The sequence below is a fragment of the Pelobates fuscus genome, chromosome 9 (genome assembly GCF_036172605.1).
Source record: "Pelobates fuscus isolate aPelFus1 chromosome 9, aPelFus1.pri, whole genome shotgun sequence".
NCBI lineage: Eukaryota > Metazoa > Chordata > Amphibia > Anura > Pelobatidae > Pelobates > Pelobates fuscus.
In genome coordinates, this window is record NC_086325.1 from 45,631,605 (window position 1) to 45,753,500 (window position 121,896).

Consider the following 121,896-nt stretch of genomic DNA (forward strand, 5'->3'; position numbering starts at 1 on the left):
ATGATCATACATTGTATAAGCCTGCCACAATGTCAACATATCCTGCTCTTTGCAGATCCTACTCTAGCAACTTAATACCTCCTCTTATGAGAGTAATCCATTACTTAGAAAATGCTTCCTCCTAGGACTGTCTGCAAATCAAGGTTAAATAGGGCCCTGGAATGAGGCACCTGTGAGATGGAGGGGTGCAAAACCAAGGTGTCAACTCCCAATTATTAAAGGGTGCCATCGTGGCCAATTCATACAACATACAAAATCCAGGCTTGTCCATGCTTTTCATGGCAGATGTCCACCCCTCCCTTCTGGTGTTGAGGGGGTACTTCAATGCTTCTGACTGACTTGCATAGTTACCGAGCCACTTCTGTGCATTTGGCCAACACCAAATGTTTGCATGCTGCTACCCTGCATTCGACTGATGCAAAATGCTCATGCATCGTTCATTTTCACACATACTAGGAGGCGTACACGCTGATATCGGACAATACTCTGACATCAGTCTGAGTGTGCTGTCTTTATACCCTTAATGAAATCCAAACTGTTGTGTGCAAACACCTCCATTATTGTTTCCCAACCAATCAGTGTACACCAGAGGCTATATTAGCTCTTCATTGACCTCACTTCCTTGCCTTGTCATAGTCTCAGTAGCCGGAAAGTGTGTTTTAGTGCTAAGTGTGATTTCTGGTTTTGACTTGGCACTGTAATTTGACTATTCTTATCTCTGAAATCCTTGACCCCTGATTAGTATGCTCTTCTATCCTCCTCTGTCCTATACTTGATATTTTCCTTTTTCTAGTGATCCTTGTTTTATCTCTGAATTATATTCTATAGTCCTTACATTAGCCTGCCCACTCTAAGGTCAGATAACATGTGCTGTCGTAGTATAGAATACTGTTGCCTCTTGCTTACATGTTGGGGTAGCACCTTGACAGGGAAGAAACAGAACAAGAAAGTATGGCAGCAAATCCACTGGTGTTGTATCTGATTCTGCAAGTTGTCGCAACCTACCACCAGCACTTACCCCTCCACTACTGCTACCACCACTGCAGAGCAAGATGTAGTGGTGGAACTACTGCCACTGCAGTCACACTGGGGACCACATGCTTGGCAGTGGGACCAGGCCCTTGTGATCTCGGCAGCCTGGCAGGAAGTGACTGCCAATAACTTCCTCCCAAATACAGGGAGAGAGCTGCGTAGGAGGGAGCCACTTAGGAAGGAGGGAGAGCAAAGGGAGGCCTAGCTCCAGCTAGCCCTATACATATATCCTCTTCAGCCAGCAGGACCCTAGGAAGACACCCTCCTGCACATAAAGGTATGTTAACAGGAGGGTGGCTAAAAATATAACAATTATGACAGATATGTGTCTGTGTGTGTGTGTGTATTTGTCTGTGTGTGTATTTATGTATGTGTCAGTGTGTGAGTGTGTTTATATGTGTGTCTGAATGTGTGTATACATCAGATTGTGCATCTGTGTGTGTGTCAATCTGTATGTATATCTGTTTAGATATGTATGTATATGGTAGTGTATATCAAACACAAATATAAAACAAACACAAATATTACATACAAACAGACCCCTGTATTAAAATGCCAAAAATATATACAAACTCTTCTTCATTCAAACACCAGCACAACACACAAAAGTACACTTGCATTTAAAACACTACAAATAAAACCCTATATTTAAATGCAAACATTACATAGAAGTACACCACTGCATTCCCAGGGCACCAGTACATACAAACATGATTACATTCAAATGCACAAACACTGCTCACAAATACAGCCCTGCAAGGATGGGAAAATTGCTATAGCATTGTTGGAAGTTGTACGACAGACGGGGATCTACCTTCTGATTATCCTTGCGCTAAAGAGGGGGGCACAAAAACATTCTTGCACCAGGGCCCTCACTATATTAGTTTCACCACTGACTAAATGGATGGTGAAGATAGTGCGAGTAGTCAACAAGAAGTTACTCTGGGAGGCCATAAGGTTTTTGTTTTTATAAAGAGATGGGTTTTGAGGGACTTAAATGATTGACGAACTATGGGAGAATCTGATGGTGATAGACTGTTCCAAAGGAAAGTAGCCATCTGCAGGAAGTCTTGCAAGCGCGAGTTAGCAGTAAGGGTGCAAGCAGGGGACAAGGAAGGGGCATACCTGCAAATAACTCCTGCTTCCCATTTTTCTTTAAAGGGACACTCCAGGCACTGAGACCACTTCTGCCCATTGGAGTGGTCTGGGTGCCAACTCCCACCTCCCTTAACCCTGCAAGTGTAATTATTGCAGTTTTTATAAACTGCAATAATTACCTTGCAGGGTTAAGTCCTCCTCTAGTGCCTTCTCACGCTATGGATGAGGACTTCCCACGTCGCCGGAATCCCCATAGGAAAGCATTGAATAATGCTTTCCTATGGGGAGGTGTAAAGAGCGTGCGCGGCCATTGCCGCACATGCGCATTAGGTCTCCCCCGCCGGCTGACATCGTCAGGGGAGGTGCATGGGCGGAGCCTGACCCAGCGCCGAGGGACATCGGTGCTTGGTTCAGGTAAGTCACTGAAGGAGTTTTAACCCCTTCAGCAACATTGAATGGGGGTGGGAGGGAGGGTGGCACTGCAGGGTCCCCCTCCCTCCCACATGATATGTTTTCCTGGCACTGTAGAGTCCCTTTAATACAAGATAACTAAAGAGGGAAATGATTAGAATTAATCATGATAAAATCATTATAAAATCTTCACGCACATTCTATTTTTTTGTTTGTGTATTTAATCCAGATATATAATAATCTAATTTTGGCAACTCAGAATTGGCATTGCAAAAATATCTGATATTAACATGTTTAATCTAAGGAGACATGTTCTATGTTCTAAGTTTACAAAGTTTTTTTCTTTTTGGTATTCCTGTAAGAAGGATGGCGTCATGCACACATGTAACTGTATTTCGCACTGTTGCTCCCCTGAAAGTGTTGACTTATTTGAAGGTATTTTGGGAAGGCGACTGTGAGAGGCAACATTGTACGCCTAGTACTTAGTAAAGCTGGCTTATGCCAGGCTGACCCTGCTGTGTGTGCATGAAGGTATTGTTTTTGTTTAGTTTTTTTTTTTGGCTCATATAAAAATGGAAAATTATACCTAATATCTTGAAGTCCTCAAATAACAATGTCTGCTCTGGAATGGTATCTGTCTTAAATAAAGAATTTGTTTTAAAGCCTGATATTACATACCCATTAGGCCATGCGATATTGTAGCTATTTTTCAGCACAGTCATATGCACAATTTGTAATGCTTTTTTTAGCTGACTGAATTGCATTATTAAATTTTACCAAAATTCGGCTGAGCCGAATAGCCAAATATATTCTGTAGTACCGAAAAAAGAAAAACTGCTAAACTGGTTGGAAGAGCAAAGTTTTCTGCCCTGCACAGGTCTCATAAACATAAACATTAGAAGAAATTCAACTCTAATTTCATAATACATTGTATGTCCAAATGTGCCCTAATTAGTAACACTCAACCAGTAGTGAAAATATAACAGTCATATCAAATCTGACACATTGAGAGTAAATAGTAGTTTTTAGACAAAATGTTCCTTATGCTAGTGAATCAGTATATATTACCTTTTTAGTTAAAAATTCAAGAAATCTGCATTTCACTTTGCATATGATAAATAAAAATTAAAGGTATTTGTACTCCAGTCTCTCTCCCAGTATACCACTAATGGAAGAAGAGGATCCCAGGATCATAACTTCAATCAGTCTCAGACACACTGGGACAATGCGGGGGGTATCTGCCTGTATGTGTGTGCGGCATTCCACAACAAATGGAATACGAGAGAAAAGACAAGCTCTGGAACACTAAATGCTGCGCAACAAAATTTAATAATGTAATAAAACATAAATGAACAGTGTAATAGGTGAGAATAATACCATCATGGAGATCCGTAGACGTAGATGGATGGACGGACAGGAAAACATACATGTGGGCAGACACACACATATACAGATTATTATTTATTTATCTGGAAGGCCCAGTTAGAGATTCATTTACACTCACTGGAACTATGCCAAGTCCTGTGGGGAATTAATTCCAAATATCTACCTGCGTATAAGATAAACTGTTGTGAATTGAGACTTATGACATTTTCTGCAGCAGAGGTCGATTTACAGTCAATATGTAATGTTATCATAAAAGAGAGATACAGACTCATCCTATTATAACACCGCGGGACATTCTAATATTTGTTTCCCTTAACTATTTTGCTTTGTTCGCCCACTTTGAAACAGCATGTCTAGGAGCATTGGCGGAAAATGACAAATTCCCTCTGCGCATTACAGCCGGTATGAATAATCTTACCATCATGAAAGTAATTAGCTATTTTTGATATTTGCCTTCATACTGGCAACACATAAATACATTTTGTTCTCAGACAGTTGAAACAAATGTGCAACACTAAATTACCAATTCCGACAGTCCTCAGGATTTGCCCTTAAAGAGATACTGTAGTGCCAGGAATACAAAGCTGTATTCCTGGAACTATCGATCCCTCAGCGTCCCCCTCCCTGGCACCCCCTCCTACCCTTTATTTACTTACCTATTACCAGCGCCGATGTCCCTCAGCACTGGGTCGACGCTCCACCCCCTCCTCTGTCTTGCATTAGACCTCCCTATAGGAAAGCATTGAATAAATGCTTTCCTTTGGGGAAAAATTTGACGCTGGAGGTCCTCATGTAGAGCGTGTGGACGTCAAGCGTCAGATAACGGCCCAAAAGTCCGTTACGATTCCGGAAGCCCTCTAGTGGCTGTCTGATAGACAGCCACTGAGGGCAGACTTAGTGTTGCAATGTAAACATGGCAGTTTCTCAATGTTTAACATTGCAGCACTAGGTGCAAAAGGGTCACAGCACCCAGACCACTTCAATGAGCTGATATTGGTCTGGGTGCCTACAGTGTCCCTTTAATAATAGTCCTCATACAATACATATCAAGTGACCATTGTTATGATCAACACAAATGATCCAACAAGATAGCACATTCTATAGTATAAATTCAATTTAATGTACCTGAACAAAGTTACAGGAGTCATCCACTTGCCGTCCAAATCAGTTTGAACAGAAAGTAAGCAAAGGCAAAGTGTTTTCTTACTTCTTTTGAAACCAACCTGTTCCCTTTAATGCCTCTGCAGCCACGCCAGGATACTCGCCTCGCCGGATATAACTGGGGGAACTGCCTGACAAGCCAGGCAGTCCCCCAGCAGCCAATTGGTTGTGATCTTAGTCACGTGATTACGTTGACCGTTTTTTCACCGCGATCACTGATATAATGTCACAGCCAATGATAGGTATCGTGGGCTCTAGTATTGTATTCTTGCCTTTCTCTTCCCTCCCTTTGTTCGGAGGCGAGAGGAAGTGAGATCACTATCACATTTTCCCAAACTGTTAACATCAAGTGTTAATTTTTTTTTTTTTAATTTTTTAACAACTTCAGTGCTGATCAACTCGTGAAATAACAAAAAAAAAATTATTTTTACATTTTGTTTTTAGATGTTATTCATTTAAATTAGGTTCCATATATAAATATTTGATGTGACATGAAAGTCTTTTTCCTCCTGAACAAAATGATATATAATAATTGTGGGTACACTTAATCTGAAAGTGGTAAATTAAGATTAAACAAATATCTAGCTCAAATTCTAGGTATTGCTTTGGTATAGAATTTGAACAATTACCTCTGTCCTCAATTGGTTAATCTAAAAATGGCCTCAATTTAATACGCACTCCAAATGATCAAATAATGATTTATCTACAAAAATGCACAGTCTTGAATGATGACTTCTGCAGATCAATCATTTTGATTGCTTTTCTAACAGTATTAAATCATTTGGAAAGCTTATAAAATCAAGATCAATATTCTTTATGGTTTTCTAATATTTAGCTTCCACTACAATAGAAATACAAACTATAATCTTTTAACTATCCGTTGCATATCTCTCAATTGCCCCAGTTTTAACAGGACAGTCCTGACTTTTAGCGCCTGTCTGGCTATCCCAGTTTGTTCTCTCAGCAAAGACCAACTTCTTTATGGCCAGGATCAAAGTGTGGCATCACCAGTAACCCATGCCCAATAGTGGTCTGCACCACCCTCGTCCCACATATTTCATGTCAACATATTGGTATGTTTGATTTAACTTCATTATATATACTAAATTCAAATAAATCAAGTACACCATGTCTTCTATTCATGTTAGAACTGTTATTCTTTTTGCCCTCTCACTTCTAGAATTTAGTTATACATTTCATTCTAATTTTACAGCATTGTTAACATATATATGTCATATTATTTAAATACTGCTGAAAAAAAAACCCATGTAAACAGAATATAAATACTGCCTGCTATCTGTTTTAAAAAGCACTTGATGTGTATCTATAACAATTAAATATGAATGCATGACTCCGTTAATAAGATAATCATATATAATAAATGCATATAAAATAACTGCTGCATTCACCAAACGGTGGGGGGGGGGGGGGGGGGGGAGGCAACAATAACTTACGATTCAACGATAATTAAAATCTATACAGAGGACTGATGTAATTAGTTGAGCAATATTTAGCAAAATATTTTTTTATAAAGATGATGTCTCTCTTGGCTCATTAGCAAGAATAAATGATTACTGCAATAAATGCATTTAAAAAGTGGCCACAGTGATATATTTATATATAACTGAACAGTTAATAGGTAGAGCTGATGTTTGATCATTTATTAACCATTGTGATTCAGCTCCAAAATTTCAAATGAAAATTCCCTAATTCCAAACGCATTTCTACTGGCGTCTCTAAAAAAGCATTACAATTTTGTCAATGAAACGGTGTATGAAATACCTTGTATTCTTTGATTGATTGTTTACTAGTGCTGAACTATTACGCGTCTAACTTCTATGCAATTTCTCTATTGAGGATAGGACTCTTAGAGTTAAAGGCATTTAGTATTAGAGAAAGGGACACTTAGTGTTATCAATTTCTCAAAGTCATGTAAAGTGGAGTATTCATACTGGTATTTGTATTCAAGATACTGTGGAATAGACTTGTGTACAGCAAAAAAAGTTAGGTTCGTCAGAATTTATTAGTTAAAAAAAAAACATTGTTACGGGTGATTCTGGTTTCTTCCATGTGGTGCTTAGTTTCGGATGAATTCTGTCCGTGCAATCAATTCTGGAAAAACTATTCAGACAAAAAAGGCATGACAATTGTCCAGTCAATGTACTGCAAAATATATACATAATATAAATAATATAAATATTACGTAAATTTGTGGGGGGGTCATTTGATTCACAGATGAAGTGAGAAGTAACCAATAGAGGAAAGAAAAGGAGTTGTAAGTAATATCTGTATGTATATTATATATTTATTAAATATACAAATATAGATTTTTATTTATGTATTTACTGCTTCCCTTTTGTTATCTCCATTGGTCAATTCTCACTTGATCTATGAATATAATGAAGAACTTAGTAAATGTTCCCTAACCATCATTCATCTTTTTTTCCATAAAGCATTATGTTTGTTTGTTTTTTTGTTTTTTGGTGATAACGAAAGAACTCTGAATTACGAAACAAATTAAAAGGTCCATTGTCTGTTTAGTTTGTTTCATGATTCGTTCATATAGCACTTCGGAGTTCAGGGTATCAGACGAATCACAATTAATTTGGCACTGAATGCACAAGTCTACTGTGGAATGGTTGGTTAGAAAGACAGGCCATTGCAGTCCTCAAAATCTCCAGTCCAATCCATTTTGTCAGACTTTGAAGCATCCTTTAATGCAAACAAGTTTTAACGAGTCTAAGCCTCTATGTCCAGTTTCTGAGGCGGTAATTGAGATTTTAGAGGACATTTTGTCCAGGCCTTGTATATGCATATGTAAATATTGGAAACTATATTTATACAAGCAGGCTGAAATGAAATGGCCCCTGAATGAGTAAGTAAAACAAAGCTTGTCTTCTGCTTACCAGCATTACCAAACCCTAGTACAGGGGGGCCCAAAGGTAGGTCCACATATGTTTTAAAACTACAGTTTCCATGATGCTTTGCATACAAAGCATCATGGGAGTTCTTCAACATCTTGGGATCTACCTTTTGGGTACCCCTGCCCTAGTTTATAGATATATATATTGCTGATATATGTTACCTGTTGGACTACATTACTAAAATGTATTTCTTCAAAAAACATTTTAGAGTTATGAATACCTGATGGAGTTCATTTACTAAACAGTTAGACAATAAGTTGCTGTGAGGTAATAACTTTTTTGGTTTGAAGTCCTTCTCGGTTCATTACACTTTGCAGTTTAGTGAGCTGACTTTGGTATATCTGCAGCAATATTTGTATTATAATTTCAAGGATACATGTTAATGTATGAATTGCTCAGGGAAATTATATAAACTGCCAGATACAAGCGGAACTAGACAGGTGAATGTTCTGAAAAAAAAATGTCTCCTGTAGATGAGTGTTACATTTACATTTTTAATGAAGGAATTGCTAAAACATTAATTAACTTGGTCTCTTAATTGATTCGTTTGTTTCCTTGCCGAGAAATAACTAATGCTCATTGTCTTTTTTTTCTGAAATGCCATATTTAATCCATGATTATAATGCTTTGCATAAGTACTATCAACCCAGGACATTTCACCAGTTTGTCTTGTTACATCCTGAAATTAAAATGGAGTTTATTTGGAATATTAGTAATTGTTTTTTACAACCCACTGAACAGTTTTACAAGAATTTTTTGTTTTGATAAAATTAGACATTTGATGATGGCATAAATATTCACCCCCACCTATAATAAACACCTAAACACATATTTTTAACCAATTTTCTATTGAACAGAGTCCACCCGTGTGCAATTCAATTGTTACAAGATCTAATAAATACTTTTGTTTCTAAAGGGTCCAACATCTTTTAAAAAGTATATCTAAACAAGTAACATCATGAAGACCGTGGAGATATCAAAAGAAGGATGTTGTTGTTTAGAGGGGGTTCAAAATACACAAGCAGTTTGGCATAACTTTGCCACAACTCTAGTTTTTATGGGCAGTTATCTCTAGTAAATATTTTTTAAGTAAATCAACTTCTTTTGGTTGATAAATAAATAAAGGTTAAAAAAAAACAAGGACTCCGGCTAAACAATATGTCACAAACTAACGACTTTGCTAACAGGTGTTATAAGTGTCATTAAATACTACAACACACTGTAGTGATTATGGTGCCAAAATAGCTTGGTTATGTCCTTAACCCCTAAATGACACATGACGGAAATATTGTGTCATGATTCCCTTTTATTTCTGAAACTGTGTCCTTAAGGGGTTAAGTAAGGAGTTAAACTGTAAGTGGTGTGACACCTACCTGAAATCCACCAGGTGACGTCTGACCCTCTGGTCTTCTCCTTACAGTTAAAGCAGAAGTTTTCCTTCTAGTTTAGCCACATCATTTTTTTTTTTAAAGCTGACTGGGAGTATATTTGTCTGCTGTTAGAAATAAAGATATATATAGAATATAGAATACTTTAATCGGTACATTCCCAAACTTTAGCAAAGTTTGCCTTCTGAGACTTGTTTTCTAAGCAGCTAAATAAGGTCAATGATAATCTGACTCTAATGACATTTGATCCTCATGGGAAGATCATTTGGAAGAATATCAAACGTGTTAAAATAAAAGTCCAGAAACAAATATTCATTGCAATCTCGCGGTCAGAAGAGGATGGCATGCCAAAAGTCTTGTATTTGCACTGGCTCCATTAAGGGGCAATAGGTTAATTAGGAACTAGTCAATGCAAGTCATTATATCTGTTTATCCATTCCATTAGCATAATGCAGAGAATCTTCTGGTGCAACCTCCTTATTTTACTGACTTCAATTAACCTCACTACATTTTATTACCCTTATTCATATTGCTGTAGGTACAGTGTTCTTTCATCTTTATATGTACACAAGTGTTTATTAGGCTACCGTAGAAATACAAAAGGGAAGAAAGTATATGAAATGCTGCAGGTGGAGTGTGGTCTAAAATATTGGATGGAACTGTAGAAAGGTGAGTTTTGTTTGCAATTGTGGAATTTCAAATCAGCACATTTTAAAATATCTTTAGCATATTGTGTTTTTTAAGATATTGTATATCTCAGAAGAGACCTAGGAATCACATTTTATAAAACACACATATTTCTCGAAAGAGGCACTACATGCATTTATCTGTTTAGTTTAGGTTACGATTAATTATGCTGAGTGGGTTTTTATTAATCTGAAAATTAAAAAAAATAAAAAATAATATATTTTTCTTTTGTGACTTCTGTTGACCAGCAGAGTTTCTAAAGTAGAAAGCTGACTATTTAACTACAACTGCGAGAAACCCCTGATGTGCCCATATTGCACAGCTTACATGATAAATTTAGTGGAGATTAATTCGGGTCTATCGGGTGATCAGATGAAATTCCTATTTCTGAACTGCCACGTGCCAGTATCTTGTGGGAACCAACTTGCGTATATCATTTTGGTTCTTTATTCACGGTTCCATTCCATTGATACTACTGTGAGACTAGGTAGTCAATAATCAGTTGTTAAAAGGTTTTTTGGGGGGGGGAGTTGAAAAAGAAAAGCCTATTTTTTTCTAAGTGTGTACAGTCCAGTGTTATTATTATTATTATTATTGCCATTCATATAGTGCCAACAGATTCCGTAGCACTTTACAATATTACGAGAGGGGGGATTTAACTATAAATAGGACAATTACAAAAAACTTACAGGAACGATAGGTTGAAGAGGACCCTGCTCAAACGAGCTTACATTCTATAGGAGGTGGGGTATAAAACACAATAGGACAGGAATTTGCAATCAAATAGGGTGTGAGTGAGGCAGAGCTAAAGGAGAGAGAATAGTGCTGCCCTTTAGGAGAGAGCAAGAGATAGGTATGTGAGGTAAATGTTAGTCTGGGAGGCCATAAGCTTTCCTAAAGAGATGGGTTTTAAGGCACTTCTTAAAAGATGCAAGACTAGGGGAGAGTCTGATGGCGGTAGGCAGGCTATTCCATAGGAAGGGAGACGCCCGCAAGAAGTCTTGCAAGCATGAGTTGGGCGTACGGGTGCGAACAGCGGACAGGAGGTAAATTACTAAAGCTTGGACAAGCTCCTTGGTAGCATCTTGTGTAAGAAAGGGGCGGATACGGGCTATGTTTTTAAGATGGAACCTACAGGATTTGGCAAAATACTGGATGTGAGACTCAAAGGTGAGGCCAGAATCAAGTATGACGCCAAGACAGCGTGCTTGCAAGGATGGACTTATGTGGGTACCACTAACTTGAAGGGAAAGCGAAAGAAGAAGATCAGTATTAGCAGGAGGAAAGACAAAGAGCTCAGTTTTTGAGAGATTGAGTTTCAGAAAGCGGGAGGACATCCAGTCAGAGATGGAAGAAAGGCAAGCAGTGACACGTTGCAGGACGGCAGGAGAGAGGTCCGGGGAGCAAAGATATATCTGGGTGTCATCAGCGTACAGGTGGAGTGTTCTGGGCAAGTGTGAAAGCACTGTGCAGTGTTTTTTATATTTTAAAACTACAGCTTCCATTATGCTTTGTCATTCTTAAGGCATTCTAAAAGCATGCATTGGAGTTGCAGTTCTAAAACATCTGGGGATCTATCTTTTGATCACCCATGATTTAGGTCACATGATCACTATTGCAATTTGTAAACTTACTGAGATTGAAGTAAAATAATAACTTTGGGCCCATTTCAATGATCGTATCAGTAATTTACTGACATTCCAGCGATTACTAAAATATTTCTCACAAATATAGCTGACTTTTTCCTTGCTACAAGCAGAATGTTCAATGAGGGGTCATTAGCGGCGCTGGTGGTTTTAACCTATCCCTATGTAGCACCTGTCTCAGTGCTAAATGGTAAAATAATAACTGTAAAATTTCAATACACTATACTATATTAAAAGAAGCACATGTATTCTATAGTTAGCTACAAAGACTAAAGCCTTTCAATAAGCATGGTATATGCCGTTTTTAATAAATACCTGTAAAATATAGCAAATCAGTAGGTTGCAGATGTTAAATGTCGAGGTAGATCAAGGGAAACGCCGAATTAGCTGCAAACGTCTACAATTTGTTGGTATTAACAATGCTTATCGGCTTATTTTTAACCACAATAATGGAAATGAGATGTTTGTAGTCAGATTCTGTGCACATGAATGTCAATCTATTGGAGTGTGAGATTAAAATTTGTATTATCGATACAATAATAGCTATTATGAAATCAAGCTATTAGCACATAATAAACAAAGGTAATTTTTGAGCAATGTAACATCGTTTTAAGTAAGACAAATTAACATTTCAAAAGATCCAATTAATGGCATGTAACCATACCAAAACTGATTTAATAAAATAAGGTACATAGACAATGTCACATATAGAACAGACCAAGATACTGTGGGACACTTATCCCATGATTGATTTATGATATACTGATAACGACCACATAATTATTATTAGGCTGTCTAAAGGTCATCAATTGCTGTGGAATGCTGGGCAAGTTCATTGCTATGGTTGTGCAATTAATTGTGGACACAATTAAGCTTTGATCCCAGAAGAATGCACACAAGATCCCACAAAGCATGTCTAAAATATTAAACATCTCTTTCTATTAGGATTTCACCTAACAAGCTGGGAAAGTTTGCTTATATGGACAAAACAACATTGTTACTGTGTATTCATCCTTTCGGATTACCATTAAAATGATCCTTGTGGAACCCATGAAAAGAGAAAAAAATGTTGAAGAGCTGTTGAGTCTGGCTGACTAATAAAGAATTTTTGAGTATTGTCTCAAGGAAAAAGAATCCTCTCTCTCTTTGCTAAAGGCCTAACCATACCTCTAGAAGACCAACTGTACCAATTTGTGTTGGAATGCAAATTAGAGATTAACTAAGTTTTGTATAAATTCCATGTATTTATTTGTGTCTCAGTTATGTAAGGACATCTATTAAATTCTGTTTAACCAAAGTCGTGTCACTGCTGGATACTTTTATTCCTATGTCTTGGTGTCTTATTAGGTGTTTAATTATTAGGAGACAATGGAAGAGAGTCCCATTTAATGTCTAAGACAGAGAGTAGTCTATTTGAATCTGAATAATTTGCTTTGGAAAATTAATCTCACAGGGTTAGGATACGTCAGTACTGAAGTAATTTGGCAATTGCACCTGTGTTCAATATATGATATACAAATATAAATAAATAAATGTATATATATATATATATATATATAATATATATATATATATATATATATATACACATTTTTTTATTTATTTTTTTGCAGTACACTGAGACATCTTCCTGTGATTTCGATTATCAAATGATAAAAAGAAAACAATAGAGGGGAGGAGCAGTTATATATATGAGGTCTGTTTGGAAAAAGTTTAGCCATTATTGATAGAATAAGAACAGTTTGCACAACATTGATGTCACCTGGTAGCCAAGGAGAGTGGATCGGAATGGGCATGCGTGATCAACGATGACTTTACTGTACTAGTCAGTGGGGGCAATAGACGCCGTTGAGTGATACTTGGCTCCATGCAACTTCTGGCTTTTCCCAATACTAAAATCACCTTTGCAAAGGGAAAAGATTTCAGACCATCAATCAGATTCAGGTAAACACCACGAGGCAGCTGATGGGGATTCCAACAAAGGATTTTGAAGAGTGTTTTGAACACATTCCGACTTCTCCACCTGGGACGATCGGGATACAGAACTCATATGCAAGTCATATTGGATTTACACCCTTGATACCGTGGCACCTTGGAGTCAGAACGAAAAAAATCTGGGATTGGGACTACATATTTGTTTGCTTACATTATCTTGAATAGCTTTTCCACTAGTTTACTAGAGACTTTGCACTGAGCTTTGATTGCTTGGTACTTCCAGTTCCTTATATCTTATTATATCTTAACAATGATATTCTGTTTTGTTCATTTTTGTTATCATTTGGTTACAATATGTACTTCCAGTGTATTGTTTTATTGATACATATATATATATATATATATATATATATATATATATCATTTGGTTACAATATGTATTTCCAGTGTATTGTTTTATTGATTCTACACCACACATTGTATTTTTTCTTACTTTTCCATTGCACATTTTTACTTTTTCTTTTTTTGATCCTTTGACTGTTGTTGATGGGCTGTTCAGTTTCAAGGGTTACTTTCTACCTGAACGGCTAGACTGGTTTGACCCATTCTTCTACTCATGTTCAAGCCGACTTTTTGGCATACCATATTTCTGGTCATCCACTCTTTAATTCACACTTACATTTTGGCATTTTATTTAAAAACTGCATTTGCCTATTGCACATTTTATTTTCGTAGGAGTTGTGTTTAGTTGATGTGTCAATAACAAAACAGCCTTCTTTTCCCATTTTATTTTCTTTGACTAAGAGTAACACACAATGCATATATGCATTTAAATACTTGCATAATATGAAGTATTGTACATTTTTGTGTGCTTGTTTGGAAACACAAATGCATCAGAGCTTCCATCAAGAGGAAAATCCTCCATGAAAATCTATTTAGTCATGGAAAATCTAGGACAGTTCACACATCTATAGTGATGTGATGATATTGTGCTTGATATTTCAAAACAGCCACACCAATCCTGAACCATAAAGTACTTATTTCCTAAGTAAAAAAAATAAAAATAAACTCCATCTGAAGTCAGAAATATACACTGACAACATTGAAACCACCTGCCTAATATCATGTAGGTCACCCTTGTGTTGCTAAGACAACTCCACAAGACCTCTGAACCTGTCCTGTAGTATCGGGCAACAAGAAATTAGCAGTTGATCCTTCAATCCCTGCAAGTGTTGAGGTGGGGCCTTCATGGATGTGTTGTTCGATTACATTCCACAGATGCTCAATTGGATCTGGGGAATTTGGAGGCCAAAGCAACACCTGAAACTCTTTGTCGTGTTCCTCAAACAATTCCTGAACAATTTTTGCAGTGTGACAGAGCACATTATCCTGCTGGGAGAGGCCATTGCCATCAGGGAACATAGTTGCCATGAAGGGGTGTATATGGTGTGCAACAATCTCTAGGAGGTACATGTCAAGGTTTCCCAGCAGAACATTGCCCAGAGCATAACACTGCCTCCGTCAAATTGACTATTTCCCAAAGTGCATCCTGCTCTATCTCCACCCCAGATAAACGCACACGCACTCAGCCATCCTTCTGATTTAAAAGAAAATGGGATTCGTCAGACAAGGCAACCTTCTTCCATTACTCCATGGTCCAGTTCTGATACTCACATCCCCATTGAAGGTACGTTCAGTGGTAGACATTGGTCAACATGGGCACTCTGACCAGTCTGCAGAAAAATGATATGGCCGAACCAAACAATCCCACCATACACAAGTCTACTAACTACAACAACTAAAATGTAAAAATAATAACGAGAGCATCCACAGGTTCTCATGTAAACAAAGTGGCATGACTAGTAAACTTTTTATTCTGTCAGATAGTCAATGTCTCGTAAACTTGTTTGTTTTGTGAGTCTGTGCCCTGGTGGATGATGCTCGCCAACATAGATTGATTCTATGCTATAAAAATTAGATTAAAATTAGAATGCAGATTCGGCATCTATGGGTGGGAGTTTATTAACCTTGTGGATATATTTTCTGCAATATCGATAAGATAAGCAAAGAAGCAAACTAGAGAAGACCAGATTACTCATACACGTATAATAATTGAAGATAAATAATAAACTGCCATATAATCAGCTAACAGGACATTTAAAGGTGAGTATCTTTGTAGGTTTTGGCATATTTTATTTTTAATATTTTGAATGCACTTGATCATTTATGCATGAAAAGGAAAAATAGACAGCATTGTGCCTTTAACTAACATCCAAAGATTTCATATTCTGGAAAATTTAACTACTATTGCTTGAAGCAAATATTACAAAGGAAATATTCTTTGAAGTGATCTTACAGAGACTGGAACTTCTAAGTTCACTGTGTATAAAAGAGTATATAGTTAGAAACGTTCAACTAGTTATGGAGAATCTATTTTTTACTGCTCCTGGAAGCTTGTATTTTTTGGCTGTCTACGGGTTGCCACACTTTGCTTTTATGTACTACAGTACAAAAACTATTTGTACAAGACTAGATCACATGACATACACACAGTGAACCCAATTTAACATTGATGACTAATACTGGCACTGCAGATATATTACAAATACTTTGCCAGGGCATTGATGGAAATGGTAAGGCCTAGATTTAATATTGTTAGATAAGAGTTTCAAATGATTTAATATTTTCAAATAAACATTTAAAATATATATTTTTTCAAAATATTAAAATGTCAAAAAATATACCATATATAAAAATTATGTCAATATACCCAATAATACTAAAAAAAATACAAATTTTTAATTTTTTTTAATTATCCAAAAATAATAAATCAAGGCCTTAATTGTGCTTTTTTTCTTCTTAATGAATTTGCTATTTATTTGAATTAACATACATTGCAGATGTGTTCTGACAATAAAATTAGACAGTCCCAGAATTGTTGTATATACACATCGGACATCTTGAGAAGCACTGGTAGCAATCATTCCCTTGGGGAGCAGAGGTTAATGTTCTCTGTATTCCTTCAGTATATACCTCACCATAATAAACTGCTCAATAGCTCTGACTATAGTGAATGAAATATGTGATGGATGGCTTGATCCCTCTGATTTGTTTTGCACAAGCCACAAACTTGCAGGGCCATTTTTGTACCACCTCAAGGTGTTTTATCAGGATGCTATGAGATACTATGAGATACTGTTTGCAATGTACGTAGTTATCTCTTATTATGTATGTACCTGTATTATACACAGAGCAGTGTATGTCTATGTATACATGTCTGGGTCAAAAGAAGAGGAGGGACAGCAGCTCTCTATGTGAGCATAAAGTATAGTCAGGTGCTGTGTTAAATTGCGAGAGTGAAATGTATTTTGTAGGTTGATTAAGTTAAATTCTGTAATGTAAGTGGTCACCTGATGTTGGAGCTAGCAAGTTTACACTTGTAGTTGCATGTCATCTATTGCAGCAACGGGCTGTGTTAATGTAATCAGAGATACCTACCTGGTAAATCAAGATAACCTTTTGTTGTCAGGGGGAGACTAGTGTATGGAATGACTTTGGAACCACTGTTTTCCTTTGTGTTCTGTTGGCACAATCTAGTTTTGTTTTCCCATTGGTGTAAATATTTGGACATTATGTTTTACTGTATGTTGGGATCTGATATATGTGCTATTTGAGCTGCCAATAAGAAGCCTGCTTTGTCTCTTCCATGAGGTCTCACAGGTATATTGTTATTAATTGTCTTTTATAGAATAATTACCAATAAGATTATTGCCAGAGGACTAAATAGAAAGAATATCCTATAGTATCCAGATACCATTGCAATATATCCTGGATTGCCAGTGGATATGTTACTAATGCCGAGTCCTAGCATTCAGTTGAGCATTTGGTGGTAAAAGTTAGGTAAAAGAAACCCATGGACGATGGCGTGCCTGAACTGGTGCACCTTCAGTGCCAGAGACGCAAGGAGGGATCGTCACAACTATCTTCAACAAAAAAGGCAGCAATTATAAAGTTAATGGACACTCAGTTGTAATCAAGTGCTAGACAGGGGAGCTCCGACAAAAAAGTGTCAGCTCATCTTTAAACACTGCAAACATTGGCATTTGCTAAGGGTAGCTATCGTTAATATGCTTTCTATCAAGGATAGTAAAATCTAGGCATAGGAGAAATAAACACCTTTTTCTCCTATGCCTAGATTGTACTATCCTTGATAGTTATTCTATCCCCTATATTTAATGGGACACTCCATTGCTGAACTAAAAACATATAACATTTAAAAAAAGTAACTAGTTGGTAGATATATCCCCAATGAAAACATGCATGCATTTAATTATGCATTTTTCATTGGGGGTATATCTAGAAACAGCTTGTAAAAGCTGCAGATCTAGTCTAAGTCAATCACAGACTACCCAAACCAGCTCAATGAGAAGTCTTTGCAAGACAGATGAGCAATTGCTGCCACTTAAATTTAGCTAAACCAACCTGAAAATAACTGGACCACTGTCTCATTGACAGCCAGTGGGGTGTAACAATGTTAATTTATAAAAGTGTAATTTCCTATTGAAATCTGCATGATTTGTAAAATTAACAAAAAGAGGACATACTAGTCTTCACACATAAAGAGCTAAAATGTGTTGTGTGTGTGTGGAGTGGTCCTTTAGCAAATAAGTATTTGTAAGATCCAGAAAAATGAAATGTAGACATTCAACAACTGAGGGCTTCTGTTTTGACTTTGTCAATCATTGTTATAAACTCTACATTTTTGGGCCAGGCAGCTAGCATACTGTTGGGCATGTTTGGACTGAAACTGCTGGATGTGGTTTGAACTGAACTGGAATATGATGCCAATTGCTAAATTTAGAGGAACACTCTAAACAATTTAACCACTTCAGTGTGCTGTAGTGATTATATGCCAGGAATGCCCAGCAGGGGTGGGCTGGGACGAGAGGGCAGGGAGGCAATTGCCCCCCAGGCCGCCCTTAATCATTTTAAAAATGTCCGCTGTCTCTACCTGCTTGCCTGCCACAGAGGCAGAGACAGGATTTATTGGCCAGAGGCGGCTCTCTAATTATGTGGCCGCCTAAACCATGTAATCAGAGAGCTACAGTGTTTCACCAATATTAACTTACTGCTGGCAGTCTTTCCCAGTACAAAAATATAATTTAAGCCTTCCATGCCACTGCCGCAGCGCTACTAATAAAAGATGAAACCCCTCACAGGGGTTCCATCCATGCTGCAGTCCCCTTCTCCTGCATGCTAAACCTTCTGGCAATAGGCCAATCCGCGCCTTGTTGCTACACGGATAGTGCCAATAGCCAGCCAACTGCGGAGCACGATGTGACGCCGATTACGTGATGCCGCAACGCAACCCCTCCCTGTATTCCCCCGCCTGCGGTGCCTAGAAGAAGGAGAAAAGAAGAAAAAGAGAGAAGGAGTCTAGCTAAAGGAAAGGAGAGCAGAGTAAAAGGAGAGGAGAAGGAAAGGAAAGGAGAGCAGAAGGAGAGCAGAGCAGAGCAAAATGAGAAGACAAGGAGAGGAGAGCAGAAGGAGAGGAGAAGGAAAGGAGAGCAGAAGGAGAGGAGAAGGAAAGGAGAGCAGAAGGAGAGGAGAAGGAGAGGAGAGCAGAGCAGAGCAAAAGGAGAAGACAAGGAGAGGAGAGCAGAAGAGAGGAAAAAAAGGAAAGCAGAAAGAGAGCAAAAGGAAAGGAGGGAAAAGCAGAAGGAGAGCAAAGGGAAAGAAGGGGAAATCAGGAGAGCAAAAGGAAAGAAGGGGAAAGCAAAAGGTAAGGGGGAAAGCTCAAGGAGAGCAAAAGGAAAAGAGGGGAAAGGAGAAGGAGAGCAAAAGGAAAGAAGGGGAAAGCAAAAGGTAAGGGGGAAGCTCAAGGAGAGCAAAAGGAAAGGAGGGGAAAACAGAAGGAGAGCAAAAGCAAAGGAGGGAAACGCAGAGCAGAAGGAGAGCAAAAAGAAAAGGAGGGGATAGCAGAAGGAGTCAAGGAGGAGAAGACAGTGTCAGAAGAAGGCAAAGAAAAGGAGATTGGAGCAGGAAGTACAACGTGGAAGACAAATGATCCTTCCACTTCATCCTGGACACTGGGCTGAGGCTTTGGTACCTGAAAGGCAGACTTTGGACCCTCTCATCATCCCAGGTAAAATAAGAAACTATCAATGTATTCACTTTTTTGATTATGTGAGATGTAGACATATTGGTTATTTATAAAGGAACACTGTTTACCATGATGATTTAACCCGTTTGCTTTGGTTATTGCATTTTTAAGGATGAAGTTTTAGGTGCCAGTATTAGCTTAATGGGTTAAAACCTATCCTAGATCTTCAGGTCCCCCAGCAGGATCCAGCTTCTGAAACTGAGTTTTAAAAAGGTCAGAGTGCCGCTGCGTAATGGCGCCGCAGATTGGGTATGGCAAAGAGCTACTGATTAGCATAGCATCAATATCCGTTATAAATCCAGGAAAAGGTGGGCATAAATGGTGAGTTGATTCGGTGGTGCAATGGGCCACTTGACTGGATTTCCCCCACAGGCCTAAGGCTGCTAGCCCTCCCCTGGTGCCCAGGCATCATCTGCTGGTAATCTGTCAAATCAGCTATGAAAGATTTGAATGTCAGGCACTCACGGTTCTTCAGGTCTGTGCTGATGTGATGAAGAATACAGAATTATGTAGTGGTTATGGTGTAAAGTATAAGTTTAAAATAAATGTAAACAAAATGGAACATCATGTAAAAAAAGATAACAGAAATTAGAAGTATTAAAGGTAACGTTTCAGAGACCATTTCCTTGACAGAACCATTGCCACTTGTATAAGTTTTAGTAGTTTTGGTGCTTTAAGTGTCCCTTTAGAGATCAAAAATAGTATAAAGTTATCCTTAAAAATGCAATAACCAAAGCAAACGGAGCTGACAAATGCTTGATAGAATATCTAGCGCAACAGATGAAAATAAATTGTTTAAAGAGTGGTTGCTAAATGGTAATTGAGACTTTAAAAAAAGAAAATGAATGTAAAATCTCTTGAAAACAGACAAGCTGTGATTTGGAACACAATCACTTTTCTGTACCAGTGTTTATTTAGTTATTACAATCATTTTAGTCACAGAGAACGTTGCATGTTTTATGATATATTTTTTTACACTGAGGTATACACAGTTACAATATACAAGTAGTTTGCGTGCTTTGGTAGATGACGTGTGACTGACTTAAAGAGAAGCTGGCTGTCTACATTACTATACAGGGAGTGCAGAATTATTAGGCAAGTTGTATTTTTGAGGATTAATTTTATTATTGAACAACAACCATGTTCTCAATGAACCCAAAAAACTCATTAATATCAAAGCTGAATATTTTTGGAAGTAGTTTTTAGTTTGTTTTTAGTTATAGCTATTTTAGGGGGATATCTGTGTGTGCAGGTGACTATTACTGTGCATAATTATTAGGCAACTTAACAAAAAACAAATATATACCCATTTCAATTATTTATTTTTACCAGTGAAACCAATATAACATCTCAACATTCACAAATATACATTTCTGACATTCAAAAACATAACAAAAACAAATCAGTGACCAATATAGCCACCTTTCTTTGCAAGGACACTCAAAAGCCTGCCATCCATGGATTCTGTCAGTGTTTTGATCTGTTCACAATCAACATTGCGTGCAGCAGCAACCACAGCCTCCCAGACACTGTTCAGAGAGGTGTACTGTTTTCCCTCCTTGTAAATCTTACATTTGATGATGGACCACAGGTTCTCAATGGGGTTCAGATCAGGTGAACAAGGAGGCCATGTCATTAGTTTTTTTTCTTTTATACCCTTTCTTGCCAGCCACGCTGTGGAGTACTTGGACACGTGTGATGGAGCATTGTCCTGAAGGATGCAGACTTCTTCCTGTACCACTGCTTGAAGAAGGTGTCTTCCAGAAACTGGCAGTAGGACTGGGAGTTGAGCTTGACTCCATCCTCAACCCAAAAAGGCCCCACAAGCTCATCTTTGATGATACCAGCCCAAACCAGTACTCCACCTCCACCTCGCTGGTGTCTGAGTCGGACTGGAGCTCTCTGCCCTTTACCAATCCATCCATCTGGCCCATCAAGACTCACTCTCATTTCATCAGTCCATAAAACCTTAGAAAAATCAGTCTTGAGATATTTCTTGGCCCAGTCTTGACGTTTCAGCTTGTGTGTCTTGTTCAGTGGTGGTCGTCTTTCAGCCTTTCTTACCTTGGCCATGTCTCTGAGTATTGCACACCTTGTGCTTTTGGGCACTCCAGTGATGTTGCAGCTCTGAAATATGGCCAAACTGGTGGCAAGTGGCATCTTGGCAGCTGCACGCTTGACTTTTCTCAGTTCATGGGCAGTTATTTTGCGCCTTGGTTTCTCCACACGCTTCTTGCGACCCTGTTGACTATTTTGAATGAAACGCTTGATTGTTCGATGATCACGCTTCAGAAGCTTTGCAATTTTAAGAGTGCTGCATCCCTCTGCAAGATATCTCACTATTTTTGACTTTTCTGAGCCTGTCAAGTCCTTCTTTTGACCCATTTTGCCAAAGGAAAGGAAGTTGCCTAATAATTATGCACACCTGATATAGGGTGTTGATGTCATTAGACCACACCCCTTCTCATTACAGAGATGCACATCACCTAATATGCTTAATTGGTAGTAGGCTTTCGAGCCTATACAGCTTGGAGTAAGACAACATGCATAAAGAGGATGATGTGGTCAAAATAATCATTTGCCTAATAATTCTGCACTCCCTGTATGTGCATTTATGTAACTAATTATATTTTATTTAGGGTTGTTCCCCATTACTGTATCTGGTTTACTGACTCATTAAAGAGATGGTATAGTGGCAGGAAAACAAAGTTGTTTTCTGGACACTATAGCTCCGTATAGTACATTGCCTCTGTCAAGGCCCATCCCCGTGGTGCAGAAGAGGTTTAAAACCCTTTCTGTCACTGACCTGTCACTGAGTCCAGCGTCAAAGTCCCTAAGCGCTTGTTTGGACTTCGCGCCCACATTAGTACTTTCCCCATAGTAAAGCATTATATATGCTTTCCTATGGGGTTCTGCTTGACACTGGATACCATCATGCATAGCGTGAGGACGTCCAGCATCAGTTAGGCGACCAAAAGTTGTCTGATGACCCCGAAGTCCCTCTAGTGGCTGTCTGGTAGATAGACACTAGAGGTAGAGTTAACCCATAAAGGTAATTATTGCAGTTAATTTTTTTTTAAAAAAGGGACATGGAACTATGCACCCAGACCACTTCAATGCGCTGAAGTGATCTGGGTGCCTATAATGTCCCTTAGAGATGATATCCGCTGTTCAATGCATTGTAATGTTTGATTGTTGGATTGTATAAATCATGTTATCATTGGTGGTATGCTTTATTGTGTCTTGAAGAACATATGGAACTAGTAAAATAGTATTAAAACTCATAAGATGAGATAAGATGAGCGTTGAGTGTGTATATACTCCTAGAATTGTGGTAGATTTCTTTAACTGCAACAGATATTATTTTTTATAGACATACACTGTTAGTTAAATTGCTCATATGTAATAGTTCCCAATGCTGGGAGGTAAAACCTCTAAAGCTGGGGGTATCCTTTTTCATTTCTATTCTATGTGCATCATCTTAATACAAGGTCCAAACCTTGTGAGTAAACAAAGCCTTTGTTCCTTTTATATAGAAGACAAATATGGTTTGTGAGCTCCCTGTGTTGTGTAATGTTGAATAGAGTTATTTGATGATAAGCTTAGGGGAAATTCTTAAGAGCATTCAAATTCAACTTATTGCTACTAACCATCCAATATGGGAAACTCTGAGAAGACAACACTCTTAATCTAAAACTAATGAACATTGCCTTATTGGAATTCCTGGTGGATAGAATTGCATGTGAAACAGAGAGAGAATTGATAAAAGGCATGTCTATCACAGAACAATCTTTCCAGTGGATTTTATGGTTGTCTCGTGATCGTACACGTAGGAAACACAACGTTTAAGTATACTTATCTAAGTGTTGGTATTGAAATGTATCCTGATTCTTAATTATGTGTGGTTTGTAAACCTAAAGCTAAGCCATGTAGTTTTATCCAGAAAGTTTATCACCAATCTACAGTTTATCGATGACATTACACATCTGTAGTCTCAGGTGCTCTTCAGAGTCTGCCAAATCTGAATGTTTAGGAATCGTGTTGTAAACCTCACCTTTCATCTTTCTACAGGGCAAATGTCACAAGCCACAATGTATACACCAAAACAGCTGCCAATGATCAACTCAAATGTTACTAGAAGCAACAAACAAGAAAAAGCTGGCTGTGAAAGTAGAGGACTTGTATATTGTCAAGACCCATTTTTTCTACCTAAGTTCATAAAATAAATGCATGTAAAAGACAGGAGTCTATCCGGCAATCCAACATCATCATGACCTCATTGTAATATAATCCACAATGGTATGTGCACTTATTCCTAAATGTCATTGCGTGCTAGCATTATTCATCATGTTATAATAAAAGTAAATCATATTTTTGTTATCTCATGGCGCATTTACTTTTTTTTATTCAAAATTAATTCAACAGGAATTTCAAATTTAAAGACAGAGTCTGAACTGAAAGCGAATTTTGAAATTTGAAAGATAATGTTTTAGGTTGACTATTTTAACCTTAAATTTTAAATTAACTTCAAAGTCACTTAAATTCTAACCTTTATATGTCCTTTTAACTTAATACCACAAAGCCTCAAATTTAGTAAATATTTTTAGAAAAAAGGCATCGGTGTGTTTTGTCGTTCACTGATGTCCCAATGTAATGAATGCATCTAGATGATATTCATTATTATTATTATTATTATTAGATTAATAGAGCATCTACATTTTCCCCAGTGCTTTACATTTATAGAAAGGGGTTAATTTGACATTAAACAATTGGCAGGAAAAACTAATGTTGACAAGCAGGAGAAGTACATCTTCCCAGTCAGTACACAAGCAAACGTTTTACCGTGGAATGACGTTAACATGTTTTCAGTTAGATATATTTCAGCTATTGTGTCCAGTTCAGTCTACTAACCTGTAAATTGATGGTGAAAGTCCAAAAACTGCTGTGTGGCACAACCTGTATCAGATGAGTAATCATTTCATTAGAGGCAAAACTTGTTACTTTCTAGTGAGCAAGAATATTCATGAGTACAAAATGTAAGCTGATTTTTGCCATATTTCTTTCTTACCCTGTATATTTTTTTTACATTTGTATTTTATTAGCATTAATACATATAGCCTTTTCATTATCCGAATATCAGAGACCCTGTATATTTGTATATATTTAATTAAGGTCAGGGTTCCATATTTTTCCTTCAAGCTAAATCCTCTCTGATATGAGTATGGGTATGTGCAAGGACATCATTATATTTAGCTTCATGCTGTTGTCTTTTTCTGTCATCAAAGTGTACAGTAATTAAATGATTGTTTTTTGCTTTGGTACATTGAATCTGTATCCGAGAACTAGTTATTACTTAGGAAAGCCAAGTGTTACAGTTTCACAAACCCTTCATTATTTACTTTGGGGCATCCAAATCGGAGGCTTGGCAAGAAAATGAAATGCACACTGTGGGCACTATAGCCGTTTCGTCTCATTGAATTGGTTATAGTGCCTAGAGTCCCCTGGCCCTCCAGTCAGTGTTAGACTATTTTCAAGCAATACAACAGTAAATGAGGTTACCTGGCTGCCCATAGTCTGCCTTCTACCGGAGGTGTGACTAAGGCAGAGTTTAAACAATTCCTTTGCCATAACATTTCTTCACTTTGTTAGGTTAAAAACGGTCAGCTGACTTCCCCAGCCTATCAACACTGCCCATTGCTGCTCAGACTAATGTTTCTTTTTAGCCTGAGGGAATGGACTGCTGGGGACTCTTGTTAACAGTTCAAAAACAATTTAACACTAAATGCCACTAGGGGACTCTAGACTCTTCGGCCGCATCAGTGTGATGAAGCACTTACAGACCATAGTCTATATTTTAGTAAAATTATTATCTGAGCACCCGCTCCATTAAGTTGTGTCCTGGCTGGGAAAGCATTGAAGGTAATAATGTTTGGGATGTCTCTTATACTTAGAGTTGCAATCATTTCATTAACACCTTTCTAAGGGAAAAAAGAGAGAGAACCTTTTTTTCTGTATAGGATGGTACTTTACTGCTGATTCCTAGAGATCCCCATGTTGTTAAGGAGCATTCTCTTATAAGATAGCTGCTTAAATGTGCTGTTCTAATGTGCTCACAGGGTTCCAACAGTCTGAACCGTCTAAAACAAAGCTAGAATTTGTGGCTTTTTGATTAGGGTGCAACAAGCGAACACTGTCTTCGACAAAAGCTTTGATAGAACTTTAAATACATGTTTATACTTATATTAAGAAAAAAAACAGTTAACAAGCTTTAGTTCTAAAAATGCACATACATTCATAAATACATGGTATTATGAAGATATAAGAGACAAATTACTTATTTTACAGCCCTGTGATGGAAGAGCGTCTTGTAGTCACATGCTTTTTCTTGTGACCAACAGAGTCCATTGGACAAGCTCCACAAAACAGAGAGCCCAGTATCTCTCAGGACAGAGACTCCATTATTAAACTCACATGAACTAGACAGTGCTCTTTGGCATGAATAGCTTGCGGACTAAGCCATCTCTCATTTTTTTATTATTATTTTTTTTTACATTTCGAACCTTGCACATGATTGAAAACCCATGTAGGTTACTGGCATACCCCATCATTTGACTAACCTTGTGTCAAGTAGCTGATTTAGTGCTCTGTTGATATACTGAACGCTGTTAAATAAAATGTCAAAATAGAGGGAAAATTGTAAAATGACTAATTGTTTCACTGTATAAATGAATACATTAGAAAATTTTACCAAAATAAGAAAACGTTACATTAAAGAAATGATCTGAAATAAAATGAAAAATATAAGTGTGATGAGTCACTGACTTGTCAAGGAATATATAATAAATATTTTATCATCTATATATACCACAACATTCAAACTCAAAAGAAAATCTAATTGGTGTATTCTCAAGTTTGAGAATTGTTGGGTATTCAAAGTGAATCTCAAATTGTAGGACAAAAAGGAAACAATTTAGCATGGCTATTTGGGCCGACATTTGAATATCTCTGAATTCTCAACAATTTACATTTGATTGAATAACCCTGTATGTAGTGTTACTCTACCATACACTTTGTTATGAGATGTCAGGTTTTAATGTATTACCATTCTAGTTCCTGGAGAACATCAACAAAATTGCAATTTGAGGAAGATACTCTTATTGGAGTCTTGAGATACCCATAAATAATTGAATATGTACAATAATTACTAAATGGACACCTACTGGACTGAAACATCACATTTTAAAGGGGTAGCAACATAGAACACATTAAGTCTTCAGTGGGAAATAATCTAAAAGAAATACAATGTTGAATGTTGGAGACAGAATGATGTTAACAGGGCATAACAGGGTGGAAACATTTGGAATGGAGCGAGAGTTGGATGATCGCCACAATATTGTTAAAAAAAAAAAAATGAGAATGTAAGGAACATAAATGCAATTTAATAAATTATTTAATTGAAAAAAAATAATTGAAAAAAAATGGTTCAATTAAGGGCGTATTTTATTTCTATTTCCAATCATCTAACAAAATTTGGAGAAAAATAACCAAGTTTAAATCTTAGCTATTTTGTGTTAATATATTTTTTTAAATGGCTTAAGGAACACAATAGCATTAGGGAATAAAAACATGTGTTCCTAATGCTATAGTAGGACCTTACCTAATTGGATGATTGGTCCATCCCAGAGTGACCAAAAGGGGGTTTACTCACTTTCTTTCCTCACCGTGCAAGTCTCACAGTGGCTCATGAACCTTGATTATCTCAGCCAATCCAATGCTTCCCCGTAGGGAATCCTTTGGAAGCTAGTGCACATGTGCAGCAATCGGCATCTCCTTTAAAGAGCTTAATTTACTCAATGCATATCTGTAGGGAGCGTTCAGCATCAACAGGCACATTGTGGAGATTCTGAATGTTGGTCCTGCAATCTTTACAGGACTGAACCCAGGAAGACCCTTTAGTGGCTGTCCGAATGACAGCCACTACAGGTGGTTTTAGGCAAAGTTGTAAACACTGTTTTCTCAATGAAGGTTTATGAGAGTTTACCCTGCAGAGCCTGCAAGGATAGGCTCTATGCCACAGAACCATTGACTGACCAATAAGTGCACATAAACATCTTCATCTCAGTAAAGTGGTGTGGGTGCAGTGACCCTGTAGTTTTAACCCTTTAATGTAAAATGTTTACTTTGCAGGGTTAAACAGACCTCTTGTGGCTGTCTTCCAGACAGCCATTAGAGGTGCTTCCAGTACAAGAATTAATACTCGGTCATGTGAGCAAAAGCATTGAGTTCAATGGTTTCTTATGAAAAGGTTTTGATTGGATGCTTATGTAGTGCACCGCGCATGCCCATCTCATCCCCAATGTTCTTCTATGATGAGCACTGGATTGAACAGTGATATCATATAGAGGCGGCGCAATGATATCACAGGAGGCTGAGCTAGCCACAGCACCGGTGCTGTAAAAAGGTAAGTAAAACTTTGTATCTGTTTATTTTTAATGCACACGTGGTTGGGGTCTAAATCTAATAAGCAACTAGGGCACTACAGCGTTTGGAATACAGGTTTGTACTCCTAATGCTACTGTGTTTTTTTAAGCTATAGTGGTTCTGGTAACTAGTTTCCCTTTAAGTCACCCAACTCATTGTTCATTATTTAGTGAAAACAAAGACTCTAAGTTAAGTCAGGTCAGTAAATCTTAAACCTACAATCCCTATAGTGTACTCTGCAGGTCAGGCACGGTGGGAGACATTCTCAGTTAAAGGGTAGTTGAGAAAAATGACACAGATATTTATTAATATATAAATACTATAAATATTATAATAACTATTCTTTGATATCGCACAAATGGCTTCTTTGTTGGCATAAATATCAATTAATATGCTTAAAGGGGCATTAGATTATGCATGGTAGCCCTTAAAATGTTTTACAACAAGAGCTTTATTCTATGAGAAAAGGTTAAAAGTATAATATCAGCATTTCACATATAAAAACATTGAGAGATGTGCTGGGTCGGGGATGCACATGCAAAAATTTATACCAGAGTTGGTTAGATTTTTTTTATTTTTTTTTCAGAATTATTCTAGTTTTTTTTTTGTGGACTATATTTTGCAAATCAATAGTCAATATACACTGCTAAGTGGAGATAATCACTATAGAAAGATACGCACCAGTCATATAATACATTTTTCTTCTATACGTACGTGCACAAGAAATAGTATTATTTTATGTATTTTGCAGTTGAATGTAAATCATTGTATATATATCTTGAGAAAAGTCCCTGGAGGACTGAAACGTTGACAACATTTACTGGAAATTTGATGCTTTGAATAAACAGCACGATTTGAAATAATTCTGAGTCCTGTGAGTGCACTTTAAACAAGGATTTATATATTTGGAGGTCGAAGTTTGCACCTGGGCAACAGACAAGACCGGGAGCAGTGAGTGTGGGACATTACATTTATTATATATATATACAGGGAGTGCAGAATTATTAGGCAAGTTGTATTTTTGAGGATTAATTTTATTATTGAACAACAACCATGTTCTCAATGAACCCAAAAAACTCATTAATATCAAAGCTGAATATTTTTGGAAGTAGTTTTTAGTTTGTTTTTAGTTATAGCTATTTTAGGGGGATATCTGTGTGTGCAGGTGACTATTACTGTGCATAATTATTAGGCAACTTAACAAAAAAAAAATATATACCCATTTCAATTATTTATTTTTACCAGTGAAACCAATATAACATCTCAACATTCACAAATATACATTTCTGACATTCAAAAACATAACAAAAACAAATCAGTGACCAATATAGCCACCTTTCTTTGCAAGGACACTCAAAAGCCTGCCATCCATGGATTCTGTCAGTGTTTTGATCTGTTCACCATCAACATTGCGTGCAGCAGCAACCACAGCCTCCCAGACACTGTTCAGAGAGGTGTACTGTTTTCCCTCCTTGTAAATCTCACATTTGATGATGGACCACAGGTTCTCAATGGGGATCAGATAAGGTGAACAAGGAGGCCATGTCATTAGATTTTCTTCTTTTATACCCTTTCTTGCCAGCCACGCTGTGGAGTACTTGGACGCGTGTGATGGAGCATTGTCCTGCATGAAAATCATGTTTCCTGAAGGATGCAGACTTCTTCCTGTACCACTGCTTGAAGAAGGTGCCTTCCAGAAACTGGCAGTAGGACTGGGAGTTGAGCTTGACTCCATCCTCAACCCAAAAAGGCCCCACAAGCTCATCTTTGATGATACCAGCCCAAACCAGTACTCCACCTCCACCTTGCTGGCGTCTGAGTTGGACTGGAGCTCTCTGCCCTTTACCAATCCATCCATCTGGCCCATCAAGACTCACTCTCATTTCATCAGTCCAGAAAACCTTAGAAAAATCAGTCTTGAGATATTTCTTGACCCAGTCTTGACGTTTCAGCTTGTGTGTCTTGTTCAGTGGTGGTCGTCTTTCAGCCTTTCTTACCTTGGCCATGTCTCTGAGTATTGCACACCTTGTGCTTTTGGGCACTTCGGTGATGTTGCATCTCTGAAATATGGCCAAACTGGTGGCAAGTGGCATCTTGGCAGCTGCACGCTTGACTTTTCTCAGTTCATGGGCAGTTATTTTGCGCCTTGGTTTCTCCACGCGCTTCTTGTGACCCTGTTGACTATTTTGAATGAAACGCTTGATTGTTCGATGATCACGCTTCAGAAGCTTTGCAATTTTAAGAGTGCTGCATCCCTCTGCAAGATATCTCACTATTTTTGACTTTTCTGAGCCTGTCAAGTCCTTCTTTTGACCCATTTTGCCAAAGGAAAGGAAGTTGCCTAATAATTATGCACACCTGATATAGGGTGTTGATGTCATTAGACCACACCCCTTCTAATTACAGAGATGCACATCACCTAATATGCTTAATTGGTAGTATGCTTTCGAGCCTATACAGCTTGGAGTAAGACAACATGCATAAAGAGGATGATGTGGTCAAAATACTCATTTGCCTAATAATTCTGCACTCCCTGTATATATAGTAGTGTAGAATATATATGCTCACCTTCTAAAAATTAATTTACATCTTAGAAAACGGTAAACGTTTGACACAAAACCTTTTTTTTAATACAAAAGAAGATCCAGCGCACTCCCTTATCCACTAAACAGCTACTTCAGTGCTGACAGATTTCGTTTGTTTTTTAGAAACAACTTATCTAGGCAAAAAAATGATGGGGGTTTAGTTACAGTATATGATCATACATTGCATAAGCCTGCCACAACGTCAATGTACCCCATCTTTGGCAGGTCCTACTCTAACAGCCTAATGTCCGCTAAATGAGCTACTTACTTGGGGAAAAAATTCCATCTGGGGTTCTCTGCAGTACAAGGCTAAATAGGGCCCTGGGATGAGGCACCCGTGACAGGGAGGGGTGCAAAACAAAGGAGTTGGCTAGACTCCCAAATATACAGTGCCTTGCAAAAGTAATCACCCCCTTGACTTTTCACCTATTTTGTTACATTACAGCCTTAAATTCAATGTTTTATTAATCTGAATTTTATGTGATGGATCAGAACACAATAGTCTAAGTTGATGAAGTGAAATGAGAAAAATATATACATAAAACTATTTTTTAGAAATAGAAAACAGAAAATTGGCATGTGCGTATGTATTCACCCCTTTGTTATGAAGCCCATAAAAAGCTCTGGTGTAACCAATTACCTTCAGAAGTGACATAATTAGTGAAGTGATGTCCACCTGTGTGCAATCTAAGTGTCACATGATCTGTCATTACATATACACAGCTTTTTTTTAAAGGCCCCAGAGGCTGCAACACCTAAGCAAGAGGCACCACTAACCAAACACTGCCATGAAGACCAAGGAACTCTCCATACAAGTAAGGGACAATGTTGTTGAGAAGTAAAAGTCAGGGTTAGGTTATAAAAAATATCCAAATCTTTGATGATCCCCAGGAGCACCATCAAATCTATCATAACCAAATGGAAAGAACATGGCACAACAGCAAACCTGCCAAGAGACGGCCGCCCACCAAAACTCACGGACTGGGCAAGGAGGGCATTAATCAGAGAGGCAGCACAGAGACCTAAGGTAACCTTGGAGGAGCTGCAGAGTTCCACAGCAGAGACTGGAGTATCTGTACACAGGACGACAATAAGCCGTACGCTCCACAGAGTTGGGCTTTATGGCAGAGTAGCCAGAAGAAAGCCATTACTTTCAGCAAAAAACAAAATGGCACATTTTGAGTTTGCGAAAAGGCATTTGGGAGACTCCAGTGGGAGTGGGGATGTTTTTCAGCAGCCAGAACTGGGAAACTGGTCAGATTTGAGGGAAAGATGGATGGTGCTAAATACAGGAATATTCTTGAGCAAAACCTGTACCACTGTGCGTGATTTGAGGCTAGGATGGAGGTTCACCTTCCAGCAAGACAATGACCCCAAAGACACTGCTAAAGCAACACTTGAGTGGTTTAAGGGGAAACATGTAAATGTGTTAGAATGGCCTAGTCAAAGCCCAGACCTCAATCCAATAGAAAATCTGTGGTCAGACTTAAAGATTGCCGTTCACAAGCGCAAACCATCTAACTTGAAGCAGTTTTGCAAGGAGGAATGGGCAAAAGTCCCAGTGGTAAGATATGGCAATCTCATAGACACTCTAAAGTGACTTGGAACTGTGATTGCCGCAAAAGGTGGATCTACAAAGTATTGACTTTTTTAGTTATGCACATTGACTTTTTCTGTTATTTTGTTCTATTTGTTGTTTGCTTCACAATAAAAAAAAAAAAAAAAAATCTGCAAAGTTGTGGGCATGTTCTGTAAATTAAATGATGCAAATCCTCAAACAATCCATGTTAATTCCAGGTTGTGAGGCAACAAAACACGGAAAATGCCTAGAAGGGTCAATACTTTTGCAAGGCATTGTATAAATATGAGAAACCAAATATGAGGAACTGGCTGCGCTCGCCTGAACATGCATAAATGGGGTACTGCTTATTTGTATTGTATAAATTGGCTCCCAGCAGCACCCTATTTATGCATGTTCGGGTGAGTGCAGCCAGCCCCCTGATTTTATATATATACAGTTGCAAGAAAAAGTATGTGAGCCCTTTGGAATGGTGTTGGTTACAGCTGCCCTGCTCTATAAAAAAAAACACACACCAGTTCTGGGTTTGCTTTTCACAAGAAGCATTGCCTGATGTGAATGATGCCTCGCACAAAAGAGCTCTCAGAAGACCTACGATTAAGAATTGTTGACTTGCATAAAGCTGGAAAGGGTTATAAAAGTATCTCCAAAAGCCTTGCCGTTCATCAGTCCACAGTAAGACAAATTGTCTATAAATGGAGAAAGTTCAGCACTGCTGTTACTCTCCCTAGGAGTGGCCGTCCTGTAAAGATGACTGCAAGAGCACAGCGCAGACTGCTCAATGAGGTGAAGAAGAATCCTAGAGTGTCAGCTAAAGACTTACAAAAGTCACTGGCAATACGTAAAACACTAAACAAGAATGGATTTCATGGGAGGATACCACAGAGGAAGCCACTGCTGTCCAAACAAAACATTGCTGCACGTTTACAGTTTGCACAAGAGCACCTGGATGTTCCACAGTAGTGTTGTCGCGAACCCGAAATTTTCGGTTCGCGAACGGCGAACGCGAACTTCCGCAAATGTTCGCGAACCGGCGAACCGCGCGAACCGCCATTGACTTCAATGGGCAGGCGAATTTTAAAACCAACAGGGACTCTTTCTGGCCACAAAAGTGATGGAAAAGTTGTTTCAAGGGGACTAACACCTGGACTGTGGCATGCCGGAGGGGGATCCATGGCAAAACTCCCATGGAAAATTGCACAGTTGATGCAGAGTCTGCTTTTAATCCATAAAGGGCAGAAATCACCTAACATTGACACCTGTCCTCAAAGCCCCTGATACACACTGACACAGAGCAGAATAGAGACTGTTCCCCGTCCTCAGAGACCATGATACACACTGACACAGAGCAGAATAGAGACTGTTCCCCGTCCTCAGAGACCATGATACACACTGACACAGAGCAGAATAGAGACTGTTCCCCGTCCTCAGAGACCATGATACACACTGACACAGAGCAGAATAGAGACTGTTACCCCTACATAGGGTCACTTGGCAGATATGGCGGGGTCGTGGGAGGGGGAGGATGACTTTCACCTCTTCCCCTGTTACATTCCCGTTGTGCTGTGACATCACCCTTATACGCTGTGTAAAGCATACTATTTAATTTGATCAGCATGGCCACTTGAGTTTTTATAGTTTTCACGCTGCTTGTAGTTTATATATGGTTCACAAAAATCAAACAAACGATAAAGTAAACATGTAAGGATTCAGAATATTCTTTCAAACCCTTACACATTGTGTGTACGTATTTTTTGTCTTAAGTTTGTGGCTTTAAAGAGGTTTACGTTGTTTCTATGATGTGCATAACATGTTCTTGTAAATGTTTGTTAAATTTTTCCTGGAATTGTAATTTTTGAATCTGAATAAAGATAGTCAAATCCCTGATACACACTGACACAGAGCAGAATAGGGACTGTTCCCCCTACATAGGGTCACTTGGCAGATATGGATTGACACCTGTCCTCAAAACCCCTGATACACACTGACACAGAGCAGAACAGGGACTGTTCCCCCTACATAGGGTCACTTGGCAGATATGGATTGACACCTGTCCTCAAAACCCCTGATACACACTGATACAGAGCAGAATAGGGACTGTTCCCCCTACATAGGGTCACTTGGCAGGTATGGATTGACACCTGTCCTCAAAGCCCATGATACACACTGGGGGGAGCTACTGTCCTCCCCAACCCCTGCGCGGTGGGTGTGGGCCATAAATCACAATGGGGGCCTACTTTCCTCCCCCCCGGCCCCCATCCCTGCGCGGTGGGTGGGGGGCATAAATCACAATGGGGGCCTACTTTCCTCCCCCCCGGCCCCCATCCCTGCGCGGTGGGTGGGGGGCATAAATCACAATGGGGGCCTACTTTCCTCCCCCCCGGCCTCCATCCCTGCGCGGTGGGTGGGGGGCATAAATCACAATGGGGGCCTACTTTCCTCCCCCCCGGCCCCCATCCCTGCGCGGTGGGTGGGGGGCATAAATCACAATGGGACGGACCTACTGATAGGAGTGGAGTATTGTTCATATCAGTTTAATACCTTCCGCGTCTCCTATCAGTGGACGTGTATATGGCAGCCATTTTAGGAACCGCACACCTGGGACCCGAGCAAGGTCACCTCGTTCAAGCTGCTCTGGTTCCTTGATGAGCCAGCTGCCCGTGAGTTAACATGTCCCGTGGAGAAGCACTCTGTCCTGTAAAGCCTCACCACAAAAAAATTAAATAAATAACAGAACTCGGAGTGGTGAGTTTAGTAAATGTTCATATCAGTTTAATACCTTCCGCGTCTCCTATCAGTGGACATGTATATGGCAGCCATTTTAGGAACCGCACACCTGGGACCCGAGCAAGGTCACCTCTTTCAACAGGCGACATGATTTGGCCCTGTAAAACTATCCTGGATATTCTTTACAATTTCTATGGATATGGCATTGATTTATGTAACAGGGAGATGGAAGAAGATGCTTGGTTGGTCCTCTTACTTGAAATTTGGGGCACTGCGCGGGCAAGCTAATGTGCCACCAGATAGGAGTGGTGAGTTTAGTATTGTTCATATCAGTTTAATACCTTCCGCGTCTCCTATCAGAGGACATGTATATGGCAGCCATTTTAGGGACCGCACACCTGGGACCCGAGCAAGGTCACCTCTTTCAACAGGCGACATGATTTGGCCCTGTAAAACTATCCTGGATATTCTCTACAATTTCTATGGATATGGCATTGATTTATGTAACAGGGAGATGGAAGAAGATGCTTGGTCGGTCCTCTTACTTGAAATTTGGGGCACTGCGCGGGCAAGCTAATGTGCCACCAGATAGGAGTGGTGAGTTTAGTATTGTTCATATCAGTTTAATACCTTCCGCGTCTCCTATCAGTGGACGTGTAAATGGCAGAGATTTTTAATTGTTGAATCACCTCCCCTTTTTAGGCCAAGGTGGGAAGATCCACTGTTATATTGGTGCCATCTTGGAGGATTTTTTTTTGGTTTGGTTTTTGAAGCCACAGTGCTGCACCAGTGGGCCTAAAAATTAGGCATGTACACATGCCTGAAATATTTGGTATTGTTGCAGCCGCTGCTGTAGCAGCGGCCAGAAAAATTGATGTTTGTTTCACAGGCAGAAAGTGCCCTAAAACATGGCAGCTTGAACCCTAGTTGGTGGTGGATAAGTCACGCAAGTCAAACGTCATTCAGAGCTAAAATACAGCAGCGTGTGGACCATTTTTAGCCCAAGGCAGCTCATCTCATCAGGCCTTTTTTAATCGAATGTATCGCCCAGTGTCAGTCCCTTCGGGATCCATCCCTCATTCATCTTAATAAAGGTGAGGTAATCTAGACTTTTTTGACCTAGGCGACTTCTCTTCTCAGTGACAATACCTCCTGCTGCACTGAAGGTCCTTTCTGACAGGACACTTGAAGCGGGGCAGGCCAGAAGTTCTATCGCAAATTGGGATAGCTCAGGCCACAGGTCAAGCCTGCACACCCAGTAGTCAAGGGGTTCATCGCTCCTCAGAGTGTCGATATCTGCAGTTAAGGCGAGGTAGTCTGCTACCTGTCGGTCGAGTCGCTCTCTGAGGGTGGATCCCGAAGGGCTGTGGCGATGCATAGGACTTAAAAAGGTCCGCATGTCCTCCATCAACAACACGTCTTTAAAACGTCCTGTCCTTGCCGGCGTGGTCGTGGGAGGAGGAGGAGGAGGATGACTTCCACCTCTCCCCCTGTTAGATTCCCGTTGTGCTGTGTCATCACCCTTATACGCTGTGTAAAGCATACTTTTTAATTTATTTTGCAAATGCTGCATCCTTTCTGACTTGTTGTAATTCGGTAACATTTCCGCCACTTTCTGCTTATACCGGGGATCTAGTAGCGTGGACACCCAGTACAGGTCGTTCTCCTTCAGCCTTTTTATACGAGGGTCCCTCAACAGGCAGGACAGCATGAAAGACCCCATTTGCACAAGGTTGGATGCCGAGCTACTCATTTCCCGTTCCTCCTCCTCACTGATGTCATTGAAGGTATGTTCTTCCCCCCAGCCACGTACAACACCACGGGTACCAGATAGGGGACAACAAGCACCCTGGGATGCCTGTTGTGTTTGGTCTTGCTCCTCCTCCTCAAAGCTACAATCCTCCTATGACTCCTCTTCCTCACAATCCTCTTCCAGCGTTGCCGCAGGTCCAGCAAGCGATGCTGATAAGGCTGTTTCTGGTGGTGATGGTGACCACAACTCTTCCTCTTCCTCTTCACACTCATCTACAGCCTGATCCAGCACTCTTCGCAGGGCACGCTCCAGGAAGAAAACAAATGGTATGATGTCGCTGATGGTGCCTTCGTTGCAACTGACTAGGTTTGTCACCTCCTCAAAAGGACGCATGAGCCTACAGGCATTGCGCATGAGCATCCAGTAACGTGGCAAAAAAATTCCCAGCTCCCCAGAGGCTGTCCTAGCACCCCGGTCATACAAATATTCATTAACAGCTTTTTCTTGTTGGAGCAGGCGGTCGAACATTAGGAGTGTTGAATTCCAACGTGTAGGGCTGTCGCAAATCAAGCGCCTCACTGGCATGTTGTTTCGCCGCTGGATATCGGCAAAGTGAGCCATGGCCGTGTAGGAACGCCTGAAATGGCCACACACCTTCCTGGCCTGCTTCAGGACGTCCTGTAAGCCTGTGTACTTATGCACAAAGCGTTGTACGATCAGATTACACACATGTGCCATGCACGGCACATGTGTCAACTTGCCCAACTTCAATGCCGCTATCAAATTTTTTCCGTTGTCACACACCACTTTGCCGATATCCAGTTGCTGCGGAGTCAGCCACTTTTCCACCTGTGCGTTCAGGGCGGACAGGAGTGCTTGTCCGGTGTGACTCTCTGCTTTCAAGCAAGTCAAACCCAAGACGGCGTGACACTGCCGTATCCGGGATGTGGAATAGTACCTGGGGAGCTGGGGGGGTGCCGTTGATGTGGAGCAAGATGCAGCAGCACAAGAGGACTCAGCCGAGGAGGTTATAGAAGAGGATGGAGTAGGAGGAGTAGAGGAGGTGGCAGCAGGACTGCCTGCAATTCGTGGCGGTGTCACCAACTCCTCTCCAATGCCACGCATTCCTTGCTTGTCAGCCGTCAGCAGGTTTACCCAATGCGCAGTGTAGGTGATATACCTGCCCTGACCATGCTTTGCAGACCAGGTATCAGTGGTCAGATGGACCCTTGCCCCAACACTGTGTGCCAGACATGCCATGACTTCCTTTTGCACAATCGAGTACAAGTTGGGGATTGCCTTTTGTGAAAAGAAATTCCGCCGGGTACCTTCCACTGCGGTGTCCCAATAGCTACAAATTTTTTGAACGCCTCAGACTCAACCAGATTGTATGGTAAAAGCTGGCGGGCTAATAGTTCAGACAAGCCAGCTGTCAGACGCTGGGCAAGGGGGTGACTTGGTGACATTGGCTTCTTACACTCAAACATGTCCTTGACAGACACATGACTGTGGGCAGATAAGCTGGAACTGCTCAAGGCGGGAGACGGAGTGGCGGATGGTTGAGAGGGGGCAAGAAGGACAGCAGTGGTTGACGTGGCTGAAGATGCTAGACCAGGAGGAGGATGGCGACTTAGAGTAGGCGTGCTGCTTGTACTCATGTGTTGATCCCATAGGCGTTTGTGATGTGAGATCATGTGCCTACGCAAAGCAGTTGTACCTAGGTGGGTGTTGGACCTCCCACGACTCAGTTTCCTTTGGCACAGGTTGCAAATGGCATCGCTGTTGTCCGAGGCAGACACACAAAAAAAATGCCACACTGCTGAGCTCTGCAATGACGGCATTCTGGTGGTGGACACAGCATGCGTTGATTGGCGTGCTGTCGGGCTGACCCCGGGTGCCAATGCATGCTGTCTGACTGTGCCACTAGCTCCTTGCGACGACCCCCCCCCCTGCTTCCAACTCGTCTCCTCCTCCTCTCTGTCTCCCCATCTGAACTTTCGCCCTGTTCTTCTTCTTGCCGAGCGGGCACCCACGTGACATCCATGGACGCATCGTCATCATCAACCGCTTCGCTTGTATCTGACAACTCAGAAAAGGAAGCAGCAGCGGGTACAACATCATCATCATCACACCGTACCTCCATGTGTTTAATGCTGCCTGCCTGAGACATATCCCTGTTATCTACATCCTCTAGCAATAATGGTTGCGCATCACTCATTTCTTCAAACGGGTGTGTGAATAACTCCTCTGACATACCAAGTAAAGCGGCTGTGGTGCTAGTTTTGGTGGTGGCGGCAGGCGGGTGAGTGGTATCTTGAGAGGTGCCTGAAGCTAAGCTGGAGGAGGATGGTGCGTCAAGGTTCCGAGCGGAGGCTGTACAAGATTGGGTGTCCTGTGTTAGCCAGTCAACTATGTCCTCAGAACTTTTCAAGTTCAGGGTACGTGGCTTCTGAAAACTGGGCATTATTCTAGGGCAAAAGGGAATCACAGCACCACGACCACGACGGCCCCTGCGGGGTGGCCTGCCTCTGCCTGTCATTTTTTGGGGGATTAGTGGTACTATGCGTGCAAGCTACTGTGAGACCAGATATGATTGGCAATGTGAACTGTAACAGTTCTGCAGAGCACACACTGTAGGCCTGACACACCCGCTTGAAGACAAGTAACTGCTATTCAATCTATAACAGTGAAAAACTAATTTTATTTGTAAAAGCACGCTATAGAGACACCAGATATGAGTGGCAACTGTCAAAGTACGCTGGCAGGGTTGTGCAGGGCACACGCTGAAGGAAGGCCTGACAGAGCCGCTTGAAGGACACTGACTGGCTGCTATTAGCTTACACTAGAAACCTTTTTTCTTTGTAAAAGCACGCTATAGAGACACCAGATATGATTGGCAATGTGCACTGGAACAGTTCTGGAGAGCACACGCTGAAGGAAGGACTGACAGAGCCGCTTGAAGGACACTGACTGGCTGCTATTAGCTTACACTAGAAACCTTTTTTCTTTGTAAAAGCACGCTATAGAGACACCAGATATGATTGGCAATGTGCACTTGAACAGTTCTGCAGAGCACACACTGTAGGCCTGACACACCCGCTTGAAGACAAGTAACTGCTATTCAATCTATAACAGTGAAAAAAAAATTTTGGTTTTAAAAGCACGCTATAGAGACACCAGATATGATTGGCAATGTGCACTGGAACAGTTCTGGAGAGCACACGCTGAAGGAAGGACTGACAGAGCCGCTTGAAGGACACTGACTGGCTGCTATTAGCTTACACTAGAAACCTTTTTTCTTTGTAAAAGCACGCTATAGAGACACCAGATATGATTGGCAATGTGCACTTGAACAGTTCTGCAGAGCACACACTGTAGGCCTGACACACCCGCTTGAAGACAAGTAACTGCTATTCAATCTATAACAGTGAAAAAAAATGTTGGTTTTAAAAGCACGCTATAGAGACACCAGATATGATTGGCAATGTGCAGGGCCGCCATCAGGGGGTGACAACCGTGACAGTTGTCACGGGCCCGGCGGCCCTGGGGGGCCCGGACTGCTCTGGCAGTCCTGGGCCCCACTTTCCCTCTCTGCACACATAGATAGCGAATATCGCTATCTATGTGTGCAGCCCCGGGCCCCCGGCTTCCCAGTTACCGCAGAGGGGGCCCAGGCAGCACACAGCTTCTCTTCTTCTCGTTTCTGCTAATAACTCTCGCGAGACCCGGTTGCCATGGCAACGCTCCGCGGGTCTCGCGAGAGTTATTGGAGGAGAGAGGAGGCTGTGTGCTGCCTGGGCCCCCTCTGCGGTAACTGGGAAGCCGGGGGCCCCACCATGCCACCGGACCACCAGGGATGGAATCTCCCCCCTCCCTAGACACAGGTAAGCAGGGAGGGGGGAGAAACAATTTAATTTTTTTTTTTTTTTATGTTAAAATGCCCCCCCCCCTCCCCCACACCCCAGCACATTTACACACACACACTGCATACACTGACACAACACACACACACACTGCATACACTGACACAACACACACACACACACACTGCATACACTGACACAACACACACACACACACACTGCATACACTGACACAACACACACACACACACACACACTGCATACACTGACACAACACACACACACTGCATACACTGACACAACACACACACACTGCATACACTGACACAACACACACACTGCATACACTGACACAACACACACACTGCATACACTGACACAACACACACACTGCATACACTGACACAACACACACACACACAGCATACACTGACACAACACACACACTGACACAACACACACACATACTGCATACACTGACACAACACACACACACTGCATACACTGACACAACACACACACACTGCATACACTGACACAACACACACACACTGCATACACTGACACAACACACACACACTGCATACACTGACACAACACACACACACTGCATACACTGACACAACACACACACACACACACACACTGCATACACTGACACAACACACACACACACACTGCATACACTGACACAACACACACACACTGCATACACTAACACAACATACATACTGCATACACTAACACAACAAACACACTGCATACACTAACACAACAAACACACTGCATACACTAATACAATACACACACTGCATTCACTAATACAACATGCACTCTGCATACACTACACACTAACACACTCACTGCATCCACTATACTGACACACACTCTGCATTCGCTACACATTAACACACTCTGTATTCACTACACTAACACACACTCTGCATCCGCTACACACTAACACTCTGCATTCACTACACTAACACACACTCTGCATCCGCTACACACTAACACACTCTCTGCATTCACTACACTAACACAAACTCTGCATCCGCTACACACTAACACACTTTCTGCATTCACTACACTAACACACACTCTGCATCCGCTACACACTAACACACTCTCTGCATTCACTACACTAACACACTTTCTGCATTCGCTACACATTAACACACTTTCTGCATTCGCTACACATTAACACACTTTCTGCATTCACTACACTAACACACACTCTGCATCCGCTACACACTAACACACTCTCTGCATTCACTACACATTAACACTCTGCCTCCGCTACACACTAACACACTCTCTGTATTCACTACACATTAACACACTCTCTGCATTCACTACGCATTAACACACTCTCTGCATTCACTACGCATTAACACACTCTCTGCATTCACTACGCATTAACACACTCTCTGCATTCACTACGCATTAACACACTCTCTGCATTCACTACGCATTAACACACTCTCTGCATTCACTACGCATTAACACACTCTCTGCATTCACTACGCATTAACACACTCTCTGCATTCGCTACACATTAACACACTCTCTGCATTCGCTACACATTAACACACTCTGCATTCACTACACTAACACACACTCTGCATCCGCTACACACTAACACACACTCTGCATCCGCTACACACTAACACACTCTCTGCATTCACTACGCATTAACACACTCTCTGCATTCACTACACATTAACACACTCTCTGCATTCACTACGCATTAACACACTCTCTGCATTCACTACGCATTAACACACTCTCTGCATTCACTACGCATTAACACACTCTCTGCATTCACTACGCATTAACACACTCTCTGCATTCACTACGCATTAACACACTCTCTGCATTCGCTACACATTAACACACTCTCTGCATTCGCTACACATTAACACACTCTGCATTCACTACACTAACACACACTCTGCATCCGCTACACACTAACACACACTCTGCATCCGCTACACACTAACACACTCTCTGCATTCACTACGCATTAACACACTCTCTGCATTCACTACACATTAACACACTCTCTGCATTCACTACACATTAACACACTCTGCATTCACTACAAATTTACACACACACACACTACATTCATTACAATGACACACTATGCATTCACTACACCCTAACACACACTCTGCATTTATTACACACTAACACACACTATGCATTCACTAAACTATGCACACACTCTGCATTCACTAAACTATGCACACACTCTGCATCAACTGTGCACACAGCATCCACTACACAAACATCCTGTATTCACAGTACACACACTACATCCACCACAAATTGAAACACTCTGCATTCACTATACACAGACACTGTGTCTAATACACACACTACATCCACTACAGACACTGCATCCACTAAACACATTTCATCTAGTACATACAAACACTACATTCACTACATCACTGTACACACACTACATCCACTACTCAAACACTCTCTGCATTCACTACACATTAACACTCTGCATTCACTACACTAACACACACTCTGCATCCGCTACACACTAACACACCCTCTGCATTCCCTACACATTAACACACCCTCTGCATTCACTACACATTAACACACACTCTGCATTCCCTACACATTAACACACACTCTGCATTCCCTACACATTAACACACACTCTGCATTCCCTACACATTAACACACTCTGCATTCACTACACATTAACACACTCTGCATTCACTACACATTAACACACTCTGCATTCACTGCACTAACACACACACTACATTCATTACACTGACACACTGCATTCGCTACACACTAACACACACTCTGCATTCATTACACACTAACACACACTCTGCATTCACTAAACTATGCACACACTCTGGATTCACTATACTGACACACACTCTGCATTAACTGTACACACAGCATCCACTACACAAACATCCTGTATTCACAGTACTCACACTACATCCACCACAAATTGAAACACTCTGCATTCACTATACACAGACACTGCGTCTAATACACACACTACATCCACTACAGACACTGCATCCACTAAACACATTTCATCTAGTACATACAAACACTACATCCACTACACAAACACACACTACATCACTGTACACACACTACATCCACTACTCAAACACACTCTGCGTTCACTATACACACTGCATCCGCTACACAAACACACACTCTGCATTCACTGCACAAACAGTATCTAATACACACAAACACTACATCCATTACACACATTCTAATTCACTTCCACTATACACACCACATTCAGTCCCGCATCATTGTCAGCAGACTAGGTAGGGCGTGGGCGGGCCCGGGAGGGAGGGGGCGGGGGAGGGGGGGCCCAGACCTTGTGCTTTGTCAGGGGCCCCAAAATTTCTGATGGCAGCCCTGGCAAGGTGCACTGGAACAGTTCTGGAGAGCACACGTTGAAGGAAGGACTGACAGAGCCGCTTGAAGGACACTGACTGGCTGCTATTAGCTTACATTAGAAACCTTTTTTCTTTGTAAAAGCACGCTATAGAGACACCAGATATGATTGGCAACTGTCAAAGCACGCTGGCACAGGTCTGCAGAGCACACGCTGAAGGAAGGACTGACAGAGCCGCTTGAAGGACACTGACTGGCTGCTATTAGCTTACACTGGAAACCTTTTTTCTTTGTAAAAGCACGCTATAGAGACACCAGATATGATTGCCAATGTGCACTTGAACAGTTCTGGAGAGCACACGCTGAAGGAAGGACTGACAGAGCCGCTTGAAGGACACTGACTGGCTGCTATTAGCTTACACTAGAAACCTTTTTTCTTTGTAAAAGCACGCTATAGAGACACCAGATATGATTGGCAACTGTCAAAGCACGCTGGCACAGGTCTGCAGAGCACACGCTGAAGGAAGGCCTGACAGAGCCGCTTGAAGGACACTGACTGGTTGCTATTAGCTTACACTGGAAACTTTTTTTCTTTGTAAAAGCATGCTATAGAGACACCAGATATGAGTGGCAACTGTCAAAGTACGCTGGCAGGGTTGTGCAGGGCACACGCTGAAGGAAGGCCTGACAGAGCGGCTTGAAGGACACTGACTGGCTGCTATTAGCTTACACTAGAAACCTTTTTTCTTTGTAAAAGCACGCTATAGAGACACCAGATATGATTGGCAACTGTCAAAGCACGCTGGCACAGGTCTGCAGAGCACATGCTGAAGGAAGGCCTGACAGAGCCGCTTGAAGGACACTGACTGGCTGCTATTAGCTTACACTGGAAACCTTTTTTCTTTGTAAAAGCACGCTAAAGAGACACCAGATATGATTAGAGGGGTGGGCCCTATAGAAGTGTAAAATAAATCTGAGGGACAGATGAGGGGATAACCCTAAGTAAATTGGTACAAAGAAATAGGAGAACAGTTCTGTCCCTATATAGTATTGGAGAAAATCTCAGAAATAGTAAAAGAAAATGGTCTTTTATTAATTGAATACTAAACACACGCACTGAAAATAACACAATCAGTGGTCATCGCTACCCCAGTGCTGGATAACTGAGGCAGAAACAGATGACTAAACCTTAACAATACTCAAGTGAGGAATATATACAGACGGGGAGTGAGGAAAACAAAGGGTATATGTACATAAGACAAACGATTTAGGGCACCAGTCACCGAATAACGGTGAAGTGGATAAGTCCCTAAACCAGTAAACAAGGTGTACTAAGCCGGTAAGTCTAAACCTGGAGGTAATAGAGTAGCTAATAGTCAGTTATTCGTATTTGTAATGGTCCAACCCTCTTGGTCTAAATATGTGTAGTACACCTAGTAATATAGAAATATAGAAAGCTAAAATACTAGCTAGAGTAGCTGGTATGTATACAGAGTATTTAAGATTACTGGTTTAATCAGTGGCACAGCAGAGCGTCAGGACGGTGATCTGTATAGTTTGTGATGATCACAAAGGTCTGTAGGAAGTTGGTACTGTTAAAGGTATCTGGATACGTCCTTACGCGGGGGTGCTATGTGCACTGTATGCTGTGTATGGACCAGGAATAACACAGTAACTTAATGGTCAATTAGACTGTGTCAATCATGAGTTTAAATACCTTGGTCCAGTACACTGTGGACAGAATCCACTAATAGCCAAAAATGGCATTAATAAAAAAGGGTAGCACTGTAACTAGTCGTCAGTTAGCCGTGTTAGTAATAGTTTAAGTAACTTAATCTGGCACCCGCTAGTCGCTAATGTGGCACGATTGTTCACTGAATCATTATCGTCCGCTTATCACTGCGGTATACCCAAGCGTGGGAACTGTGTCCGGCACCGTATGGTTGTTATAATGGTAATAATCTATATGGTGTAAATCCGAACAGTGTTCCACACAGTGGTCCAATATCAGGACAGTGTTCCACACCGCGGTACCGAAAACGTACAGTCCACTAACGTCCTACCCCTGTCTATAGGGGGCTAGAGTGGTCTGCCGGTTCGTACCGGGGGGGGGGGGGGGTTTATGATGGTAGAGAGAGTAAACCAAAGTGCGTGCCCCTTATCAACAAGTTAAAATCGTTGCCAGTCTGATCAAAGCCAGGTAGAGTTACACTATTAAAGGTGAGATGTCTCAGTGGCACCGTTAAGGAGGCAGTAAGGTAGTACCCCTTGTATAGCCCCCAGTGAGATAGTGAGAGAACCTTCAACTGTGCCTTCGAGGGCACCTACGTCTAAAGAGAAATCTCAAATAACTAACTGATGGTGGAGCAAAAAATGCCCTAATCTGTGCCTTCAAGGGCACCTATCTGTAGTGCTAACAGTGCTAGGCTAAGTTAGAACAAAGTGGCAATAAGAGTCTTTAGACGGCTGTAGTCTATCGATCCAACTGCAGGATAGTAGGAAAAAGGATCGTAAGTGTAGCTGAGGTGGCTAAGTATATAGTAGCACACCGAGTGTCATCAGATCACACCAAGTCGGATCTATGTCAGGAGCCCCGACGCGCGTTTCACCCAACACACAGGCTCATCAGGGGGAGATACCAGATATGATTGGCAACTGTCAAAGCACGCTGGCACAGGTCTGCAGAGCACACTCTGAAGTAGGCCTGACACCCAGACGCTTGCAGACAACTAACTGCTCTTCTATTACAGTGAAAAAAAAAATATTTCTTTTAAATCTAAAGCTTTACCTATTGTAAAAACAGATATGAGTGGTGGCACTGACTGTGCAAATGGGCAAGGCATCCAACCTGACACAGAAGCTGGCAGGCAGGCAACTGCTCTTCTATTACAGTGAAAAAAAATTATTTCTTTTAAATGTAAAGCTTAACCTATTGTTAAAACAGATATGAGTGGTGGCACTGACTGTGCAAATGGGCAAGGCATCCAACCTGACACAGAAGCTGGCAGGCAGGCAACTGCTCTTCTATTACAGTGAAAAAAAATTATTTCTTTTAAATGTAAAGCTTAACCTATTGTAAAAACAGATATGAGTGGTGGCACTGGGCAAGTAGGCACAGTATCCAATGTGAACCTCACACAGAAGCTGGCAGGCAGGCACCTGCAATTAGATTACACAGGAAAAAAAAAAGCAGCCTGATGTTCTAGCCCTAAAAAGGGCTTTTTGCGGTGCTGTCCTTACAGCAGAGATGAGATTAGTCCTTCAGTATTGTAGTGGACACTGAATACCCTAGCTTAGCTATCAATTTCCCTATCTAATCAGTAGCAGCTAAACTTTCCCTCCTCTCACTAAGCATGCATCTTCCGAATGAATCGAAAATGGATGCTGGGATGGAGGTTGGAGGGTGTGGAAGGGAGGGAGTGCTGCTGATTGGCTGGAATGTGTCTGCTGACCGAGAGGCACAGGGTCAAAGTTTGCCCAATGATGACGAATAGGGGGCGGATCGAACTGCGCATGTGTCCGCCCAACGCGGCGAACGCGAACACGCCAAGTTTGCCGGGAACTGTTCGCCGGCGGACAGTTCGGTACATCACTATTCCACAGCAGTACTGGCAAAATATTCTGTGGACAGATGAAACCAAAGTTGAGTTGTTTGGAAGAAACACACAACACTATGTGTGGTGAAAAAGAGGCACAGCACATCAACATCAAAACCTCATCCCAACTGTGAAGTATGGTGGTGGGGGCATCATGGTTTGGGGCTGCTTTGCTGCGTCAGGGCCTGGACGGATTGCTATCATCGAAGGAAAAATTAATTCCCAAGTTTATCAAGACATTTTGCAGGAGAACTTAAGGCCATCTGTCTACCAGCTGAAGCTCAACAGAAGATGGGTGTTGCAACAGGACAATGACCTAAAGCATAGAAGTAAATCAACAACAGAATGGCTCAAACAGAAGAAAATACACCTTCTGAAGTGGCCCAGTCAGACTCCTGACCTCAACCCGATTGAGATGCTGTGGCATGACCTCAAGAAAGTGATACACACCAGACATCCCAAGAATATTGCTGAACTGAAACAGTTCTGTAAAGAGGAATGGTCAAGAATTACTCCTGACCGTTGTGCACATCTGATCTGCAACTACAGGAAACATTTGGTTGAAGTTATTGCTGCCAAAGGAGGTTCAACCAGTTATTAAATCCAAGGGTTCACATACTGTTTCCACCTGCACTGTGAATTTTTACATGTTGTGTTTAATAAAAACATGGCAACATTTCATTTTTTGTGTGTTATTAGTTTAAGCAGACTGTGATTGTCTATTGTTGTGACTTAGATGATGATCAGATCATATTTTATGACCAATTTGTGCAGAAATCCATATAATTCCAAAGGGTTCACATACTTTTTCTTGCAACTGTATATATATATATATATATATATATATATAAAAATAAAAAAAAAAATATACAAACCAGTGCACTCGCTTATTAACTAAACAGAGATTTCAAATCCTAAATATTACTATTTAAAAACACCTCACCTAGGTAGAAAATAATGGGGGTTTGGTTACATTATATGATCATACATTGCATAAGCCTGCCAACTGCATCAAAGTACCCCATTCTTGGCAGGTCCTACTCTAGCAGCCTAATACTTGCTCTTATGAGATTAATCCACTTACTTGGGAAATGCTTCCTTACTGGGACTCTCTGCAAGTCAAGGCTAAATAGGGTCCTGGAATGAGACACCTGTGACAGGGAGGGGTGCAAAACCCAGGGGTTGGCCTAGACCCCCACAATTATAAACAAAGTCAGGAGGGCTGCACTCGCCTAAACATGCATATATTACAGGGTGCTACTGGGACCAAAATACAAAAAAATATACAAACCAGTGCACTCGCTTATTAACTAAACAGAGATTTCAAATCCTAAATATTACTATTTAAAAACATTATTTTCTACCTAGGTGAGGTGTTTTTAAATAGTAATATTTAGGATTTGAAATCTCTGTTTAGTTAATAAGCGAGTGCACTGGTTTGTATATTTTTTTGTATTTTGGTCCCAGTAGCACCCTGTAATATATGCATGTTTAGGAGAGTGCAGCCCTCCTGACTTTGTATATATATATATATATATATAACTTTTTTTCAAGTCACTGGCAATTCATAGTTCTCACTGTGACCCCACCCATGGACATCCGATGGGGGACTTGAAATTAAATAATGGTGGGTCTACAGATTCCCGTAATGAGGGGGTTTGGGCAATTAATTTAAGCAATAGGGGAGGGCACACTATTGGCCCCCCACTGTGCTCACCCGTGGTCATTGGGTGGGGGCTATTAATTCTATACCAAGGGCAGGGGGAAAATTAGGATGTTCCCTCCTATTTATTCTTTTTAATAGCCTCCACCCACTAGCCACAGGTGAACAGAGTGGTGCGCAGTGATCTGATGTCGATGTATAGGGGCACGTGGTAGGTTGCATGCCCCCCATGTTATTTCCTTGGTTGCATTCCCATGGGATTGTGCCTTTCCTGTAACTAGCAGCAATGGCTGCCTAACCGCAAGTTATAAATATTTAGTTGATATGCCCTTACCTGCCACATGGGTTTAAAGCCTTCCTTATAATAATATGGATGTCTTATTGACACCCATAGGTCTTTTTCTTTATTTATTTATTTAGTCAGTTACCGTATTTTTCGGACCATAAGGCGCACTTAAAATCCTTTAATTTTCTCAAAAATCGACAGTGCGCCTTATAATGCGGTGCGCCTAATGTATGGTTGTGCTTTCTGTCCTAGAACCGATTTTATGTGGTACACGGCGCTCAAAAATCTGTCAACATGTTTTAGCACGGCCTTGGTAAGCTACGAAGCTGCACTGCTTGCAGGGCCGGACTGGCCCACCAGGATACCGGGAAATTTCCCGGTGGGCCGCATTAAGCTGGGGCCGGGCTGACAGCCCTAATGATTATTATAATAAATCCTCCCCTCGGACTGTGCCAGCCTGTCAGTCCGAGGGGAGGGAGGAGCTGGGGGCTGGTGTGGCTGCCAGCAGCTGCAGGGAGACCTGTCAGTCTCCCTGCACAGTCTCCAATCATTTCGGCCGCATGCCCCGCCCCCAAATGGAAGCTCCGCCTCCCGCCCACAAGCTGTTTTGTATTTTGTGTGTAACACTGAACAATGTTGAGAGTTATTGTGAAAGAGTTGAATAGAGTTGAATAAAGTTTGACTTATCAGAGTTTTGTTTCATTTAATGTGTGCGCCTTATAACCCGGTGCGCCTTATGTATGACAATAAACCCGTTAGCAGTCGATCAATGATATTGCGCCTTATAACCCGGTGCGCCTTATGGTCCGAAAAATACGGTATTTATGTTTTCATTATTTAATGTGGCAGCTGGCTAGCAAGCACTGGCCATCCACCACATAACCCTCACAGCGCCAATAGTACTTCACATTATTAATTCACTTGCAAAAAAAGCAAAATGTTAATGTCAGTGTTTTGTGGATTCTCTGGATCCTATATTTTGTATACGATTTGGATGTGAAGGCACTAATTTTAAACAGGATATCAAATGCATGAGGGCGATTGCTACAGATTCGCTCGGCTTGACCGAATTCCAACCATATATTGCTTTAGTAAATCTGAGAATTGCCATTGGGGTCAGCGTTCAGTCATTTTCACCGGATTTTGGCCACCGGATTTTTCGGACCATAAGGCGCACCGGGTTATAAGGCGCAATATCATTGATCGACTGCTAACGGGTTTATTTTCATACATAAGGCGCACCGGGTTATAAGGCGCACGCATTAAATGAAACAAAACTCAGTGTTTAGTCGATAACCCTGTATGTCTCCATTCTCTTTCTTTCATATATTGTTTTTTACTGTGTGTTTCTAGGCCATTACCTCAAATTACCTCATGCTAAATCCTTTCATAAATAACTCTTTATTGAAGGGTTACAACAAGAGTTGATTCACAGACTTAACACAATGCAGAGAAATAAGCGCCGAGTACTAAGTGGTGTATACATATCCAGTCAGTACACAACAGTGCAACCATCATTAGTAAACAGAAACATAATTTAAAAAAATAGTAATTTGCCAATGCAGTCAAATTAAGCAATACAATCTGTGCGATGATATAAAAGCATGAAAAACATATCTTAATTGTAGTGTTTTAGCTGCCTTAATCCATCAGATTAAACATTCCATGTGGGAAAACGAATAGGAACAATAGCAAAGGGGGATATAGGGACAAGACCAGTCCGTATAGTTCTGTGGGGACTGCAAACCCCCAAAAAACAAGAAATACAGCCATTAAGAAATGAATATGCAAACATTATAAAAAGGTTTGTTGAAAGCTGAAGCCAGCCATTGTGCCTAAATCTCAGAATATACCTGGATCAAACCCCGTGAGGTGTCCCATAGTTCCTCCAATGTTCTCAACTCCTCCATCTTGGAAAGCCACACAGGCACTAGATTGGCAACATTAAGCAGATCATGTGATGTGCTAAATGCCTTAGGTTTGTGTAGATATTAAATACATATTCCACACTGATGTCTTAACTCATCGTGACAGATGCCATGCTAGGACAGAGTTATGAGTTATTTAAGCTTGTTGTCTTGTAAAGAATAAATCGCAGATATCAATTAATATAATGAAGCTTAACATTTACAAAAAGCTACATTGACATAATTATTGTCATTCTGTATATAAATGCGTGTGATTTGTTATTTTTCAGTGGCATTCTATAAATGTATTATATATAGCACAATAACATATACATCATTAAACAATAGTTTGGAAGAATTATTTAAATGGATTTTAAATGATGCCACATATTCACATGAAAAAAAAAATGTATATATATATTTATTTATTTATTTATTATTGCCATTTATATAGCGCCAACAGATTCCGTAGCGCTTTACAATATATATATATATATATATAGAGAGAGAGAGAGAGAGAGAGAGAGAGAGAGAGAGAGAGAGAGAGAGAGAGAGAGAGATAACAGTGGAAAAAAGCAGCTAAACAAAAATACAATGTTCCAATTTGAGATGGGCAATCATTAAGATATATGCTGGGAATAGGACAACCTCTCCCCTCTAAATGAATTACCTCCCATGTGGCAATATATCATGTGTCATCAAAATGCCCAAAGGCAGTGAGAGCATTGCTAGGTTACATCGTACACAAATATGTCACTTAATGATGTAATATAACAGAGAGCATTGACACCAGAAGAAATAAGAACATGTATAACAGCAGTTGGGTAATGTGAATTCTAAGGGACATAAAAACAAAGTAATTAAAAGATCTTAATCTTAAAATGGATCTTATGGAATATGCACAAATAAGGAGTGCTGTGCTCTAATTCTACAAGAAATTAGACCTCAAATAAAAATCACAATACAGTTACGTAAACTGATAGAACTAAAGGTGAAATACTAAACGACTAAATGCTTTAGTCTGTGGAATAATTAAAGAGGTACTCTAAGCACCAAAACCACTACAACTCGTTGTACTGATTCCGTATAATTCCACGTCTTTGTCAAACTGTTTTGAAGCAATTTGGCAAAAGTTGTGATTCTACCCTTGGCACCGAGAGACTAACACCAACACAGCAGCACAGATAACATTTTCACCTTACCATCCAACATAAACTACAACTATAATTACCTGGGTAGGTCATGATGCTTAAAGTGTCCATTTGAAATAAAAGTGTGGGAAAAGAAGATTGTAATGGTACATTTGAACAGTGGAATTTTTTAAATTAAAGAAAAAAAATTGAAGAAACTAAACTTTGAAATGTGCCCAATTTGCCTCCAATCATATCATCACTAGACTAATCTTAAACTCTTTAGAATGCTTACCCCATGAATGTTCCAAATAAGTACACTACTGGAACAATGGTAAAATCTTGATACATAGCATCCTATATGGAAAAAATATTACTTTCATCGAAGGACAATTAAAATTAATTAGAGCTCTACTAAATAACCCAACCCACAAAAACCCATGAATAATGGACTAAATAATCAAAATACACTGGTACAAAATTAATAATGGGATTTATTCTCTAAAGAGATAACTTTGGTGAAATGAAAACCGAACTGAGAAATAAAGACTAAAATAGCTACATTGTAAAAATGTATCAATTCGTTTTCCACCCTTTGTACTTTGGTCTAAATGTTGACGTTCTGTATTCAATTAATTAAGGAATTGGGAAAATATTGGGCAGACAGGGGGGGGTATGATAGAAACATTTAAATACATAAAGGGAATCAACACAGTAAAGGAGGAGACTATATTTAAAAGATGAAAAACTAACAAGAGGACATAGTCTTAAATTAGAGGGGCAAAGGTTTAAAAATAATATCAGGAAGTATTACGATACTGAAAGGGTAGTGGATGCATGGAATAGCCTTCCAGCTGAAGTTGTAAAGGTTAACACAGTGAAGGAGTTTAAGCATGCGTGGGATAGGCATAAGGCTATCCTAGCTATAAGATAAGGCCAGGGGCTTATGAAAGTATTTAGAAAATTGTGCAGACTAGATGGGCTGAATGGTTCTTATCTGCTGTTACATTATATGATTCTATGTGGAGTATGTTCCAAAATCTAACAGTACTAGAGATGGATTAATGGGAAGCTGTCAAAATGTGCAATTGGCTAGCAAAGTTAATTTGAAAAATTTACTTTGCTAGCCAATTGCACATAGGCTGAATGTTTTATGCAGAAACAACCCTTCTAAATGGGGTAACAATGATTGGCAAGGCCATTTTATTGTCATGTGCATCTAATATTATATCACATAGTTCACATAGCTACATAGGCTGAAAAGAGACTTGCGTCCATCAAGTTCAGCCTTCCTCACATTTGTTTTTTGATGTTGATCCAAAAGAAGGCAAAAAAAAAACAGTTTGAAGCACTTCCTGACCGCAGAAGACACTTCCTGACCCCAGAATGGCAGTCAGATTTATCCTTGGATCACATTGGCCGCTGTACCCATACCTCTCTCACATACACCTGTAACACTTGCAGTGCATATATATGGCATTTAGGTACTGCAGTAAGAATTTATTTTAACAAAGTAATTGTACATTTTGCAAAAATTAACACAGAACAGTGATTGATAACTGAGGTTGTGCCGGCTAGTTTGGATCTTATAATCTAGGTATTCCAGGCTGTCCTCAGTTCTATTGGCCCAAATGCAGTGCCACCTTTTTAACCCCTTAACGACGAGTGACGGACGAGGTCCGTCACTCTGGGGATTGCCTTAACGACGAGTGACGGACCTCGTCCGTCACCCGTTAAAATTAACCCCAGATCGCCGCAATCGCGGCGATCGTGGGGTTAATGGTGCTCCGGTCTGCCTCTGCATTAGAGGCAGACCGGGAGCACCGGATCGGGCTGTCAGAGTACATGTGCCCGCTCTGACAGCATGCCAGAGCGGGCACATGTGCTCTCTATACTCACCTCCGCCTCCCTGCACTTCCTGGTTCTGTGTGAAGTGCAGGGAGCCGGATCTTCAGTGATCCTGCCCCCTGGTGACAAAACAATAAAGTTAAATTAAAATCCCACCCCCCTTTACCCCTCCTTTACCCATTTTAATATAAAATTAACCCCTTCCCTGCCAATTGATCACTGACTACAGTGATCAATTGGCAGGGATTACATTTTACTATGATCTGATTTTTTTTTTTAACCCCTGAGGGTTAATTATTATTTTTTTTAACCCTCAGGGGTTAAATTTATTTTATTAATTAATTAAAAAAATTTAAAGTTATAAATTTAGCTAGCTGGGGAGGGTGGAAGTTAGTGGGGAATTGGGGGATTTAGTATTAGGCTAACTAGGGGTTAACGTTAAAAAAAGTTTAAAAATAAGCTTTAAAAAGTTAAAAAATTAAGTTAAAAAAAAGTTTTAATAACGTTTAAGTAAAAAATGTAAAAAAATAAACCCTTTACCCAGTCCAAATAAAAATTAACCCCTTCCCTGTCAGTCGATCACTGCCTACAGTGATCAAAATACAGATCACAGTATTATACTGTGATCTAATTTTTTTTTAACCCCTGACGATTAACTTTTATTTATTTTTTAACCCTCAGGGGTTAAATTTATTTAATTAACTAATTTAAATATTGTATAATTAAATATTTTGCTAGCTGGGGTGGGTGGGAGTTATGGGAAAATGGGGAATTTACTGTTAGTGCTGCTTACTGCTAGTTAGGGGTTAACGTAAAAAAAAAGCTTAGAAAAATGTTAAATCTGTAAAAAAAAAGTTTTACGAAAGTTTAGGAAACTTTAAAAAAATTAATAAGCAAAACAAAAGTTTAAAAAATAGTTTTAAAAAGTACAAAAAGTTTTAAAAAGTAAAAAAATACATTTAATAACGCTCATTACCACTACACCTGGTACAAGCTAGCGGAAAAATGATCCCACGCTGAGGTTCAAAATATGCCTTTTAAAATACCCTGGGATGTCTTCTTTAAGAAATGGTATGGCTTTATGGGGTATTTGGTTTATATAGCCTGGTAAAATACTCTAAAATGGGACATGGGCACAGCGTAAAAATGTAAAGTTTGAAAAAAAATGGAATGGCTGTGTCCCAAATGTGCCCCTCCGATGTCCACATATACCTGGCAAAGGTACATACGGGGGTATTTTTGTACTCAGCAGACATAGCTGAGCAACATATGAAGTATTATACAGTGGTAGTACACATAAGGTTTGCAAAATATACTGTGCAAACTCACTTTGTGTGTCAAAAAGGCAGAAAAAACGCTTATTACCACTACACCTGGTACAAGCTAGCGGAAAAATGATCCCACGCTAAGGTTCAAAATATGCCTTTTGAAATACCCTGGGATGTCTTCTTTAAGAAATGGTATGGCTTTATGGGGTATTTGGATTATATAGCCTGGTAAAATACTCTAAAATGGGACATGGGCACAGCGTAAAAATTGAAAGTTGGAAAAAAAAATGGAATGGCTGTGTCCCAAATGTGCCCCTCCGATGTCCACATATACCTGGCAAAGGTACATACGGGGGTGTTTTTGTACTCAGCAGACATAGCTGAGCAACATATGAAGTATTATACAGTGGTAGTACACATATGGTTTGCAAAATATACTGTGCAAACTCACTTTGTGTCAAAAAGGCAGAAAAAAACGCTTATTACCACTACACCTGGTACACGCTAGCGGAAAAATGATCCCACGCTAAGGTTCAAAATATGCCTTTTGAAATACCCTGGGGTGTCTACTTTAAGAAATGGTAGGCCTTTGTGGAGTAGTTTGAATTTAAAACCTGCGAAGATGCTTGGAAATTGCACTTAGGCCCGGCGTCAAAATTCAAAGTTCGGTAAAAACTGATATGGCTTGGTCTCCTATATGGCACTGTAGCTTCACGAAATAGTGCCATAGACATACAATGGGGGTGTCCTTTTACTCAGAAGACTTAGCTGAGCATAATTTGGGGGGTTTGAGCTTAGTGGCACATATGAAATATACAAAATGCCCAGCAAAAATGCAATCCGTATGTAAAAAATGCACAAAATTATTTTTTACCACATACTTTGGCATGTAATGGTAAAAAAATTGGGGCATGTTAAGGCACAATATGCACCTTATGACATACCCTGCGGTGTCTACTTTTACAAATGGTAGGCCTTTGTGGGGTTTTTTTGAACAGTCAAACTGTTATAATACCCCAAATGGAAGCATAGGCTCATTAAATCCGTCTCTCAAAATTCTACTGTGAATACTGAAAAGGACAGGTCTCCTATATGGCACTGTAGCTTCACGAAATAGTGCCATAGACATACAATGGGGGTGTCCTTTTACTCAGAAGACTTAGCTGAGCATAATTTGGGGTGTTTGAACTTAGTGGCACATATGAAATATACAAAATGCCCAGCAAAAATGCAATCCGTATGTAAAAAATGCACAAAATTATTTTTTACCACATACTTTGGCATGTAATGGTAAAAAAATGGGGGCATGTTAAGGCACAATATGCACCTTATGACATACCCTGGGGTGTCTACTTTTACAAATGGTAGGCCTTTGTGGGGTTTTTTTGAACAGTCAAACTGTTATAATACCCCAAATGGAAGCATAGGCTCATTAAATCCGTCTCTCAAAATTCTACTGTGAATACTGAAAAGGACAGGTCTCCTATATGGCACTGTAGCTTCACGAAATAGTGCCAAAGACATACAATGGGGGTACCGTTGTACTCAGCAGAAGTAACTGAACACATAATAAAACTTTGTACAGGAATAGCACACACCAACTTTACAAAATACACATGAGAAGTTCTTTGTTATAAGTTTGTGTGCGAAAACCCCCAAAAAACACAATTTTACTCCAATATTTAGCAGAGGTTGGCGGTAAAATGGCTACGTAGAAAGTGTCAAAACAACCTTAGGTAAATAGCCTGTGGTGTCTACTTTATATAAATATATACTTTTGTGTGGCAATTTTGTTTTCTTTTATGGCTATTAGGCTTACAAGACAAACATACCAAATTCTAAAATCGCTCCACATAAAAAGTGTATTTTACTCCTTGTGCTTTGTGACCTGTAACTACCAAAAAAAACTGAAAATCCCAGACACATTATATATTCTGTAATTCAGAACAACTAAATGAATTTATTTTTAATTACTTTCCTTAACCTGCACTAATTATGTACACATTATTATTGCAAAAACTGTAAAAAAAACACACAAAAATTCATTTTTTTGCATATTTCTGTATTTTTTTAATAATAAATAAGCATTTATATATATATGTGTTACATCAAATTAAAGCCCTTTCTGTCCTTTAAAAAACGGTATATAATATGTGTCGGTGCAATGAATAAGTAAAAAGCAAATTGCAGTTGAACGCAAATAGCAAAAAATGCCAAAAATGCCGTTGTCATTAAGTGAAAGACAAGCTTCTGAAGCTCTGTCCTTAAGGGGTTTATAAAGCTACAGGAAATTGCCGGCACCTAGTCCAGAGCCTTGCTGCATAGTTCAACTGAAACCACCAGGTCCAAATACTGTGTAAGCACCCAATAGTATATGATATGCCCTTTCCCAAGTCCGTAACATATTTATAACCTCTCCAACTATGACTGATTGTAAAAGGTCACTCAATGCACCATAACCACTATACTAAGCAGTAATGGTTATGGTGTAAGTGCTGCCTGTGGCCCCCTGATGCCAAATAGTTTAACACTAACTATGGGTTTATTGGGCTCCTGGCCCCTCATTCAAGTGTGTGTTCCTCTTCTGCCCCCTAATTAACCCCTTAAGGACACATGACATGTGTGACATGTCATGATTCCCTTTTATTCCAGAAGTTTGGTCCTTAAGGGGTTAAAGTTCCTTTTCCAACCCTTTTCTCAAGTTGAATCTCCTCTGTTTGCCCCTCATTTACCATGGATGTTTATCCTACAGTTGCTATATCAGTTTGGTTCATGAGTAGTCGGCATTAATTAACAAATAGCGTCAGCTCTCAGGTAGTTAATTTCATGCATACACAGACACAATTGATATCACAAGTGAGGATGGGGAACTTCAATTTTAGCTAAATATTTTTTATGAGCTTTTGGACTGCAGACAACCAAGGGACCTACGGATAGTGTCAAACCATTTGAAAACAATTTAACACATAACAAAGGTGGACTACTGGCAAAACTAAAACTAAAGTGGGACGTAGGAGACTCCTTGGCACCATATTCACTACAGTGGACTATAGTCGTTATTTGCCAAAGAAACTGTAAGCAGCAAATCTCAAATAAATGATAATTACATCGATTTATTTTGGTGATCTTGTTAAATTAAAAGATGTGTTTGTCTAGGAAATACAGAGACACAAGGTTCTATGTTCCATTAAGTCATATGGCTGCACATTTAATAAAAATCTAAGTAAACAAACGTAGGAAAGAGCGTCATGCCTACTAAATAAAATAACTGGAGCTTTGACTAAGGGTGTCAAAACAAAATATCCATTATGACAGGCCTTTGTAGAGTTCAAGGTCAAATTGTGTGGAATCAAAGAAATAATGCATTGAAAATCAAATGTCTTTTATTCACATTAATTTAATAAATAACATGGGCATATTCTTTTAAACCTTCTTAATTGATTTGTTTACACTTTATTGAAATAAAGGTGCGAATTTTAGGAACTGTATAACTTATATATTCATGCTTTTTGTTTTGCACAAATGTGTTGCACAAATTAATATTTTACAACCCCCTTACTTTTTCTCAGAAAATTGCTGTTTCCTTGTCTTTTTAACAAAAAAAAACTTTTTTTTAGTGATTAAACCCCAATCTACTTTTATAGCCCCCAAAATGTTAGCACATTTAAATGAATCTGTAGCTTAATAAGAGATTTTACTCGTCGTATTTAACTGATCAGTAGGTGTACTTCAGAATGGAACGTGAGAATATTTCTTACAGTCAATTGTCGCACTTAACAGGATAGACTGTAAAAGAGTTCAAACAAAATATAACAGGAAAAATACACTTTGTATCTCACCCTTGTGTAAACACAGGCACAGATTACTTGGCAATTAAATAAACGTTTAAGCCAGGAAGTACAACGAGATAACGTATTAGTATGAGGTCATTTAAGAAACATTACATTCTCTCCATGTGCAATTTACAATTAAAAGCTAAATATTTTAAGAACCCCATTTAGCCTCACAGATACAAGTGAATTAGTAATTTATTTGGACTTCACATGATGTTGACCAGTGTCGCCCACGCGTTCTTTGTTACTAATAGTTATCAGTATGTTGTGTCATGTTTTAACAATTCTGGCAGAACATTTAAGACTAGGGTATGGTCCCTTATCTAGATTTTAGCAAGACCTTTAACATTGTCTCAATTACAAACTTCACTAACAAATGACAGAGTAGAGGAGATGTCTTAAATGAATGTGGATCCAAGTTGAATAAAAAAAAAGGAAAGTTGTATAGAATAGTATAGACAATTAAGATATTTAGCAAAGGTAGAAAGTCACAGGTTTATTCTATTAAAAATAACATTGACCACAAATCAATTATTTATGTTAAAGGTACACTTCACTGCCCAAATAAAAAAATAAATCACTTTTTAGTTGATATAACCCAAATGAAAATATACATGGATTTAATTGTGCATTTTTTTTTTATTGAGGCATATCTAAAACAGTTTGCAAAAGCTGCAGGTCTCCTGTCTGCAGCCTTTGCCAGAAGTCCCCTTCTAACAAAGAAGGAGAACATGACATGTACAATCACGATATAAACAAGGCTGTACGATTAAGTATATGCTAGGCTGGTTAGTGAGGTGGTTAAACATATCTCTTGTCTGACTAGGCAGAGTATAAGTGATTGCTGTTTGTGTTAGGCTTAAACTAGAATTTTAGTAGCTTGAAGATAGAGACAATATTTGTTCCCCCTTCAGCAACATACACAGGTTTAGTATTTCTGTCTAGACCTACATGACATGCTTGTCTGGCAATAGTAAAATAAAAGCAAGTTAAGCAAACTTAGAAGAGTTTAACAATCTGCACTGCTGTGAGGTGAGTGAGGCAAGCATTGTAAAGTGAGAGAAAAACAAGAGCTTATACATAGATAGGAAACATGAGTTGAATCACATAGCCTAAAGAATAGTCAGGTGAGGTAAACCTCATATATTATGCTTTGGCAACTTGGTATCAGACAGTTCCCCTTTCATGGGTACTTCACCCGATGCCTCAACTGGGCACAGCTCGGAGGTTGCCGTTACATCCATCAGGCTGGGCCCCATAGCAGCCCCTGTGGGGAGTACCGTTCCGCTGTCTGCCCCTATCGGAGCTTGTGATCCATGGAGCAGGGCAGTGGTCATAGGTGGAGGCACGTTGGGGCCGGTAGAGAGGCCGACATCTTTAGTCCACGGACCCGGTAACCCTTATGGGCCGAATCCCTCCTGGGGTAGGAGTAATGGGGGGTCCCAGTGGCTTGCCGCCGTCCACGGTGGTGGGCCCTCCTTCCTTGTGGGCGATGCCTTTGGGTTGAGCCCTTGGTGGCCCATGGTCCAGGTAGGCCATTAGCGGGGGATTCGGGCAGTTGCGGGTCAGCTAGGCCCAAGGAAGTCATCCACGCTCTCCGCCTCTCACCTCCCTAAACCACTACCCATGGTCGGGGTGACAACCGTGCTTGGCGGTGTTCTAGGGCATCCCAAAATCGCTTAAAGTGCTTGTCGAGCCTTTGTAGGAATTTGTCTATGGATCTTTGAGGGTTTGTTGCAGTGTCTATGTGCGTTTTCTCTCGAGGGTACGCTGTCCCCGCCATTTTGTGACAGTCTGCTGTGTCCAGGTTTTGTGGCTAGAACCCGGTTCGGGTGCAATGGTTGGTGCTGTGTGGGCAGATCCGTGCCGTCCAGTGGGGACCGGGATGACCCCCGCCGGTCCAAGGGGGGGGGGGGGGTAGGAGTGAGTCAGAACTATTCAGTTGCTGATGAGCGGGGAGATCGGCCGCCTCTCCCCAGCTCTGTTGCAGTAGTCCGCAGCAGAGGGTCTCCAGTCTCCGTTGGTTTCAGACTTCAGAAAGGTGTCAGGCTGATTTGCCGCTGCTTTAGGTATCTGGGGTTAAACCCCAAAAATCAGCTTGTTTTTCGGGAGCCCAGGACCCACACGTCTGCTCAGCTTGATGGCTCGGCTCCGCCCCCAATAAAAGTAAACCACTTTATTCAATTTTTAAAATACTACATTATGCTGTAGTCGCTTTGGTGATTATAGTGTCCCTTTAATCAGTTATGGATATTTTATTTGCCTGTATATGTGTATGAATAGAAGATAATTTTTCTATATTTAGTATGAACAAGTTAGTGTGGATGTTTATAAAAAAAAATCGTACTTGTGTTGTTTTTATACTTTGCTCCATTGTAAACGGTAAGTTTCTTTTCTAACAGATTGTCGCAAATTAGTTTCATGTGGTGTGGTATAGGTGACTTATCTGCCACAGATTTCTAATTATGTGGCTACATATTGCCTTTTCACATAAGACATAAAATATATGACATTGTGTTGTGGTAAGAGTGATAAATAAATCACCACAGAACCTTTACTACCTTAAGATTTCCATCCATTATATGATGGGTTAAATGCCTTGTTTCTCCTCTGACTAATGTTATTATAAACATTAATACATTTATGCTTTATGTTTTTGTATTTTCACTAACTTGCAGTATTTGCATATTTGTCTATTTGAATGGCTTTATGGGAGGTCAGTATGATTATGAGTTTTCTGTATTTTAAATTGCGACATCACTGTTTAGCAGTGCTAGTGCCACTTTATGTGGCTATTTGGTAAATTGCTAACTTCATGTATTAGCATTGTGGCACAGGATGTGTTTTCTTTCAACATAATATTCTATGACTAAGTACTTGTCATTTGGTGGTGGTCTAGACGTACTGAATGGCTTTCTTTGTCAGAAGATAGTTTTAACGGTGGAATAATGTGATTTACTTTTATCTCGGTTTCCAAGTTAAACTATGTGGTGGGTGCTATTTCTCTAATTGGTCCTGCTGACTTAAGTGCAAGAGCTCTGGTTAAGCCAATGTGAGCACAGCACTATCACTAGCAGTGTGCTATATATTTCGTTTTGCCATTGTCACAATACCTTACCTAAGTCCTGCACGATCACGTGGAGAGGCTCTTTTTGCCGACTTCTCTTGGCAAGCGCGCAGCATGTCGGACGCCGGACGCTCTGTCCATGCCCCGTTTTATGACATGGCTCACGTTTGCCGATGGTTAGACGTGGAACCACACTATGCTGCCCGCCTCCTAATGTTTTGGGGGGGATGGTTTAAAGCAAAAGACGCTTCCCTATAAATAGAGCATCTTTTGCCTTTGTTCAGTGCCCTAATGTGGTTCATTTGTTGTTCCCTCTAGTGCTGGTATTATTTGGATTGCTCCTTACGGGTTTTGGACTTGGCTTTGTATTTTGATTATTCTACTTCTCTGGTATCCCTGGCTCGACTTGTATATTTGTTTATCCTGTTTTCTGGTTTCCTGACTCGGCTATTCCTTATCGTTTTCCTGATCTCTGGATACCTTGTATTTTGTCTATCTCCTGACTATTCTTTCACTACCCACATTAAGCCAGGCCCTTCTAAGGTCTGGTAATTCTTATTTTTAGGTTGCACTCTGCGTGTTGGGTCACTTTATCATGAGAGTCATTAACAGGTATAAGAACCGTATTGTTTTTTTTATCATTAATATTAAAACACGTATAGGTATCCACCTGCAACCAAGTACAGCAACAAAAGGCACTTGTTAGGTGATCATGCAATTATAACAGTATACAGTTAACTTGGAGACTTTTCTTCAAGATGTGACTATTTTATTTGGCTTTGCCCAAAGTTGATGTAATTCGACCTTTAACACATATATCCCTCAATGATAATGTTTGCCTAAATCTTTATTATTTATTATTGTTCCCTTGCTTGTTAAAATACATGTCTACCATCATTGCATGACAAGTGGAATATCTCTGAAGGATCTTGACCTAGTCTCTGGCCCACATATTTCCCGTTATCTTTTTGTTTTGTTACACAACTTATGAGCTTCTATTTGCAGGCAAACAAAAAGTACCCTCTATTTCTTATAACTATAACTTATATAATAACTGCATGTATAATGTTTCAGAGAGAAGCAATCGCATTGTACAACATTTGTGACAGTATCATTATTTTTAAAAAATCTAAAAGATATATTTATAGCAAAGTAGAATTGGATTTTTACAAACAAATTCTTGGAATTTCTAGGCAAGATAACTTTAATAGGTATCCTGCACTGAACGTGAAAAGGCAAGATCACGGATCATGAATTCCTTTGGATTAAAAACAGAGAACCTTCCCCTGTTGATTCATGTGATCATACTACCACTATTGTTAATCTGTGATGTCCCCCACCACCACCTTCCGATAGCATGATAATGTAGCTTATTTTATGCATTATGACTGAAGGGGGGAGGGGGGGAGGGGTTGTGAATAAGTCAAATAACAAATGTCCATTTTTTTGTGTTGGCTTGTGAGTTGAAAGCGTAAATGTCCCATATATTGTTCCCCATACAAAACAATGAAAGTGTTACATTCTTTAAAAATTCTATGCAAATATACTCAAAGTTACTCATCAGGTTATATAAATGTAAGAGAAATAGATATGTACGAATATAAAAAAAAAAAAAAGAATACAGCACTATGTGAACTTAATAAAGTATACACAGAGAAAGTAGACATTATGACAAAACAGTCCTTTCTCTTTTGTCCAATGCCAATTAGGTCACCTTCAAAAAGAGTAACAGAGACCAGACAAAGTCCAATAAAGAGTTACAGTCTAGAGTGAATGGAGCTACTGTCCCCAGTTCATCTATTGATCCCCATCTATAGATGTGGTCTTGAAAACATGTATTGTCAAAGAATAGAGGACAACAGTGTCTGCTCGAATGTCCTGAGGGTGGACCAGTGCAGCTTCTTGGGATAACGTAAGAACTGTATTGTATGCAGCCTGCAGAAATCAATAGAGGCAAGAGTTGAGGTTGACAAGATCACCACCAATCATGACCATTGGAATCATTAAGAGAACTACCAGACATTAGTCCTGGCCTTAACTTGACCTGGAGTGCTAAGTTTTTTATGTGTTATGTTAAATTATATGTGCCAAGTGAAAACTTTTTATTTCACACAATATGTATGAAATATGAGAACAATTTGCTTTCTATGAAATGTTCAACACTAAACCAGCAAATAACTGTTTTATGATAATCAGGCATTTAATGTTTTAGAACAGGACAGAAGGAGTTTTTATTGTACCAAGCTAAGCAGAATGCAATACTGTTAAAGCGGCCGCATTACTTAAAAGAACGTTGTTAGCAATTTCACCATGAATGCTTAAGAATAAGTTATGTGAAACAAAATGTATATGACTTAATTTGCCTGATGCAGACCAGCAAAATTATTGGGTTTTTCAAAAATTCACAAAACCAAGAATTGTAGAGAATTAACACAGAAACTGCAAAATGTAAGCCAAAATAGAAAGATTTTCCAACCACAATTTTTTTTCCCCGTAAAAATATTTTAGCTTTGAGTTTCCAATTCTCTTGTTGACTCACCACATACATTAACACTGGTGACAATTTTTTTATAGTGATGTATAATAATGACAACAAAGTATTATTATATACATTCAGATTACTCTAATTTTCAAGTACATCCTGGGGATGTTATTTTTTGCCCACCATCCAGGGATTGTTACTATTACCCAATTTAATGGTACTTATTTTACGTACCTTTAGGAGGATGAAGGGCTGAGTCAACTCTGCTTGAATTTGAATTCCCAATGTATCTTGTAATTACTTATTTTGCAGTTTCGTTGTCAATTCTCCATGACCCCAATGTTAATTTTTAAAAGTGGCAATTTCTATTGAAGGGATATTCACATTTACACATTTTCTTTATTCATATCTTAAGCAGAATATTTCTTCCACAATAAATCTATTTGTTTTATCTTTATTTGGATTAAATTCTTGGCTAAGAGTATCAAGATGCTCTCAGCCAATGATTTCGATCCAAACACGATCAGAGCTGATATTACTTCTGCATTCGTGATATCTTCAGAGGGAGCCAGACAGGGTGAAACGGGTGGATCCAGGTAAGTGTCAAACCATTCAACAATAATAAAACTACTAACTCGGAATGGCACCAAGGGACTGGTAAAACCATAACTATTACAGGGCGCTGTCGTGGTTATGGTGTCCAGACTGCCCATTTAATACAATACATCACAGACTGAACACACAATTGAACATCTGTGTAAACTGATACGATCCAGAAAAGTGAATAAACTTTATTGCAAACAAGTAGAGTAACAACTCAGATTATTCAGAGGTAAACTTGGAAGATACTAGCTGTAAACTAGTACTTAGTCACAAGCTCAACTTAAAAAGGCTACTGCAGTAGGAGGCTGCTATGAGCTCATGGCAAAATATTGAGCTGTTTTTTTCCTGAATTAATTTGGCCCACTGATAATGTAGCAATTGTAATTTTTGCATAAAGTAGCAGAAACTTGAGGATAGGGCAGAAGTCTTTAAGGAGTTCATGCAGTTTATGCTAGGAGATTTCTCTATATTAATTTATTAAATAAATTTGGGAGTATAAAATAAAGGCATTCTTATGTTAAACATCTAAGCACAAACACAAAGCCTTAGTAGTTTTACCTAGTATAATCAGATGGATAGCTGCTAGTGTATTACTGGGAATAGATTAAGACTGCCAAATCCATCAGGTATCCTGCACACATATAATATCTTCATGCAATTAACAAGCAAGTGAAAACTGCATAGTGATAAAATCAATATGTTAATAATTGCATTTCTTTAGTGTCCACTGCTGGATTAAAGGGGCACTCCACTGCCCAAATACAAAAGAAAAATCACTGTTGAGTGGATATACCCCCAATGACACATACATGCATTTAATTATGCATTTTCTTTTTCATTGAGGGTCTATCTAAAAACAATTTGCAAAAACTGCAATCTCTTGTATGTAGCCTGTGCAAGCCCTCCAATCACAGACTTCTCAATGCAACTCAATTAGAAGTCTTTGCAAGGCAGGTGCTCTGAGCAATTGCTGCCTCTTGAGTTTTGCTCCACTGAGCTAACCAAACAGGGAGTTACAGGACATGATGTTCAGCCAGGAGGGTTAATTTATTCTATTAATGGGACACTTACATTTACAGGGTTATTCACTAAAGTGAAAGTTCAAAGTGAATTTTAAACTGAAGGTAAACGTAATCAAAATGGAAACATTCTCAGCCAGCAATGCTTCCAGTTCCGTTTCTATGGCCTTCAGATTTAAATTCACTTTTAATTCCCACTTTAATGAATAACCCATTAGATTTTCTCAAACCACAGGTAATGCCAGATACAGATGTAAAGTGCTGTAAAGTAAACTAATACGAATAGTTTACAATGGTAAAATTTTATAAGCAAACAAACAAATAAATATAAACAAGAAAACAAACAAATAATAACATAATACTGTATATATATAAATGTTGAAATTTATATCTGCTAGATATATATATAGAATATATGAAAAGGACTGAATGAGACAAAAAAGGGGGGACACTATCATTACTTCTCCCTTCAGATAAGCCCCTTCCATTAACCCAGCTCCACAAAGTTTCCTGGTTTCATAAACCGTGCATATGCATTAACTGATCTAAGGCAATCTGTGCTTCCATCACCCAATGGCACCAGATCAAATGATAGAATAGAATGTAAAAATATTTCTTAAATATAATTACCGTAGATTAACTTTTCAGTATGGATACGGTTTTATCACTGATAATGTATGTCTGTCAGTAATCATTTATATATATATATATATATATATATATATATATATATATATATATATATATATATACATACATACACACACATTTAGACACAGTTTTTAATGCAGTTCAAGCACTTTTTAACATTATTCCATAAATTAGTATTTATTTAAACAGATACAAGTTCGACATTGTGTAATTTGAGAATGAAAATGTAAAAGGAACACAGTTCTAGTTAAGAAACCTTTGCATCTCGGGGTCATTAACCATAAGACCAGACCACCACTTTTGCACTTAGTGTTATTATTATCACGTCTAGTTCTATTCCTATAAATGTTCCGGAATGTCCAGAGAAATTAGTTAGGGGGCGTCTAAAACTGGCAGTTTCAATAATGTAGATGAGTCATAGTTGGTTTGATATAAAGCTCTTCAGGTTAATGCCTACAGCAACAATGTCATATTATCGATCGTATTGTTTTTACACCATGCTTGTTCAGGATCATGCTACCATATTTTGTCCATTCAGAGTACTGGCCATACTCAGAGTGATATAACTCTGCCCATAACACAAGACCCTAGACTACTTAATCCACAGAGCTGAGATGGCTTTTATAGATATTACTCAACATTTCACGTGATGTTTACCAAGTAGAGATGTCGCGAACATAAAATGTTCAGTTCGTGAATGGCGAACGCGAACTTCCGCAAATGTTCGCGAACGAGCGAACCGGGCGAACCGCCATAGACTTCAATAGGCAGGCGGATTTTAAAACCCACAGGGACTCTTTCTGGCCACAATAGTGATGGAAAAGTTGTTTCAAGGGGACTAACACCTGGACTGTGGCATGCCGGAGGGGGATCCATGGCAAAACTCCCATGGAAAATTACATAGTTGATGCAGAGTCTGGTTTTAATCCATAAAGGGCATAAATCACCTAACATTCCTAAATTGTTTGGATTAACATGCTTTAAAATATCAGTTATGATGTTGTATCGATCAGGTAGTGTAAGGGTTACGGCCGCTTCACAGTGACAGACCAAACTCCCCGTTTAACGCACCGCAAACAACCGCAAACAGTCCATTTGCACAACCACAAACTCCCCATTTGCACAAGGTTGGATACCAAGCTAGCCATGTCCCGTTCCTTGTCCTCACTGATGTCATTGAAGGTCTCTTCCTCCACCCAGCCACGTACAACACCAAGGGTCCCCGAAAGGTGACAACAAGCCCCCTGTATTTTTTTTAAATGTACACTACTGTTACACCAGATATGAGTTGCACTGGTGTGACACTGTGCCCTGGCAGGCCCTGAAACGCACACATGTGAAGGAAACTGACTATTATTTCACAGTCAAATTTCTAGTTTTTTTTTCTAAATGTACACTACTGGTACACCAGATATGAGTTGCACTGGTGTGACACTGGGCCCTGGCAGGCCCTGAAACGCACACGTGTGAAGGAAACTGACTGCTATTATATTATAGTCAAAAAAGTGTGTTTTTTTTAAATGCAAGCTATTGTGACACCAGATATGAGTGGTGGCACTGGGCAAGTGGACACAGTATACGCTGTGAGCCTGACACACACGCTAGCAGGCAGGCAACTGCAATTAGATTACACAGGAAAAAAAAAGCAGACTGATGTTCTAGCCCTAAAAAGGGCTTTTTGGGGTGCTGTCCTCACAGCAGAGATCAGATGAGTCCTTCAGGACTGTAGTGGACACTGAATACACTAGCCTAGCTATCGATTTCCCTATTAAATCAGCAGCAGCTACACTGTCCCTCCTCTCACTAAGAATGCAGCTTCCGGGGGGCGGGGCCTAGCTGTCATGGAGGAAAGACGCACTTCGTGTGAGCTCCCTCAATATCTCACTTTAAGCAGCTATCAACAAGCGAATTTCACCCCAGAAGGGGATGACCCAGCAATGTTGCTCCTACCTGACCGACCCGACATGCTTAATAGCGGTCAGCAACTCGACAGAGTCTTACTTACCTCTGCATGGCAAGTGTGGCCTGGTGCTCACCGGGCGGGAGAGGCGGCCGATCTCCCGATCCTGGAATGCCCAGGAGCAGCTACTTCCCAGCAGGAGCTCCGTTACATCCCCCCCCTCGGACCGGTGGGGGTTATCCCGGTCCACCCCTGAGAGGCTGTCTGGAAGTTTGTGTGTATGGGGCAGTGTATGTGTGTGAGGGGCCAATGTGTGTGTAGGGTATGTGTGTGTATTGGGGGCAGTATATGTGGGCAATGTGTGTGTATGGGGGCAGTGTATGTGTGTGGGAGCAGTAGTGTATGTGCATGGTGGGCAATGTGTGTATGGGGGCAGTGCATGTGTGTGGGAGCAGTAGTGTATGTGTATGGTGGGCAATGTGTGTATGGGGCAGTGTATGTATGTGGGGCAATGTGTGTGTATGGGGCAGTGTATGTATGTGGGGGCAGTGTGTGTGTATGGGGCAGTGTATGTATGTGGGGCAGTGTATGTGTGTGGGGGCAGTGTATGTGTGTGGGGGCAGTGTATGTGTGTGGGGGCAGTGTATGTGTGTGGGGGCAATGTGTGTGTATGGGGCAGTGTATGTATGTGGAGGCAATGTGTGTGTGTGGGGCAGTGTATGTATGTGGGGGCAGTGTATGTGTATGGGGCAGTGTATGTGTATGGGGGCAGTCTATGTATGTGGGGGGCAGTGTATGTGTGTGGGGGCAATGTGTGTGTATGGGGGCAGTGTATGTATGTGGGGGCAGTGTATGTATGTGGGGGCAGTGTGTGTGTATGGGGGCAGTGTATGTGTATGGGGCAGTGTATGTGTATGGGTCAGTGTATGTGTGTGGGGGCAATGTGTATGTATGTGGGGGCAGTGTATGTGTGTGGGGGCAGTTTGTGTGTATGGGGGCAGTGTATGTGTATGTGGGCAGTGTATCTGTATGGGGGAAGTGTATGTGTGTGGGGGCAGTGTATGTGTGTGGGGGCAATGTGTGTGTATGGGGGCAGTGTATGTATGTGGGGGCAGTGTATGTATGTGGGGGCAGTGTGTGTGTATGGGGGCAGTGTATGTGTACGGGGCAGTGTATGTGTCAGTGTATGTGTATGGGGCAGTGTATGTGTATGGGGCAGTGTATGTGTGTGGGGGCAATGTGTGTGTATGGGGGCAGTGTATGTATGTTGGGGCAGTGTATGTGTGTGTGGGCAGTTTGTGTGTATGGGGGCAGTGTATGTGTATGTGGGCAGTGTATCTGTATGGGGGCAGTGTATGTGTATGGGGAAGTGTATGTGTGTGGGGGCAGTGTATGTGTGTGGGGGCAGTCTATGTATGTGTGGGACAATGTGTGTGTATGGGGGAAGTCTATGTATGTGGGGGACAATGTGTGTGTGTGGGGCAGTGTATGTGTGTGTAGGGTATGTGTGTGATAAGGATGGGGGGCTTTTTTTAATGTTTTTTTTTCTTAATTTGATTAAATGATTTTTTATTTATTTTTTATTTAAAATATACATAATGTCCCCCTCCCTTCTTACCTTTGTTTAGGGAGGCAGGGGGACATTTCTCGATCCCTGGTGGTCCATGTGGTGAGAGTGAACGCTAACCCCGGTCTCCAGGGCTAGAGTTCACTCTCGCGAGATCCGGAGCATTGCCATGGCAACGCTCCGTGCTCACGAGAGAAGGACCTGGAGGAGCTGCAGACTGAGCTCCCCCGGGGTCCTCTCTCTCGCTCCCCTGCCGGCGGCCAGCATACAGTGCCTGCGGACCGGAGAGGAAGATCTCTGATCTCCCCTCCGGTCCATGAAGGCACATTGCAGGGCTGGCGCTTGGATAGCACCAGCCCTGCATTAGCCGGCAGGGGAGAGGGAGAACCTCGGATTCTCGGGGGGGCAATTGCCCCGTTGCCCCCCCCCCGGAACCGCCAGTGGTGCAAGCTACACCCTAAACATGACAGCCATCTTTCACAACAATGTACTGCTATATACTCATGCAACTAGCCATGATATACGCACGTTCAGCCTAGCATGCTCAAATATAACACACTTCTGTCAAAAAATAAATAAATAATAATACAAAAAAAAATGCAGCTTCAGAATGAATCTAAAATGGATGCTGTCCAGGACGTGGGAGGGTCTGGGAGGGAGGGTCTGCTGCTGATTGGCTGGAATGTGTCTGCTGACTGTGAAGTACAGGGTCAAAGTTTACTCAATGATGACGAATAGGGGGCGGACCGAACATCACATATGTTCGCCATCTGTGGCGAACGCGAACAAGCTATGTTCGCCAGGAACTATTCGCCAGCGAACCGTTCGGGACATCTCTATCACCAAGCATTAACAGATTCTAAATATTATAAAGTATCTATACCATGTAAGTTTCATATGCTTTTAGTTTATGTTATTTCCCTTTTGGGTATATTTGAGAGATTTCCTTTAGTGAAGGTTTAAACCCTCTTTTATACAAATGATGTTACCATGAGGTTTTTGTTACATTCTTTTTAAGTATAGTGCATTCTAGGGTCAGGCAGAGGGTTTTGGACCTGAAGAATGATACTGCAGTATATAGTTGAGAACCTTTAGGTTGAAATAAATTGATACTTGTTCCATTGTAAAGACTCTCGCAAAAAAAACATGAATGCGGCAAGTGGTCTGCAAGTGGTCTGTATGCGTTGTACAACCTGTGGTCTGTGGTATTTAGAGTCTGGTTATATGCAGAAAATCATTAAAAGCATGACGATAATTTCCTCCACGCTCTATTCACATATTTCTCAAATAATTGATGCAGAATGCTCTCTTTTCCCCCTTTTTCTGATTCTAAAGTCCAATTTTATTTTACAACCGCCCATTTCTTGTTTGTTTTCTTACCTTCTTTGCCAGCAGGTGAGGGGCTTGTGTTTGTTTTCTTTAGTGTGGGAATGGCTACAATGAGGTATGTTTTAATTTTCACAAATTAAAAACAGAGAAATTAAAATGCACACAAACATGAAGTAAACCTAGTGCCATCAGTCAACAGCGGCTCCTCTTCAAGGCAATCCTCAAAATAGAATGTAAATTATGATAGTTTCCAAAAAGACCAATTGCAACCTGGCAAGGCTCACAGTATAGTGAAGCAAGATGTCGATTGCAAGTAACGAACCAATTTTTTGTCCATGCACATCCCTACTAAGAATACCTGTGTGCGTGTTTGCTCCTCTCCTGCATGCCTTCCCCTGTTGGTCCAGTGGAGTGCTTCCCCTAGTGGTCAGTGGAAGCTTTCCCTCGTGGTCCAGTGAGGGTGCAATGTGGACTGCACCTGTATCGGATGCAGACCATTTTAAGGGCTCCTTTGCCATTTTTGTGTCAAGATGTGTCAAGGGGTCTACGAGGGAGCTTTTAAAATGGTCTGCACCTGACATTAGTGCACACCACAACTTTCCCTCAGGCAGGTCAGGGTGCATAGTGTCAAGCAGGGAGATCTTGTTGATCTCCCTGACAGTTCAAGCAGGGACCACTCACAGCCAGAGATGGAGCTCAGAGCCGAGATAGAGCTGAGGGCCCCTGTCTGAGCTCAGGTCCTATGTATTCCAAGCTGGCAATCTTATCAGTAAGCCAGCTCTGTTCACAGGACAAAACATGCCACATCAATAAAATACTAGATGCATGTGAAGAAAGAGCTTATAATGAGTCTGACATTTCTGTGGATGACTTGCTACACATAGTGGAGGCTCAAAATCTTCAATTTCTTCATCTGCACCTCATGGGGCTCTTCATCATCCTGTTATTAAAAAGACAGTGAGTTTTACAATTGCAAACAAAGCAGAATTCTAACAAACATCTATCAACACATGTACACACGCGATACACTATTTCAGTCCTTGATGGATAGGTAAAAAACACTAAACTCTCTTTAAAAAATATGGCAATTTAGTCACACCAAAACCACTGTGTTAATATATCCCAATATTGGTGAGCCATATTCTAATTTTAATATGAGAGGATAATGTTTTAAAGAATGAGCAAAAAGTCACACAATAATGTCATGTACAATTCTTTTGATGTTGGCATTGGTTACAATTTTACACTCAAGGATACTTTAGAGAAAATGTAGGAAATGTTGGAAGCATTAACCCCTTAAGGACACATGACATGTGTGACATGTCATGATTCCCTTTTATTCCAGAAGTTTGGTCCTTAAGGGGTTAAAGGTAAACATCGAGAGACATTCATTCTGAGCTGACATTCATCAGTTCCTTTTTGGATGCTCAATTCAGATGACAGTAAATGGAGTGCATTTAGGAATATTAGTGAATTAAAGAATTTGAGACTCAAAGTTGCCCTGAATTGCATTGACGCATTAAGGCTACCCATAGTATAAACTAAATGACTACTGAGAGTTTCACTAATATCCTTTGTGGTCCCTTAAATTGTTTATGCTTTTAGCCTTTAATAACCTGTGTTGACACATTGCTACACTAATTAATGCATGCTCTAATCACGAACCGCAGATACAATCATGCTTGTTATGCAAATATAAGATGAATACTCACTATTTACTGTGGCACTAAAATGTAAAATTTGTTCAGGACATCAATTAACGCATGTCACACAATAGTTGATAACGGGTACACAGACACAGCTGAAGACTTTAAGGAGACATAGAAAAGCATTCATGCTGAAGTTACGACACTATGGGAAATCCAAAAATCTAATTACTCAGCAATCTCTTCCAAAATAATCTGTTACTAAAGAATAAACTGGTTGGAACCATCCTTGTAGTGAAAAAAAATATTACAGATTTAATAAGTAAAAACTTGAGACGTACTCATGTGATAATAAAGTACACCAAATAATCAGAGGAACTACCTCTAAGTCATCCTAGGCTACTGACTAATGAGTTGTAGGACTTTGGAAGGATGGGTGACGGAAGAAGGTGCCACAGGTCACATAATAGTCTACAATCATAACTAAGTTTGTGTGACTATGGATGGGTACAAAGCAAGATTGACCAAAAGCCACATATGGCCCAAGAGTTTGACATTGGCCCTAGAATCATGAATTTGCTTGTGCAGAATAAGGGAAGCCCCAAACTGGTACCTGGCCAAGGCCATTTGGGATTTTATTCCTTCTCTGCATGGGAAGCTAGATAATAGAAATCGAGCTTTGTAGCTGAAAATCCTAAACAAAGAATGGTCCAGACTTCATCTATCAATAATAGATGAATGGTGAAAAAGGAAAAGGTCACTATAATGTAAAGGAATTCTAAAGAGGAAGAGGGGGTAAATTGTGGAGGCAGTGTTTTAAGTGAATTAAGTAAATTGCAAAATTTATGCAAAAAGTGCTGATTTGGAAAACAAATTCATCTGAGCTATAGTCAAAGATAGGCTATTTCCTGTCTAAATTGATACAATGCATTCAACAAAACCAAACCAAAAATCACATTAATTCAATGAATGAAGCCTCTGCATTAGTTTTTCAATGGAATTATATAAAGAGAAAATACTTCCTTGTGGTAGAATGTTGCTTCTCAATGTATGTTTATAAGGTATATACACAATACACATTCTTCTTTTTGAATTATGTATAGCTGTTTCTATGTACCTCTGATGTCCTGAACAAATTTAGCATTTCAGTGCCACAGTATATATGCAGTGCAGAGAAAATGTGCACTCTACTGGTAGAATGTTGCGCATGTCAATTCATGCTGGTAGAATGTTGGGTTTTCTCAGTGAAAATCTAAAAAATCTAAAAACAATGCACAATCATACAGTAGAATGTTTTACCTTCTCAAAGTATATCGATGGGTGAATGTACATGAAAGGGGCATTCATTGAAGTGGTCTGGGTGCGTGGTCCGTGAGTGCAGTGTCCCTGGTAAGAGAACCTGCAGTGATTACTTTGCAGGACTGAGATGCCTCTATTGACTGTCAATCAGAAGAAGTGGTGGGCTTAACACAATAGACCATATGATGCAATTGAATCCCCATATTTGTTTTTGACATAGGTGATTTTAAGTATCTTGTGTGTGTGCTGTTCCTTTAACTAAAGGATGGTAGACTGTCATCACAGATAGTCTCACGGAAGCCGAGAAGAGCAGCAGCGCGGGAGAGGACTAAATAACCTTTCTTTTTAAGTTTATGAAGGTGGTGTCCATCATCTGGACATCATAAGGAACATTTCAATATTGTTTTGGAACATTTGAGTTTTTCCTTAATTTGGGTTGCAGGTGGGTGCAGTTGCACCTATGTTCCTGGGTACCCCTGCATGCTTTTGTTTATGATGGGAACATAAGTGCCACCAAAACATTTACATCCCCTATACAACAATAACTGGTGTGTTTTCATTTCTCTTTCTTTATTTATTTAGAATTTTCATTCCAGTCTCCCTTTAAAAACTTTCCCTTTTTCTTTGCATCCAAAGCCACCCTGTAATGACCATACAGATTGCATTGTCCTGCCCCTTGTCTTGCCATTGGCTGCATCTCTAAACATCTGCTGGGCAGTATCACTCTCTGTATATAGTCTGTGACTGTAGTAAGAAACTTAATCTAATGCATTCTCAGTTTTCACCACCTTCAATTCTCATCACACAGTAAGCATGGTCAAGTAAACGTTTAGATCTGCAGTTCTTCTGTTTGTGGGCTATTTCTACAACAGCAGGGCACTGACAAGGAACAGACTACACAAATTAAGGAGCTCTGAATACTTTCCTCACCAAAGTGACAGGTAATTAAAATGTATTGTATCATTAAAACTAGTTATTGTAATTATTACTAGCATTATTATTACTTGCAGTTGTTTAAAATAAATATTTCAGATATACTGTAAATAGAAACATAATAAAGTTAGTAATGATATAATAAAGACATCAACATCATATAAATGTGTGTAATTTTAAATATATCTGTTTGAATATATGTAAAAACAAAATTACATAAATACTAAATAAACTAAACGTACCATTCAACCATTAGAATTTTATATTTTATTCATGTATTATTTTAAAGAGTTTCAACTTTTTTTTTAAATTTGTTTTACTTGAAAATCAGTAATAAGTATCAAAAAGTGTACAATGTATTCATAAAAATGTTGTAGAACAGTAGAAAATAAAAGTGTACTTGGTAAATCTAGTGTATGTTTAAATATGCTTAATTTTGATGATTATTATTATTTATTATTATTATTGGTATGTATATAGCGCCAACTCATGCCGCAGCGCTGTACAATGGGTTGATGTACCTCTTTTTTTGGAAAAATCTGCAGGTGTATTTTTTCAGTAATAATTCAAATGCGAATTGTCATGAATTCAAAGTTAATTTTAAATTTAAGTCCAAGGTAACTGAACGGAAAGCGTAGATGTCTTGGAGAATTTTTCCAATTCGGCTATTTTGTCCTTAAATTGAAATTCCCTTTGAATTAAAGTAATCTTCTTTTAATACAGTTCTTTAAAATGTTACAAGCCCAACTTATGTATCTAACAGAATTTCTTTTTTCAATATCACTTTGGAAATGTTGCGTTTGTAGGGTTAATGAAATATTTAATCAATTAGTCTTAATAATGGAGTTAAAATTGAGCCCGAACAAATTGGTCCATCCGGAATTTATCAGTAGAGTTTTACTCCATCCAGTAAATCCATTTTCCCAGTGCGGCTATTTGGACATTAAATTTGAAATTCACTTTCATTTATTACTTTAGTGAATTTTGTGTTCACATTGTTAGTTGCCTTCATGTAATTAATCATTTGCACTGTGTGTCACATGACGAATCTCTCTATCCCTGATTGGATGTAGATAGGGATACAGATAGCGTGTAAACAGATTAGGATATACAGCATTTCTTAAATTCAGCCACAAAACTGGAAATTTGGAGAATTAATTCGAGCACATTTTAGGTAACAAACCCAGGAACAGATCACTGTGGGTCTATGGAATCTGAAGCTCCAGGTTTGTGTACTGCAATAGACTCAGGCTCTCTGTTGGGTTTTGGCTTTTGTGCTGTTGTTCTGTTGTTGTTTGTATCTGCTGCTGCCCTGAATTGCTATATCTCAGGGGTGCCAAAAAGGTAGATTCCCAGATGTTTTTAAAACTACAGCTTCCATGTTTTGTCATTCTAAAGGCATGCAAAGCATCTTGGGAGTTGTAGTTCTACAACATCTTTGGATTTACCTTTCAGGCACCCCTGCTATATCTGATTAGTTCCCTGATTAACAACTGGAGAGACCCAAATGTGCCTTGGGCTTATTGGACACTAGATGGCCTATCTTATCTCCAACCTTATTGCACATGGACATTCTGTCCCAATGAACCGTGGGATGAAATCCCTGTTCCACATGTCCTATAGGACAGGCTGTGACCCCCTTATAACCTCATGCTATCACAGAGAATTTCTTTGTGGCTCAGTATAATTCTTAAAAGTCCCAATTTAATATCGCATGTGGGACTAGTTTTATGTATGGCTACAAAGTCTTGTTGCAGTTGAAAGTTGGACGCACAACACCAGAAATGTAAATTCAAAGTTTGTTTCATCTCCAGGCCCAGGTAACCCCTTAATCCAGCATTATTTCCAGTTATTTTGTCAGTTCCTCACAATCACAAATTTAGTGTATAAACCTTTCAGCCACATATGGATTAAAATGAATTTTGACAATAATTTAGTAGAATTAAATCCATGCTATTTTTTTTTTAATGTATTTTCCAGCAAGTATTTTAAAACCTTAAATTAAAACATAACATTGTCATATTACATTTCCTGTAAAATACTAATTAAATGCATAATTACCATTAATAAGTTGACAATGCAAAAGCAACTTCCCAGTACAGTTTATAGTTTTATCCTAAATTAGATGTGTACATCAGTCTGTTGTGTTTTGTAATTTTTTTTAACTAGAAATTTTGCTAAACTAAGCAGAAGAAATTGTAAAAGACTAAAATCTACATTTCCCTTCTTAATTTGCCACAATTCCCAATTTATTAATTAAACCCCATTGCTTCATTATATAATTGCAGTTGTAAAACATTATATAACCATGATCGTATTGTCTGTGACAATAGCTGCCTTCTAAGTTGGGAATACTTCTAAAGAAATGCAACAAGACAGTAATTGGTTTCGCACAGCCTGCAGGAGACATTTCCGATCAGATAAAAGGGGAGTACGGTCACACTCATTTTGCATAAACTGACCACATCAGAGACATGAAATCAGCTGTAGCTGAAAATTAATATTTATTTCATCAAAAAAAAAAAGCAAAACAATAGCCTTTTCACTTTACAATATGACGTATAATTAATGCATCATGCTTAGAGCACTCATAGCTAGCAATGTACAGGACAAAAAAGTAAATAAAAAGTATAAATTCAGTTACCGAAAGAATCTTATAGCAAATGGAATTTATTATTCTTTATAATATGTTGTCTGTAAACTAAATCAGAGAGGCTGTATGATTTTTAAGAATTAATTCAGTCATCAAGTGATCTGTCAGTGATTTGGCCTCTGTGGGTCTCAATACGTGGCACTAGTGATTGCAGGTGAAGATTGCATGGTGAGTGAGTGCTAAAGGTCACAGTAGTGTGCACTATGTAGGTATGAGAATTATATAATTTTTCTGTCATCTCTACTGCCACAAAATTTGGCAGTGCCACCGTTCCCCATTCTGCATCTAACTCTGGTTACACAGTCTGTTGTTGATCCATAATTTATACTGAGTCACAGGTATACTCACTAAAGTGAACATTTGAGGAAACTTACACAAACTTAAACTATAAAAATATTTTTTATCTAGTGTTAAAAAAAAACAAAAAAACGATAAATGATAATCTTTATTTTGGACAAGATAATGAGTTATTTCAAAATGGCACTTTAGTGCCGGTAGGGACTTAAGTGGGGACAATTGAGCTCTGCATCAGGGTGCGCCAATACCAGGGATAGGCAACCTTATGAACTCCAGAGGTTCTGGACTACATCTTAGATGATGCTTATGAGAGATGTTGTCCACATCGGCTGGAGTGACAAAGCTTGCCTAGCTCTGGCCTAGACTGACCTGGCAAAACCCTTGTGCATGCCAATGAGTACTTATTTCATGGGGGTGATCCCCATTTACATTAATGCATTATGTATTAAATAATTTGTACCTGGTCTCAGAAGCAGTTACATGTGTTAAATCTGTTAAGTGTAAAGACTGAAGAACTGATAGTAGATTAATTAAGATACCGAAAAGCCACTTTCACAGTTTTAAGTGTCCTTAAAAAACCTTCCCACCAATCTGTAACCACAGTTACAAGGACAACCTAAGCAAGTTTACAATTGGTATATCAAAGAAATCACAAGACAAACAGTCTTCATTTCCACTAGTTTTACAGTGATACTTACTATTGGTCAAACTCTTATTCAGTGGTTTGAACTTTAACTCTGTTGATCGCTGGTCAAATGGAGTTTTCATCTGACTACAAAATTCCCTGAGGGGCAGAAAGGGTGTGCCATCACATGTCCTTAGTCATTCTTCCTAATTGCTAAAACATAAATATCAACAAATACGGTTTTTAAAAAAAACATACTTGAGGGTTTATTGTCTTGAAGTGCCCCCAAATGAGCACAAATTGATAAACCAATGTCTCAAACTTCCTGACAGATCCTCAGGTGTCTATGTGGATAATTACAGAAGACTACAATATTGTGTGTACATAAGGATCCCTGATGAGAAGCTTCTGCTATAAAAAAATTTCTAACATTATAAATTGTATAGGCTTGAGAGTGTATCAGGATCTATATACTAAAGTGAGAACTCAATGTGAATTTCAAATTAAAGCCAAAGTAGCTGAAACAAAAGCATAGCTGACTTAAAATGTAAACATAGCCAAACTGCTAAATATTGTCTGACACAGTGTCCCCAATTTGCAAAATATTGGAGTTCACTCCCTTACTAGAGCTTTGAAATGTGGATAGCCAAAATATGTTGAACACGATGTACATTTGATAATGAAGACCAAATTTTCAAAAAAGCGTTTGCCTAAAACCTTATACAGGACTTATAAAATTTATTTTTAAAAACATGAGAAAAATAACTATTTACAAGCACAGATCACATAAAACATCATCTCGTAACAGCGCAGGAACATGTATTCATCCTAAAGCTTTATTTTTTTATTTATTTTTTAACTTCGTCAGGACCGTGGACATAGGTACGTCTGACAAAAAACGGTCCTTAAGGACTGCGGATGTACCTTATACGTTTGCGACTAGAGTGCTGGAAGCGATCATGATGGCTTCCAACCTCTCTAAGGGTATTGCAGCGATGCCTCGATGTCGAGGCATCATGCAATACCCCCTCTCACTGGAGTATAGTGCAGAGCATCGGAAGCCATCAGGCAGGCTACCAATGCTCTGCCTGTGCTGAGTGCCTCGAGGGGTCAAGGCACTCAGTGAAGAAATTAATAAATAAATAAATATATAAAATACAAAAACTATCCCCTTCCCTCCCTCCCTGTCCCTCCATATGTACTTACACGATCGCCGTCATTCCCCCGCCTGTGATCGGTCTTCCTCTTCTATGGGAGGACTGTCTGACAGCCCAGACAGTCCCCTCTCTGCAAATTAGGTCCCCTAGGGGCCATGTGATCTTTTTACATAATTAAGTAATTTTATTGATTGCAGTTTGGGGAACCTGCCTGACAACCCAGGCCGAAAGTCTAGAGAATTTAATTTTCTAGCACTGTATTTAACTCAGTAACCTTCCAAGACCCCCTAAAACCTGTAAATGGGTGGTACTGTTTTACTCGGTAGACTTCGCTGAATACAAATATTAGTGTTTCAAAACAGTAAAACATATCACACCGATTATATTGTCAGTGAAAGAGATGTTTTTTGCATTTTTTACACACAAATGCCACTTTCACTGATTATATCATTGTTGTAATATGTTTTACTGTTTTTGAAACACTAATATTTGTGTTCAGCAAAGTATAACAGTCCCCCATGTACAGATTTTATTGTGTTTTTGAAAGTTACAGGGTCAAAAATAAGGGCGTTTTTTTCACAAAGAAATTTGCCAGATTGGTTGTGTTGCTTTGAGAGTGTTAGGTAGCCCAGGAATAAGAATTACCCCCATGATGGCATACCATTTGCAAAAGAAGACAACCCAAGGTATTGCAAATGGGGTATGTTCAGCCTTTTTTAGTAGCCACTTAGTCACAAACACTGGCCAAAGTAAGCATTCATAATTGTTTTTTGCATTTTTAACACACAAACAAATATAAATGCTAACTTTTGGCCAGTGTTTGTGACTAAGTGGCTACTAAAAAAGACTGGACATATCCCATATTGAATACCCTGGGTTGTCTACTTTAAAAGTTGGAAGGTGCACCCTCCAAATAAGGTCTTTTAGCCCTCAGAGACCATGACACACCTATACATGGGTGGTATCACTGTACTCAGGAGATGTTGCTGAACACATATTGGGGTGTTCTTTGGCAGTAACCCTTAAAGTTCTCAGTACATGTAAATTGCTATGTGTGTCAAAAAAATTACCAATTATTTTATTTATTTTTTAATTTGGCATAGATTGATGGTAAAATGGTTGCATGAAAAGAGTCAAAATACTCCACGTTTAATACCTTAGGTTGTCTTCTTTTAAAAAATATATACATGTGAAGAGTTATTCAGGGATTCCTGACAGATATCAGTGTTACAATGAAACTTGTGTTCATTTTGAGAAACAATGGTTTGGAAATAGCAAAGTGCTACTTGTACTTATAGCCCTATAACTTTCCCAAAAAAGCTCAGTACAAAATTTAGAAACTATTTAGCACGGGTGTTTTTGGGCGGCTGTAGATGCGTAACAGATTGTGGGGGTCAAAGTTAGAAAAAGTGTTTTTTTTTCCAGCATATTTTATAAATTATAGTAAATTATATATGATATGATGAAAATAATGGTATCTTTAGAAAGACCATTTAGTGGCAAGAAAACTGTATATAATATGTGTGGGTATAGTAAATAAGTAAGAGGAAATTTACAGCTAAACACAAACACCGCAGTAATGTAAAGACAGCCCTGGTTCCAAACAGTAATAAAATTAAAAAGCAGACTGGTCACTAAAGGGTTAATGCTTATCGATCCTCCGTTGACAGTACAATGCATCCCGAATTCTAATATTCACAGGAATTCACAACAGGGTAATTCAATAAAGTGAGAATTCAAAAATGAAATTCAAAATAGCCAAACCTGAACAATTCTCCAGATCAGCTATGCTTAGTGGTTTGCTACTTTGGTATAACATTTGAAATTCACTTTGAATTTCCAGCACTTCCCAATATAGTAAATCATTTTAAGAAGTGTTCTTGTAGAAAGAATTTTGTATGTATTTGGGAAATTATCAGGGGAGATTTATCAATGCAAAACAGGTGATTTTTGGATGCAAAGTCTCAAATGTGGAGATAAAACTACTGGTTTCAACGGTGTGAGATCTTTTTTAACACTTTATTTACCAGCTGTGTTTTCTTTGATAAAGTTCACCCATTGAGTTCCAATATACTTTGTATAAGCTTATTTTGCGCTATTTCTATTTAAGAGGCACAAAAAGGAAACAAAAAATAAATAAAAATGGACACAAGTCAGTAAACTGAACTGTGTTGATTTGATAAATGGTTTTGATTTGAATTCCCTGAAACTAATCTTGAATATTTTTGGATACACTCCAAATCTAGTATGACGACGACCTTTGAGAGGTGAGGTTGAAGACCCCAATTTCTTGTTTAGAAAGTCAGTATAGTCACAGGACTGTTTTGCTCACATTGTCAGAGGTTAATTGTTTCCTGTGTTAGCTATGGAGAGAAATATCTGCAAACAGTTTTGTTTAGATAGAACACTCTGTTACTGCAGATATTGTGTTGTAATTGTTTATACCAGTGACGTGAAAATTAGATAGTCGCATAGTTTGAAAATAAGTGACAAATACATTATAGCATACATTTCTGCTTTCCCTTTCGATGATAAAGATAAATATGAGGAAAACATAGGGATTACTGGCATAAGATTGTGATACCGCTCTATTTAGCATTGTGTGGCTCGGGCTATAGATTATTATTTTGTGAGTTCTCTTTTTTTGTTTTTGTTTTATATAGATTATTGAATTATAGATTGTTATGTAATGAGTTATAGAACTTTTTGGCCAGACCTTAGGTGCCATGAGGTCCCAGGATTTAAAGAGTTCGATAACCAAGTGTTACTAATCTATACATGATCTGCTCAGGGATTTAACTTTCATTCATTTGCTATAAAATCACAATGACAAAACAGCAACCAGGCATCACAGTTAACAAAATAGTGGACCAACACATATCACATCCATTTTGGGCAGGTATCAGTCCATCAAGGCCCGGACTGGCCATTGGGCACACCGGGCAAATGCCCAGTGGGCCGCGGTGGCCATGGGCCGAGGACGGCAGGGGAGGTCACAGGATCTCTCCTGCCGGTCTATGCAGGGCCGGCACTATCCGAGTTCCGGCCCTGCAGTAGTCCACGACGGGCCGGTGGGGAGATCGAAGATCTCCCTCACCGGCCCACATGCAGTATATTGCGGCCGCCGGCAGGGAGAGAGTGAGGGAGACAGCCAGCCAGGAGAGGTACCCGGAGGAGCTCTAACTTACAGCTCCGCTGGGTTCCTCTCGAGAGATTCGAAGCGTTGCCATGGCAATGCTCCGGGTCTCGCAAGAGTGAACTCTAGCCCCACAGGCTAGAGTTCACTCACCACTAGGACCACCAGGGATGGATGGCGGCAGCAGCAGGATCCCTCCTCCCAGGCTAATGGTAAGCAGGGAGGGGGGAAATAACCACCCAAGTCACATCCGCCTCACTTGTTCACACACACCCTGCACCCCTGACACTCACACTGCACACCTGACACCTACAGCACTATCACTCACACACACTGCACACCTGACACTCACAGCACCCTCACTCACACACACAGCACCCCTACACACACACTGCACCCCAGACACTGACAGCACCCACACACACACACTGCACCCTTGACACTGACAGAACCCACACATACACACACTGCACCCCTGACACTGACAGCACCCTCACACACACACTGCACCCCTGACACTGACAGCACCCCCCCCCCACACACACACACACACTGCACCCTTGACACTCACAGCACCCTCTCACACACACACTGCACCCCTGACACTCACAGCACCATCACTCACACACACTGCACCCCTGACACTCACAGCACCCTCACATATACACACACTGCACCCCTGACACTAAAGCACCCTCACTCACACACTGCACCCCTGACACTCTCAGCACCCTCAGACACACATTGCCCCCTTACACACAGCTTCCTCACACGCACATAGCACCCTCACGCAAACACAGCACCCATCATACACAGCACACAAACACTGCACCCTTACACACATAGCACCCTCACACAAACACAGCACCCATCACGCACACACACACACTACACCCCTTACATACACACTGCACAATACGCTTTCCTAGCATTTTTGTCTCCTGGTATCCCATCTATGGAGACACCAGAGACAAATTTCAAGCAAACACAGTGCAAGCATATTACTAAATTTGCTTGCGCTGTGCAGAACAAATACAGGGTATTTTTCTCATGCTAGAGCTCTTCAGCAGAGCTCTGCGCATGGTCTACCCTTTTAGAGCATGGAACCAACATGCTCACTTTGTGATGGGGCGTGCTTGTCATTGGTGATGACAAAACACACCCTATCTGACCCCGCCCCCTTTTTAGTGGGCTGCTGTAATTAAAAAATGCTCGGGACGAATTTTCTTCCCAGTCCGGCCCTGAGTCCATCACAACACCTTCTTTAGCCTCAACAGCTATCATGTTCACGTACTACTTCTTGAAAGTCATTGAGTCAGGATTACTATTAATTGAAAGTCATTGATTTAGGGTTACTGTTGCTTGAAGATCATTGATTTAGGGTTACTATTACTTGAAAGTCATTGAGTCAGGATTACCATTACTTGAAGGTCATTGGGTCAAGCTGAAATTCATAAAGGTGATGCTGCACAAAGCAGAGTATCTTTTCACCTCATTAGCATCACAACATACCTGCACCCTCGGATCTCATGGATTCTCAATGTCAAAGATACTCTACTTGGCATTGGAGGGATAAGGGGGAGTGGGAAACAGATCCCACTTGCCCACTGGTCGATCGATAGAACTCTATGAGAAGCTCATAGGTAAAATTGACTCAGTGGCGTACCCACAATCCATGGGGCCTCGGTGCAAAACTGATCAATGGGCTCCCGACCCCCTCTTCCCCGACAGACACACACACACACAGACAGATACATACAGACACATACACACAAGACACATATACATACAGTGGCGTACATACCGGGGTCGCAGGGGTCGCGGCTGCGACCGGGCCCGGCCCACCAGGGGGCCCGGCCGCCCTGCGACCCAGGTATGTACTCACTGGGCCAGCCTCTTCTCCTGGGGGGCCCAGGAGCCGGCCACCTCCGGGCCCCCCGAGGCTGGCCCTGCTTACACCCGGCGGGCAGTCAGGCTGGCGGGCGCGCGAGGGAGCACTCTCCCCTGAGTGCTCCCTCTTCAGCTCCCTCGCGCACCGCACTGAAACCGGAGCCGGAAGATGACGTCATCTTCCGGCTCCGGCATCAGTACGCGGCGCGCGAGGGAGCTGAAGAGGGAGCACTCAGGGGAGAGTGCTCCCTCGCGCGCCCGCCAGCCTGACTGCCCACCGGGTGACACCACTGGACCCCAGGGAATCCCCTCAGCTCTCCCACAGGTAAGGAGGCTGGGGGGATTAAATAGGAAAAAAAACAAAAAAAAAACGTGTGTGTGTGAGAGTGTATGTTAGTGAGTGTATGTTAGTGAGTGTGTGTTAGTGTGAGTGTGTGTTAGTGTGAGTGTGTGTTAGTGTGTGTTAGTGTGAGTGTGTGTTAGTGTGAGTGTGTGTTAGTGTGAGTGTGTGTTAGTGTGAGTGTGTGTTAGTGAGTGTGTGAGTGTATGTTAGTGAGTGTATGTTAGTGAGTGTGTGTTAGTGAGTGTGTGTTAGTGTGTTAGTGTATGTTCGCTAGTGTGTGTGTGTGTTAATGTGAGTGTATGTTAGTGTGAGTGTATGTTAGTGTGAGTGTGTGTGTGTTAGTGTGTGAGTGTATGTTAGTGTGTGTGTGTGTGTGTGTGTGTGAGAGTGTATGTTAGTGAATGTGTGTTAGTGTGTGAGTGTATGTTAGTGAGTGTGTGTGTGTGTGTTAGAGTGTGTGTGTGTAAGTGTTAGAGTGTGTGTTGGAGTGTGCGTGTTAGTGTTAGAGTGTGTGTCTGTCTGTTAGTGAGTGTGTATGTATGTTTGTCACTGAGTGTGTGTCTGTCAGTTAATGTGTGCGTGTGTGTCTTAAGCACTTACCTTTCTCCAGCGCCGGACTCCCTTGGCGCTGGGGATCTCTCCGTCCCGATCCGCCTCTCAGCTCCGAATGCGCATGCATGGCAAGAGCCACGCGCGCATTCAAACCGCCCATAGGAAAGCATTACTCAATGCTTTCCTATGGACGTTCAGCGTCTTCTCACTGTGATTTTCACAGTGAGAAACGCAGAAAATCCTCTAGCGGCTGTCAATGAGACAGCCTCTAGAGGCTGGATTAACCCTCAGTGAAACATAGCAGTTTATCTGAAACTGCTATGTTTTCAGCTGCAGGGTTAAAACTAGAGAGACCTGGCACCCAGACCACTTCATTGAGCTGATGTGATCTGGGTGTCTGTAGTGGTCCTTTAAGTGTATGTGTTTATGCATGCACTGGCGTACATAACGTGGTCGCAGGGGTCGCAGCCCTGCGACCAGGTGCCTGCCGCCATGTGTTGCGGCCCCAGCCCGCGCAGAGTAAGCGCGCGCGCGGGGGGGGCCCACGGATCAGTTTTCGCACCGGGGCCCCATGGGTTGTGTGTACGCCACTGTATACATACATTCAGAAGACACACACAGACACATACATACAGACCGACACACACACACAGACAGGCATACACACATACAAAGACACATACATACAGGCACACATACACACAACGTTTAAGTCACCCTCCTGTTTCCTACCTTTTAGGTGCAGGAGGGTGACTTTCCCTGGGATCCAGTGGTGGCTCAGTTTGATGGGAGTCAGAGTTCCCACTCTGACTCCCTCCTCTGCTTTCTCCTGCGTGGGCTCTTTGTGTTAGCTGGGAGAAGTGACGTGCAATCACTTCCTCCCAGCGTGTGATGTCATCACAGGGGGCCCGGTCGCGTGGTTGACTGGGCCCCCTGACAATCCATCTCCATCATGGGCCATCCGATGGACCCCTTGGACGGCGACCCCGGCTGATTGCCGGGTGGGCCAGAGCTGCAAAAGATGGCTGCGGGTACCCAGTCGCAGGGGTCCGCAGGGTGGCTGGGCCCCCTGGAGTGACAGGCCTGGTTGAAGCTGCGACCACGGTATGTACGCCAGTGCATTGACCCCATTCATTAGGGAATGATGACATCTTGGAATATGACCAAGCTCTAGCTGGCAGGGTTTCTCAAGTGTCCCTATCCTGGGGGCTAGCAGCAATCAAAGACTAGATACAAAATGTCATACACTCCCCCGAAGCACCAAACCCGTGTCAGTGCTATGTTCCATAACAGGGCACATGATCTATACATCCTTAGGCAAATCTCTGTCATCTCCAGCCTTGTGGAGGGCATTCTAACTTGGAGAAGGGTGATGGGTGATGGGTAATATAAAAAGGAGAGATAATGAAGTACTAAATGACTAGTAAATATAAAGGCTGCAACAGATGTGATTATGTGTCACTAATATACAAAATGACTTATGAAAATGAAAAAAACATCAAATACATATCAAAACACATAAACGATTATTTTCACTCTAAGTTATGTGTATGCTAATAAGCCCCCAGTTCAGATTGCAGTTACATTTGTTGCAGCCTATGGGGGGGGGGGGGGGGGGGAGATTTATTACGACACAAACAGTGTTGTTCTATTCAAAGTGCTAAATAAAGAGCAATCACCATGAAACCAATATAATGCCTCTCAGTATTTAGCATTTTTCACTCAGAATAACACATGTATTGCATTCCTAAGCCAACCCATTAATAGCTAGTACTTTATTATTCTCTCTTGCACATTTAAAGGAACACTACTTGCTATAAAAACTTTATCTTATTAAAGTTGGAACAGTGTCTTCAGCAGCCTCCCCGCCCCCTTCCTAGCCTGGATATAGATAGGGACACTGATATAATAGTTTTAGGAATACAAATTTGTATTCCTAACGCTATAGTGTCCCTTTAAGCTTGCTGGTCAAAACTAGAGGTTGTTGTATTAGAGTAATAATATTACAGCTCTCTGGGAATTTGTATTTTAATGTTAAACATTTGGTCCTCTAATGTATTTACTGTAAATACTGATAACAGAAACTAACTATTCTCAACTTATATGCTTCTGCATCTGAGAACATTATGAGTTATCGTTGACCGTACGTTATTTTCAGTGTAAATACATTAAAATTTACAAATCATCCATCTTTTTCACACGGGTGATGACTTAGCTTTCCAACTATAGTATAAGCATTTGCAATAAGAAATGTACATAAAAAAGAAGTATACGTCCAATATAGATAATTCCAATATGCTAACGTATAAATGTCAAGTTATTTGCTATTATTAATATTAGTATTATTATTTATATAGCGCCAATAAATTCTGCGGCGCTTTACAGTGGATGGACGAACAAACATGTAATTGTAACCAGACAAGTTTGACGCACAGGAACAGAGGGGTTGAGGGCCCTGCTCAATGAGCTTACATGCTAGAGGGAGTGGGGTAAAGTGACACAAAAGGTAAGGATAGAATTAGAGAATTAATGACAGTTGCAAGAGAGAATTCAGTTGTGAGCTATTAACAGTTTAATTTATACGCTTTTGTGAAGAAGTGAGTATTTAAAAAAAAAAAAAGAAAGAAAGAAAAATAAAAAAACAAAAACCTCCAAAACCGAATATCCGGTCTTTACCAAATAATATGTTCAATGGTACAGACTATACAAGAGAGACTGACACAAATAGTGCCTTGTAACGTGCCAAAAAGAAAGTGCATTCATGGGCAAATCTAATTATCCCTTTAGCGACAGCAGTAGCAATTTTAGTGTGCCTCGGGCAATGAACGGTCTTACCAAGCTAAGATGGAACTGAAAAACAGAAAGCCTTATTTTGGAAGCTATAAATGATTCCGAAGAAGAATTTTGCTTTTGTCAAAAACAACCAAAATAGACCCACTTTGTTTTTTTAATCTTCCAATTCGTATGCACACTTTGCAGTGGAGGGAGTCTTTTTACTGGGGCACTTTTACTATATTTAGCTGGAGTAAAAAATATACGAGTGAAAACATTTCATTCCCTTTAACAAAAATAGCCGTGTTATACTTACAATATGAATAGTCGGCCATGTTGCAGGACGTACATATAAACTTTCATACTGTAGACCCAAGAAACGTGTTACTTATATGGATCTTGTTTCTCTATAATACCAATCATAAAGTATTTTAGAGACAAACAAAAGCCTTTTAACCATTGCATTTAGTATAGCAAGCAAGATATATTCTACTTCAAATAGACATTTTTTTTTTTTTTTAATTCTAAATACGATGGTCAAAAGGCTTTTGTTTTTCCTTTAAATAGATTACTGATGATTTGTAGCCTGGGGGCCTACTAGTCCTAGACTGCTGACAAAATTGACTGGATTGACATTACTAAGTTAGTCAAGTTTATTGACTAAATAGTGATTTTGTTTGGTGAATAAATAATGAACTCACTAATTTTAGGCAAAATGCAAAAGTTGGAAAAACTTTGAGGGGGACAGGCTCAAATTTTCACATTTGTTTCTAATTGAATGGAATTCATTGAGTAGTAAATAAATAAAAACATTACAAACTTTATTATGTTCTTTTGGGCACTATTAAACGTGCACCCCCCAGCTGGTGGAGGTTCTTTCAAGGTCCTCTTGGTAGTCAAGGGACTCGAACTCAATACCTCTAAATTCACAAATGTGCAGCCATTAAATTATGAAACTGATGCAACTGCTTCCTTCTCACATCCTCTGTTTTTGTTCATGAAAACACAAAAATGTCTCTCCATATCCATTCCTAAATCCTCGTAGTGGAATTTTTACCCTGCTGGTAGAACATTTGTTGCAATAAGGAGATTAACATTTTATTTTTTCACAGGTTACAGGACCAGAAACTGAAGATCCCTTTCTTTTTGAAGACTGCATTACTACCTTGATACAATGCACCCTTCTATGCTATTTGTGGTTTGGATAGGAGGCCTGCTTCTTGGTGTTAGCTCTCTGGAGGCTCCCTCAGCCAGCTCCAACCCACCACAAACAATGAACTCAGAACAAGCCCATTCCATTGTACAACTGGACACCAACCAAATTAGTGAATCTGCAAACTTATCAGATGACGATGTTGGAAACCAGTCATTTCCACCAAGACCACCGTTATCTCCACCGTGCGTCACTCGGTCGAAAATCAGACATGCCTTCAAATATGTCACCACTATTCTCTCGTTTGTCATATTTCTTGTCGGGATTGTAGGAAATACTACGCTTCTCAAAATAATATACAAGAATAAATGCATGAGAAATGGACCTAATGTTCTGATCGCCAGCTTGGCTTTGGGCGACCTGTTCTACATTATTATTGCAATTCCTATCAATATTTACAAGGTTTGTTGATATAGCTTCATGTTAACTATATATCTTTTTGTTTAGAAGTAGTGTATGTTAACATTATAGTGGATTGTATTTTCTTTGGGGAAAAAAACCCAAGGTGAATTGGAAGAATGGGAGAGGGGATTAAAGGTTCTTCATTTCCATGATTTATGCCCTAATATGAAAGTTACCTGTACTTCAAGCTGAATTTCAAATTTAAGAACAAAATAAATTATAAATAAAGATATCATTATAGATAATAACACACCCATAAATTTACTCTTATTGTGTGAATTTTAGCCTCATATGCTAAATCTTAATTTAATGGACTGAACATGCTAGCGGGGCGTTGAAGTTGTTGAAAAGGACCATGGGAATAGGCTTGTTTAAGTAACTTTTCTGATTTTGCCAGGATAACGTATACCGCATGTACATTGATAAGAGAGAGACGGTGAAAAAACAAGGGTACATTACTTAAATAGCTAATTTTGGCCATATCTATAAGTCTGAGCTACAAATTTCATTTTTTTTGCAATCCACTTAACCCCTTAAGGACACATGACATGTGTGACATGTCATTATTCCCTTTTATTCCAGAAGTTTGGTCCTTAAGGGGTTAAAGGAGAATTGTCTAGTCACAAATGATCAATTATTAGGTTTTGAGAAATGTCTATAGTACAACATAAGTATCACCAGTACATTTTCAATTTCTCTTATTTTTCTCTGCAGTTACTGGCTGCAAACTGGCCATTTGGAGAACATGTCTGCAAGTTGTTCCCATTTATACAAAAAGCGACTGTTGGTGTCACAGTACTGAGTCTTTGCGCACTGAGTATAGACAGGTAACGTTTTATTTTTGTTTTTCTCAAATAGTTACACATTTTACAAGCAAATGGATGGCTGAATTAGAATTTCTCTGTCATTTACTTCTGTCATTGGTATCCAATAACAGAATTAAAAGATATTTACAGCTAGTGATTATGGTAGAATAAAAAAAAAAGAAAAAAAAGACTGTCAAAGTGATTTATTTAAAGCTGTATAGTTAAAGTAAAATTTTTAAAAGGGTCCAAGAAGCATATGTATTGTACTCGTCCATGTTAAGCTTGCATGTAATTGCCATAAGCAATGCTAAATGTGTATTCATGAATAGATCTATTGTAATTGGGAGACCATTTTCTTAGAAGCAGATAAAGTCCAATATTAATAGTACTGTTTAAAGATATCTGGTGGAAACTCTAGAGCAGGGGTAGGCAACCTTCGGCACTCCAGATGTTGTGGACTACATCTCCCACAACACTCTTACAGCCATAAGGCTGGCAAAGCATCATGGGAGGTGTAGTCCAAAACATCTGCAGTGCCGAAGGTTGCCTATCCTTGCTCTAGAGCATTTAGAATACACCAGGCGGGTTGGCAACTATCTCTAGGGTAGAGACACACACACACACGTTTGAAATTATAACTTACATGATGCTTTGCCAGCCTTTCCAGCATTATATTAGCCATAGTTCTTCCACAGTTCTAGTACTTAGTCAGAGCGAATGGCAGTGACTATTTTCTTTGTTTTTTTTTTATACTTTGATATCAACCCACTTTAAGATTAGCTTATGAGCATGGTCATTTTAGAAAGTACTGTAACGTGGATCTTTTTGGCCGTTCTATTAGGTACCGAGCTGTGGCATCCTGGAATCGGATACAGGGTATTGGAATCCCAGTATGGAAGGCTATTGAGTTAACTCTGATTTGGGCTGTGGCCATCACTCTTGCTGTACCAGAAGCCATTGCCTTTAACCTGGTCAAACTAGAGGACAGAGGACAAATCATGTGGGTCTGCATGATGCCTTTAAAGCAGTCATCTTACTTTATGACGGTAAATTATATTACAGAGTTATACTAATAGTAAAACTACACTCTAACACACTAAGAGCACACCAGGATGTGCTACCATGTCATCAATTTAATATGGACATGTCCTGTTTCCGATTAGAGTATATGCAAGTAGCTATGACATGCATTATTTTATATTTATAATCTCACACCATAACAAAAATCTACACATACACAAAAGTATTTCATTAAAACAAAACCAAAAAAAAAAAGGCCAAAAGACCACGTTGAGAGACTATTTAGGACCACTTCCTTTGCTCCACAAGTAGGGAGTAAATATTAAGTTCTCCATTATTGCAGGAAAGTAATCATGATTATGGCTCTCTACTCCACGAAAGTACAGTGGGTAAGGGATAAAGCAAAAAAAAATAAAAATAAAAAATAGTTTCAAGTACACTAGAGGATATTAAGTTTAAATGTCTATATATTTCCGCACTGTTATACATACACAATCAGTGGTTCCTTTATTAAGTATACCTGTTCTTTAGTGCACAAAGGCAAACAGTAAATCATGTGTCTGCAACTCAGTACATAAAGCATACATCAACAAGATGGATAGTTATTGACCAAACATGAATCTGAGGATGATGATGATTTGTCATCTAAGCCAATATTTCCCATCCCAATCATCAAGGTACAGCAACAGTCTAAGATATAGGCCTTCCAAAGTTCTGTTCGTATGGGGATAATGATAAAGTCATGACCATTGGTGTACCTTAAAAAGAGTAGGTTGGCAATGATGTGGGTTCAACAACGTGCTTGTAGGTGACTAATGAGTGGTTCAAGCATCTTGGAAATGCCCCTAGGGATTACAGTATTTAGAGGTTTCAGACTATGGTAAACAGTAAGTAGATGTTTTGTGGACAAAATCACATTGTCAACGAGAGAGGTCAGAGGCCAGACAGTATAGTCACCAGATCTCATTCACACAGAGACTGACTTTGGGAGCATGACTACAGAAACTTTGTGAGATTCTTCTAAGTCAACGTGGAATTTTTACACCACCTTACTCATTGTGTTCAAATAACTCTGGCTTTGCTAGAGGCACAATGTTTTCCTGTAACTAGGTAGGAGTGTATAAAAATTGGCCACTGGGTAGACAGCATAGCTTTCAGTGGCGTACTAAAGGCGGGTAGTGGGGGAGGGTGGGGGTGGCCCTCAATACCACTCACTGGGGGGTGCCATCAGGGGCATACCTACAGCTCTCTCTCTTTTTTTTCTATCAGTTATATCAAGAAGTGAAGGTATGGTGGCTGTTTGGGTTTTACTTTTGCCTGCCCCTGGCCTGCACAGGAGTATTCTATACCATGATGTCTTGTGAGATGCTGAATATGAAAAACGGCATGCGGATTGCCCTGAATGACCACATGAAACAGGTATGAACTAAGACATATTGGGAGAACAGAGAGGATCTTAGTCAGAGCTTAATTCATATAATCAGGAGGAAAAAAATGATTATATGCCTTCTCTTGTAAAGACTGTTTTCGGTCACGTGGTAATATTTGCCATATTGGGTGAACAGAGAGAACCTTGTTGTGTATTTAGTTACCATTCATATAATAATGAAAAAAGTGGCATGATAATACAATTTCCCTTATTTTACCCACTGTAATAAATACTGAAACTTCTGAAAGATCTGGTTTGCTCAGAAAAGGGTTGGCTATATGTATAGCTTGGAGGAAAGACGAGACAGGGGGATATGATAGAAACATTTAAATACATAAAGGGAATAAACACAGTAAAGGAGGAGACTCTATTTAAAAGAAGAAAAACTGGGGGCGTGGCCTGACCGCGAGCCAAGATGGACGTGTAAACGACTGGCTCTGAGAGACAAATCCCAAATACAGCAAATAGCATAGCGTTACATGGGAGACTTCCTTGCAAAATTACACTAGCAATCGAGGGTACATCCCGGCATTATGGCACAACGATCTACAACAAAAAAAAAAAAGCGCAAAAGAAACACCTTCAGACACTAAAGATGGCGCGGATAGGCCTTACTCACCGGCCTCGAGTTCCGGCAGGAGCGACGTTACAACTATCTCCACGTGAGAAAACCCACAGAAAAGCCACTGAAGCATCAATACAGAAAATGCTAAATAACTTACAACTGTCAATACAAGCAGATTTTGCCAATCTAGCAAAAGAAATCAGGGCAGACGTCAGAGCACTGGGAGAACGAACAGACTACCTGGAATGCAAGACAGAAGAGATTATCACCGCACAACAATGTGGTGGCGTCCTACGAGAATATGGACGAAAAAATAACCTCCATCCTTACCAAGCTCACAGACCATGAAGATAGGGATAGAAGAAACAACGTCCGCATCCGCGGCATCCCAGAAGACGTCGGCCCTGCCGCCCTAAGTGCATATGTCACCACATTATTCTATCACTTAGTATCAGACCTCCCAGAATCGCAGCTATTGCTAGACAGAACTCACCCTCTGCCCAGACCCAAACATCTGCATTACTATACCGCCAAAGAATTGATCATGGCGGCCTCCAGAAAACGCCCAATCCTCCCTGAAATATACAGCAAAGTTCAACTATACGTGGACCTGTCGGCGACGACACTGGCGGCGAGAAGAACCTTCACTCCCATCACCCGAGCACTAAGAGCGGCGGAAGTATCGTACAAGTGGGGATTCCCGACCCATTATCAAAAAGAACGGCGCAGAAAAACACCTCACCACCCCAGAGGAGGGGAAGAACGCCTTAGAGGAATGGAATATACCGCTAATGGAGGACCTGCCTGTGCCCTCGGGGGGCCGATCGGCGGCCAAATCACCGTTACAGATCACTCATGGGTGGGAGAAAAGCGCCAAATGACCTTGGTAACAGCAACTATCACAGAACTTTGATACTCTCATAGATGACCACAGACCCGAACACAGAGACTTTGATCGGTGGTAAAATGCAAGTAGATACAGTGTGATATTATTATTATGTTAGTAGTTTACTGTTAGGGGTGGGAGAAGTAGCTAGACCGTGGGATAAATGCCCTATATTTCATGTATTTCATGTTGGAATGCTCTTGGCCTGGGGTTCACCGTAACATACACTTAGTAGAACAAGGGAAGACCGAATGACCCCGCCCAACGGTACAAAGAGTACTGCAATATGTTACATTAGTCGTATCAGTGGGACAAGGTTGACATGTATACCACACATAGGTAGATTGCTTACACCACTCACATGTGTGATAGAATAGGGAAAACCAACTGCGACCACACGTGTCCCTCCCCCTACATGGGTCACAGTAGAATTCACATCTGTACAACACAAAACTGGTAGTGCATACCATGCTCCAACTGGGGACCTAATGATAGGTGCTCTCCCCTCCACAACTGGGAACTCTCTACCCCCATAGGGGCTCTAGTGCCAGAGTAATCCTGATTGATCGGGCCTCAACCAGAGACCCGTACGTATGTATAGAGTTGGTCCAATCCAACTTATGACCAAGTCTCATTTTAGAGACATCATGGTTGTTGTATATAGTTTGTTTTTGGTTTTATGTTTCCCCATCCCCCCTCCTCCCACAGGACTGCAATTCTATTGGATAGACATCGCTCGGCTCTCACTACCTAACCAGAGCACTTATGAGACTACTCCCACAACAAGAAAATACTTAGAGGCCGTTAAGGAAGTTAGCCTGTACATAAACCGTATTAACAATACCCACCCGCACAAGCATAAGAGGACAATGGGCAATCCATATACGAACAAACACATGAAGCTAGGTAACTCTGAGACCACACACCGACACGATGGCACTTAACATCTTCTCATTGAATGCGAAAGGGTTAAATACACCCCACAAACGGAGGCTAGCTCTCCAAGAGGCAAAACAATATAATGCACATATCGCATTTTACCAGGAGACATATTTTCAAACTGGACACTATCCAAAATTTGCCTCCAAACACTTCCCCTTGGGATTTCATAGTACATTTAAGTCGAAAAAACGAGGAGTGACAATTTTAATAAGTAGGACCGTTTCCTTCCAACTCATCAAGCAGCTAAGTGACAAGGAAGGCAGATACCTCCTCTTACAGTGGATCATAAATAACACACAGATAACCCTGGTCAACATATATGGGCCACACACTGACCAACATTCCTTTCTAGATAAAATTCTCACACTTACAGAGGCCCATAAATTTGGTGATGTAATTGTGGGAGGGGACACCAACTGCCTGCTTGATGCTAATCTAGACACTACGTCTACTCACACAGTCAACCAATGAACCATACGTAACAGAATACGATCCACTAAACTCCTAGACAAAACACTTACAGATCATGGGTTCTTGGATGCTTGGAGGTCAACTAATCCCATCCATACTTAACACTCAGTAAGCCATACATCGTACTCACGAATAGACAGATTTCTACTCCCCAAGACACTAATAATGAAAATAGCCAGCACACACATTGGAGATATCACATGGTCGGACCATGCCCCAATCACTCTAGCGTTTACAATGCAACACCCCACACAAGGCAGGAGACCGTGGCGCCTCAACTATACATTGTTATCAGACTATAACCTAGTCACAAAAATTAAGGAGGAACTTGAAACATATTTCTCACTCAATAACAATGGAGAGATTCGTACAGAAAGTCTATGGCAAGCACATAAAGCCGTCCTTAGGGGGCAATTCATCAAACACTCTAGCTACAACAAGAAACAGAGGCTTTTGAAATACACAAATATACTTACGGAACTCAACACCCTCTCCAACAAAAACAAACGAACACCATCTCACAAAACCACATCAAAAATCCTTCGACTCCAGGCCCAACTAAATGACCTAGAAACGGCAAAGACCACGTATCTTCTCACAAAAATGAAACATAATTTTTTCAAAGAAGGTAATAGGGCTGGAAAGATCCTAGCCTCGCAACTTAAAACGAGGATGGCGGCTTCAAAGATAGCGTATCTCCAATCGGAAGGAGGTTGCAAAATCACAAATCCACAAAGCATAGTAAATGAGTTTAGCAAATACTACAGTAAATTATATAACTTAGCTAATGACGCCTCCTCTCCTACCCCCAAACAGGAAGACATTGATGACTTTCTACGAGATGTCGACCTCCCACAAATCACCAGAGAAGAATTCCAGTCTCTAACCCAACCTATCTCAATAGAAGAAACACTGCAAACCATAGCCCAATTGCCGGCCCACAAATCACCGGGACTGGATGGTTTCTCAAATTTATATTACCGCACCTTTGGTACTATACTAGCCCCCCATATGACAGACCTATATAATCACTGCTATCGAACGGGTAGAATGCCCAATGAAATGTTACAAGCACATATCTCTACGCTCCCAAAACCAGGGAAACCCCCCACCCAATGCTCCAATTTTAGACCCATATCCTTGCTCAACTGCGATACGAAAATTTATGCCAAAATTATAGCTAACAGGTTGGCCCTGATACTTCCTAGAATAGTGCATAATGACCAATCAGGCTTTATTCGAGGCAGACAGGGATGTGACAACACCAGAAAAATCTTAAACATACTGACACATATAGAGAAGCAGGGTGCAGAAAGCCTTCTATTGGCCTTAGACGCAGAGAAGGCTTTTGACCGACTCAATTGGGCAAATATGTCAACAGTTCTGTCCAAGTACAACTTTCCCTCGGAATTCATCCAGGGAATCATGGCACTCTATGGCAATCCCTCAGCACAAGTTTCTAATTCAGGCTTTATCTCCACCCCCTTCAATCTTACCAATGGCACGAGACAGGGCTGTCCGTTGTCTCCCCTCCTATTTATTTTATCATTAGAACCACTGGCTCATAAAATTAGGCGAGACCCGCTGATCACGGGCATACAAATTCATTCACACAATTACCGTCTAGCAATGTTCGCAGACGACATCTTTCTTTCCTTGAGCAAACCAGACTCTTCGCTCCCACAACTTCTACACCTACTGAACACCTATGGACAAATATCCTACTATAAGCTAAACACGTCAAAAACCCAAGCATTGCCAATTAATCTACGACCACATCAATTGAAAACATTACAAAACTCCTACCAATTTGAATGGAGACACGATTATATCACGTACCTCGGAGTCAAACTAGCGCTACACAAACAGAAGATGATATCCCTAAACTATACACCATTCGCTAACGTGTGCAGTTCGAGCTTTCAAAAGTGGAAGGATGTCAGAATATCATGGATGGGACGATTACAAGCCATCAAAATGATGATACTTCCAAAAGCCCTTTACATATTTAGGATGCTGCCGCTACCAATTTCACTATTGTGGTTCAAGAACATTCAACGCACATTGAATAAGTTTGTATGGGGCAAAATGAAACCCCGCCTACCCCTCTCCCTCCTACAGATGAACCCAACGGAGGGCGGCCTGGGTTTGCCCAAGCTCCTAACGTACTACAAAGCAGCTCTACTAGAGGCGGCGGTTCAGCTTCACGCACCTAGCAACACCTTCCAATGGGTGGATATGGAGAGGGCAGCCACAGAGACGAAATCATTAACGAATGACCTATGGACACCAAAGCCCTACAGAAAACAGGGGAATACACTATATCCTACAACTACTCTTACCATGAAGGTTTGGGACAGCCTTCACGCTAGACACCCTACAGACAAACACTTCAGCTTGCAGGCCCCTCTGACAGCATTGGAGGCAATCTCACCGTGGCTATCGCTCAAACCATGGACAGACTTGGGTGCCCATCGCATTCGTGACCTATGCTATCGATCAAAGATATTACCGTTCCCTGATCTACAAAAAGAAATTTAACCTACCGCACTCCATCTTTCCGTATCTCCAATTGAAAAGCATCATCAACGCTAAAGTCGATTTTTCAACAAATACGCCTGACCAGAGACAGGCATACCAGCAACAAATCATTAATAGATGTTTTTCAGCACCGACGAAAGCAAAAACCTTAACTCTATGCTATCAAACCCTACTAGATAGATATCCACCACACCATTTTAAATATGTTCCACAATGGGAACAGGAAGGAATGCCCAAGCTCACAGATGAACAGTGGCTGAGGTCCGTGAATGCGTTAAGAGGCACCACATCATGCTTCTCTCATGTAGAAGCTCACAAAAAATTAGTTTATCGCTGGTACCTTACGCCGCATAGACTGCATAAGATATATCCCACGGTGGGACCCAACTGTTGGAGATGCAATGCTGAGATAAGGCATATGACACATATATGGTGGGAATGCGAGCTGATCAAAACATTGTGGTCCCATGCTAAAACCCTGATAACAATAGGTATGGGAGACTGCGCCTCACTCACCCCCACAATTGCCCTACTACTGCTGTTTCCAGACAGATGACCACAGAATGCTAGGCAGTTAGCTACTATAATAATCCTGGCGGCCAGGAATCTTCTGGCACTCCACTGGAAGTCCGCATATTGCCCGACCAACAAGGAACTGAAAGAAAAAGTTTAGCAATACTATCGATATGAAACTCTCTCCTCAGACTCTCATAATAAAGTTAAGAAACTGGAGGTGATGTGGAGACCTTGGCTGGAAGCCACACATCTAACTAATCCCACAAGGACACTATAAGATCTTTGCGAATTCACATATAGACAACCGGGGGAGCAGTCGAGAAGCTATATTTACCCACCTCTCAGTCTACCCACCTGCTCAAACTACCCAACAACATACGATAAGTCATCATTCAGACACCAAGTGCGACCCCCCCCCCCTCCCTATCCCCCACGCGGGAGACTTACAGGACATAACTAGACAGATCAGGGGAAGACTCGCAAAACACACCATCGAAGCAATGGGAACCCGCGATCGGAAGATCGCGGATGGAACCCTCAGTGATAGGTAAGCACATTCACACCCCCACGGAACAAGTTAGGGGATAGGTTGTTAGTGCACTAAGGGAAGGGAAAACTGAGGAACTACCACGAGGGTTCTGTATCAAATATCCTGTATCAAATATACTCTACCAGATACACCTTACGAGATATACCTTCGCAGCTGCAGCTTATATGGGGTATCCTCTCTTATAGACCGTATCATAGACAACCATGCTCGCCACAACAAAACTTAAAACAGCTGACCTGCTTAGATACAGTAGTTCCATATACAGCACTACAACCCAATAGAACATATGTTGACAAAGGAAGTATACTGGCTGGTGGGGTGCTCGGAGCTGCATTGTACTGTTGTCTGTAATTCACGTACCGATGTCTGCTATTTTTGTCTGAATTATTGCAGTGTTTCCCCCCCCTCCCTGTTTCCTTTCTGTACCCCATTATTTTCCGGAAAAATCAAACAATTTATGGAAAAAAAAAAGAAGAACAACTACCACAGCAAGAGGACAGTCTTAAATTAGAGGGGCAAAGGTTTAAAAATAATATCAGGAAGTATTACTTTACTGAGAGGGTAGTGGATGCATGGAATAGCCTTCCAGCTGAAGTGGTAGAGGTTAACACAGTAAAGGAGTTTAAGCATGTGTGGGAGATAGGCATAAGGCTATCCTAACTATAAGATAAGGCCAGGGACTAATGAAAGTATTTAGAAAATTGGGCAGACTAGATGGGCCGAATGGTTCTTATCTGCCGTCACATTCTATGTACCATCATTCATGTTTATAGGGGGGGGGGGGGAATATATATATATATATATAAATAAAAATAAATAAAACACACACAAAAAAAATAAAAACATTTTTTTCATATGAAGCCTTTTAACTTCTCCACTCTAATTTCAGCGAAGGGAAGTTGCAAAGACTGTTTTCTGTCTGGTGGTAATATTCGCCCTCTGCTGGCTTCCCCTTCATGTGAGCAGCATATTGAAAAAAACTGTGTATGATGGCACCGATCCAAACAGATGTGAACTACTTAGGTAAGAACAAGGCCAATGTGTAACAAGCACAAAACACTGGATGGGGAAGTGATAAATGCCGTTCAAGAGATCCCCTTTATATCAGAGCAGTAGCTCTTTCAAAAATTTAAAAAGTTAGAATTATTTTTTTTTCTTTTCTTTCCTAAGACACACTTCACACGTACATTACAAGATCTACCCATCATTTCAACAGGCACATCATGTTTTTCAAAATATCGTACAACGTTAATACATACCAGGTGACACATTAAACACAACCATTCATGGTGGGACTTCGTTCAGCACAGGATCCTTGTCTCAGGGAAGCATAGACTGCAGGTCCTTTACCGGTTATATTTAAATATTTATTATATTTGCAACTGATGGAAACTCTACTCTATTCCAGAAAAAAAAATGATAGTGTGATTCCCCCTATAGGGAAGCATTGGGAGGCTAGTGCACATGTGCTGCAAATCGCTGCACTGTGCCAATCTAATGCTCCCTAAGAGCAGCAGGAGAATCAAGTCTGACTCTGTACCCACAGGAAGACAGCCATTAGATGTGTGTTTAAACCTGCAATGGAAACATTGCAGGGTTAAAACTAAATTGAGAAGACGTGGTCTTGATGCCTTTAGTGGGGCTTTAAGGTCTGAAGGCACAGATAGCAGCTTCTCCAAGGCAGTGTAACTCTCATCAATTCTAAGACCACCAATGGATGTCCAGTGTTGCCCTAAGATTAGAATTACCCTACTCCTAATATATTACATTGGCTAAAAGATACATTCGGCTGAAACATGTAACAGGTGAAAGTAAGGTCTTCTTAGTGCTCAGGAGACGTCCATAAACTGCTCACCTACACTCATATAAAAACATACTAATTATGAAGGCATCCTAATTTCAAAGATTTAAGGATATGAAAAACAATCTAGGACTACCTATTCAGGAACGGTTTACATTGTAAATACCGGTTAGAAGTAACTTGTGCGTATATATAATCTACTGATGTCGTTTGATGCATGTCTACACCTCACACTTTGGTTTAATAGGACCTAATTAGGGACTACTATCCTGCCATATCACACCTTTATCAAGCTATTAGATACGTTCATGTAAGACTAAGGTCTAATATTTCTTAGCACTTTCTCAGCCCTTGAAGAATGACCAGGCCTACTTGGCTGGCTGCATTGTAGCAGGACCTGAAGATACTTTTATAACAACCAACCAATACCTCAAAACAAGTGTTTAAATGTCATAAAAATTAACACCACATTCACTTCCTATTACTTGTTGATGTGTGCAGGAATTTAATGATTCCTCGTTAATTAAGCCCACCAAGATCTAATAACAACTGAAACTGAGATATAATGTATATAAGATCTGGGAAGTCAATTGAGAAGTATCTTACAGAAACAACACAGTGCAACGTCTATATGGAAAATCATAGGTTTATGAAACACCTGTCATCTGTTAGCGTCATTAATTCACTTTGTTGTCTAGAACCTCCAACCTGTGATGTAATCGAAAAGCCTGCAAAGACACAATTTTTGATGTTGTGTAAAATAGTGATGTCAAATAATCAAGCTTGGCATCACATCAACTATGAAATTACGGTACAGGCATATTTATTTTTCTAGACTATAACATGTTCTGATGGGGGATGTTACCAACAGAAAATAAGAATTAATTAAAGCTGGACTGTGATGGGTTAGATAAGTGTTACATGATAAAACAGCCGAACATCGGAAAACTATCGCCTGATTGTAATGTAGGCTTTTGTGCTCAGTTGAATACTTAGGCATTTTTAACACGTCCCATTAATACACAATGTGACTCATCTGTGTCTGTTCCATTTACCATAATAAATCTCCAAACACTGGTGTCTCACAAAAATGGCAAAGCCACCTAGAAAGAATCGACAAGTTAGCCTGCATGAATCCACGATAGGCTGCCTGCCTGCCAATGAAGCAGGATTGCCCCCCAAGGGAAGACCATGGAGAGCGCACAGTTTTAGCATTCTCTTCAGACTCCCTGTGCACTCGCACAAAGCTTTCTAGGGACAGATCCCTGGTGTCCCACTTTTGGGATAGCAGGACAGGAAGCCGAAATCGGGACTGTTGGGAGGCATGTCATGTTTGTAAATATATTTGAATATCCATACTATTAAATTCCATTTCAGTGAACATTAGAACATTACACTTTATAATTTCATTTTATTCTCTTCTAGCTTCTTTCTAGTCATGAACTACATTGGAATCAATATGGCCTCTCTGAATTCCTGTATAAACCCAGTGGCTCTCTACTTTGTCAGCAGGAAGTTCAAGAACTGCTTCCGGGTAGGAATGGTTAACGTTACAATACAGGAAGATGTATCTAAGGCATGAATATGAAACTTTTTCTGTGGATTTTTTTTTTATGTTTTATTCCAATGTTCTTTTTTTTTTTTTTTAAGTATAAATATAAAGATTGCAATTATCAACAAACTCCAAGTTAAAGAAACACTCTAAACACATAAAGCACTTCAGCTCATTTAATTTTTAAAAAGTATTGAACAGAAATTTCAATAGAAATCCGTAATTTTATAAATGAATGCGGGTACATCTCCCTGGCTGCCAATCAAACCGCCAAGAGGAATTACTATTTCCTAGTCTAGCTCCGTGCACATTTTCTTTTGGGGTATATTTACTAAGCTGTTTTGTATTTTTATGGACTGTTCCTTTAAATTTTGTTGTATACCTTTGTTTTTTGCAGTCCTGCCTCTGCTGCTGGTGTCACAGGCCAAATATTACAATCACTCCAATGGATGAAAAAGGTTCTGCGGGAAAATGGAAATCCAATGGCCATGACCTAGTCCTGGACAGAAGCAGTTCACGCCTTACAAACAAGTACAGCTCTTCTTGAAGGTTGAAAATGAGCCATAGAACAGGCTTGAAAAAGGACACGACCTTGATTTTAACCTTATTTTAATTGTACAAAGGTGTAGCAGCCAATCAGAATACTCCCCAAGTCTCCGGCAATTACGTTTTAGGAAATCTATTCTCCATTTATCTTTGTACGAAAATAGCACAATTAGGGGAAGGATTCCTTAGCTGCTGTAAATAGAGATATCACACACTATAAAGAACCTTAGGTTTCAACAGCCACTACCTTTAAATCCCTTTTGGAACATCACAAATCCCTGTACCTGAACTTTTCTATTGGTGTTTACATAAAACTAAGCTCACCCATGATCTTTTTTTAACACTGCCACAAACCGTTGATTGTAGAGTATTTTTATTTGCATATACAAGACACTGAGAATAGGGGGGGGGGGGGGGGGGGGGGGAGAGGGTTTGAGTGACTGGGTCACTACATTAACCTTTATTTGAATCCTAGTTTCTATTATCAATGTTCTTAATAAGATTTGAAGCACTTACTTTTGGCTTTTTATATACAAGAATCTCAGATGTTATTTATAGATGTATAAATTCTATTGACTTGTCATTTCATGGATACACAAATAGTTTTGTGACTTGCCAGGTAGAAAACACAACTATCATATTAAGAAATAAAACTATTAAAAGGGATTCATTCAACAAATGATGTAAGTTTCATGTGCATCTTAACAAAACATTAACACACGCACACTAATATACATACGTAGACAAATACACAAAAATACACAAACACACATATATACACACAAACATACACGCACTATGTTATTGATGTATATTTTGTTTTAAAAAGAGTGCCTTTTTTCTATTATAACACATTTCCACTTACCTGAATGTTATGCTTAGAACACATGCTCAGAGTCCAGTATCATGTTAACAGTCAAGGACAACAGGAGCTCTATGCTTTCCTAGTGGTTCCTCTGGATTACAGACTAAAAAAGCCGTGGTATGATGTCATATCTTGGCGTCCTATGCCTACAGCCCAGAGGAAGCAGAGCAACTTTGGAGTGTTCATTATACAAAAAAAAAACAAAAAAAACAACAACTACTAGTAAACCAAGCTTGTGTGTCGGATATCTGGCAAGATATTGTAAAATATACCATGTAAATATATTGAACAATCAAACATTGGTACACATCTATTTACATTTAAGTTTCACTTGTCGCTCTTTAATATAACTATTTACTTTTCTGGCATTTAAAAAAAAACAAAGTTTGTGGTTGAGTTGTAATAAAATGTAATGTAATCAATTCCTAACTCTAGGTAGCAATCTAAAATTCAAAAACAAAATATTATTTCCAAACTGTACATTAATGGCAGCTAGCGTCTTTGATGGCTCGTGGTTTTACTCCTTTCCATTGCCATACATACCTGTTTCGATTCTGATCACCAGGTAACACACACCAAAGTTTTCAAGTTTTACATTTTACAGGTGACTTATCAGATACATTTATACGACAGGTTATGGGATCAGAGCGATGATTCTTATTAAAATATGCATCTCATAGGTCAGCAGTGATGTTGATACAGCCCTGCTGTTTACTTTCCACAACTATGCCCACATGAAGGTATAAAATAAAGATCCCAATAAGAGCTGGCCCAAGACAGCTTGCTACCTCGGTCCAATTACAAAGTGCTCTTCCCCCATGCATCCAACGCCACTAAACGCCACTACACCTAACTAACCTGTAAACACTATGACACTTAAACATGAATAATTACCCACATACACTCAAACTGTCACTAAAAATACACCATCTCTCCTCTGCGCTGATCGATTTTGTGGGCTGTGACCAGGGCAGCACAGCCTGCCACCCCCTGTCTGTCTTTAATGAAAATTACACCTTCAACGACCATAAATTGTATTTAGATTTTCAAAATACACAAATGCAGGAGTCTAGTGCAAGTATGTGAAAAATAAAGCTATAGGACTTGCCCTGGTCATCATCACAATTTATATTTTTTGAAGAGTAAACGAAAAGTAGAACTATATTCATAGAAAAAAAGCCACATCGTTTTAAATTAAAGGAAAACAATTATTTGGCTCAGTGGAAAATAATTTAAAGCAACGCGTGTAATTTCCATTTGTAGAGTATAATCAGACAAAATGCTATAATTGAAGAGAATCTAATCAGCACATTAACTTTGAAGCTGGGGCTCCTGTGCCCAAGACAGTAACCTAAAACTTTTTTGTTGGATTTAACAGCCATAAGGGAAAATTATCCCAAGACTAGCGGCTGATGCACAGAAAAAAGGACAAGCGAATGTCTCTTACTTCACTGTATGTTGTGAGGCACACATTCCAATAATTTTTGCCTTTCACATTCTATTGTAAATACATTTTAAACAGAATGACATTTGTTAATCATTTTATAATGTAAAGATGTAATAATATTGTAATAAACATACTTACATGATGCCGAGATCTTATTTTACAGAGAAGGGTAACGGGGAAAAGTTAACCACTACATTTCAAAAATATGTTAACGGTTACATATAAAACAGTATTTTATATTTTTTATTTTATTTTCAGAACAAAAAAAAATTTTCTCTATGCTCTGTGGGGAAACAACTCAAGTGTGAATTGTCGGGAGCTCATGGTCAATTTAAAATTTTGGGCCAAAAAAGCCAACCTGAACGCATAGCTGAGTTGACATTGGTTTTCAATATGACAATTTTTAAGCAAAGATGTAATACTTGTTTTTGAATTCCAGCCAATTCACGCTTTGGTGAATAACGCTGAAAGAAAACAGGACACAAGTATTACTACATAAGAATTAGGGTTAACATACGACCAGCTTGGATGGCTACAATATTGCCATGTTGAACCACAGCCAATCAGATTTCCAAGAAGGATCACTCTTTTCGTTAGTCCTGAGCAACGGAACATTGAGCATTTTACCTGCCTGTAACTTCAAAACAACTGTTCTAAAAATGTGATGTTTTATTGCAATAGCACCTTATTGGAATCAATAACATGATTTATATCCACATAACAGAGAACTAACAGCAACGCTTCCAAAGAGGATACATTTTATTTGTTATGGCTTCCTTGAAAACGTATTGGAGGGAGGCTGGGGGGGGGGGGGGAGGAGGTTGCCAGAAAAAAATCCACTATAGAATTACCAATGTTTACAGTTGTAAAATGATTTTATCTAGTCTTTAAATCGTTTTATATAATGACAAGAATCGATCCTATTGCATCTATGAGCCAGTGCATTAGGGATCGACCGATATTGATTTTTTTTAGAGCCGATACCAATAATATGTCAACTTTCAGGCAGATAGCCGATAACTTGCCGATTCTGTACATTTACCATTTGGAAAATGGTAAATGCACAAAATATACATGCCACATGTAGTGGATGCAGTGTGTTTGTGTAGTGGATGCAGTGTGTATTTGTGTAGTGTGTATATAATGAATGCAGGGTGTGTTTTTGTAGTGTGTATAGTGAATGCAGTGAGTGTTTGTGCAGTGTAGTGTGCGTAAAGTGAATGCAGTGTGTGTGTAAAGTGAATGCAGTGTGTGTGTAGTGTGTGTAAAGTGAATGCAGTGTGTGTGTAGTGTGCGTAAAGTGAATGCAGTGTGTGTGTAGTGTGCGTAAAGTGAATGCAGTGTGTGTGTGTAGTGTGCGTAAAGTGAATGCGGTGTGTGTAGTGTGCTTAAAATAAATGCAGGGTGTGTAGAGTGTGCGTAAAGTGAATGCAGTGTGTGTAAAGTGTGCGTAAAGTGAATGCAGGGTGTGTAGAGTGTGCGTAAAGTGAATGCAGGGTGTGTAGTGTGTGCGTAAAGTGAATGCAGTGTGTGTAGAGTGTGCGTAAAGTGAATGCAGTGTGTGTGTGTAGTGTGCGTAAAGTGAATGCAGTGTGTAAAGTGAATGCAGTGTGTGTGTATATAACGAATGCAGTGTGTGTGTGTGTGTGTGTGCGCGTGTTTGTATAGTGTGTGTATATAATGAATGCAGAGTCTGTGTGTTTGTATAGCGAGATTTGACATGGGAGCTGAAGGGAGCTGCTGGGAGGTAAGTAACCGCTTCCTGCAGGCCCTCCCCAGGACCGCCGGGCTTGTTATGGGCCCGGCGGTCCTGGTATGTATTATCGGCAATATCGGTATCTTTATTGGCGAAAACCGATATTGCCGAAAATACAGAATATCGGCGGATAATATCGGTAAAACCGATAATCGGTCGATCCCTACAGTGCATGCTATTCTGCGTGCTTCGAAGCAAAAGCAAATTCTAAAATTTAAATATGTGCGTTACCTGCACATCCCAAAGGAAAAATACTGCTTTAGACACAACCCGTAGCATTTCTAAAGCAGCTAGCAAAATTGTATACTGTGAAACAAACAAAAACTCTAAGTTTATATTTGAAACAGAACGGACCATTCAAAAGTTTTAGATTAGGTCACTAACTGAGAGCAATCACTGAATGCTCTCAGACCTTAAGTTAAGTCACACTGCAGGGGTCAGCTCAGGAGAGCTAAAAAGTTACCTGCTTAGGAAATTCCTGTTCTCGGCAGATGGTAGTGGAGGTGGGAATTGGTGCATGGAGGATAGATGGGAAAAACAATTTTTGACGATCATCATTTCAAGGCACCATAGTGATTTTATTTTTAGAGAAATCACAAGCAGTCTCGTTTCCACTCAATGGTGTGGGCGCTGTTGAAGTCTTCTCTACCACCAGCGCAGGCCAGAGTCCAAATGGATTAAAGGAGAACGTCACCTCAACACTATATTTTAATATTATGAACCTTCCATCAAATTTCATGGAAGTATATATATATAAAAAAAAACAGAGAATATCTCATCCCTACCGTTAGTATATGACAGAATCAATCAGCCATATACATACGCCTTGGGTCAGAGTCAGACAGTGTTTGTATTTGAAAGTAAGTGAGAATGTCACTGCTCTGTTCAGGGAGTGAAGCAGGGAAAACCATAGAGACTATATAGAGGTTTCCAACCTGTTTGACCCAGTGTTGTATGTATATGGCTAAAGGATGCTGTCATATACTAAAGGGTAGGGATGAGATTTTCTCATTTGTTTACATATACGTTATTAAGCACAAAACCTATTTACTTTCAAAACCTGATGAAAAGATCATTATATTAAAAAAAATAGTATTGTTGCAGTGACTGTTGTCCTTTAAATGCAGAGTCTCGATGTAATAAGCATCGTATTAGGAGGGAGTGCATGCACGTGACAATGTTCTGAATGTAAAAACACTGGGTGAAGAAGCAAAGTATAACTAACTTACAGCACTAATAGGAGGGAACATTGCTTTGGCTTTATTGTCTTTTAAACCTGAAATGAACACACAACTCCAAATAATGTTTTTAAAAAAAATTATATATTACAGAAAATTACTAATATATTTACATGCATTGGAAATATAAAATTCCTCACTCCATCCGTTCTTCCTTTTGTTTCTTGTAATTGCTCACACTAGTCTGCAAACAATAAAAATATATATATATATTATTATGGCGTACAAATAGTATTTTGATGATAGAATGATGTAGCACAGGCAAAAAAAAAACCACAACCGCCAATCACAGACATACACACAGTGTTTAAAAATGCGACTGTAACAAGAGATCAGATGGAAGGCCCATATCTTACTATCACAGATGTACTTGTGAAATTGACAACATCAATGAGCATGTGAAGGGCCACTAAAAATCTGAATTTTAGGATCTTTGAAAGATCATCAGGAAGAAAGTTTAAATTATTATGTTAGAGCATCTGAAAAATGTATCTATACTTAGATGTAAAACTTGGCCCCACCAAAAAGTAATTTTACAGAACTGTAGTCTTGCAAATTTTATAGGAAAAAATTTAGAATCAGAAACACCCATACTTTTAGCTGGCTTGACACATTAGGAAGCCTAGATGGACAGAACTCACATTTAATATATGCTACAAGAACATGAACGAGGGCAGAAAAGCACGAACATACAGGTTAGAAAATGTTCACTTCAGTAATAAAATATCTGTGGCAGTTTAGAAAGTGTGTATCTTCTAGAGGATTGGCTCAATAATTCAGTACAAGCTTTTACTCTAGCAAAAGTTTGTTTCAAGCGTTACCACGCATAGAACGTTAGTGACATATTAAAATAGTTACAAAGACACGGTGCTCCAAACTGGGTAGGAGGCCACATCTCCAATAAGTCTTACAACAAATTCCTTGTTTACTGAACAGACCCCCTGGGTGTCCTGGAAAGTTATTTATCAAATACAGACTTCAGTAAAATCTACAGTGCTGTGAAAACAGTGAATCTGTCTAAAACAACTGAAAAACAATCACCCACAGCCAGACAAGCAGTCTCGTTCCATGAGATGCTATCCAAGTACACAGACTATGTTTTTGTCCATGAATCTAATGTTTTCATTTATGACTATAAGTTACATCTGATGAGTCCCTGTAAAACATGCTTCAAATGATTTCCTCCAATTGGAACACAACAAAAATTTTAAACATTGGATCAAACTGCATGCTTAGTAAGCACATTCTAATCTAAAACCATGTACAACCCACTGACAACCATATGGGTTAAATAAAGAAATATTATTTTTTTTTAACACCACTTTTCAAAATTTTACTTTAAACATTTTCAGATAAAATATTACAAACTTAGAACTCACTAAAAACATGTGACTGCTGATTAGGCTCAGACACAACACACTCTTCTTCCAGCTGGGTGTAACGAAGGTTTTTGCTTTTTCTATTAATCTAAACTCCAATGCCTGTATAGGAAACGCATTGTGTGTATCCTTGTGATTCAGTCATCTGTCAATGGTGTGCTTGATGTGTGTTTTGTAGCTCCAAGGCAGACAGGCACACAGAACCAGCTTATATATAGGGAATATGCGTTGAGAAATAAAAACGTTCATGCCCTGGTATATGAGATCAGACCCTTTCCTTTTAACTCATTAAGTGCCAAAAGTATAAATGAACAGAGGAAAGGCATATAATTGGTCAAAGTTCCTCTCTGTACTGCAAATAATCAATATACTTGATATGGTGCATCAAGTTCAGCCATTAACGGTCAAGAGCCAGGCTGGCCAAACGTCACCCTCTAGCTAATAAACCACGCCTCCCATAAGCCACATCCAGCAGTAATTATTGTTGAAGGAGGCTGCAAATGGATAGCCTTGCACGATGGTAAAGTGGAGTGATTAGTGCAGAATAGTTCTGCATCGCACAGGTCATTAACTGAATCCAGCTTTTGCCTAGGTGGCCAAAAAAGGCACAGCCAAAGGGTTGTGAATAAAGAGTAAACTTGGTAATGCTAAATGTTTTGTGTTTTGCTTTAACAGCGCACCTCAAATGTGTTGAGCACATGTTGGCAGACATCAATAAGTTCGTTGAGTCCTCTTCTAAATGGCTCCACTGCTGAAACTCCACCTGCAATGTGGGGTAGAAAAGGACAGCAAAAGAAATCAGAGAGATACAGAAAAATGAACTTGCAAACCCATACAGCATATGCCACGTGGAATAGAAATGTTATTTAGGCTGATTGCTTTGACTTATTCCAGTCTCAAAGTACTGAACATGTACACTGATCAGCCACAACATTGAAACCACCGACAGGTGAATAAAATGTAATGTTTCGTTACAATGGCGCTAGTCAAGAGGTGGGATATATTAGGCTGCAAGGGAACAGTCAGTTCTAGAATTTCATGTGTTGGAAGCAGGAAAAATGGACAAGGGAAAAGATCCAAGTGAGTTTGACAAAGGAAGAAGGTTGCCAGGTCTGATGAATCACGTTTTCTTTGATCAGGTGGATGGCTGGCTGCGTGCCATCACCTGGGGAAGATGTGGCAGCAAGATGCACTATGGGAAGAAGGCAGATCGGTGGAGGCAGTGTTATGTTTTAGGCAATGTTTTGCTAGGAAACTTTGGGTCTTGGCATTCATATGGATGTTACTTTGACCATCTACCTTAAGAATGTTGCAGATCATGTACACCCCTTCATGGCAACAGTGTTCCTCTTTCAGTAGAATAATGCACCCTGCCATGCTGCAAAAAAATTTCAGGAATGCTTTGAGAAACATGACAAAGAGTTCAAGGTGTTGCCTTGGCCTCCAATTTCCCCAGATCTCAAGCCAATTAAAAATCTGTGAGATGTGCTGGAACAACAAACCCAATCTCTTAACTTGCAGAATTTAAAGGATCTGTTCTGGCAGCACGAGGGTGATCTAAACGATATCAGCCATGTGGTTTTAATGTTGTGAATGATCCGTGTATAATTCATCGGCTTGCGCCAGAAAACTGGCACGTACAGATCAAAGAAAAATCACGAAATAGATGCTTACTTCGTGTCTGGATGCGGAAATTGATTTTGCTTTCCGATGGGTGAGTAATGCTGTAGCCACAGAAATCAATTTCAGGACTAAAAACAAAGAGGACAAATACATGTAAATAATCTTAAAGAATTAAATATTAGAAATGAAAATAAACGAGTATACACAAAAAAATATGAAAACATCTGTTAAGAATACAACTGTTCACAAGGGAACTAAACTACTTATATTATCAGCTTCCATAATAGAGACACTTCTAGCATCACTGATTAAAGAAACATTATAACGTTAGAAATACAAATATGTACTTCTAACAGTAGTGTGTCCCCCTCTGCAGAAATTTAGAAAAAAACTTTTAATTCGCCTCTTATCTACAGGTGTCTTGGACTCGCCATTTTAATGCTTCTCGGAAAGGGAGTCTTTACGGAGTTCGGCTGTGTAAATACGCCATATGTGAAGCCTAAGTTTTTTTTTTTCCAAGAGGCACAATGATTGACAAGCTTAAACAGTGATGTTTCTCAGGAACTGCAATGTTTAGAACTCTCAGCCTAAAGAGACAGCATCTAGGAACCAAGACGACATTGCATACATTTTTTTAAAAAATAAATAAATGCTGCAGCTATAAGCCATCCTTCTTCACTGTGTGATGTTCTAGTAAAAAAGTCTTGCTTTCTGCAGGCTCTAAGCTGCATGAATTCTTGTATGGGTTCTACTAGCGATTGTACCGCAGCTGCATATATGTGACAAAGATAGCTTTATTTATGAAGAAATAATTTCATATCATTGACACATACATGCAGGGTTTTTCAATAAAGTGAGAATTCAAAGGGACTTTCAAATTTAAGGCCAAAGTAGCCAAAATGGAAGAATAGCTGGCTGAAATTTTCCAGCTCGGCTATTTTTACCTTAAATCTGAAATTTACTTTAAGTTCACTCTGAACTCTCACTTTAGTGAACAGCCCTGACAGTTCCGTCATTAAGCTAGCTACTCCCCATTGAGACCTTTGAGTGATTTTATAATTAGTGAAAGTGATATTAATTTGCCTTACTTCTTCATGATCATATAGCGGAGCGCATTCCCAAGGGTGTGATCTTCCTCGTGTAACACAAATGTGATACAGGACTCATCCGTCCCATTGACTTGGACCTAATTAGATAAGAAGAATGGATAAAAAAGAAAAATTTAACGAGGACAAAAAACATTTATTTGATCAAACATTGTAATATAAAATGCTTTCACAATGCTTTCCTAGCTGGCAAAATATTTAAAATCCTGTTTTCTAACATTTTCTGGGACTGGGAGTTTGTGAAATGAATGTAAAAAGAATGTAAAAAGAATGAGCTGGTGAGGTATCTATTTGGAGTGGTTAAGTGCGAAATGCAAAATGGCGAGAAAACATTTCAATTAAATCCAGGAGTAATTTGATTACAATCAAATAAAATAAAATAAAATAAATGTATTTATATTTATATTTATATATATATATATATATAGCAACAACATATATAGGACATACTTGAAAACAAGAGAAATCTCAATGTATCTTTCCTGGTAAAATATTTTATAAATAAATAAATAAATATTAGTTACAATATTGTTAAGCAAGGACAAAAAAAAAATATATACATCTAAATACAATTATTTTGTTTTGCTTTCGCTCCATCTAGTGGTTACTAAGAGAATGACAAGCAGTCTCAATGCAAATTCTAATACAATTACCATGCTTGAACATTCGCCAGGTGAATTATGAAGGCAGTGTTCAAATGTTAAGGTACTATAGCAAGGTCTAAAATATACTCGTCACGGTAAAGTCTTTTGCTTTTAAGTTATGCAATGTGCTTAATGCAGTGTTTCTGTTTAGAGATAGTGAGTAGGAATGTATCAGCACGTGTCTGTTTGTGCAGGATGTGAGCCTGTGTGTGATTTCAGTGAAGGGTTTGTGTGTATGTATAAGGATGTATTTCCACGCAGAGCTAATGTTACTAGTATGTTACTATATCACTCTATATGTCATATTCACTACAATCCTTTCTCCATATTACTTCCTCAACCCATCCCATCCCATCCCATCCCTGTGTACACCTGCTAAGGGAGAGAAAGCGAGTGTAGGTTTAGAATTATGATATTGGTTTCATAATAATCATTTCCATGCATATGGGGAGAAATGTAAACGTTTTCAAAAACAGTTTTCACGGGTCCCAAAGGAGCACCAAGGAAAGTGCTGTCAAGAAAAGAGAACTTAAAGGGGACCTTTAATATGTTAATTAGATGGAAAATACAATTCTATTAATACATTGTGCTTGCAAATCTATAGATTAACAGAAACATTATTTTAAAATCCGTTTTCCTGGCACTGCAGGTTCCCTAGCCCTCCCACCCCCCAATCCCGAGTTGCTGAAGGGGTGAAAACCCCTTCAGTCACTTACCTGAGGCAGCGATGATGTCCCTCGTCGCTGCCTCCTCCTCCGCGCCGCTCCTCCTTCTGACTCCGTCGGCCGGTGGGCGAAACTGATCCCGCCCACCGGCCGAGGAGACCTAATGCGCATGTGCATTAGGTCTCCCCATAGGAAAGCATTGAAAAAGATTTCCAATGCTTTCCTACGGGGAATTGAGCGACGCTGGAGGTCCTCACACAGCGTGAGGACGTCTAGTGATGCTCTAGCACAGATAATCTGTTCTATGAGTCAGGAAGTTCCCTCTAGTGGCTGTCTAGTAGACAGCCACTAGAGGTGGAGTTAACCCTGCAAGGTAATTATTGCAGTTTATAAAAAAACTGCAATAATTACAGTTGCAGGGTTAAGAGTAGTGGGAGTTGGCACCCAGACCACTCCAATGGGCAGAAGTGGTCTGGGTGCCTGGAGTGTCCCTTTAATCATTGCCTTGGTGTGCCAATGCATTGAATGACAAGGGACAGCAGAAAAGACCTCCCACAGTAGGTCCCTTTGCTCTCCACCCACAGCAACCACAGCATATGCACTCCCCTAGCCAATGCTTCTAGCATCAAAATCACAGTGCTAATCACAATCTGGGAACCTGTCTACCAACCCAGGTAGTCCCCCAGTATTCAATTGCTGTGATGATCACGTGATCACTGATACAATGTTTCAGCCACTGAATTCAAACATTGGCTGAGAAATTGTTCTGTCTCTCTCTCTTTGCTCTGAGGTGAAAGAGGCATAGAGATACCTTATTTATCAGCGTATAACACGCACTTCTTTCCCCTAAAAATAGGGGGAAAATCGTGGGTGCGTGTTATACGCCGATATCCCATAATTACTTACCTGTCTTGAAGCGTGGGCCGGTGTTCAGCGCGCACCGCGGTACTGGAACTTCAATTTCAGGTTCCGGTTTCCGACGGGACTGAAAGGAAGTGTGCACACTTCCTTTCAGTCCCGCCGGAAACCGGAACCTGAAATTAAAGTTCCTGTACCACGGTGCGCGCTGTGAAGCCGGCCCACGCTTCAAGACAGGTAAGTAATTATGGGACAAGGGAAAGTACACTATGGGAGGGGAGGGGGGGAGAATACTATGGGAGGGGAGGGGGGAAAATACTATGGGAGGGGAGGGGGGAAAATACTATGGGAGGGGAGGGGGGAAAATACTATGGGAGGGGAGGGGGGAAAATACTATGGGAGGGGAGGGGGGAAAATACTATGGGAGGGGAGGGGGGAAAATACTATGGGAGGGGAGGGGGGAAAATACTATGGGAGGGGAGGGGGGAAAATACTATGGGAGGGGGGGAAATACTATGGGAGGGGAGGGGGAAAATACTATGGGAGGGGAGGGGGGAAAATACTATGGGAGGGGAGGGGGGAAAATACTATGGGAGGGGAGGGGGGAAAATACTATGGGAGGGGAGGGGGGAAAATACTATGGGAGGGGAGGGGGGGAAAATACTATGGGAGGGGAGGGGGGGGAAATACTATGGGAGGGGAGGGGGGGGGAAATACTATGGGAGGGGAGGGGGGGGAAATACTATGGGAGGGGAGGGGGGGAGAATACTACGGGAGGGGGGGAGAATACTACGGGAGGGGGGGAGAATACTACGGGAGGGGGGGAGAATACTATGGGAGGGGAGGGGGGGAGAATACTATGGGAGGGGAGGGGGGGAGAATACTATGGGAGGGGAGGGGGGAGAATACCATGGGAGGGGGTGGGGGGGGAGAATACCATGGGAGGGGGTGGGGGGGGAGAATACCATGGGAGGGGGTGGGGGGGGGAGAATACCATGGGAGGGGGTGGGGGGGGGGAGAATACCATGGGAGGGGGTGGGGGGGGGGGAGAATACCATGGGAGGGGGTGGGGGGGAGAATGCCATGGGAGGGGGTGGGGGGGAGAATGCCATGGGAGGGGGTGGGGGGGCAGAATACCATGGGAGGGGGTGGGGGGGCAGAATACCATGGGAGGGGAGGGGGGGGGAGAATACCATGGGAGGGGGTGGGGGGGAGAATGCCATGGGAGGGGGTGGGGGGGAGAATGCCATGGGAGGGGGTGGGGGGGCAGAATACCATGGGAGGGGGTGGGGGGGCAGAATACCATGGGAGGGGGGGGAGAATACCATGGATGGGGAGGGGGGGAGAATACCATGGGAGGGGAGGGGGGGAGAATACCATGGGAGGGGATGGGGGAGAATACCATGGGAGGGGAGGGGGGGAGAATACCATGGGAGGGGAGGGGGGGAGAATACCATGGGAGGGGAGGGGGGGAGAATACCATGGGAGGGGAGAATACCATGAGAGGGGAGGGGGGAGAATACCATGGGAGGGGAGGGGGGGAGAATACCATGGGAGGGGAGGGGGGGAGAATACCATGGGAGGGGGGGGGGAGAATACCATGGGAGGGGAGGGGGGAGAATACTATGGGAGGGGGTGGGGGAGAATACCATGGGAGGGGAGGGGGGGGAGAATACTATGGGAGGGGAGGGGGGGAGAAAATACTATGGGAGGGGGGGAATACTATGGAAAGGGGGGGCACTATGGGATGAGGGGGGAACACTATGGGATGAGGGGGGAACACTATGGGATGAGGGGGGAACACTATGGGATGAGGGGGGAACACTATGGGATGAGGGGGGGACACTATGGGATGAGGGGGGAATACTATGGGATGAGGGGGGAATACTATGGGATGAGGGGGGAATACTATGGGATGAGGGGGGGGAAATTTCCTGGAATTTCCTTCTAAAAATGAGGTACGTGTTATACGCCGATAAATACGGTAATTGCTACACAGTATTCTGTGTTCTGACCACTTAAACTGGGAAAAAAACAAAAACTCTTTTTCACTATCTGTTTTCGGTAAAATTTTGTCTAATTTAGTTAATATTTTACTCAAACAGCTACTAGATGCATACTTGCAAAAACAGAATATTCAAGGATATAATCTTTCAATGTAGGGTAATAACTGCTTGATCCAAGGATAAATCTGACTGCCATTCTGGAGTCAAGAAGGAATTTTTTTCCTAACTTGTTGCAAAATTGTGCTTCAAACTGGGGTTTTTTGCCTTCTTTTGGATCAACGGAAAGTAGATGGTGGGAACCGCACTCAATCCCAGCGGCCAAGGGTGCTCCGGATCAGGACCAGCAATCCCAGAATTATACACGAAAGAAGAAAGGACTACAGGCACTCCAAATTGAAACCGTATGCAGATTTATTAGGAAAAAATGGTTGGTTGGAACAAAGGTTGGTCGAAACGTTGCTTGGCGTTGCATTTTTTCCTAATACATCTGCATACGGTTTCAATTTGGAGTGCCTGTGGTCCTTTCTTCTTTCTTTTGGATCAACAGCAAAAAATGTGAGGAAGGCTGAACTTGATGGGCAAGTCTCTTTTCAGCTATGTAACTATGTAACTCTTTTTCTCAGTTTTAGACATTATTATTTTTTTAACCCTCTCCCTGCTGTCAGATCATTGCAGTAATCTAGTGTGCAATCTCTTTTTGTATTATATTTGTATCTATTGGGCATTTAAGGGAGTGCTGTTGAGTATTGGCACATAGTTATTGTATATATTATCTCTCCATACAGCAATGTTATAGTAGACACACGCACCATGACATACAGACCCATACACTCACATTATTGCTTGTATTGATACCTGTGGCGTCCCGTCATGCTGAGGGATCGTGGAGGCTGGCTGTGTGTATTGTTGACGAGCTGCAAGCGAGCTGTGATGTCCCTGCTCTGGTCCCTTGCGCGTCGCTTAGTGGGGCTGGAATATGACATTTCCCCCGGTCTCACTAAGCGGGAAATCACAGTTTCCTCGCCGCCCACCTACTATTTGCACAGCTAGCTGCCCGCCTCCATAATCCCACAACTTGCCGCCCGCCCACTTCCACAATTCCCCAGCCGGCGTCCTGCCCCCACCTCAAAGGTAACAGCTCACATATCCCAGACTCAAAGGCAAAATTCCTAGGCGCCATGGCGCCTGAGATTAGTCGAGGCCTGCGATATGGGACTTAATTTTCCAAATTATGTGAATGTACTACTGGTTACACCTGGGAATTTCTATTTACCAAGGGAAAAATAACCATCTTAACCAACCAGGACGCCCTGATTCAGTTGGCACAAATGTCAAGATAGTGAGGGATCTTCTCCTTCCCTTGACGAATAAAGGCTACCATCTATGGTTCAACAACAGATAATACACCAGCTTTATTTAAAAATATATTTTGTTTTGAAACCATAGCATGTGGCACAGTGCGAAAGAAGTTTCTGCAAGATGACAATCGGCAAAAACCAAAGAAGCTCAACATCAGCATTGTGTTAGGATGAGGCGCTGGCTAAAGATAAAGATTTAAACATGCTGTCCACAATGCACAATGAAAGTACAATGCCAGTGTGTCAAGAGAAGAAATTAACAGATAGAAAAGTATGGGCAAATATATGGGTGGCATGGATGTGGCCCATCAGTGCCTACAGTCTTTTCTGGTTAAAGGGATATACATTACTTGACAGTTACTTATTTTCACCAGCAAGAAAACATATACAAAGTAAAATAAAGCAAGAAACACTTTGAAAGTATGTAATAAACATTTATAAACTGACTAAAAACGTAGTCGGTTTGCATTGTTAGACTTGCCTCTCAGTTAGGCGAGTTACTTCAAGGGACACTTATGGCACCCAAACCACTTGAAGTGGTCTGGATGCAATGTCCCTACCCTCCTTTGTCCTGCAAGGTAAATCATTGCAGTTTTAGAGAAATTACAAGGATTTCATTGCAGGACTAAGACTGCTTCTAGTCAGTGGCTGTCAATTAGCCACTAGAGGCACTTTCTGCTTGCTAAATGACTTTTGGTAGCCTAACTGACACTGGACGTCCTCACACTCTACATGAGGAAATCCGGCATCAGAAAAATCCTAATAGGAAAGCATTGAAGCAATGTCTGAGCAGGCAGGGAGCCAGTGTTTTATAGTAGTAAAAAAAAGATAAGGATGATATAAATAGTATAGATGCAGTGTTTACGTGAAAAACACAGATAAATATGAACAAATAAAATGGAGTGGGGGAGAGAGTTATAGCAGTGAAAATCAGCATCATGATAATGACAGTAAAAAAGAAATTGCCTGCGAACCTTGGGGGCGGGGGGGGATCTTAATTTCTACTTAGATTTCATTCATATTAAATGATATATATATATATATATATATAGTTAATACAATGTTAAACAAAAATCTGCACATCAGTCAAGCCATAAGACTTGCTTTTCCCCACAGAAAATACAAAAAGCAAATCTTATGGCTTGACTGGTGTGCATATTTTTGTTTAACATTGTATTAACTATCCACAGACTTCAGGTGGAAGGGGTTTTTAATCACAGTTTTTCCCCCACCATAACTACTTTGGTTATAGATACACACACCAAGCTTGCATAGGAAAGCATGTAAGAATGGAGTCTGTCACGTGGTCAGAACATACCTAGCACCCTACCAAGTTCTTATCTAGTCATACAGCTAGATTCCCTCTGTATATTTTCCTATATAAGATATATAATCAAAAAATATCTGTCCCCGTCACCCTACCATCTCCAATGCATGCTTAGTCTCTCCTACAGCTGCCATGCTGCTTCCAGCTCGTGTCGCACAGAGCTCACAGACACTGTGTCGCGCGTGTGACGTAAGAAGAGTGAGGGGTTAAGGGAAATGTAGTTCTTGCGCAGTTTGTTTACATGTGGTTTAAAAAAAAAAAAGCTTTTTCCAATAATGGTTCTGAAATGTGTTTTCTATTAAATATGCTTCATGTTATCCAATACTATAGAGCTCACACAGGGGGCAATTAACTAATTCTGGAATGGGGTAGAATGAACAATGGAACTGTATATTTTAGGCACATTTGAGAACCCCTCTAACACATCTATTTTTCCTGCACAGCTATTTTGGTCTAAATGTTAAAAAACCTTGTCCTTGCCACATTATTCTTTGAACAGTAGAGATTACATGTAAAATGTAAGGTTTCCTGTAGCAAAATATCCTAAATAGAAAGGTACCAGGGTTGATTCACTAAACATTTAATTCCAGTAAAATCCAAATTTAAAAGTTAAAGCAGAAAAAAAACACAAAAAAAAACCATCAGGTTTAGTCAACGCATGTCAATTACAGCCTAAATTGTGCTGTTTATTTTACTACAATATGATTATTT

The 121,896-nt window shown here is 40.4% G+C and overlaps 2 protein-coding genes across 2 annotated transcripts; one reads left to right on the forward strand and one right to left on the reverse strand.

The window, feature by feature from the left end:
• The first annotated feature begins 76,043 nt into the window (after positions 1–76,043).
• On the forward strand, positions 76,044–105,317 carry LOC134573566 (endothelin receptor type B-like). The gene is made up of 8 exons (XM_063433347.1): positions 76,044–76,256; positions 90,786–91,288; positions 92,003–92,115; positions 92,936–93,140; positions 94,384–94,533; positions 101,904–102,037; positions 104,241–104,349; positions 104,765–105,317. The coding sequence occupies exons 2-8, from the start codon at positions 90,848–90,850 to the stop codon at positions 104,912–104,914; spliced, it is 1,302 nt and encodes a 433-aa protein (XP_063289417.1). The 5' UTR covers positions 76,044–76,256; positions 90,786–90,847; the 3' UTR covers positions 104,915–105,317.
• A 4,969-nt stretch (positions 105,318–110,286) lies between these two features.
• LOC134573567 (DNA-directed RNA polymerases I and III subunit RPAC2-like) lies at positions 110,287–121,493 on the reverse strand. The gene is made up of 5 exons (XM_063433348.1): positions 121,281–121,493; positions 114,310–114,407; positions 113,273–113,349; positions 112,279–112,361; positions 110,287–110,403 (listed from the first exon to the last, which is right to left on the reverse strand). Exons 1-5 carry the CDS (start codon positions 121,317–121,319, stop codon positions 110,356–110,358), a joined length of 345 nt encoding a protein of 114 aa, XP_063289418.1. The 5' UTR covers positions 121,320–121,493; the 3' UTR covers positions 110,287–110,355.
• Between the last annotated feature and the right edge of the window lie 403 nt (positions 121,494–121,896).

Coding starts and splice junctions, on each gene's coding strand:
- LOC134573566 (XM_063433347.1), top strand. CDS start 90,848: ATGCACCCTTCTATGCTATTTGTGGTTTGGATAGGAGGCCTGCTTCTT. Junction 92,116..92,935: donor TGCGCACTGAGTATAGACAG/GTAACGTTTTAT, acceptor CCGTTCTATTAG/GTACCGAGCTGTGGCATCCT. Junction 93,141..94,383: donor AGTCATCTTACTTTATGACG/GTAAATTATATT, acceptor TTTTTCTATCAG/TTATATCAAGAAGTGAAGGT.
- LOC134573567 (XM_063433348.1), bottom strand. CDS start 121,319: ATGGCAGCTGTAGGAGAGACTAAGCATGCATTGGAGATG. Junction 113,350..114,309: donor CGCTATATGATCATGAAGAA/GTAAGGCAAATT, acceptor CTTTGTTTTTAG/TCCTGAAATTGATTTCTGTG. Junction 112,362..113,272: donor TTTCCGCATCCAGACACGAA/GTAAGCATCTAT, acceptor CCCACATTGCAG/GTGGAGTTTCAGCAGTGGAG.